The 127815-nt window shown below is 39.4% G+C and overlaps 9 protein-coding genes, 1 long non-coding RNA gene and 1 pseudogene across 15 annotated transcripts; 5 read left to right on the top strand and 6 right to left on the bottom strand.

The window, feature by feature from the left end:
* Positions 1–9417: 9417 nt before the first annotated feature.
* Positions 9418–12264, top strand: LOC126626553 (WAT1-related protein At5g64700-like). Of its 2 annotated transcripts, XM_050295912.1 has the most exons (4): positions 9418–10457; positions 10594–11169; positions 11240–11492; positions 12036–12264. In XM_050295912.1, exons 2-4 carry the CDS (start codon positions 11153–11155, stop codon positions 12174–12176), a joined length of 411 nt encoding a protein of 136 aa, XP_050151869.1. In that variant the 5' UTR covers positions 9418–10457; positions 10594–11152; the 3' UTR covers positions 12177–12264. The 2 variants fall into 2 exon arrangements, with proteins under 2 accessions (XP_050151869.1, XP_050151868.1); XM_050295911.1 differs by having other exon boundaries at positions 9418–11169.
* Positions 12265–19326: 7062 nt separating this feature from the next.
* LOC126626551 (uncharacterized) lies at positions 19327–21608 on the bottom strand. The gene is made up of 2 exons (XM_050295909.1): positions 21293–21608; positions 19327–19838 (listed from the first exon to the last, which is right to left on the bottom strand). The coding sequence occupies exons 1-2, from the start codon at positions 21518–21520 to the stop codon at positions 19611–19613; spliced, it is 456 nt and encodes a 151-aa protein (XP_050151866.1). The 5' UTR covers positions 21521–21608; the 3' UTR covers positions 19327–19610.
* Positions 21609–28128: 6520 nt separating this feature from the next.
* LOC126626550 (nuclear pore complex protein NUP98A-like) lies at positions 28129–48282 on the bottom strand. The gene is given in 16 exon segments (XM_050295908.1): positions 28129–29108; positions 29658–29835; positions 29930–30046; positions 30214–30352; positions 30873–30936; positions 31094–31178; positions 31270–31790; positions 31894–32121; positions 32244–32885; positions 43874–44299; positions 44405–44632; positions 44756–45079; positions 46211–46573; positions 47195–47485; positions 47796–47865; positions 48070–48282. Coding segments are annotated over 15 exon segments (4311 nt in total). The 5' UTR covers positions 47815–47865; positions 48070–48282; the 3' UTR covers positions 28129–28422.
* Positions 48283–53407: 5125 nt separating this feature from the next.
* On the top strand, positions 53408–53911 carry LOC126626549 (ubiquitin-conjugating enzyme E2 36-like). The gene has a single exon (XM_050295907.1). It carries the CDS (start codon positions 53563–53565, stop codon positions 53869–53871), a length of 309 nt encoding a protein of 102 aa, XP_050151864.1. The 5' UTR covers positions 53408–53562; the 3' UTR covers positions 53872–53911.
* Positions 53912–60479: 6568 nt separating this feature from the next.
* LOC126626548 (probable methyltransferase PMT18) lies at positions 60480–63129 on the top strand (annotated as a pseudogene).
* Positions 63130–64358: 1229 nt separating this feature from the next.
* LOC126626547 (uncharacterized) lies at positions 64359–66879 on the bottom strand. 2 transcript variants are annotated; one of them, XM_050295904.1, is made up of 5 exons: positions 66368–66879; positions 65673–65777; positions 65346–65447; positions 65092–65143; positions 64359–64686 (listed from the first exon to the last, which is right to left on the bottom strand). In XM_050295904.1, the coding sequence occupies exons 1-5, from the start codon at positions 66750–66752 to the stop codon at positions 64581–64583; spliced, it is 750 nt and encodes a 249-aa protein (XP_050151861.1). In that variant the 5' UTR covers positions 66753–66879; the 3' UTR covers positions 64359–64580. The 2 variants fall into 2 exon arrangements, with proteins under 2 accessions (XP_050151861.1, XP_050151862.1); XM_050295905.1 differs by having other exon boundaries at positions 64359–64694; positions 66368–66877.
* Positions 66880–70272: 3393 nt separating this feature from the next.
* Positions 70273–71340, top strand: LOC126626546 (ethylene-responsive transcription factor 12-like). Its single transcript, XM_050295903.1, has one exon. The coding sequence runs from the start codon at positions 70401–70403 to the stop codon at positions 71244–71246; it is 846 nt and encodes a 281-aa protein (XP_050151860.1). The 5' UTR covers positions 70273–70400; the 3' UTR covers positions 71247–71340.
* A 6585-nt stretch (positions 71341–77925) lies between these two features.
* LOC126626545 (uncharacterized) lies at positions 77926–78724 on the bottom strand. The gene is made up of 2 exons (XR_007624724.1): positions 78591–78724; positions 77926–78061 (listed from the first exon to the last, which is right to left on the bottom strand). It is a non-coding gene; the product is annotated as an uncharacterized LOC126626545 (long non-coding RNA).
* Positions 78725–82014: 3290 nt separating this feature from the next.
* Positions 82015–86806, bottom strand: LOC126626544 (nuclear pore complex protein NUP98A-like). 4 transcript variants are annotated; one of them, XR_007624722.1, is made up of 11 exons: positions 86657–86806; positions 85938–86007; positions 85509–85709; positions 84728–85102; positions 84429–84626; positions 83929–84335; positions 83763–83835; positions 83567–83686; positions 83281–83484; positions 82717–83176; positions 82015–82477 (listed from the first exon to the last, which is right to left on the bottom strand). XR_007624722.1 is itself a non-coding variant. In XM_050295901.1 (11 exons), exons 2-10 carry the CDS (start codon positions 85981–85983, stop codon positions 82794–82796), a joined length of 2007 nt encoding a protein of 668 aa, XP_050151858.1. In that variant the 5' UTR covers positions 85984–86007; positions 86657–86806; the 3' UTR covers positions 82015–82477; positions 82766–82793. The 4 variants fall into 4 exon arrangements, 2 of the variants coding, with proteins under 2 accessions (XP_050151858.1, XP_050151859.1); XR_007624723.1 differs by having other exon boundaries at positions 84429–84623; XM_050295901.1 differs by having other exon boundaries at positions 82766–83176.
* A 17877-nt stretch (positions 86807–104683) lies between these two features.
* LOC126626543 (WAT1-related protein At3g30340-like) lies at positions 104684–106919 on the top strand. The gene is made up of 6 exons (XM_050295900.1): positions 104684–105186; positions 105277–105339; positions 105414–105530; positions 105620–106034; positions 106277–106428; positions 106530–106919. Exons 1-6 carry the CDS (start codon positions 104996–104998, stop codon positions 106696–106698), a joined length of 1107 nt encoding a protein of 368 aa, XP_050151857.1. The 5' UTR covers positions 104684–104995; the 3' UTR covers positions 106699–106919.
* A 12090-nt stretch (positions 106920–119009) lies between these two features.
* LOC126626542 (uncharacterized) lies at positions 119010–119805 on the bottom strand. The gene has a single exon (XM_050295898.1). It carries the CDS (start codon positions 119765–119767, stop codon positions 119225–119227), a length of 543 nt encoding a protein of 180 aa, XP_050151855.1. The 5' UTR covers positions 119768–119805; the 3' UTR covers positions 119010–119224.
* Between the last annotated feature and the right edge of the window lie 8010 nt (positions 119806–127815).

Raw genomic sequence — 127815 nt, 5'->3', positions numbered from 1 at the left:
TCTCTCTTCCCATTTTTAATAGAAAGTCGTCCCTCCCCCTCTCTCTTCCCCATCTTCCTGCAACCCAAAAAGAAGAAGGAGAAAAAAACCCAACCCCCCCCCCCCACCAACCTGCAGAAGAAGAAGAGAGAGAAGGGAAAAAAAAAGGGAACTTTAACGAAAAGCACCCGGTACTGTTCACTTTAACGAAAAACCACATTTTTACACTAAAAAGTCAATCCTGGTACTATTCACTTTACCCTTTATTTTGTCCTTATCATTAAAACTCAAAGTTTTCAAGCCCTTTTCATTAGTTTTCCTAAAAAAAAAAGGTCCCTCCCCCCTCCACCCACCCAACCTACAGAAGAAGAAGAAGAAGAGAGAGAGAGAAGAAAAAAAAGGACACCCAGTTCATCCATCCCGTCCCCCCTATACCCACCATCTTCCCTCCATATCCATTCCCCCCATTTTCTCCGCGCCCAAGTTCTCAACCTTCGAAATCGGCCTAGCAAAGGTTTCCCAATTCCACCTCAACGAGATCTGGGTTTTTTTCTTTTTTTTGGGTTGCAGGTAGTGGGTGCGAGGTTGGGTGCAGAGGATGGGTGGGAAGGTGGGGAGGTTGGGTGCGGGGAGAAGAGGGGGTGGGGAACGAGGAAGACAAATTGGTTTTTTTTTTTTTTCCTCTTCTTTTTTCTGGGTTGAAGTTGTAGGAAGGGGGAAGAAGAAGAAGATGCAGAGAAGAGAGAGAAGGGGGAAGGGGACGAACTGATTGTTGTCGTTGGTTTTTTTTTGTTTTTGTTTTTTTTTATTTTAACTTTTCTTTATTATTTTAATATTTAAAAAATATTAAATGATTTTTTTTAGTTTTTAATAAATTTTTTAATAGAAAATGGGCCTCGGATCAAGTCACGTCAACATTTAACTGAGAAATTCACGCCAAGTTAACGGAAGGTATAACATTGGCACAAATTCATAAGATGAGGTATGATATTGTCAATTTTAAAATATGAAGTATGAAAGTGTCGTGACACCAATAGTTGAGGTAGTTTTTTGTACTTTACCCAAAAAGTTTCTTGTCACTGTGACACTTAAAGAGAGAGATACTAACAACGATGTATATTTAATCTATAGATGTAGATAAAATTCTAGGTTTTGGATGAATATTGTTCTAATATTATTCTTCTCACATAGAGGAATATATAGACTTATACAATCTCTTACAAATTAGGAAACAAGTATCCCAAAACTACAAGGATAGCAATTACATAACCTTATACCCAAAATAACTCTTCATTCCTTATTCCCTAAAATTGCCTCACGCAACACTCCCCCTCAAGTTGGTGCGTAGATATCACCTAGGCCCAACTTGTCCAGTGAATTCTAAAACACCCTTGTTGCCACTGCATGCGTTAACATGTCAGCCAGCTGGTCTTTGGATCCTACGTATGGAATATCAATTAGCTTAACATCCAACGTCTCTTTGATAAAATGTCTATCCACCTCAACATGTTTTGTACAATCATGTTGAACTGGATTATTAGCTATTTCTCGCACAGTCTGATTATCACAATATAAAAGCATCGCTCCACGTGGCTTGAACCCAATCTCTGTAAGAAGAATCCTCAGGCATAATAACTCACAAATCCCATGTGCCATCCCACGGTATTCAACCTCTGTCGTGGACCTAGCCACCACATTTTGTTTCTTGCTTCTCCAAGTCACAAGGTTTCTTGCAACAAATGTAAAGTACCCTGATGTAGAATGTCTATCAGTAATGTTTCTAGCCCAATCAGCATCAGTGTACCCTTTTACCTCCATATGACCATGTTTCCTGAAAATCAATCATTTTCCAGGTGCACCTTTCAAATAACTCAATATCCGCATAACAGCAGTCATGTGATCCTCACTAGGAGAGTGCATAAATTGACTTACTACACTAACAAAATATGCAATATCTGGTCTCGTGAGAGACAAGTAAATCAACTTTCCTACTAACCTCTGGTATCTTTCCCTGTTTGCTGGAACCTGGTCCGGGTAGATAGACAAATGATGATTTTGAACTATAGGTGTTTCTGCTGGTTTGCATGCCAACATCCTAGTCTCAGACAAAAGATCCAGAACATACTTCCGCTGAGATAAGTAAATACCGTCACGAGAACGAGCAACTTCAATTCCCAAGAAGTACTTCAAACCTCATAAATCTTTCATCTCAAACTCCAAAGAAAGATACTCTTGTAATCTCTCCATTTCCTCTGTATTGTCACCTGTGACTACCATATCATCCACATATATTATCAACAATGTAACCTTTCCTCCCCTGCATTTGATAAACAAAGTGTGATCTGCATTCCTTTGTCAGTACCCATATTTCTTCATTGCATCAGTAAATCTTCCAAACCAAGCCCTCGGCGATTGTTTGAGTCCATAAAGAGCCTTTCATAGTCTGCATACTTTGCCTACTTTATTCTGCACTTCATACCCAGGTGGGAGCTCCATGTATACTTCTTCTTCCAAGTCTCCATGTAGAAAAGCATTCTTCACATCAAATTGTTTCAACGGCCAATCAAAGTTAGCAGCTAAAGACAACAGAACCCGTATGGTATTCATCTTTGCTACTGGAGCAAATGTTTCCTGATAATCTACTCCAAAAGTCTGTGTGTACCCCTTAGCTACCAACCTTGCCTTATATCTGTCAATGGTTCCATCGGCCTTGTGTTTAATGGTGAACACCCATTTGCATCCCGTTGGTCTTTTTCCTTGTGGTAGTAACTCCACGCTCCAAGTTCCATTTTTCTGTAGGGCCTTCATTTCTACCTCCATTGCTTCTATCCATCGGGGATCCCACAAAGCTTCTTCCACTTTTGTTGGAATTTTGATTCCATCCATTGTATTCACCAAGGCTTGGTACTTGGAAGACAGTCGGTGCATAGAGACATACTTTGCAATAACATATCTAATTTTTCCATCTAGAGAATACCTATCAGGAGGTTTTCCACGATTTTGTCTAGGGGCAAAACATAAGTACTTTCAGTGTTAGTCAAATTATGAGCTTCATCAGACTGGGATAAACTTACCTCATGGATATCCTCGGGGACACGAACGGGTACAACTAGATGAGGGTTATTTCTTGAAGTGATTGGGCTGTTAAAATTAGTTAAAGGTTGCAGCCTGCTGCTGCACGGCCCAATCTGTGTGCTGCTTTCAGCAAGGATTTCGGCCTTGTTGCACGGCCCAATCGGTGTGCTGTCTTTAGAAAGGCTGTCAGCCCTCAGACCCACTTGTCAAGCTCTTGGCCCTTAGGACCAATCTTATCTTCCAAACTCGGCAAGCTCGTATTTGGCTCACCCAAGCTGTTGGGATCATGGGTACTTAAGTTATTAGGCTCATGGCTGCTAGGTTCATGATTTTGACCCACTGTTGGACCACGACATGTAACATCATCCATTTGTACAGTTGGCAGATCAATCCAACTCTAATCTTCATTTGTGCTCATCTCCCTCTGAAGATTATAGTAGGTGTGTTCAGTGAGAAAAAATATCTCATGCTCCGAAAATGTAACATCCATGGTGACGTATACATGCTTGGTAGGTGGGTGATAACATCGGTACCCCTTTTGCTGATTATTAAATCCCAGAAAAATACAACGAATTGCACATGGGTCCAACTTACTGCGTTGATTTTTGTGAAGATGCACATAAGTCACACAACCAAAGATATGTGGGGATAAATGAAAGGAAGATGGTAAACTCACATGATCAGCAAAAACTTCCATAGGAGTGCGAAAATTATGCACTCGAGATGGCATTCAGTTTATTAGATAAACAGAGTATCTAACAACATCTGCCCAATAAAAGTGAGGAGCGTGAGCACCAATGAGGAGTGCTCGAGTGGTTTCCAAAATATGTCTATTTTTGCGCTCCGCTACACCATTTTGTTGTGGGGTTTGTGGGCAAGTAGTCTCATGAAGAATGTCGTGCTCCTGAAAAAATTGAGAGAGTTCAGTGTTGAGATATTCCCTGCCATTATCCGACCTGAGAACCTTAAGGGGAAAAAAGTATTGATTTTTAACCATGCAGTAAAACTGGTGAAAAATCTGGCCAACCTCACTTTTATGTTTCATAGTATAAAGCCATGTCATTCGGGTGCAGTCATCCACAAAGATAACAAACCAACGAACCCCGTGATTAGTAGCTATTGGATAAGGCCCCCACACATCAAAATGAACTAACTCAAAAGGAACTGTTCTTTTATTGAAACTCAAATGATAAGAAATATGATGACTTTTTGCAAGAATGCAATCATTACACTGGAAATCAAAGTCTGAAATGCCCTGAAATAAAGACGGAAGCAATTTTTTCAAATAACCAAAAGATGCATGCCCTAATCGACGATGCCATAACCAAATTATATTATTCTTGTTCGGGTGACCACTACTCACTTAATTTACTCGACTTGCCGATACATCATCCACATAATATAACCCTCTCCTCTTAGTACCGCACCCAATTATTGCCCGAGTCTAAATATCCTGAAGTAGGCAAAAAGTGGGGAACATTGACACAACACAATCTAATTGTTCAATAACTTGACCAACAGAAAGTAGATGATTGGATAATGATGGAATAAGGAGTGTGTTGTGAATAGACAAAGATGGAGTAAGGGAAATAGAACATGTTCCCGTTACAAGAGCAACATCACCGTTGGCTGTAATAACATCGTCTTTAGATGGTGAAGTCATGTGATAAAATAATGATGCATCATAAGTCATATGGTCTGTAGCTCCAGAATCAATTATCCAACCAGTATCTCTTTTGGTGGATGTTATTAAAACAGTACCGATTCTACCTGAATCTTCCAAGTTGTCGCCCATTGAAATTTGTTGGATTAAGGATAGAAGTGGGCCTATTTCAATTTCTGTTGATGTTGCCTTTCAAGTCGGCTTCACATATTTGGCTGCTGCAATTTGATTGGATAGGCTGGGTTGCATGGGAATTACATCCCTAGTTTTTTGTTCTGCCATTGTACGGACATAGTTAATTTAACTTTGTCGTGGTCTTGTTGATTCCAAAGACCACGAATCTTTGAGATTTATGGGTTCAAGGTTTGATGAACACCAGATTTTGGTTTTTTTTTACAGCTTGAGTATGTACGGGTTTAGGGTTTTTTCGAGAAGAGACAGGTCGAAACCTGCTCTGGTACCAAGATAAAATTCTAGGTTTTGTATGAATATTGTTCTGATATTATTCTTCTCACATAGAGGAATATATAGACTTATACAATCTCCTACAAAGTAGGAAACGAGTATCCCAAATCTACAAGGATACCAATTACATAACCTTATACCCAAAATAACTCTTCATTCCTTATTCCCTAAAATTGCCTCACGCAATAGGTGTAACTCTCAATTATGTGTTAGCTAGAATCTCCTCAAATAGAGAACAACACTCAAATTATTTTCCACTAGCTAAACTATAAGATGTGTTGTCATGCATAAACTCAGAAGAAGTGGTTGAGGCTGATCATTCACAGTTACAAAAACCCTATTAAAACTTGAAGTACAATAAAGTTTGATATCCATGGAAGGATGCACTCATTATTACTTGGCAATGGCACTGGCTCAACTGGTATACAGCGGATCAAATGTCCTCATAAAGTTGTTGTTGGAGTTTTTGAGCTCCTTTAGTCCCATATCGGGTGTTAAAACCTTGCTCTACTTCTCCACAATTGCACAGTACTTTCTTGTATTACACAGAGATTATTAGAATGACTGCCTTCCCAATTACAACCGACTTCCTTATATGTAAACTACCTAGCTTACTCTGTAAGCAATCATCTAACAAACTTACAACCATCTTATCTATTACTATAGCATCCCAACCTTACATTTGGCATATTGAGATGATGATAAGTGGCATCGTAACAATACCCCCCTTGAAAACTGACTTATTACAGCAGAAAAAACAATATAATGTGAATACAATGCAGTTGGAAAAAACAAACAGTACATCGAGCAGGACTTAGAGATTAGCAACTTCTGGAAACTTCGATTTCAAGTCATGATATGGCTCCCAGGTAGTGTCTTCTGGAGTATGATTCTGCCATTGGACTAAGACTTCCATAATTGCAGCATTTCCCTTCTTCACCAACCTTCTGTCTAGAATGACAATTGGAATGTCTTGTAATATTCCTTTCTTAGTAATGATTGGAAGTGGCATAGTAGGGCTATGTTGAGAACCCAAATGCTTTTTGAGACAAGAAACATGGAAAATTGGAGTTTGGAACTATCATGAAGCTTCAATTTATAAACCACTAGTCCCACTTTAGCTAGCACCTCAAAGGGTCCATAAAAACGAGGTTGTAATTTGCTAAAGGAGTGAGAAGCTAAAGACATGTACAGGTAAGGCACCAACCTCAAATATACGAAATCACCAACCTCAAACTGCATTTCAGTTCGTTTCCAAATTAGCTTTGAGAATAGATAACATCCTATTCCTTTCCTATAAGCATTGATCCACTGATGTTACATTTGTAGTGCCATATTCATAAGAAAAAACCACTGGAGGAGCCTGACCATACACTATCTCATAAGGTGTTAATTTGGTGGCCATGTGATAACTAGTGTTGTAACTCCATTCTGCCCAAGACAACCAATGTAGCCATTTTTTAGGTTGCAAACTACAAAAACACTTGAGATATGTTTCAAGACACATGTTCAACACTTCTATTTGGCCATCTGTTTGAGGGTGATACCCTTAACTAAAGCAAAGAGCTGACCCTTGTACTGCAAACAACTTTTTCCAGAAGTTACTCATAAAAATGGGATCTCTATCACTGATGATAGAAATGGGCATACCATGCAACTTAAAAATGTTATCAATGAAAAGTTGTGCAATCATGAATGATGTGAAAGGATGAGATAGAGCTAAGAAATATGCATACTTGGATAACCGATCTACTACAACCCAGATGTAAGATCCCACATCGTCCAGGGGTAAGGATCCTGTAAGCCTTATATGTATATTTCCATCTTTACCTAGCACGAGGCCTTTTGGGAGCTCACTGGCTTCGGGTTCCGTAGGAACTCCAAAGTTAAGCAAGTTTACGCGAGAGCAATCCCATGATGGGTGACCCACTGGGAAGTTCTTGTGTAAGTTTCCAGAAACAAAATCGTGAGGGGTGGTTGGGGTACAAAGCGGACAATATAGTCGAGCCCGAGATGTGGTGAGGGCCCGGGCCAAGATGTGACACCAGATCACTGTTTTCCCTTCGCAATGAGGAAGCCCCACAATGAAATCCATGGAGATATCAGACCATACTCTAGATGGAATAGGTAATGGCTAAAGGAAACCAGCCGGAGATAAGGTTTCATACTTGTGTTGTTGGCAGACACTAGAAGATGTTATTAACTCTCTGATGTCTTTCTTCATTCCTTCCCAATAGAATGATCGTGAGATTCTTTTATAGGTTTTAAGAAAACCATCATGGCCTGCAGTTGAGGTTGCATGATGTTCTTCAAAGATTTTTTATTTCCGCGAACTAAAAAGGTTGAGTACAATTCGACCTTTGTCCTTAAGAAACCCGTTATCCACTTGAAACATAAGATTGCCAAGTGGTGCCCTATCTGAGGTATCACTGAGAACTTTTTGTGTTTTTCAATCACCCAATGAAACAAGATTTCAACAAAACAGGGCTGATATCTTTGGTACATTTCGATAGATGTCGAAATTCCAACGAGTAGTCTCGTAGTGTTCCAGTTTACCTTAACTTGACCAAACTTTCAGCTGAGTCCTCAAATTCGGAAGGTCCAAATTCTAGAGAAAAAGACCTTGGTGAAATCCTTCCAATTAGGATAATTGGTAAGACAATTGGCCCACTGAATCCATTGAAGAGCTTCCCCTTCCATGTGGAATGAAGCCATTTTCACCTTCTTGGCATCTTCGATGTGGAAGAAATCGAAGTAATGGTCGGCTTTATAGACCCAACCTAGAGGATCGTCACCTTTAATAAACCTTCAAAAGTCCATTTTCAGAAATGGCGAGCGATTCTGACGACCCAAATTGTGGTGACCACCATGTACTTCGTCTTGCACTTGAGGATTCAACGGTGTTGCCTTCGACGATTCGCCGCCGTAAGAACCGCCTTTGGCTGCCATAGATTACAGCTACACCATGATCATCTCCTGGCTGTTCTTGAACTTAGATTTGAGATCAGCGAGCATGGTTTCCAAAGCCAACACTCGCGATTCCATGGTATTCCAGGGTCAGCGAGGCATACAACAATGAAGGATTGAGAGGAATCGACACTAGCTGATACCAATGTTAATTAATCAAGACAATGTTGGACCATTTGGAATGAGGATTAAGGTTTAGACCACTAATTGTGTGGATTAGGCTTGATGATTATACCTTAATATTAATTAATCAAGACAAGGGCCTTGGGGCCTAAGAATTAAAATTAATCAGATCATTAATTTTAAATTCGAATTAAGTTTTTAATTAAAATTAATTAAAAACATTTTGATTAATAGACACAACTCTTTGTGTAGCTTCAGATACATCCAAAAGGTATTTGAAGAGGTATGAAAGAGCCTATATAACCAGAGTCTCAGTTCCATTGTAGATCATCTCTTCTTCCTCATTCTCTTCCACACAAACTTTCCAGAGAGTAAGCACACAAAGCAATTCGCTAGATTCTATAATCCAGTGCGAGTTGTAGGATTAGGTAGTTATATCCTGGTCGAACAGACGTTGTAGAACCGCAAGCACAAGAGTGGGACGGTAATAGTATTCGAATGAAATAACTTTTGCACTAGCCTCTACCTGTTGTAATCAAGTTAGTACCATTTTAATTCTTGTACTTCTTTCTGTATTTCATTCTGTAGATCAAGTATTTTTAGTTAATGAAGTATTAGAATTTCAAGTTCTGTTATTTATGTTATTTTTATTTATTTCTGAATTGTTCTCCAACAGTTGTTCCTTCAGGAAGGACTCAATCCGATTGTCTTTGTGGTTTACAGGCATGTTCTTGCCATGGATTTGGTTGGACCATTTGCTTATGTGCTTGAAAGGTAAGTATTCTTGCCATTTTTCAGACTTTCTTCTTGTACAAGAAAAAGTGACACTCGGCGATAATGAAGTGCTGGAGATTTTCATGAATGAAATTTCAGTAATCAATCCTGTCCGTAGAGAAAGGCCATGATCATGAAGACAAGTTTGTTATTTCACAGTCGGATCATAAACAACATTGATGTAAGAAACATTGAGTTTTAGCATGACGCAGAAAATCAGTCACTCAAAATCCATATGAACTTGTTGATACATATCAAGAAGAGAAATTGATCTTCTTTTCTTTCAGTGTCATTTCACACAAACCGAACCGATCTTTCTTGTCCTCTCCATATTGGCGGAGATTCTAACAAGTGAACGGGATATATACCTAACTAAATATTGATATATACCTAATTAATATTTCTTTCATTCACATGACACATACATGACAAAGAAATATATATCTTATTGTGCCAATGAAAAGATTGGTTCAATAATTTCTTGACAAAAAAAAAGGGGGATTTTGCAGGAGCATGTCACAAGTAGTTCAATTTTCTCGTAAGGAGAAAGTGGTATATCTGCAATTAAGAAATATAATAACTTTTTACTTATTTATTTATTTTATTTTGTGCGTCTCTCTTTAGTTTTTGGATAGTGCTATCCACACACTCAATTTTACCTCCGACACATTCTTGTTAATTTTTCATCTTTTTCAATTCATTTGATTTGGCAACCACAAATTGAGAGGGGTGTGTAATAAGTAAAATAGTGTTTGGAAAGCACTACCCTTACCTTTTGCTTTATTTTTGTTAGGGGGAAGGAAAATCGGTGGAGATTGAACCCACACTAGAATGCATAAGTATGATTGTTTTCTGCCACTGGTTTGGGGATAAATATATAGTTGGTTCCTTCCTTGTATGATTCCAAAATTGATCTTCATATTTCGACCATCCAAAGACGAAGTCACTGTTCTTTGGTAAACTGATTGTGGATTCCACTAGCTAACGAATGAACTCAAAAGAAGTGGCTGAAGTTGATCCTTCACAGTTATAAAAACCCCATTAAAACTCGAAGCATATTATCTGCATTTCAAATTAGCACAAGAAAAGTTTTATATCCATGGAAGGATGCACTCACTACTTCGCAATGGTACTGGTTCAACTGATATATGGAGGATCAGACGCCCTCACGAAATTATCTGTTTAGGACGGACTCAATCCGGTTGTCTTTGTGGTTTACAGGCATGTTCTTGCCATGGTTTTGATAGGACCATTTGCTTATGTGCTTGAAAGGTAAACATTCTTGCCATTGTCGGACTTTCTTCTTGTACAAGAAACAGCGAAAACTAATTCGATAGCGGATGTGCTGAGCAGGAAGCAGCGGCCTTCGTTCTCATTTTCGGCAGCTGCAAATATTTTTCTGCTCGCATTGGTAGGGCCCACAATCTTGTTGAAATGTCTCACATCGACCGTATCAATGACAAAAGAAGAGTTTAAATACCCTAATCTCACTCCAACTAATACCGAGACCTTTTGTGATAAAACCTCACACTTGACGAATTGTGCAGGTGGTAATTACCAAGTTGGGGATAATATTGGTGTTGTTGGAAGTGGGCCGTATGGCCCGTTTCTCTGATAATTCTACATGGTATCAGAGCCAGGAAGCAAGCCCGTACCGTACTGCCACGTGATGGGGGGGTCCCCTTGGCCCCGCGCGATGATGGTGGGTCCCTTGGCCCCACGTGTAAGGTGAGTCCCCTTGGCTCCACGTGATTGTCAATGTGTGGATCTCCCACGTGTGACATGCTAATTAGGTCCCACGTGAGGGGGCGTATTGAAATGTCCCACCACATCAACCGTATCAATGACAAAAGAAGAGTTTAAATACCCTAATCCTAATGCAACTAATACCGAGACCTTTTGTGATAAAATCTCACACCTGACGGATTATGCAGGAGGTAATAACCAAGTTGGGGACAGTATCGGTGTTGATGGAAGTGGGCCATATGGCCCATTTCTCTGATAATTCTACAAATCTGTCTGAATGTATACTGTGCTGGTTTAGCATACACTTTTGCAACAGCTGCAAGGGCCTTAAGTAATGTTATCCCCACTTTGACGTTTCTGATGGCAGTTCTTCTCGGGTATATTATATGCCTTTCCCTTGATTTCTTCTAAGGTTTCCTGTTCTGTAATTTGCTTACCTTTATTCAGGATGAAGAAACTAAAGATTAGAAGCACTCGAGGCCAAGCGAAGGTGGCTGGTACAATTTTCTGCATCGGCGGTTCTCTTATTTTGACATTCTGGAAAGGAGGATACATGTTGAAAGGTGTCGAAAAGCCACTGATAAATGTTCACAACGCAGAGGAGTATGGCAAGATCAAGCATGTTCAGAAAAACTGGATCAAGGGTTTTGCTCTTATTCTGATTAGCTACATTGCGTGGAGTGAGTGGCTAATCCTCCAGGTGATTAGAAACTCGATTCAAGATGGCTCCGTTACACAAATACTAGCCTCTTGTCACATATGCTCTCTTTCTTAGTTTAATCTTTACTATTTTTTGTATATTTTAATTTTATTTGAAAAAAAAAAGCCTTAATTTATAATTTATAATTTTTTTTTGTTAAAAAAGGTTGCTAACCCTATAGAATTGTAATTGTATTGATTTCAATTGACAATACAAGATACAATATCCTAATGGATAAGATGTTGACCTCATTATTGTAATAATTTCTAATCAAGTGACTTGTTGGACAAATAAACCTAAGCCTCCACGGACTTCCATAATGTAGCCCAACAGAATCCTAACCAGATTCTCCTATACTAACAAAATCCTTCTATGTTGGGGGGAGGGTGTTTTACCTTAATTTGCCCTTGTTTAATAAATTGTTTTTTTTTTTAAGCTGTAAGAGGTGAGGGGTAAGGTCTACCCTTCGCCATTGTCACTAGCCAGCATAATGTGTTTTTTTGCATCGCTGCAATCTTCTTTCCTCGCCCTGTTTTTTGTTAGAAATTCAAGCTCATGGAGACTGGAGTGGAACCTGCAGCTTTTAACCATCGTCTACGTCGTAAGCGTTTTCTTCCATATATAATAAGCTCTATTCAACGACAAACTGTGAAAAACAACAGGACCATATATTTGCTGTTGTGAGACATATTTTCTATAATCTTTGCCATCGTACTTGTTTTATACATCTTTAAAACATAATCCTTAAAGTACTTTTGTCTTCCGTTGTTGGCATAAGATATAATTGGTTCTGTAAAAAGTTCGAGACTTCATCCGACCCTTTTGCAATAGGGAGTTCTGAATACAGCATTAGTCTATTACCTGCAATCATGGTGCATCAGTCATAAGGGACCAGTTTTTCCAGCTATGTTTAGTCCACTTAGTGCCATTGTAGTGGCAGTATTTTCGGCAATTGCTTTCACAGAGTGACTTCACTTTGGCAGGTAAACCGAAGAACACAAATACTTTCTCCCCTTTCTATCTTGCTGCTTTCACATATCGCAATTCCTTCACTGGTGCTACCAGAGTAGTTCTTCCTAGAAATCTGAGCTCTTTTTTTTTGTACAGTTTGATTGGAGCACTTCTCACTATTGTGGGACTTTACTGTGTGCTGTGGGGAAAGAGGAAAGACAGTATTGGTGCTGAACATGGAGAGATTGAAAAAATGACGCTAGGCGATATTAAAGAGCTGGAGATTTCGATGAATGATAATTCAGTAGTCAATCCTGTCACTAGAGAAGAAAGGTTGGATCATCAACAACGGTTGGTGTAAGAAACATTGAGTCTCCATTTATATCTTGTCCAAGGTCAACCCTCGGGTTGTTACATATATATTTCCTCATCTAAGTCTCCATTTAAGAACGCAGTCTTTACATCCATTTGATGTATTTCTATGTTATGGAGTGCAGCTGTAGCAATCAATAGTCTTATTGAAGTAATTCTCGTTACAGGTGAGTATGTATCAAAGAAATCCAAACCATGTTTTTGACGGTATCATTTAGCTACTAAACGAGCCTTATATTTGTCAATTGTACCATATGGTTTTAATTTCTTCTTAAAGATCCATTTGTACCCAATTGGCTTATTGCCAGGGGGCAAATCGACTAATTCCCATGTATGATTTTGCATAATAGAATCTATTTCACTGTTAACTGCATCCTTCCAAAATGGAGCTTCAAGAGTGGACATGGCCTCCTTGAATGATTGAGGTTCGGTTTCAATTAATAAGGTCACAAAATCAGGCCCAAAGTCCTTTAATTTTTGTCCTTTTACTTCTTCTAGGTTCAAGTTCTTCTTCTTCTTGAACTATAGACGAGGATGAACCATCACCATGTTCACTAGGTTTGTCGTTAACATCAGATACATCATCATGTAATCTCTCTTTCAAGAGTTTAGACTTGCCCATTTTATATGGAAATATATCCTCAAAAAATGTTGCATTTATAGATTCTATAATAGTATTGACATGTATATCACTTACTTCGGAATGAAAAACTAAGAATCTATAAGCTGAACTATTAGATGCAAAACCAATAAAAACACAATCTATAGTTTTAGGCCCTAATTTTGTTCTCTTTGGCAAGGGGACTTGTACTTTTGCAAGGCAACCCCATACTTCTAAGCAATTTAAACGTTGGAGTTCTCCTTTCCATAATTCATATGATAACTCCTTTCTCATTTTAGGTGGAATTCGATTCAAAATTTTATTTGCAGTAAGTAAAGCTTCACCCCATAAATTGTGTGGAAGCCCAGAACAATTCAACATAGAATTGATCATGTCTTTAAAAGTCCTATTTTTCCATTCGGCAACACCGTTTTGTTGCAGCATATAGGGGGCTGTTGTTTGATGAATTATGTCATGTGTGGCACAAAATTCAGCAAAGGCATGAGACTCATATTCTCCTCCCCTATCGGACCTTAAGACTTTAATCTTCTTGTTAAGTTGATTTTCAACTTCTACCTTATATGTCTTAAACATATCCAAGGTCTCATCTTTGCTATGAAGTAAATAAACATAACAATACTTACTAAAATCATCTATAAATGTTACATAATAGTTCTTTCCACCACGAGTTGGATATGATCTAAAATCACACAAGCCACTATGAATTAAATCTAACAAATCATTGGATTTTTCATGCATTGATTTAAAGCTTTGACTTGCAAATTTCGATTATGTACAAGTTTCACATTTAACATTATCTAGATAATCAATTTTGGGCAGCAAACCTAAATTATGCATTTTAAAAAGAGAACGAAAATTTACATGTCCTAACTTAGAGTGCCAGAAATTAGACGAATCAACAATATAAGTAGAAGCATTATTTATTTCATTCATAGCATTAGCAAGTACAATTAGTTTGAATAATCCATCAGCAAGGTAAGCCTTCCCTACAAACATTCCCCCTTTAGTTAGTACAAACTTATTGGACTCAAAAACTAGTTTGAATCCTTTATTAATAAGGATAGGACCAGAAACAAGATTCTTCCTTATATCATGGACATGCAGCAAGTCAAGGGGGATTAATTCCTTTCCATAAGTGAATTTTCGAACACATTTCCCTATTCCAGCCACAACAGATGCGGATGCATTTCCCATATACAGCTGCTCGTTTCCCTCGATTTTCTGGTACAAAGAGAATATATTTATGTCACCACATACATGGCGAGTTGCACCAGTATATATCCACCAATTAGCATGGTCAAATACAAGGTTGATTTCCAAAATCATTGCAGCCAGGGCATCCACATTGTTTTCAATTAGGTTTGTGCGGTTGTTGTTGCCTTGATATCCAAGACCTTGATCCCTTCGATGGTGACATTTTTGAGCCATATGGCCTTGTTTTCCACAAACCTAGAAACTTCCCTTAATTTTCTTGAAGTCTTCACCTTTCACACCAGGGACAATGTGCTTTTCCTTTTTGTTAATTTTCTGAAATTTCGGCCTTTGCTTTGATGAACTTCCTTCAACAATATTCGCCTTAGCTTCCATACTCGAAACCAGGCCCTTCTTATTCTTTCTGTTATCTTCCTCTATTCTCAGCCTAACAATGAGATCCTCAAGGGTCATCTCCTTACGTTTGTGCTTGAGATAATTCTTGAACTCTTTCCAAGAAAGTGGCAGTTTTTCTATAACGAACGCCACTTGGAAATACTCATTGATCATCATCCCTTCAACATGAATGTCATGGATGATTTTGGAGATCTTCAGTTTGAGAGACAACGGACTTGGAATCCACCATTTTGTAGTCCAAAAATTTGCCCACGACAAATTTCTTTGAACCAACATCCTCGGTTTTATATTTTTTTCTCAAGTGATTCCTAAAGTTCCATGGTTGTTTTGCATACCACTTAGACATCATACAACTAATCATCTAATGCATTGAGAATATAGTTTCTACAGAGGAAATCATTATGATTCCAGTCATCTATAGCTGTTAAAGTTTCTGCAGAAAAAATATTTTCTCCATCTGCAGTAGGTACAGTCTCGCGCAGAACATTAGCCAAAATCAAGGTTGTCAAATAAAACAGCATTTTCTGCTGCCATCTTTTGAAGTCTCCGCCCTTAAACTTCTCAGGCTTTTCAGAATAAGGTTTAGTTCCTGATTGTTCTATATTGTTCAAAGATTGTTGGAGAACAATTCAAAAATAAATAAAAATAACAGAACTTGAAATTCTAATACTTTATTAACTAAATATATTTGCTACACATAATGAAATTACAGAAACAAATACAAGAATTAAAATGGTACTAACTTGATTACAACAGGTAGAGGCTAGCGCAAAAGTTATGTCCTTTGAACAGTATTTCCGTCCCACTTTTGTGCTTGTGGTTCTACATCGTCTACTCAACTAGGATACAACTACCTAATTCTACAACCCGCACTGAATTATAGAATTCTAGCAAATTGTTTTGTGTGTTTACTCTCTTTGAATGTTTGTATGGAAGAGAAGGAAGAAGAAAAGATGATTTTCGATAGACCTGAGGATTCCAATTATATAGGCTCTTTCATACCTCTTCAAATACCTTTTGGATGTATCTGAAGCTATACAACTCTGTCCAAAGAGTTGTGTCTATTAATCAAAACTTTTTTAATTAATAGTAATTAAAAACTTAATTCGAAATTAAAACTAATTGATTAGATTAATATTAATTAAAACTCTTTCTCAAGGCCCTTATCTTGATTAATTAATATTAATTTATATTAATATTATGGTATAATCCTCAAGCCTAATCCACACAATTAGTGGCCCAAGCCTCAACCCCCAGTCCAAATGGTCCAACACCTAATCACTAATAAAGGAGACTAAAGTAATATAAAGATCTCAAGTTTCCTTGAGTTCCCCGATGTGGGACTTAAAGGAGCTCAAAACTCCAACAAGTATGACGCGGAGAATCAATCATTCAAAATCCATATGAAGCATAATATTTACCCTAATTACACATACTCAAACAAGTAACAAATCTCTCTTATTACATACAATAGTCAACTCACTGACACTCCCCCTTAAGTTGGTACACAAATGTCGTTGATGCCCAACTTGTAGAGTGAGTTGTAGAAGGCTTGACTCGCAACGGCCTTGGTAAGAATATCTCCACCTCCATGTGTTTAATCCCGTCATGTTGGATTGTGAAAGTTTTAGGATGGGTACTAATTTAACCTAGAGGGGGTGAATAGGTTCCAATTTAAAAATCCAATACAATTTTCAATTTAATTTTCAGTTCTCAAATTAAATTCACATTCACATCACATATCAAACTATCATACTCATATGCAATTAAAACGATAAATAAAAAGTGCACACATGATGTAGGATTTAACGAGGCAAAACCCACCACTGGGAAAATCCTCGGGCTCCCAAGCCAGGACAAACACTAAGAGAATTAAGTACAGAACGACTTACAAAACTCATCAACTAGACACGCATACTAGTAGGCAGTTTTGTCTCCGCGCTTTGCTACTCTATCTCTCTTCAGTCTTCGAGTTGAAGTGGCACAACACTAACGCGATCGTCTATCACCTTTTCCTCGAACTTTGCAAGATACTAACTCGATCATGCAGAATGTTTATATGATGAAGTGTTTATTTGAAAAACAATCAATTACGAAAATCACAAGGCACATTTTCATAATTGACATTCAATTAAAACCTTAAATGAAAACAGCATGAAAGTAATATTTCTCTTTAAAAACGCATGCTGTTGAAACCACAAGATAGCATAATAAAAATAATTCTTTCTGCAAAAAAAAAAAAAAAAAAACAAAGCTACTGCCTTTTGATGTTTTTATCTAAGAAACCAATATTCATGCATATGCGGCAGCAGCATGGACAACCTTAAATTGATCTAATGCATGCTGCAAACATCAAAACATATTTTGATGCACTCTATTAATCTAGCGGCAGCACTTTGCAAACCCTAATGTAATCTCATATATATATAGGTTGCAGTAGGAGACTTCAACATGACTTAAAACTCTAAATAGATGATATCAAGATAAAAACAAAACCATTTGAATTTATCCTCATTTTAAATGCATAGCATCTGACTCCAAATAAATCTTATATTAATAAGTAGGCCTTTAATTAATCTAAACGTACTCATAGCAAATTAATTAATATGTAAAGCCCATATCTCCATTGTTAAACTTCAAAGCTAAACAACCAATTGAACATAAACCTATATCATGTGAATGCATATGCATGCCAAACTTACTTGAGTGGATGTCTCTGAAACGCTTGCCATTTTGTGATCGAGAGCACATGAGACAAACTTAGACTAAAATAATTACAACTGAAAACAAGCACTAGTCTAAGACTACAGACTCAGGCGTTTTGTTTAGGAATAGCCAATTTTACCCTAATAGATTGGATTATAAGAAATATTAATAGTGGCTTTATTATTACAAAAGATATCTGATGCAGGCGTTGGTAGGTACCCAAGCTCAATAAGTAACCTCCAAAGCCATAATAACTCACATACCCCTTTCGCCATACCTCTGTAGTCCGCTTATGCGCTTGACAACGCCACTACCTTCTGTTTTTTACTCCGCCAGGTTACTAGTTTACCTCCCACAAATGGTAAAGTATCCCGAAGGAGACAGCCGATCACTAAATCTCCAGCCCAATCAGCATCAAAATATCCATTCACTTAAAGGTGTCCATTCTAAGAAAACATGATGCCTCAACTTCGTGCCAACTTCAGGTAGCGGAGAATTCATCCAACTACACTCATGTGTTCCTCACTCAGAGAGTGCATAAATTGGCTGACAATACTTACGGCAAGTTTGTCTCATGTGTGATAGGTAGATTAAGCGTGTCCAACCAACCTTTGATAGCATTTGTTGGAATTTGATCAGGATACACGGTTCTGCCAACAAATCCAAGACATTTTTTTTTATGAGACAAAAATATGCCTCGTTTCGATTGAGCCACTTCTATATCCAAAAAATATTTTAAGTCCTCCAAGATCTTTCATTTCGAACTCAGTCGCATATTCTTTCAACCTTGAAATTTCTTCCACATCGTCACTCGTCACAATCATACAATCCACATAAATAATCAGTGCTATCAACTACCCATTCGATGTTTTATGAACAATGTATAATCGGAGTTGCTCTGTTTGAACCCATATTTTCTCATGATCGTCCGAAACCTTCCAAACCATGCCCGAGGTGATTGTTTCAATCCATATAAGGCGCCATCGAAGTTGCAACTATTCATGAATTTGATCTTCATTGCAATTTTGCAACTAACAATCTAAAAGTATTCATCAATAGAAAATGCTCAATTGCACTAGTTTTCAAAAGACCAATCCAGTTTTTTATGTAGATAATTCAACGACCATTTCGTCTCGTCACACCTTCATTTTGTTGGAATAACTTCCGCGTTCAAAATCTCACGGTGTTGTTAATCTTTTATACTTTTTCTACAAGAGCGATAATCGAGGAGGGAGATTCGAATACAAAATTCCAGGTGCAAGATACTACACTATTAGATGCATAATTTACAAACCTCTTACAAGAAGATGCAGTTACCAAATAGCCCATGAACTTGTAGGTCACTTTCAATTTGTTCGTTGAATAATTTTTTCGGAAAAATTGGGACTTAAACCATTAAAATTAGTCAATCTCCCCTATCATATTTGATACAAAACAATGATAAAAAAAAGGGGTTTATCAGTCCCAGGATGGGACGCTATCGTTCTACTCATTCACTTCACCAACAGGTTGTGTAATCCATTCTATAATCCTTGAGATTGATGGTAACACATATTGAATTCAGTCATGCTAGAATTAAAACAACACCGCCATCAACATTATTTCAACGATCCAATCTGTCAACCTAAATTATACAAGCAAATGTAATCACTGCTTTACCAAGTCCAACGGAAAAGAGAACGAAACTGAGAGAATAGTCTTTTCAAAACTACCATAGATTAGTGAAAAGCCATTGATAGCAACACGAGTACGAAAGGGAAAAGTTGATTCACACAGCAAAAGGGAGAACTGAAATTGCGCTGGAACACACTAAGCAAGGGTTCCAAACCGAAAGTGAAGGCTTGGACAGAGTCACAAACCTATTTCTTTTGCTTCTTCCGCTTGATGGAAGGCTTCCTATGTTGCAGCCTTACTGCTGATGATTCTCTAAATTGAGTAACTTCAGCGTCTTCGGGCAGTGTGCATAACAAGAATTTTTTGGTCGAACCAACTTGGTTGGGGAACAGCTTCAGCATCTTCCTTCCCCTCATCCATTTGAGCATTATCTTCATGTGTGTTTTGCTCATCAATCCATTGACACCAAATTCCTGAATTTTGCAAATAAAACCCTTTTTCAGAAACATGAACTTATGGAAATTCAGACAATTATCTTTATATTCCACACTTATTCTTTAATCTTGAATAAAGGGTGACCCCAAGCCAACAAGGCTCCCCATTTTGCGAGGGTCGGGGGGGGGGGGGGGGGGGGGGGGGGGTGATCGTACGCAAGTTACCCTAGCTTTGCAAAGAGGTTGTTTCCACTACATTCTTTTATCTTGAATAAGGAAAGAAATATATGTCCTTTTCTTTTTGCTGGAGGGGTGATAACAAGAAAAGCCACTGAAAACTTGAAATGAAAGGAATGCATAAAACATGTTTCCTGGTACCTCTTACAGTGTAAACCGCCTCAGTTTGATAAGGAACAGTTATCAGAAAACAAAATCTAGATATGGTTGCTTTCTAATTCTATCACCAGAATAGTAGCATTCAAAACATCGTAAATGATTTATACATACAAAATGACCAGTTATGCATCAGATTTCTCACATTTTAAAACTCAGTCTAAGGCAAGAGGTAAACCAGAAAAGTTTTGTGAACTACTACAAGAACATGTATGCATAAGGACGAAATCAAAAGTCACTGCACTGTAATACTATCATTGCTGTATCACAAATACCAAAAAGTTAAACGTAAAATCTAGGAGCATGATAAATCTCAACATAGGTTTTATCATTTCTAATAGAATATCTCAAGTTTAAAAGCTTTAAGTGGTGAATTAATATTTGGTATAGCATCATAAAAACGGGGACCCTGTGTTTTATGTTCTGAAGCTTACACCCCCTGTGGTTTCAGCAGTTCTATTTATATTCTTAAATGCCAGTATGAACATAAACCGTTCAAGTTACTTCTAAAATGGCAGCTTCACCTTACAAACTGAAATTTTTACCCGGTTTTGGTAGAAACTTCACCTTATAAAGCCCTCAATCTCCTATCCCCTTAAAACTGTTGAATAGAAATTTAAAAAGTTCATATTATGATGAACAGATAGATAACCATCCTCCTATGCTACCGCGCACAACAAGATGCATGGCAGACTTCAAACTTCAATGCCCACAACAGTCACACTAACTAGCAAGTATAGCCAGCCAATGATACAACTAAGTAACGGAAAGTGTGACCAGTACTGTCTCATTATTGCAATTCAAGTTATCCTAATCTAACCAGTGGCAAGTAAGCCTACTCCTTGCTGCATTAACATAGCTATATGAAGCACTTGAAGCTAGATTACATGACTCTAAACACCAAATACACAAACTGAAATCCGGTTTTTCGACATACCCCCAATTGATAAAATGTCATCGCAAAACTAGGCATAGCGATTACAATGAAAATGCCCGAATGGGAAGAGTAAATTTTTCAGCTTTATCAAATTCATATATATGAAAAGAAAAAAAAAAGGGAAAAAAAAAAAAAGCAGCTCTTCACAGAAAGGGTGATAAACCTTAGCCTGAACCCAAGTATTGGGGATGGTGAGAGGTCCATGCTGTTTGACGACATCGTATAGATCACGAGCGATAGAATTAGCCTCAGGGAAGCTCACTTTTGGATTGATTTTCCTCAGATTCTCCGCGCGGCTCCGGGAGAAATGCCTTACAAACGCCGCGGCGGTTGTAATCAGACCACTTCCGGTCGAAGTGGAAGCCCTAAACGCGCCGCCGGCGAACCACATCTTCCGATTCGACGAATTCCCGACGCAATCGCTCCTTTTTCGTCAGTTCGTCTTCTCAGATTGGAAACTGGAATTAGATCAGGGGTTTAGCGGAAGCTAAAAACCCTCTTGCATCAGGAACGGAGCACGTGAGAAACACGTGCATTTGTAGTTCGAATTTTTTATGTCGTTTAAGACTGCTGTCGTTTTTTGGGTACACTCGTTTCCCTATTTCTAGCTCATGGATATTTTTTAGTACATCGAAATTTTTACATTAAGAGGAGGAAAAGTTTGGTTAAGTCACATAATGAGCAGCCTAATTTGGTATTGAAGTTGTCATCTACGAGATTCGAACCTAAGACCTCTCACTTTCAAATGAAGAAGAATACTATCAAACCGTAATACTGAGTGGCAACTTATAAATTTAATAAAAGGGAAATTTTAAAGAATAATAAAGAGACATACGAAGAAAAGGGTTATAACTTATAAATTAGGGTACCCTATAAGTTACTAGTCTCTTTGCACAATGTTACGTGCATGCGAGAAATTTTTTTTTAATCACATACGTTATGCATTCTTAAAGATGTTTTGTAGTAATTGTTTTTCATTGTAATAGTCCTGGTATATTTTAATGTATTGTGCAAGAGAGAGACTTTGTTTTGACCATGCACGTCATAAAAATTGTCATTTTTGTGTGTTTACTTTACCGAGTTATATGTTATTCATGTAATTGTCAAACAACATGAGATTTTAGATGCAAGTTCCTACCTAAAGTTCCTGAAAGATAATATGTAGATGTGAATAAAAAAAAATAGTAGATGAAACATTAGTAGCACAACACAAAATAATTTACAATATCCGGAACACACATAATGTGTACATGTTTTTTTTTTTTTTTTTTTTTTGAAAAGAAAGTACATATTGACATCAACACTGCAATTCCACCCAATGATTGATGCCTCCAGTTTTCATTGCTTTTAAAAAAAAAAAAATAGCAACGACAGAAATTCATTTCAGAAAAACAGCAAGGTTGTGGGAACATTACAACCACAAACAAAAGGATTCAAAACATCCCTCACTCAAAACAGCCTTAAGTCTCAATTACAAAGAGGTCCACCAGAAAATCAGGCGGTTCCTCAAACCATGACCGAGAAATCGTCTCACGCAGCGCAACCTTTGCAAGACGGTGAGCCATTTAATTAGCCTGACGACGAACATGAGCAGAAGCAGCTCCAGTGATCCTTGATATGAAAGCTTTGCCATCTTCGATGGCAAGCCCAATGAAGGACATGTCAGTCGAATGATTCAGCAACGCAGTTTGGGGAGTATAGACATCGAGAGCAAGCCCGGAACACTGAGCATGGTGAAACTCAGATAACCAGCTCATTGCTCGAGATGAGGTCAGGCCAGGGTTGTCCACTCGCCCGTTCCAGTGCATAAAGTTCCTAGCCCCCCAAATCGCCCACCAAATAATGAGAAAAATATCAAAATATCAGGTTGCTTCAGGGAGGAGGCAAGCAGCAGGGCCCAATCATCCATGGCAGTGACTCCGTGCCCTTTTGGTGGAGACCCCAAGGGAGAGCCATCCAAACACAGGCAGCGAAGGGGCAGTCACGTATCAAGTGTAATGCAGATTCTCCCCTCGCACCGCATAGAACACAGCCATCATCAACCTTCAGATGACGCTTGATCAAATTTGCACGGGTAGGAATTATATTCCGGCAAATCCTCCAAGCGCACACCTTGACATTTGGAGGGACACAAGCCGCCCAAATGCGCTTCCAAAGAGGCCCCAAAGGGTTAGATTCCGAGGAAGACGCAGCAGTCCGGGAGTGACTAAGCACCCACTCCAACGCCACATGGTATCCACTTTTAACTGAGAATTCTCCTTTTTTTTTTTTTGGGAACTTTAACCAAAAGTACCCGATACTGTTCACTTTAACGAAAAACCACATTTTTACACTAAAAAGTCAATCATGGTACTATTCACTTTACCCTTTATTTTGTCCTTATCATTAAAACTCAAAGTTTTCAAACCCTTTTCATTAGTTTTCCTTTATTTTTTTTATCAAAATGCCAAATCAAACAGTCATTTGGTTTCCGAATACTCAGGGGGATTGAGCACACTTTGTTAGTTCCCACAGGTTTTGGAGAGAAAACCCGAAGGGAGGAAGGCTGGGGGATCCAACGGTCTTCCCAAATACGGATTCCTTCCCCCGACCCCACCTGCCATCTGGACCCGCAAGTCAGCACCACTCTTGCTGCACAGATACTGTGCCAACAAAAGGAAGCCCCCACTTTCACCGTGGCATCCAAAAACATAGAGTTGGGGTAGTACTTGGCTTGCAAAAGTCGAGCGACAAGCGAAGTAGGCTCTTGTAAAATGCGCCAGATCTGTTTAGCAAGAAGAGCCAAGTTGAAAGCATACATATTCTGAAAACCCAACCCACCATCACACTTAGTTGAGCACAACCGTTCCCAACTGAGCCAATGAATCTTCCGCTCATCATCCGACCCTCCCCACCAAAATCTAGCAACCATCTTATTCAAATCATCGCAGAAAAACCTAGGCAAGAGGAAGCAATTCATGACATATAGTGGGATAGCTTGGGCAACTACTTTGACAAGTAGCTCATGGCCAACAGCACTTAAAAGCTTCATCTTCCAACTTAAAAGCCTTTTCCACAGTCTTTCTTTGATATAAGCAAAGCATTGACCTCGATTCTTCCTAACAAAAGTGGGCATGCCAAGATACTTATCATGACGATCCACTCGGATAACCCCCAACCCCAAAGCCAGTGCATCCTGTTAAGGTCTCTTGACATTCTTACTAAAGCAGATAGAAGTCTTAGCCAGGTTAACTGCCTGACTCGATGCCCGTTCGTAATCATGCAAGATAGCCCGTATGCGATTGCAATCCTTCAGAGTTGCCCGAGTAAAAATCAAGCAATCGTCAACAAATAAAAGGTGGGTGATAGGTGGAGCCCCTCTGCAAATTGTGACACCTCTTAGCCACCCCTCACGTTCTTGCCTAGCAATAAGAGCTGACAAACCTTCTGCACACAGCAGGAAGAGGAAAGGGGAAAAGGGATCTCCTTGTCGGAGCCCACGGGTCGGATGAAGGTAGCCACGAGGGGAGCCGTTCACCATAACAAAGTAGGTGACCGAGGTAACGCAAGTCATGATGAGATCAGTCCACCGAAGCGAAAAACCGAGTCTCAGTACACTTCGAAGATAGCTCCACTCAATCCTATCGTAGGCCTTGCTTGTGTCAAGCTTGAGCGACATGAAACCCTTCTTTCCCCTCCTCCGGCGGCTCAAGCAATTCGCCTCTTCGTTGGCCATAATAACATTATCAGAGATGAGACGCCCAGGGACGAAAGCACTCTGACAGTGAGAAATAAGATTTGGTATAATGCGCTGAAGCCGATTCGTGAGGCCCTTGGCTCCAATCTTTGTACAGGAAATTGTTTAGGCTAATTGGACGCAATTGCGACATCTCCAGTTTTCATTGCTAATCTTCAAAGGATAGTGAAAAATTAAAAATCTGTAAAAGTTAGTTAATTGACCAGTGAGAAATGTATACTGAAAGTTATTACCTATTACAAGTCACCAAGATTGGCTGGATTGAAGCAAGACTTTTTTTGTATACTACATTTCGTGTAAAACACCTTGTTCACCAACTACAGAGCCACTTTTTACTAGCACATTTGTCGTTGACTTTGAGACCCTCGATAAAGCCACAAGTAATTGTCCATGACTAAAAACGGGATCTGGAAGGTAAATACCTATATGAAACAAAAATGTGAAAGTCACTACTTTAAGAAAAATAGCACAAGCTATTATGAGGATCATGGATAGAGTGAAATTCCTCATAGCATTTCCGGGCCCAGAAGAGATGAATAATCCTGGTTTACCACCAGTTGTCCCCATTTAAAAAAATAAAAAATAAAAAATAAAAAATAAACCCAAACTATTATGAGAATCACTAAAGATACAAATAATGTACTAAATAAAAGGATGTGCTATCCATACATCTCATTTTACTTCTCACACTCCCCTTGATAATTTTTGTCCGTTAATCTTCTTCAATTCATCCGATCTAACGGTCAAAAATTAAAAAGGTGTGTAAAAAGTAAACTAGGATGTGTGGACATCACACCCCTAAATAAATATTCATCGTTTTTCTTGTTTATCTTTTAACATTTTTCATCGTGGCAAACTTAAGGGTTTTAAAATGAGGACTAGAATTTCCTCCATGTCTAATCATGTTTTATTCCTCATAAAATAAAATAAAAATGAATGCTAGCTATTTTTCTCATATTCCTCTTTCGACTAAAGAATTACCTGGTACTGGTAGTAAATAGCCTAATAGGGTAGCGAGACGCGTCGTGCCAATAGGAGACCCAAACACTTTTCCTACCCCTCGCTGGGAGATCGTTACCTCCCGCCATAATTTGAATTGGCGTCCCACCGAGTTAACTATTCCAAAATCAATTAGGAGAGCCGCCACGCTAAGTCCGAGATGGACGTCACGCTCTCCCGCGCCGATCTCTTGTCCGATCAAGAAAGTGACTTCAAATTTGAATCCGAAGCACGTGATTGCGGACGCTCTTTGTCTATGAACGTTGTAGAGAAAAAGCACTTATTTGCCATCGGACCCGTTTTGGCTCATTTTAAGGCGGCTCAGGCCTCAAGTCACTCGGGTGCGGTGGGCCTGGTGATGAAGAAGACTCAGAAACGATGCCCTGCCGAGACGGAGATGCCTTGTGTGTGTGTGCCATGAGTCCTGACTCGCGACTAAGAATTATAAATCGGACCTTGCAAGGGCGAGGCTAAGGCACGGTTTGGAAAATACCAAAACGACGTGCACTTCTTGTCAAGTGCATCGAAAAGTGGCTACAAACCAGTGCGACTTGTCGTTGTCTATTGGGCCGGTTTCCACGCCGCCATCGTTTGATCACTTGCTTTTTGAGTAATCAGATATTTTTTTTGTCAAACAATAGATTTTGTTAAATTAGATGTTAAGCTAGCCACCTATGGATTTTAAATTCACGGCGTCATGCAAGAGCTCAATACTTTTTCATCACTGTAATAAAGAGCTCAATACGTTTCCATCAATCAAACTGATATTTACAAGTTTTGTAGGGTTTAATTGATATCAGGTTGTGTTTTTATCAATCCTTTTTCTCTTAGTTGTAAATCACAATTCAACACACATACAACTAGGGGTGGTTCGGTATGAGATCCCATACCAAAACACTTGTCCTGATTCCCAAACCGAAATTTTCGGGAATCCCAATTTTCGGGAATCCCAAAATAGTTTCGGGATTTCGGGACAAATCGGGAATCCCGAAATGCTTTTGGGCTTTTGGGCTTTTGGGCTTTTAGACTAAAATTTGACATATTATGCTTTTAGGCCCAATCTGCCAATTTATTTATACAAATCTGCCAATCAAATGACAAGGCTTGTTTCTACTAATCTCTACTTAATATTAATACTAACACTTAGTTTTCATTTCGATGCAGAGAGTGATGGATCAACTGCAAAATAGTGAAAGAAAACTAAGAAGCTCAAAACTGTACACAAAAAACAAAATCAAGCAAAACGAAGAAGCTCAAAACTGAACATTGCAAAGTAAACGCCAGAAACTGAGCACAGAAACTGAGCAAGCATGCCAAGAATCAAAGCAAACCCCACAAGAGTCAAGAAATGATAATTGAGCCATTCGAAGAGTACCCAGACAAGTTCTGTGCACAAATTTGACAATATGGCTAGCAAATAGCAAGCAAACAACAAATAATTAACAAGAACTAGTAACAGCGAGCAGAATCATAAGGTCTGATTAGCTCACCTTCATCAAGCACAATTCCGACGTTCAATCCCTTGAAAACATCAGATTCAGCCAGCTTCTCAGCACCGTCGTGTCCCCCAATCTCCTCATCAGGAACATATGACAAATAAACAGACCTTTTGGGCTTAAACCCAGAAGCCTTGAGCCGTCGAATCGCCTCCAAGTACTGAATCCCGACGCACTTCATGTCCTGGGACCCCCTGGCGTAAACGTCGCCGTTCGAGTCCAAGTTGGCCGAGAAAGGGGGGGTGTGCCCACTTGTCGTGCTCGGCCGGAACGACGTCGGTGTGGGAATTGAGAAGAACAGAGGAGAGAGAGATGAGATGAGGGCTTGTCGGCTAGATGAGGGAGAGATCAGAGATGAGAGATTAGGGCTCGGCTATTCGATTCGATAGAAACAATGGAACGAAAGTGAAGTTTGTGAAATGGTATTCTGACCTAAAAACATATGAACGGCAAAGATTAAATCCAAAACAATGAACGGTTGAAATAATTCTTTTATAATTAAGAGAAAAAAAAAAATATATATATATATATATAATATTTATTTTCGGTTCGGTATGGGAATACCGAAAATTTGAGATTCAAAACCGAATCCCATACCGAAAATATCGGTTTGGTTCGGGATTACATACCAAAAATTTCGAGATTTTTGGTTTCGGATCGGGATTTTTTCGGTTTGATTTTGAATTTTTGGGATTTTTTTCCAGCCCTACATACAACGAAAAGGAAGCGTTTAAGCATTTACACGCATGCAAAACACAGACACACGAGTAGATAAATTATTCGTTTCCTCTTGGTTGCGAATTCGGTTAAAAACCAACAACGACAGTGAAAGCTCAAAAGAATGGAAATGCAAAACCCCAAAACACAACATACACCAGTGGATAATAGTCAGAGCGCCAGAAAGGCTTCAACAGCCTATACACCACATCCCAAAATTCTATACAATTCCAAATTTAAGCCGCATCCACCACAAAAAACACAAACCAACCCTTCCGAATGAAAAACACACAAACATTCCCCGAACCACATATTTAACACATCGGATCAAACTTTCATATTCCGTCAGCAATCTTGGGCAGCATCGGTATCCCAGTTGTCTTCCTCTCCCAACTCGTACTTACTGAAGTGCTTTACCCTGAACTTCCACTCGCCTTTCAAGGCGTCATAAGAAACAAACTCGGCTCCTTGATCCTCTGCCTTCTTCTTCAGCATCTGCTTGTATCTCTCTGTCTTCGGCCCTTCTGTGAATCGACGCCCTGTTTTTTTGTCAGTGCATGTAATGTTGAGAAGTGTAACCTCAGCAGGTTTGTTGAGGCCTTGCCCGACAGGAGGTTTCTTACTGTCATCCATATACACTATCACCTCCCGGTTGTTGAACTGCACGAGAGCCTCAAGATCAAGGCATCGCACATCTGTCTCCCCAAAGAACTTGATGCTACCATACCCAACTCGTCCAACCACAAAGTCCTTGACACAACAGCAGAACCCTGGTTCTGCCCTTTCCTTAGCTGCCAATTCTTGGATTCGAGGTTCTGTATAGTAGTCGGTACGACGGAGCTTTGGCATTAGTGCCTCAATGTCAGCGCCATGCTCATACGCAATAGCAGCCTCACCGGCTCTATGCCCACTCAGTGTCATATAAGAGTCCCCTTTCTGAACAGAATGATCATCATGAACTCCATTCGGTTTCTGGTTGACTTTGGCATTATCCGCCCGCTCTTTCACAAAGCCATTTTCTTCTCGAGTTTCTGAAACAACAGAAAGCAATGTCAGCCAACACCACAGATACTATCAAACCAAATACAACCACAAAAACACTAAAGGTCGGGTGTTCCAGTGAATTCCTAACAAAATACATTAACAATAAACCACAAGCTAATTAAAAACTATCTTTCTCCCTAGAAAGAGCTTCTCCCGGAATTTTTCGTGAATAAACATTTTGTTCAGAAGAGTAAGCAATGTGCAGCAAGCCAAAATATGCTCAGACACAATAAATTTGAAAACTAACTCAAAACTCTCGGCATTAGTGCATAATAATCTAGTGTGTGTGGTATTGACATTACATGAACAATAGAAAAAACTCTCAATTAGGCCAGAAGGCCCAGAACCCGTCAACAAAAATACACTAATGGATGTAAACAAACCAAAAACTCCCTTAATAATGGCTACTAAAAGCATTTCATAAACATTAAATATGCCCATTCCAAAGCTGAACTATTTCTCAAGCCAAACATGAAGAGGCTGTATAAGTGAAAGGCCAAAAGGAAAGAAAATGATAATGGCACAACAGAACTTACCATTCTCATGAACCAGAGTAGAAGTATCCTTTAATGGGGATGCTTTCTCAGCAACAACCCTTTGAGGCCACTGTTCTTTTGGACGAATGACAAGTACTCTTGGGTTTTCTCTGGGAAGGAAAAGGGCATCCGCCTTGGGTGTGCTGTCTATTTCTTCATCGTCAATAAAGAAAGGGAACTGCAAAACAATAAAGGCAAATAGGTGTAAGAACAAAATTAAAATGCAGAAAACCTAATACAGATTAACTGCTTACATGAAGCATCACCCTCACCCTTGGATCGTCATTCTTAGGATTATATTTTCTCGCAGGCAACCTGACCCGCCTCTGCGACAGGTGTCGAGAGGTCAACAAATATGATACTTTAACAGGTGCAGGTTTGTCTACGACCTGGCAGGGAAAAAAAAAAAGTCAATATCACATTCCATTTTCCTTCGGAGAAGGTTTAAAGAAACTGTGCAACCACATACAAGTGATTCTCAACAGAACTAACACCTTAAAGTCAAATTCAATTTCAAATTAAACAAAAATAAAACCACATAAGAAAATTATATTACAGGCATGCTCGAAATTCCATATTGAATTGATGGTGCAGTTCCACCACGACCAATTGACATTTGTGGCATTGCAGGGAGCGTTCCAAATGGATTTGTAGCAGGGACTGGTTGTACAGCTGCAGAGCTTTGAGTTGCAGGCCTACGAAAGACAGCATTGACCCATATTCTCTAGTTCAAAACTTAATTGTAAAATGAAAAATGAAAAAAATAAACAAAAGAAAACTCTAAATGCTGTAGTCCATGGACATAGAGAACGAAAAGTAAACCCCCAAGTAGCTAACAAAAGCCCCTGCATAGTAAGCCTACACATTGGGATAAGAACAAAAGAAAAAAAAAAAAAAGTATCAACCTAATTAATACTCTGAAGTTAGAATTTTCTTATCTATTAAATAAGCAATAAGATCAACAAAAAAAATACCTCTTCAACTACCAAACGAATAGAAAAGGAACCTTTTTTTAGATTTGTTTCAATAGAGATATTTCAAATCAAATGAGATTTGTTTCATCCCAAAAGTTTCCGCAATTTTTTATCCGTGTAAGTGAAACCAGAAGGGTATGCAAACTAAAAATGTGTATTTAAACACCATAACAGTAAATATACCACGTAAACATGCACACAAAAGCAAAGAACTATGAGAGATACGAGTCATATGACATACAACTGTCCATAGTTATTCTGACCAAGAATTCCTGTTGAACCTCCTCCCAAGCCACTTGTGTTGCCTACAAAGCAAACACCAATTTTTTTTTTTTTTTTTGAGAAGAAAAGGATAAACTACAAAGCAAACACCAATTGATGAAATCAGAACCATCAACTGACAAATAAAACCTCAATGGCTATATGATTGAGAAACATAAGGATGCTCAAAACATATGTTACCTGGCTGGGTTTGATTAAAACTGTTGAAGTTAAAACAACTATTCTGAGTTGGCTGAGATGAGAAAGGCATAGAAAATGAAGTTGGCTGCACGGGAAAGAAAATAAGGAAAAAAGTTAACCAATCATCAATTAAAACCTTTTACTATTAAAAGTAAAAACAAAAAAATAAAACTTACAGTTGGTTGACTAAAACCCATTTGACTGCTTGTAGCCCCAGCAGCAGAGGGGATCCCCAAACCAAAGCCAGTAGAAGGGTTACTAAATGGCTGAGCAAACGGGGTTGTATTCTGCCCAAATGGACTGGTAAAAGCACCACCTGTCTGGGCAGCTGGAGGTGTGGGATTGAATGGATTTGAATTAAATGTGGAAGTTGTTGTCGCAGCCGGAGCAGAAAACGAAAATGCAGAGCTTGACGAACTAAAGAGAGACGGAGATGAGGTTTGAGGGAAAACTGTAGAAGGTTGTGATGGTGTAAAAGGACTGGTTGAAGTAAAAATCCCAAAACTTGATGAGCTGAATGGTGTAGACGCTGTGAAGCCTGTATTAGTGAAGGATGAAGTTTTTGGAGCAAACAAATTAGATGAAGTTGTGGCATTAAAAGGACTTGATGCTTGAGAAAATATCGGTGCAGAATTCAAAGGGCTTGGCTGTGAGGTAGTAATGCCAAACCCACTCCCACCAGCAGGAGCTGGACCACCTGGAGGTCAAAAAGATAACATTTTGAACTTAGCAAATGTCATTATTGTTGAGAAGAACGGAATAGTTCCAAGATACTGAAACGTTATAGCTAGAAACCATACCTTTATCCCCCAATTGATAATCCTCCCAGCGGAGTTCCTCATGACTTTTTTCTTTATATGCTGGCATTGCTGATATTGACTCCAATTTCCCAGCAGCACTAGCCCCAGTTCCACCATCGGGTTCAGGAGTTGCAGTATATGCAACCACTCTACTGCCTCCGCGTTGCGGCCCCCCAAAAGCTGACTGCCCGAAGGCACTAGTGTTCCCAAATGTTGTTGATTGAGCAACTGCATCACAAATTATAAGAATATAATACAACTACAACAATACAAAACAGATTGAGGCATCTGGCTGGTCCATTTTATTTTTTCAAAATGTACCACCACTCATATGCATCTGGAATACTCACCAAATGGAGAACTCTGTGCTCCAAAAGGAGATGAAGCGGCAAATGTAGAACTTGATTGGCCAAAGGCAGGAGTTGATGGAAAGCTGAAAGATGGAGTACTGGATGAACCAAAACCAGGAGCACTTGAAGCACCAAAAGCTGGATTGGTTGAAGTACCAAAGGTCGAGCTAGATGAACCAAAAGCCGGAGTGCTTGAAGCCCCAAATGCTCCCCCAGATCCAAACAAGGGAGAACTTGACACCCCAAATGCAGCTCCTGTGCTTCCAAATGTAGGACTTGTTGTAGAACCAAAGGCTGGGCTACTTGTAGCTCCAAAAGCTGGGGTGCTTGTAGCACCAAAACTTGGGGTGGTGGTAGCACCAAAACTTGGAGTGGTGGCAGCACCAAAGGCTGGACTATTTGTAGCACCAAAGGCTGGGGTGCTTGTAGTACCAAAAGCTGGGGTGCTTGTAGCACCAAAAGCTGGGGTGGTGGTAGCACCAAATGCTGGCTGACTTGATCCACCAAATGGCGTGGAGGAACCAAATATACTGCTCCCAAATGCTGGCTGTGATGCTTGAGTTGTACTTCCAAAAGGACTTGTTTGAGCAGGATTGGACCCAAATGCTCCAAACACAGGCTTCTGACCAAAACCAGATGAACCTGTTGAGAAAGGTGTGTGCATATGGGGGAGAGAAACGGATAAAAAATCATCAGTGACAAGAAGTTATCAAAATAGAAAAACAATTGAGCACAGAGAGATGAATAACATGTAACCAAATAACATGTATGCATTGAGCATCCCATTATAACTAGATCAATCTTGTTGATGAGCTTCTAAAGTGGAAATGATTCCACACATGAAGTGGAATGCAAAGTGAACACATGCCCCTTGAAATACAAGATGAAACCAATCCCTATTCCACTCTCAAAGTCTTAACTCCCCCCTTATGATATTTGTCGTTTCACAAGCCAACTGTACCAATAGATGTGTACCAAATAGAAAGTTTCAACAACAATATATCCATCTTGTACAGAATGCATAATCCACTCATACATTTCCAGAAAACACTTGATGCAAACTTGAAGGGCATTAAGAATGATAGTAGACAATGCAAATGATTTCCAATAACCATATATCATAAAAGTTATATCAAATGAATCATTTGAAAAGTGGTAAGCGAACAAAAAACGAAAAAAATAATAATAATAATTCAAATTTAATCCACTTGCTTACCACCAAAAGGTGATGGTGAAGGACTAGAAGTTGCTCCAAAAGCAGGCGTTGTATTTCCAAAAGCTGGTGAGGATGCAGGACCGAAGGTTGTGGAGGTAGGAAAAGATGAAGAAGCTTGAGTTGCGCCACCAAATACACCAGTTGAAGTTCCTCCAAACATGTTACTCCCTGTTTGCGCACCAAATGGGGTTGTGCTACCAAAAGGCTTAGGGGCAAAAGGATTGTTATTTGTGCTGCTGGTCTGCCCAAATACCGATTGAGACCCAAATGGGCTGCTAGATGACTGCCCAAAAGCTGTTAAACAATATTCCACAAGTAAGATTATTTTCGCACCGCAAAAAATTAACAAGCCCGAATATTTATCAGACAATCAAACAGTATAACCGGAAGACCAGATAAACAAAAGAAATTGCCCGTAATCATGCTGCTAATAAATGCATGTCATACTCATCTAACAACGAAGCAAATAAAAAGTGTATCGACATCTTCCAAAAATCTGACATATGATTGATGAAAATACATAAACCAATTATTCCTTGACCTCGAGCTATTGATGAAAATACATCAACGAAGCAAATAAAAAGTGTATAGCGAGAAGCTTACGATTAGGAGAACCGAACATCCTCTCTTCCGATTCAGCAATCAAAACCCGTGCTATTTCCTTGACCTCGAGCTGCAATGCATACAGAACACAGAGTTAACACAAATTGCAGCACAAAACACATAATTAACAAAGCATCGAGAATTCAAAAACACAAGAAATCCCCAAAACGCGAGACGAACAAAACACAAACGACAGCATTAACGCATTAAATCAGGCATTAAACGCAATCCTAAACCTAATCACCAGAAGAAAACCAAGGGTTAGGGTTTTTTTAAGTACTTGAAAGTGAGCGAAGGCGAAAGTACGGATTTGGAAGGCGGAGGCGTCGGTCGTCGATCTGAACTCGACGAAGGTTGTGAGTTTTGATATCGGAGTCGGCGGAAGGCGACGTAGAGAGGGCGAGGGAGGAGGGTTCGGAGCCGCGGAAGAGAAATGAGAGAGAGCGAGGGCGAGTTGTCGCAACCTCTCGAACTCTCACAAATGTCAGAAAAGGGAGAAGGCGAAAGGTATTTACACGAGTGGGAGGGAAGTGAGCGACGGGCGCGTCGCGTAAATAGTAAGCACGTAATTTTAGCGTGAAGAGTAAGCCCGTAAACCTATCCAAGGAAAGGAGGAGTCTTCACTTCGGACAAGTCGGTTTTCAATATTTGTCCTCTTTATATATATATATATATTTTTTTGGAATATTTTTTTATGTATGTCCTTAACGACACGTTAACTTATTCGAACCAGGTGAAATCACAAGTTACACCGGAAGGTAAGTAGAGTTGAAATCACAAGTTACAGACATATTTACTTATTTGTAACAAGTGAAATTGTAACTAAGAGAAGAAAGTAAGTAAAACTGAAATGGAAAATGTGGTTAATGAAAATACCGTATTGTTGTTAATAACATGTGTTTACTTATTCAAAACGGGTGAAATCACGAGTCAAAGAAGAAAGCCAATACAATTAAAAAATAAAATGAGTTTAATGAAAGTACCGTATTGTTGTTAATGTTATATTTCTTTATTTGAAACAGGTGAAATTACTCAAAGGCTACACCGAACATCCAATCACAACTCTCTCTCTCTCTCTCTCTCTCTCTCTCTCTCTCTCTCTCTCTCTCTCTCTCTCTCTCTCTCTCTCTCTCTGCACTCAGTGCTTTTTCTTTCACATTCCCCGTTTCATAAAGAAAACAAAACATGATTAAGAAACAAAGATTATTGCCCGCACTCCCCAATCACCACTTACCCTCTTCATGAAGTCGTGGGGGAAGAATTGAATTGAATGAAATTGAATTGAGGAAATATTGAAATATGGTCGAGTCAGAATCATATTCTTGTTAAAAGTGTTTTTTTAAATTTCTTAGAATCGGAGTAAGAATCGTATTTATTCATATAAGTTGTCTACTTAACCACACGATTCAGAAAGAAAATCAATAACATTACTAAATTAATTTTTAAAACTTTGTGAGAAAGCTTTAAGTTTTTTCTTTTACGATTTTTTTTTTTTTGAAAATACTGAAAAGATATTTTTGTAGTTAATATAAGAAAACCCATCCCCCCTTTTTTTTCTTTTTTCTTTTTTTTTTTTTTTTGTAAACTCCCCTTTTCTTTTTTCTTTCTGGTGAAGAAAGCACCCCATCCTTCTCAATTAAATTTAGAAGGATCATCCTCACCGTTCGATCATTTTCGCATTAGATCAGCCACGCCCCTTTTTCCTGGCACAAAAAGAACAAGGTGAATGTTAGTTTCCCCAAAAAAAAAAGGTGAATGTTAGATACAGAAACGTCCATTTTCTTTAATGTGAGTTTTAACATTAACAAAGTAAACCATCACTCAACAAAAATTAACACACGAAACTTAGTTTGCTAGATGGCAAGATAATGAGAAGGGTGGGATCATAACCCTCTCAAAGCAAGCTTAGGGCACAACTTCAAGTAACATAAAATACGTTAGGCGCTAGTAGCGCTAGCAACACCTATTTGTGCAACACATGAGTCTTGTTTCAACCCGAAAAGTGATTGAGATGGGAAAGGCGCAGAACAATAAATCAGTTGCTTGGGCAATAAATAGAGAAAAAAGTTAACTAATCATCAATTAAAACCTTTTATGATTAAAAATTAAAAACTTACACAGCTCCTTAATTAAAACCCATTAGGCTGCCTGTATCACCAGCATCAGTGAAGATTCCCAAATAGAGGTGGCAAATCAACCAATTCGATTGTTAATGGTATCCATTAAGACTTTTAGTTTGATTTCACCTTACACCATCATCACACTACCAATCTCACATTTATATTAAAGTGATATCAAATTGAACGGGTTTTAATAGATATCCATTAAGAATCCGATGAGTTAATTTGCCACATATATCCTCAAACCAAATGGACCGGTAAAAGCACCACCTTTCTGGGCAGTTGGAGGTGTGGGATTGAAAGGATTGGAATTAAATGTGGAAGTTGTTGTAGCTGGAGCAGAAAATGAAAATCCAGAGCTTGACGAACTAAAGAGAGATGGAGATTGAGGTTTAAGGGAAAACTGTAAGAGGTTGGGATGGTGTCAAAGCCCTTATATATCATATGCATATAAACTATAAAGTATACAAAAGAATTCCATTTTGTTTCCTCTTGTTTTTTTATTTGTCCATACATACTGTGTCAAATAGATCGAAATCGGGGAGAATTTCTGAAATGTAAAGTTGTTGTGAAGCTGTATTAGTGAAGGATGGAGTTTTTGGAGCAAACAAATTAGATGAAGTTGTGGCATTAAAAGGACTTGATGCTCGAGGAAATGTCTTTGTTGGGGGGGGGGGGCACCACCTGGAAGTCGAAAAGATAACATTGAACTCGGCATTGAACTCGGCAGGTGTCATTATTGCTGAAAAACGCGGAAATTTTCCAAGATACTGAAATGTTATATAACTAGAAACCATACATCTATTAGAGACCCAGCGCTTAAGTGGCCTAGGTGGATTTATGTAAAATTTATTGTATATCTTTTAAATAAGTGTTTATTAACACTTCAAAGAAAACCTATAGTTACCTGGATAATAAAAAAAATGATAAAATGCAAAAATAGATGTAGAATAATACATAAAGTACATGTATTTAACAAGTTCAATATTTTAAAAGGTATCATGCTTGAATCTAACTGGGGTTCGTGATGGTGGAGGAAATGGATCAGAAAAAGGAGGGCTTCTAGTTGTAAGACATCTAATGAAACCGTCGTTGGAATTAAGATCTCATTCAAAGAGAAAGATATCAAATATCTTGAGTTTTCATTAAACATATTATCATTGTGAGGAGTATACATGGATGATACATGTATCCAACAAGTTCACAATTTAAAAATACATAAAATGCAAATTAGAAGGAATAAGAAAATATAATTATATAAGATAATTGCAAAGTTGTAAAGCTAAGCATCAATCTCTTCTTCTCCATATCCCTCTAAGACTCTTTCTCTGTGTCAGACTCAAACTCAACTTCATCATCTCTTTCCGTGTCCTCATCCGATACAAAATCTTTATCATGAAGTTCTCTCACTTCAACATTTCTAAAACTCCTCCTAGGCTCTAGGAAACTTACCCACCTCCGATGTCTCTCCATCCATTCCCGAATCAAGCTCAACTTCTTCATCACTACCCTCCACAATCCATCCTTGCACCATACTACAAGTAATATATCCATTTTCTTCTTCTTGTTTCTTTTCTTCTTATTCATGATCTCTGCATTGAATTGGACAGACTAAATTATTTAATCTTGTTGTATTTAATCTATTAATTTTCTTTTGTATGTATCTCCTTAAAAGTGCTCAAATTCCTCTCACAACCGGATGAACTTGTAGTCAATGAGAGAATCTTTATAGCCCTCCTTTGCAAATTAGGTATACAATTTCTATAAATATACCACGATGAAACTAAAGCAGAAAAAAAAACACGATTAGTAAAAAAAAAGAAGTAGGAAAGCCAAATTTAATAAACAAAATACAAGCATTATGTGAATATGAATACCTGGATTATAGTTGTCATCATTCTCAACGCATCCAACCTCGGCCAAATTCATCCTCTCTTTTTGTCATACTCATGCATCTCAAACATTTATCATTTGGTTTTGGACATCATAGTTATCCGGAAATAACTTCTCAAGACAAGTAAAGATGCCCTCCATGACAATTGGATCATGTTGTATGCTTTGATCTTTGAAGAAGTAATAAGGGTTCAAGAAGTAGCCTGCCAAATGCAATAGACTATCGAGCCGATCACAAACTTTTTCATCAATTATTTAGAGAATTGGTTGATAGTTGGCCTCACTATTTTTTAATGCCTCTTTAATCTCCTTTTTTTTTTGTGGCTTGCCTTACAAAAATCTCATTGATGCATTTTTATCTCCATCCATATTCGAAGTACCATAAATAAAGGTTCAAACACTTTCAAGCAAAGTGAGACCCCACTCAAAGAATGCGCACTCACTATGGTAGCATATGTCGTTTTCCCCTTGGGGCTCTTGGAATGTTTGCAATGTTAACATTCATCACTAGCAACCATATTCTTTAAGTCTTTTCTCTAATCACTCAAGTTTTGCAATGTGAGAAAAAAGTTGCAAATCTAATGGACTCCAGCCTCACTATTTCTTTTTTTTTTTCTTGTATGCTTCCTCATCCATGCCAAAGATTTATGATGTGCATAAATGAAGATAGTGAAAATCTTTACCTTGTCAATAGCTCCCTTGAACCTAGGTAGATTATCAATCCCTTGAAGCATGAGGTTCCACTCAGATGATTTCCAAAACATGTTTGGCCTCTTTTTCTTCATCATGTTGATCACTGCCATATTGTTAGAAGCATTATCGTTAACCATTTAAATTACATTTTGAGGCTCAATTTCTTTAAACACACTTGTCAACATATTCAAAAATGTATTCTCCATTGAGTGCTTCACTAGGGCATTCCTTGGAAGAAAGAAATATGGTGCTTTCCTTGCAATTGTGACACAAATTCAGTATGCTTCTCCTCTTCTTGTCGCTCCAACCATCAATCATAATTATGTAACCATTCAAAGCCCACTCTTCTTCATTATTCTTAAGTGAATTTTTCACTCTTTACCTCTTCTTTCAATATAGGCTTTCTTAAATCGTATTGGCTTGAAAGTTGGTAACCCGAGTCAGATTGACCAACTGCTTACACAAAGTGTTTGAAACTATCATCATCAATGGCACATAAATGAATATAGGTTTTATACACCCATCGATCAAAAAATTGATACTTGATGAGCTCTATCCCCCCAAATTGCATCATGGATGTTTTGTTACCCCGTCTTCTTGCTTTTTTGAAGAATAAGGATTGATTGTGAATGCCATATCCTAATCCAAGAGTGTGCAACCTTTTCCTTGACCCAACAACGTCAATGTCTTCTTCTTCTTCAATTTCTTGAAGCTAAACCTCTTCCCTCACTTCCTAGTTGTGTTTATTCCTACGTTTCTTCTTACTTTTGGCTTCTTCTAATTGAGCTCTACATTTGACTTTATCCTCATCCGAAGACTTTGTGAACGATGCTACATTTCCCTTTTATGTTGGCTATGTGTTGTGTCAATTTATATACTCCACCACTAATTATTTCGTTGCACAACTTACATTGCACCTTATCTGAGCTTGTAAGATTTGCCAAATCCCATACTCCCATCCCACATCGTCTGAACTACCCTTCAACAAATTTTCAGTTTAAGAGGAAGATGACATTGCATTAGATGCTCCGAATAATGCAATGCCTAACATCTAAATATAATATTCCATTATGAGAACCAAACCAAAATGAGAATTAGCGTCAAATTCGACATCTCAAAAAAATTTAACCAAACCAATATGAGAACCATTCTCATAGAGTAAAGTGGAAAATGGGGTACGGGTACATTAAAAGCGTTCAAGAACACAACAACTTGAAAAGAATAGGAAAATTAAATAGTACAAATGATGAACTAATTTAAACTGAGACTCAAATTTAAGTCATTTTTCGGTACGAATGATGAAGACTCAAATTCAAGTCATATTTTCGGTGATCTAGTTATGTAGTTAAGAACTTTGATATCAAGCAAAGTAGGAAACCCATTAATCCATTTAAAAAGTAGAACTTAAATTACTGATAGGGTTAAACTAAGCAAACTATTATAAAAGTTAAAACAGAATAAGGAATGGAAATTCAAACTTTGATATCTAGATGCAGAAATTAGGGGTGGGCAAACAGGTCTAGGAACCGTAGGATGGGGTGGGTCTAGTCAATTCGAGGCAGGTACGGGATGGGTACAAATTTTGTAAACTCCAAACTGAACGGGACGGAATATGGCGAGTCCATGTGAATGGCGGGGCAGGCCAGGTCCAAATTTTTTAAAAAAGGGGACCATCGGCCCAGACCGTTGATACCATCCATTATATGGAGATTAAATCTTCACCATTGATTTATACATCTCTTACTCTCGGTCTCTCCTCTCTTGATTTCCCAAGTCAAGAGTGGACTCTCCTCACTCGAATTCCCAAGTCGAGCATCGATCTGGAGGACTCTCTCCAGACTTCGCCTACCATCGCTTTGTCATCGTGACTTCAGCTTCTTCATTAATCCATAAGCGATGGTCGCCGCAAGGATGCCAGCAGGTGTTTGGCAAAGATGATCAAGGACAAGGACATCACCACCTCCCTCGACGGCCTCACGGAGAAGGAGATCGGCGTCCTCGCCAACTAGGAGAAAATGTTCGAAGCTTACCCAGTTATTGAAGTTGAGCTTGTGTTTGCCGCTTGAGGTCTTCCATTTGTGCCATCTTTCTGGTTTATTTTTTGATTTGAAGCTGTTTGTGGGGAATTCTAAATAAAACAAAAGGATCCAAAGAGGGAATTTGTTATTTTTTATGTTGTATGCAATCACTAATTTGGAGCTAAAGTTGTAGTAAGTTGTTAAATTTCGGATTTTGATCAATTGGGTTTTTATATTGTAAAGCAATCTTGGAAAAGTAGTCATCTGGGTTGTAAAAAAATTAAATTTTTGTATTAAAGTTTGTTGCTTTGAAGGTTTTTCTTGAGGAGATCGGCTGGGTGTGTAAATTATGATTGAGTTTTATGATTTGGGTAAATTGGTTGTATTGGGAAATTTGATAGGGAAGGAATTGGAATTGTACCCGTGAGGCCCCTAGGAAACAAGCCGGATTAGATCCGGTTCCTATTTCAATTTTTGCATGATTCACCTTGCCCCGCCCCACTATATTTTCAAAAGAGTAGTCTGACCCCTTCAATTTTGGGTCCGGTCCGGTCCGGCCCAGCCCGTGCCCATCCCTAGCGGAGATACCAATTAAGTTAATTAACCAATTAACTTTTATCTTTCTGTAATATTAAAACAAATGTTTCCCTTGCAGATGCAGAAGTACCTGGAGACCGTGGAGCTATTATCAAACGAAAAAGCTAACAAGAAACGTACTCAAATGGAATGCAAACCTGCCAAACTGGAGATGCGAGTTTGTATTTGCTAGGGAACTTGCACATATTGTACAATCAGATGAGAGCTAGAGACGGAGTTGGAGACGGCTTAAGACGAGAGCTGGGGTTGTTGTAGACTTGTAGTTGCAGACCAAAAGACGATGGCCAGACACCAGGCAAGAGAACTTGCACAGAGGGACGAGAGTTTCAGGGTCGAGACGACCGGGGAGGGAGAAATGTGGAAATACTTCAATTCAATTTAGGCAATTAGGTTACCGGGGCAAGGACACGAGCCACTTAAGTTAATTATTTTTTAATAAATAAATAAAACCAAACCGCCAAGCCTCCTAGGACCGCATAACTCCAGATTGATTTTACAAAACGATTTGCACAATATCACAGCGGGCCTTTACCGCCTAGCGCTTAGGCACCACCTAGAGCAAATGCACCGCCTAGAGCAAATGCACCGTATAAGCGGCCGCCTAAATCGATTTTTAGAACATTGCTCCCAGCGAAGTTCTTCATGACTTTTTTCTGTATATGCTGGCATTGCTGATATTGACTCAAATTTCCCACTTCCACCATCAGGTTCAGGAGTTGCAGCATATGCAACCACTCTACTGCCCCCGAGTTGTTGGCCCCCAAAAAAAAGGGTTACCGAATGGGTGAGAAAAAGGAGTTGTATTCTGCCCAAATGGACTGGTAAAAGCACCACCTGTCTGGGCAGCTGGAGGTGTGGGATTGAATGGATTTGAATTAAATGTGGAAGTTGTTGTAGCAGCCGGATAAGAAAATGAAAGTGCAGAGCTTGACGAACTAAAGAGAGACGGAGATGAGGTTTGAGGGAAAACTGTAGAAGGTTGTGATGGTGTAAAAGGACTGGTTGAAGTAGAAATCCCAAAACTTGATGAACTGAATGGTGTAGACGTTGTTGTGAAGCCTGTATTAGTGAGGGATGAAGTTTTTGGAGCAAACAAATTAGATGAAGTTGTGGCATTAAGAGGACTTGATGCTTGAGGAAATGTCTGTGCATAATTCAAAGGGTTTGGCTGTGAGGTAGTAATGCCAAACCCACTCCCACCAGCAGGAGCTGGACCACCTGGATGTCGAAAAAATAACATTACGAACTTAGCAAATGTCACTATTGCTGACAAGCGCCGACAAGTTCCAAGATACTGAAACGTTATAACTAGATACCATACCTTTATCCCCCAATTGATAATCCTCCCAGCGGAGTTCCTCATGACTTTTTTCTTTATATGCTGGCATTGCTGATATTGACTCCAATTTCCCACTTCCACCATCGGGTTCAGGAGTTGCAGCATATGCAACCACTCTACTGCCCCCGCGTTGCTGGCCCCCAAAAGCTGACTGCCCAAAGGCACCAGTGTTCCCAAATGTTGTTGATTGAGCTCCTGCATCACAAATTTAAGAATATAATACAACTACAATGATACAAAAACAGACCAAGGCATCAGGCTGGTACATTTTATTTTTTCAAAATGTAACACCACTCATATGCATTTGGAATACTCACCAAATGGAGAACTCTGTGCTCCAAAAGGAGATGAAGCGGCAAATTGACTGCTACCAAATGTAGAACTTGATTGGCCAAAGGCAGGAGTTAATGGAAAGCTGAAAGATGGAGTACTGGAAGAACCAAAACCAGATGTACCTGTTGAGAGAGGTGTGTGCATATGGGGGGGGCGAAACAGAGAAAAAATCATCAGTGACAAGAAGTTATCAAAATAGAGGAACAACTGAGCACAGAGAGATAAATAACATGTAAATTAATAACAGAGGAATTGAGCATCCCATTATACATAGACTATTGAACCCTGGACCTTGTGGGTAACGCGAGGTTCGCAAAACCACCAAGCTGCCAGAGACAGGCAATTGAGCATCCTATTATAACCAGATCAATCTTGTTGATGAGCTTTTGAAGTGGAAACGATTCCGCACATGAGCTAAGAAGTAGAGTGAACACATGCCCCTTGAAATACAAGATGAAACCAATCCATCACACACAAAAATTACAGCCAGAGTAGTAAAGGTATAGTAATCATCCCTATTCCACTCTCAAAGTCTTAATTCCCCCTTAATGATATTTGGTCGTTTCACAAGCCCGCTGCACCAATAGATGTGTAACAAATATAAAGTTCAACAACAATATATCCATCTTGTACAGAAACCATATTACACTCATACACTTCCAGAAAAACACTCAATGCAAACTTGAAGGGCATAGTAGACAATGCAAATGATTTCCAATAACCATATATCATAAAAGTTATATCAAAAGAATCAGTTGAAAAGTGGTGAGCAAACACAAAACAAACAAAAAAAGTTCAAATTTAATCCAATGGCTTACCACCAAAAGGTGATGGTGAAGGACTAGAAGTTGCTTCAAAAGCAGTCGTTGTATTTCCAAAAGCTCGTGACGACGCAGCACCGAAGGTTGTGGAGGAAGGAAAAGGTGAAGATGCAGAAAATAAAAATGCAGACCTTGACGAACTAAAGAGAGACGGAGATGAGGTTTGAGGGAAAACCGTAGAAGGTTGTGATGGTGTAAAAGGACTGGTTGAAGTAGAAATCCCAAAACTTGCTGAACTGACTGGTGTAGACGTTGTTGTGAAGCCTGTATTCGTGAAGGATAAAGTTTTTGGAGCAAACAAATTAGATGAAGTTGTGGCATTAAAAGGACTTGATGCTTGAAGGAATGTCGGTGCAGGATTCAAAGGGTTTGGCTGTGAGGTAGTAATGCCAAACCCACTCCCACCAGCAGGGGCTGGACCACCTGGAAGTTAAAAAAAAATAACATTTTGAACTTAGCAAATGTCATTATTGCTGACAAACGCAGAAAAGTTCCAAGATACTGAAACGATATAACTAGAAACCAAACCTTTATCCCCCAATTGATAATCCTCCCAGCGGAGTTCTTCATGACTTTTTTCTTTATATGCTGGCATTGCTGATATTGACTCCAATTTCCCAGCAGCACTAGTCCCAGTTCCACCATCGGGTTCAGGAGTTGCAGCATATGCAACCACTCTACTGCCTCCGCGTTGCTGGCCCCCAAAAGCTGACTGCCCAAAGGCACCAATGTTCCCAAATGTTGTTGATTGAGCTCCTGCATCACAAATTATAAGAATATAATACAACTACAACGATACAAAACAGAATGAGGCATCTCGTTGGTCCATTTTATTTTTTTCAAAATGTACCACCACCCATATGCATTGGGAATACTCACCAAACGGAGAACTCTGTGCTCCAAAAGGAGATGAAGCGGCAAATTGGCTGCTACCAAATGTAGAACTTGATTGGCCAAAGGTAGGAGTTGATGGAAAGCTGAAAGATGGAGTACTGGATGAACCAAAACTAGGAGCACTTGAAGCACCAAAAGCTGGATTGTTTGAAGTACCAAAGGTCGAGCTAGATGAACCAAAAGCCGGAGTGCTTGAAGCCCCAAATGCTCCCCCAGATCCAAACAAGGGAGAACTTGACACCCCAAATGCAGCTCATGTGCTTCCAAATGTAGGACTTGTTGTGGAACCAAAGGCCGGGCTCGTTGTACCTCCAAAGGCTGGGGTGCTTGAAGCACCAAAAGCTGGGGTGATGGTAGCACCAAAGGCTGGACTACTTGTAGCACCAAACGCTGGGGTGCTTGTAGCACCATAAGCTGGGGTGGTGGTAGCACCAAATGGCGTGGAGGAACCAAATATACTGCTACCAAATGTAGAACTTGATTGGCCAAAGGCGGGAGTTGATGGAAAGCTGAAAGATGGAGTACTGGATTAACCAAAACTAGGAGCACTTGAAGCACCAAAAACTGGATTGCTTGAAGTACCAAAGGTCGAGCTATATGAACCAAAAGTCGGAGTGCTTGAAGCCCCATATGCTCCCCCAGATCCAAACAAGGGAGAACTTGACACCCCAAATACCGCTTCTGTGCTTCCAAATGTAGGACTTGTTGTGGAACCAAAGGCTGGGCTACTTGTAGCTCCAAAAGCTGGGGTGCTTGTAGCACCAAATGCTGGCTGACTTGATCCACCAAATGGCGTGGAGGAACCAAATATACTGCTACCAAATGTAGAACTTGATTGGCCAAAGGCGGGAGTTGATGGAAAGCTGAAAGATGGAGTACTGGATGAACCAAAACTAGGAGCACTTGAAGCACCAAAAACTGGATTGCTTGAAGTACCAAAGGTCGAGCTATATGAACCAAAAGTCGGAGTGCTTGAAGCCCCATATGCTCCCCCAGATCCAAACAAGGAAGAACTTGACACCCCAAATACCGCTTCTGTGCTTCCAAATGTAGGACTTGTTGTGGAACCAAAGGCTGGGCTACTTGTAGCTCCAAAAGCTGGGGTGCTTGTAGCACCAAAACTTGGGGTGGTGGTAGCACCAAAGGCTGGACTACTTGTAGCACCAAAAGCTGGGGTGGTGGTAGCACCAACTGCTGGCTGACTTGATCCACCAAATGGCGTGGAGGAACCAAATATACTGCTCCCAAATGTAGAACTTGATTGGCCAAAGGCGGGAGTTGATAGAAAGTTGAAAGATGGAGTACTGGATGAACCAAAACCAGGAGCACTTGAAGCACCAAAAGCTGGATTACTTGAAGTACCAAAGGTCGAGCTAGATGAACCAAAAGCCGAAGTGCTTGAAGCCCCATATGCTCCCCCAGATCCAAACAAGGGAGAACTTGACACCCCAAAGGCTGGGCTACTTGTAGCTCCAAAAGCTGGGGTGCTTGTAGCACCAAAACTTGGGGTGGTGGTAGCACCAAAGGCTGGACTGCTTGTAGCACCAAAGGTTGGGGTGCTTGTAGCACCAAAACTTGGGGTGGTGGTAGCACCAAAGGCTGGACTACTTGTAGCACCAAAGGCTGGGGTGGTGGTAGCACCAAATGCTGGCTGACTTGATCCACCAAATGGCGTGGAGGAACCAAATATACTGCTCCCAAATGCTGGCTGTGATGCTTGAGTTGTACTTCCAAAAGGACTTGTTTGAGCAGGATTGGACCCAAATGCTCCAAACACAGGCTTCTGACCAAAACCAGATGAACCTGTTGAGAGAGGTGTGTGCATATGGGGGAGAAAACAGAGAAAAAAATCATCAGTGACAAGAAGTTATCAAAATAGTGAAACAATTGAGCTCAGAGAGATGAATAACATGTACCCAAATAACACAAGAATTGTATGGATTGAGCATCCCATTATAACTAGATCAATCTTGTTGATAAGCTTCTAAAGTGGAAATGATTCCGCACATAAACTAAGAAGCAAAGTGAACACATGCCCCTTGAAATACAAGATGAAACCAATCCACCACACAAAAATTACAGCCAGAGTAGTAAAGGCATAGTAATAATCCCTATTCCACTCTCAAAGTCTTAATTCCCCCCTTTATGATATTTGTCGTTTCACAAGCCAACTGCACCAATAGATGTGTACCGAACAGAAAGTTTCAACAACAATATATCCATCCTGTACAGAATGCATAATCCACTAATATCACGTACTGAAAGCATAATCCACTCATACATTTCCAGAAAAAAAACTCAATGCAAACTTGAAGGGACAATGCCAATGATAACCATATATCATAAGAGTTGAATCAAAAGAATCAGTTGAAAAGTGGTGAGCGAACACAAAACGAAAAAAAAAAAAAAAATCCATTGGCTTACCACCAAAAGGTGATGGTGAAGGACTAGAAGTTGCTCCAAAAGCAGGCGTTGTATTTCCAAAAGCTGGTGAGGACGCAGCACCAAAGGTTGTGGAGGAAGACGAAGGTGAAGAAGCTTGAGTGCCACCAAATACACCAGTTGAAGTTCCTCCAAACATGTTACTCCCTGTTTGCGCACCAAATGGGGTTGTGCTACCAAAAGGCTTAGGGGCAAAAGGATTGTTACTTGTGCTGCTGGTCTGCCCAAATACCGACTGAGACCCAAACGGGCTGCTAGATGACTGCCCAAAAGCTGTTAAACAATATTCCACAAGTTAAATTATTTTCGCAACGAAAAAAATTACCAAGCCCGAACATTTATCAGACAATCAAACATTATAAAGAGAAGACCAGATAAACACAATCAATTGCCCGTAAACATGCTGCTAATAAATGCATGTCATACTCATCTTACAACGAAGCATATCACATATGATTGATGAAAAATACAGGAAGCAATTATTTGTATCGGAACCAATTAAAATATATTGAATGCAGGTAAAATGATGCAACAAAATCTGACTCCAAGGATCAATAAAAGATAGAGTGATAAAAAAGCTTACGATTAGAAGAACCGAACATCTTCTCTTACGATTCGGCAATCAAAACCCGGGCTATTTCCTCCATCTCGAGCTGTAGCGCATACACAACGTTAACACAAATTGCAGCACAAAAGACATATTTAACAAAGCATCGAGGATTCAAAAACACAAGAAATCCCTAAAACGCGAGTCGTATAAAACGCAAACGACAGCATTAACGCATTAAATCAGGCCTTAAGCGCAATCGTAAACCTAATTACCAGAAGAAACCCGAGGATTAGGGTTTTCTAAGTACCTGAAAGTGAGCGAAGGCGAAAGTAGGGATTTGGAAGGCGGAGGCGTCGGTGGTCGATCTGAACTCGACGGACGTGGTGAGTTTTGAGATCGGAGGCGGCAGAAGGCGGCGGAGAGAGGGCGAGAGAGGAAGGTTTGGAGTCGCAGAAGGGAAAAGAGTGAGAGAGCGAGGGCGAGTTGGCGCAGCCTCCCGAACTCTCACAAATGTCAGATAGTATGTTAAGGAATTTGGGAAGTCTGAATTGTGAATACATGAAAAGGAAAGTTCGTTGACTGACAAAATATTGTATTGCTTTAACAACACGTTAATTTATTCGAAACTAGTAAAACAAGGATTTGGATCCTCTCCTGAGCTAATGGAGAGGATCATCCTGACCACTAATCATGGATCGTTGGATAAAAATCTAACGGTTATAATTATTATAATTTTAAAGAAATCCCCTATTTGTAACCGTTGGATAAAAATCCAACGACCATTGATTAGTGGTCAGGAGGATCCTCTCCATTAGCTCAAGAGAGGATCCAAGTTCGTAAAACAATAGCAAGTTACACGCGAAAGTACGTAGAGTTGGAAAAGAAAACGAGTTGAATGAAGTATCATATAGACTCTACCTACTTATTTGGAACGGGTGAAATTGTAAGTTGGAAAAAAAAAAAAAGTACAGCTGAAATGAAATATGTGTTGAATGAAAGTACTGTTTTATTATTAATGACATGTTTACTTATTCGAGACGAGTGAAATCACGAGTTAAAAGTGTGAACACGGAAAATTCCTGAAACGAAAGAGACAAGAACAACGCGCACAAACAAATATTAAGTGTTTGATGATTTTGGGTTACAATCTCTCTCTATTTTGATCCTCTGATTCGATCTCCGTAAGGTATTGATTTGTGGATGTGTTCTTGATCCAAGGGCCGTCGAGGCTTGATCTTGGATGAACTGTTGGAAGTTTCTTCAAGGGGCCGTGGGCTTGATCTTTGAAGGTGGATTTGAGCGGATCTTCAAAGGGGCTTTTGGGCTTGATCTTTGAAGAACAGTGACGAACGGATCTCCAAGGGCTTTTGGGCTTGATCTTGAAGAACAGTGATGAACGGATCTTCAAGGGCTTTTGGGCTTGATCTTGAAGAACGGTTGGATGTGTGGATTTGTCGACGTTGTTGATCCAAAGGGTCGTTGGGGCTTGGTCTTGGATGAACGGATGATGAACGATGGTGCTTTCTTCAAGGGCCGTCGGGGCTTGATCTTGAATTGGTGGATGGTTGATCCAAGGGGCCGTTGGGGCTTAATCTTGGAAGAACGATGAACGAAGAACGAGGAACACTTTCTTCAAGGGCCGTCGGGGCTTGATCTTGAATTGGTGGATGATTGTTGATCCAAAGGGCCGTTGGGGCTTGATCTTAGGATGAACGATGAACGAAGAACGCTTTCTTGATTCTTCGGGAACCTGGATGCTTGAGAGCTTCGGAGTTTCAGAGCTTCAGAGCTTCAAGAGTTTTGCCTAATGATTTTTTTGGTCCCCCTCAATGAATGAAATGGGCTTGTATTTATAGAATTTTCCAATGCCTAATTTTGAATATAATATCCCAGATGAAATAAGTCGTTTCTGCCAGGTGTTGACACGTGTCCTATTTGATGACTTTTCCAACTCATTTCAATTTTCGTTGAGTCACACGCTACGTGCAAAATTTATGTAATACATGAGCGTTGACACTTTGATTTATCGGTCAACATTTATTTACCGAAATTTCGATGTCTACAAATGCCCCCACTTCAAGTCGCATCGTGTACATGTGTTTGTCGTGTGTAGGAGATGCGTTTTGAAGTCCCTTAATGTAGATGTCGATCCAAGGGCCGTCGAGGCTTGATCTTGAATTGGGCTGGAGATTTCTTCAAGGGCCGTTGAGGCTTGTTCTTGGACTTCGTTTGAGATTTCTTCAAGAGCCGTTTGAGGCTTGTTCTTGAACTTTTGTTTGAAATTTCTTCAAGGGCCATTTGAGGCTTGTTCTTGAACTTTTGTTTGAAATTTCTTCAAGGGCCGTCGAAGCTTGATCTTGAAGGTTGAAATTGGACCACAAGGAGCTTCATGTGGTAGATGATCTTTGGTTTTGGTAGTGGGTGAATCGGCACATATTTTGTTGTGCTTGTTGACTTTCCACAGCTTTGATCTTGAACTGGGTTGGAGGATTTTATGGATTCCTCCAATTGTTGATTTTCCACAACTTATTCTTGAACTAGGTTTTGATTCAAGGGTGGTAGACACTTGATCTTGAATCGGACTTGTGATTTCCTCAAGGGCCGTCGAGGCTTGATCTTGAATTTGGCCGGAAACTTCTTCAAGGGTCGTTGAGGCTTGATTCTTGAAGGTTGACTCGAACACATGGCAAGCAGGCACGAGGTGAAGGTGACAACCTGTTTCTTTGTTCAATCTTTCTAATTCACACCTGAGCAGTTTGGTCAACGGTATGATCTTCAAGATTGATGGGCTTTTCTTCCAGTTGGTGACTTGATCTTTAAGGATTCGATTCAAGGGTGGTGAATCGACACGTGCAGCCCACAACGCCTAGTAAGTCGACCCAAGAATTTGAGGGTCAAAACGAGTTCTTCATCTCAGACTCTTTCTGCCGAGTTGGCTGTGCATGCTGCATTCTTCTCTGCTTGTTTCTTCAGGCAGATATGGCAGCTTCTCGAGTTCCTCAGTTCGGACTCCTTCTGCTGAGTTGACTGTGCAGACCACATTCTTCTCTCCTTGTTCCTTCTGCACTTTGTCTCCACATGCTGCAAGGTATCATTTTCACTTGCCTTATCTGTTCTCCAGGCAGATGTGGCAGCTTCTTTGGAAGTACAGCAGCAGTGCGAAACGAGTACTCGAGAGCAGTGCTAGGTAGGCAATCAGGGAAGGGTTCCAAGCAGTCGGTTCCTTACCCGAGTTTGAGTGGAAGTTCCGGCATATTGTTTTCTTTATCCTTGTCTTTGTAGGTAAGAACAAGGACAAAGGAAAGGACAGGGAGAACGCATGATATGAGATACTCTTGCTCTCTACCCTGGTGATATGAGATACTTTTGCCTTAGAGTCATTGGCTTGCAGAGGTACCCCAAGGAATAAGGAACACTGAATGACTCGAGAGGTTTCGTTGGGAAAGCATTTTTGGAGATGAAGAAATGTTATGTATGTCTGCCTTACTATGTAGGGTGAAGGTGGACAGTTTATAGGAAGTTCTTTAATACCTGTAGAGGTACTATTCTTTCACTCGTGTTGGCAACTAACGCGTGATTGAACAGTAAAATTTCACGTGCTTTCTCCTTCACCGAAAATCTTCGACAAATTGCCCGTGATTTGCGCAAAGTTGAGTGTGCATATGACAGGTGATGACTCAACTGAAAAAGACTGGCGCCTCTTCGATATCTGGGATTGGCGCTTCGACAAATTACTCGTGATTTCCGCAAAGCTGAGTTTGCGCGTGACGGGTGCCGACACGTCTGGAAAAGCAAGATGCTTCTCCGATTTCTGAGCTTGCCTCTTCGATTTTTGAATGGCCTCTTCGAATTCTGAGCTCGCCTCTTCGATCTCTGAAATCCCGTCGAGTGCTGATTTTTATAGAGGCATGCAGTTCGTTTCAAAACACACTTGAATTTTCGCTTGTGAAAACTCCCCTCTTGTACTTCTAAGATCTTGATTTGTCCGATCTCTTCTTCCTTCAACACTTTGAAAATGTCTGGACCTTCCGACCGTCGTTTTGATTTAAACCTTGGTGAAGAGGTAGTCCCTTCTTCTCCAGATAACATATGGCGCCCATCATTCATATCCCCTACTGGTCCTCTTACTGTTGGGGATTCGGTGATGAAGAATGATATGACCGCTGCGGTGGTGGCCCGGAACCTTGTCACTCCCAAAGATAACAGACTACTTTCCAGGCGGTCTGATGAGTTGGCTGTTAAGGAGTCCCTGGCTCTAAGTGTGCAGTGTGCGGGTTCTGTGTCCAACATGGCCCAACGCCTATTTGCTCGAACCCGTCAGTTGAATCGTTGGCGGCTGAAGTGATGAGTCTCAAACAGGAGATCAGAGGGCTCAAGCATGAGAATAAACAGTTGCACAAGCTTGCACACAACTATGCCACAAACATGAAGAGGAAAATTGACCTGATGCAGGAATCTGATGGTCAGATCTTACTTGATCATCGGAGGTTTGTGGGTTTGTTCCAGCAGCATTTACCTTCGTCTTCTGGGGCTGTACCGACTGTTGAGGCTTCAAACAGCCAACATCCGACGCCTTCTCTTCCTGGAGCTCTGCCGAGTTGTGAGGCGCCACCTGATCGTCCTTGAATATCCCCTCTTGTAAATTTGATTTGATTTGATTTTTTTTTTTTTAATTTATGTATAATTTCCAGAAAAATAAATAAAATGGACCTTCTATTTCTCTCTATGCATTTGTTTTTTGTTTTTTTGTTTTTTTTTTTTAATTATTATTATTATTTTTATGTTTATTTATTTATTTATATATATATTTTTTTTCCCTTGCTTTCTTTCTTTCTGCACATGGTGCCCATGCACCACCAGAAACTTTTGATCTGCCATGGGGTTGTACCCCATCTTTGATCCACCATTCCTCTTTGTTCACGTGGTGCCAGATGCACCACCACCCTTTTTAATTGTATTTCTTTCTGTATAAATTAAGATGCTTGGCGGAGGGATTTGTAGGGAAGGACAAAGACGGACGGAGAGCTGGAGTTTGAGGAAGAGCTTCTCGGCCGGCTAGTCGTTTGACAGCGGTCTTTGAAGTTGTTGGCAGCTGCGAGGCAAGAGACGGAGGAGGTCTTTGGGTGTGTATTGACAAACTTTGTTTTTGTCAATCTCATTCAAAGGCAGCGGCCAAGGCGGAGGTGCAGAGGAAGACGCTCCACCACTACTGTCACTGAGCACAACCACTAAGCACAGACATTGCACACCCGTTGCACTGCCACTGAGCACAGCCACAGAGCACAGCCGCTGTACACCCGTTGCACTGCCACCGAGCACAGCCACTGCAGACCCGTTGCATAGCCTGCCTGCCGTCGCGGAGGAAGAAGGAGCTTGTTTGCAGTGTTCCGCCGTGACTCGAGAGATGAAGACGAGGGGGTAGCATGGAGGAAGTTGGATGGGCAGCATAGACTTATCACGGAACAAGCTCGAAGGTGACGCGGCTGTTGGGTGGTCTTGATGTTACCGTGGGTGAGCTAAAGACGAAGAAGATGGAGCACGGCAAGCTTGCGAGAAGATTCCAGGAGGTGAAGCTGCTCATGGCGATGCTGTTCAACATCCGATCGAGAAACTGAAATTTTATAACTTCTCCGCATTATTCCCTATTAGCAAAAGCTGTTGACCAGATTTCCCCCGTTTTGTTGGTCCCTTTGGCTTTCAGCTTCTTCTCAGCTTCTGATCTTCACAGAGAGAGAGAGAGAGCTTCTGAGTCTTCGGCTTCTGGAGTCCTCCAACTCTCAAGAGAAGAATAAGAGATTTGATGGCGAACAGTAATCTTCCGAGAAGAATTATCAAGGAGACGCAGAGGCTTCTCAGCGAACCAGCTCCTGGAATCAGTGTTTCTCCTGAAGAATATCCAATGGCACCTCCAAAGGTCCGTTTCCTGACAAAAATATATCATCCTAACATTGACAAGCTTGGGAGGATATGCCTCGATATTCTGAAAGACAAATGGAGTCCAGCCCTTCAAATCCAGACAGTATTGCTGAGCATTCAAGCACTTCTGAGTACTCCAAATCCTGATGATCCGCTTTCTGAGAACATTTGCAAAGCACTGGAAGACAAATGAAGGAGAAGCTGTTGAGACAGCAAAGGAGTGGAAACGACGGAGAAGCAGAAAACGACACTGAGCCCGGAGATCTTGGCTAACTGAACCTTTGACTTCAAGCTCTGCAATGGGGCCACCTTCATCACAGCTATGGCGACTTAGTTGAGCACCGAACAAACCGTCATGTGGCAGAGCGTCAGAAAGATCGAAAACCGGAAGCCGCAGTTCGTGAGCAGGTACTTGTTTAGAAGCAGGATACCGATGTTGGAGCTGTACCAGGTGGCGACCATCCCGACCGTCGTCCATTGGATCGCCGCCGACATCGATTTTTTGCAGTTGGTGATGTAAGCCAGGTGGTGCTTCTGGTGGTGGATCTGCGAGATCTCGCCGCTGATTGCAGGCGCCATAGTCATAGGGAGGTCGTTGGATGAGGGTGGCTCGTTGAGGACGAGAGATTCCATGTCGTCTCGGAATGCGTGTAGGTGGTCTTAATATTTGGCGATGTCGGAGATGGCGGCGAGACCACGACGGCAGAGGCGAGGCCAAGGCGGAGAGCACGAAGGGTGTCTAGAGAGAGAGGAAATGGATCTGGTGTCCCTTCTGAATTGACGAGGTAGGCCTCTGCTCCGGTTCTCCAGTCATCACCCAGTCGCCATTCATCAGCGTCTCAAGCGCAGACTGGGTCTCCTGCGCTTCTGTTGAATTTGCTGTCGCTGCTTCTCGGCGAGCTCATCTATCGCCGACTGCACCGCATCATGATCGCCGATGAGTAGTCGCGTTATAACTTCCGGATCCATCTCGAATCGGGCCTTCTCGAACTTCTTCCTCGCGTTCTCCCTCAGCACATCTCGCCATATCTGCGGAAATCGGAGCTCCTGAGCTTCAAAATTAGGGTTTGCGAGGGAAGAAGAATTGGGAACTGATACGAGAAGCGGATGGTGGTCTCAAAGAGAAGAGGAAATTATTGCCCTTTATTCCGACCAAGAATTGTATGAGGAGAATGGAGCAGATGGCATCGGTGATGAACACCATCACGGTGGGCTTGGCTTCAAGGTCTTCGGGGCCTGTTTGAGGAAGAGCACCGGTGGGCCTGGTGTTGTTGAGAGGGAAGCCTGGGCTTGGAGGCTGTCACTTGGGCCTGGATAGCTTCCTTTTGAGTTTGGATGACCCCTTTTTGATGGGCTGGATAGAGGTCATATATACATATATATACATATATATATATATATGTATGTATGTATACAAAAGGAATCTGTATTTATTTTTTTATTTTTTTATTATTATTATTTTTTATTTTAATACATAAAACATATGTATTTTATTTATTTTTTTTTTCTGTAATAAAATTGACCCTATTTAATAAAACATTTTTTTAATTTTTAATTTTTTTTTTGATGTGACTGAACTTGAAATTAAATATTCAAGCTGCCTACGTACCCTTCCAAAGAAAGAGATCAAGTCAAAACGTAGTTCAAAAATACATTTTTTTTTTTTTTTTTTTTTTTTGGTGCCGTTTGCAATTTTAACTCATGCAGGCAAGGAGTGTTGGTGTCGTTTGCAGTTTTAACTCGTGCAGACAAGGAGCATTTGGTGCCGTGTTGCAGTTTCAGCTCGTGCAGACAAGGAGCGTTGGTGTCGCCTTTTGTGCTTGTGCAGACCAGGAGCGTTGTGCCATGCAGTTTAGGCTCGTGCCGGTGAAGAGCTTTGGTTCGTGCAGTTTAGGCTCGTGCGAACAAGGAGCATTTGTGCCATGCAGTTTAGGCTCATACAGGCAAGGAGCTTTGGGTTGTCGCCTTTTATGCTCGTGCAGACCAGGAGCATTGTGCCATGCAGTTTAGGCTCGTGCAGGCGATGAGCTTTGGTTCGTGCAGTTTAGGCTCATGCGAACAAGGAGCTTTTGGTTCATGCAGTTTAGGCTCGTGCGAACAAGGAGCATTATGCCATGCAGTTTAGGCTCGTGCGGGCAAGGAGAATTGGTTCGTCAAGCGATATGAGAGAGTCGTTCCTCACAATTTTCATAGCAAGGAGCTTTGACTGAGTAATTGAGGAAGTCTTTAGGAAAGAAATCACGCATCGTGATGGGGATGGACGATCTATGTGTCGAAATTTCATCATCTTCAACACGTTCATGTTGCTTTGAAGGTTGACAAGAGCTGCTTTGCCCCCTTTCCGATTGGCGGACATGTGGAGGAGACGTATGCTTCTTGTGCAATTTCTTATGAGTGACTTGAGTCCATCCTTCAACTTTGCTTGTCTTGGAGGATGCCCCCAGCAGTTGAGGTGAAAACTTTGAGTCGAAAGAGCCAGAAGTGAAGGTGGTATAGTTTGACTTCGCCACATCGTCAAGATCTAGCTCGATGATTCCTTTCTGAGCCAACTTCATGATGAGATCTTTCAGCACGAAACATTTTTCTGTCGGATGACTGATGAAGCGGTGGAATTTACAGTATCTTGGACTGTCGGTACGATTCATCTCTTCCGGCCGTCTGCACTCAGGCAAACTGATCACCTTCTTGTCCAACAGGTCGTCCAGCATGGCAACCACATCAGAGTCGGGGAATGGATAAGTCTTCTCCTCAAGCTCCTTCAAAGTGCGTCTACGCATCTCTTGATCATGAAAAGCTTCGTTTTGAATCGCCTTGCCTCGTGTAGGGATTTTGACGGGAGTTGTGTTGACTGTCATTGCTTCTTTGGTGGATTTCCACGTAGCCTTCTCCACCTTTGTCCCAAGAACTTTGTCGTTCTTGTAGTCGGCGATCGGTTCTTTCTTCCCATGATGGGCGATGCTCAACTCCATGTCATGGGCGCGAGTGGCCAATTCCTCGAAGGTCCGTGGTTTAATGCCTTGAAGGATGTATTGCAAACCCCATTGCATGCCTTGGATGCACATCTCGATTGAAGAGGTTTCCGAGAGCCTGTCTTTACAGTCGAGGCTTAGAGTGCGCCATCTGTTGATGTAGTCAATGACTGGCTCGTCCTTCCACTGCTTTGTGCTCGTTAGCTCTAGCATGCTCACAGTGCGGCGGGTGCTATAGAAGCGGTTGAGGAATTCCCGCTCTAATTGTTCCCAGCTGTTGATGGACTCAGGCTCTAGGTCTGTGTACCACTCAAAGGCGTTTCCTTTCAGCGAGCGCACAAACTGCTTGGCGAGGTAATCCCCTTCGGTTCCTGCGTTGTTGCAAGTTTCAACGAAGTGGGCAACGTGCTGTTTTGGGTTTCCCTTTCCATCAAATTGCATGAACTTTGGTGGTTGATAACCCCTCGGCATCCTTAAGGCGTCGATATTCTTTGAATACGGCTTTGAGTACATCCCGGAGGTATTTGAGCTCCCTTCGTACTGTGCCTTGATGGTGTTGGTGATCATCTCCTGCAGCTGCTGGATAGAAAGAGATCCCATGAGTGCCGCTGCTTGGTCTGGCTCCGGCTTCGCGTCGTTTTTCTCCACCTGAGGCTCCTCTTCTTCGTCCTCTCTTCTCTTTAGTGGATCATTCTCTGGGTCGGGTTTATCGCTGTCCTGCGCCTCTAGTCGATTGACGAGTGCTGCAATTTGCAAGTCTTTTTCTTCCACAGTTCGGGTTAGCCTTGCGATTGCTTCATTCATTTGAGCCAGTTGTTCTTCAACGGAGGTAACGCCGATAGTCATGACTTGCATGGTTGCACTGCCGCTTGAATCGGCATCGGAGAGCATGGATTCGGAGTATTTCCTCGGGCTTCCCCCCCTTGGTGCCCTTAGTGAGGCTAAGGTGATCAAAGGCTCGTGCCTTGAGTGCTCTTGTTCCCTTGGCAGAGTTGATGCAGAGGTGAAAGAGGTGGCAGAAGTAGCTCTTGCCATGCTTCGAGTTGTGATGCCCAAAGTGACACCAGTTGCGGGAGCAGTTTGAGCCTTCCTTGATGCCATTAATTTTGGAAGTGCGTTTTGATCTTCTTGTACGGAGAAAGAGATGAAAGGCAGAGATTGTCCCACCGGGCGTGCCAATTTGTGAACACGGAAAATTCCTGAAACGAAAGAGACAAGAACAACGCGCACAAACAAATATTAAGTGTTTGATGATTTTGGGTTACAATCTCTCTCTATTTTGATCCTCTGATTCGATCTCCGTAAGGTATTGATTTGTGGATGTGTTCTTGATCCAAGGGCCGTCGAGGCTTGATCTTGGATGAACTGTTGGAAGTTTCTTCAAGGGGCCGTGGGCTTGATCTTTGAAGGTGGATTTGAGCGGATCTTCAAAGGGGCTTTTGGGCTTGATCTTTGAAGAACAGTGACGAACGGATCTCCAAGGGCTTTTGGGCTTGATCTTGAAGAACAGTGATGAACGGATCTTCAAGGGCTTTTGGGCTTGATCTTGAAGAACGGTTGGATGTGTGGATTTGTCGACGTTGTTGATCCAAAGGGCCGTTGGGGCTTGATCTTGGATGAACGGATGATGAACGATGGTGCTTTCTTCAAGGGCCGTCGGGGCTTGATCTTGAATTGGTGGATGGTTGATCCAAGGGGCCGTTGGGGCTTAATCTTGGAAGAACGATGAACGAAGAACGAGGAACACTTTCTTCAAGGGCCGTCGGGGCTTGATCTTGAATTGGTGGATGATTGTTGATCCAAAGGGCCGTTGGGGCTTGATCTTAGGATGAACGATGAACGAAGAACGCTTTCTTGATTCTTCGGGAACCTGGATGCTTGAGAGCTTCGGAGTTTCAGAGCTTCAGAGCTTCAAGAGTTTTGCCTAATGATTTTTTTGGTCCCCCTCAATGAATGAAATGGGCTTGTATTTATAGAATTTTCCAATGCCTAATTTTGAATATAATATCCCAGATGAAATAAGTCGTTTCTGCCAGGTGTTGACACGTGTCCTATTTGATGACTTTTCCAACTCATTTCAATTTTCGTTGAGTCACACGCTACGTGCAAAATTTATGTAATACATGAGCGTTGACACTTTGATTTATCGGTCAACATTTATTTACCGAAATTTCGATGTCTACAAAAAGGAAAGTAAATACAATTATAAAAGAATGAGTTGAACGAAACTACCACATTGTTGTTAATGCACCCAATCACAACTCCATCTCTCTCTATGTCACTCTGCACTCACTGCTTGTTCTTTCACTTCCTCCATTTCATTAAAAAAAAAAAAAGGAAACTTGATTAAGAAACAAAGGTTATTGCCTGCACTCCCCAACCACCACCGACCCTCCTCCTCTTCCTGTAGTCGTGGAGGAAGAATTGAGTGGCAATAAATTGAAGAGGAATTGAAATGGGTAGAGGTAGAATTAAATTTCTGATAAAACTGAATCAAATTGAAAGCTAATCATATTTTGCGACAATTAAAATTTAAAACCTCTCACTTACTCTTTCTCGTGAAGCCCGCACCCCATCCTGGTTCTTCTTCCCCATCCTCCAACTCTTTTCAGCTTCCATCTTTTGTATAGAAAAAGTTGATTCCGGATGCAGGATTTCTCCCGGAATCCAAATGCCACACATTGTTCGGAGTCAGATTCCGAAAAAATGGGAGTCTAATCTCCATAATTTATGGGTCCCACCTATATTTTGATTAAACATTTGAATCACATGGAATATTGAGTGCAATTCTCGTTCATCCTCTCGTTCCGCTCTCCGCGTAAACACGCCACCTTTCCTCCCATGCTTCCCACTCTTATTAAATAAATAACCTTTTCTGCGTCCTCTTTCCAATTTTTAATCTTTCTGATTAAACAAATATGGAAACAAAGACCACTGGAAATTACCATTTCTGCAGTTCTGAGGTTCTGTTTGACGTACTATTCTACTGGGGGAGGTCAGGAAGGTCTAAACAGAGAGCCTTGGCTGAGATTTTTTTCACATCAGGTAAAAAAAGCACTTTCCACTTCAGAAACTTTTTCTTTAGAGAAATACAAGTTACCCAGTTTGCAGCTGCTGCTTCTGAGTACAAATCCTTGCTTGTTTCCAGTGGACTTTGTTGGGTTTGTGATGTTCTTGCCAATAAAATTTGGGGACAGAAAGATTCAGACTTCAGTGGAGTTTCTTTTAAGAGTTTGTGAGAACTTTAGGGTACTGCGTACCTTGTTTTGTTTCTAGATTAAAACTTCTGTTGCTGGAAATAGGTACATTTCTGAGTGCTTTTCATTTCTTTTCCTTCCATTTCCTAATTTTTTTTGTTTTTTGTTTTGTTCAATGGGATTTTTGAGCTTTTCCTTCCAAGTGTTTGGATCTTGTTCTTGCTTTGTGAGATTTGCATTTTTTTGCTTTGTTTGCGTTTCCAAGTTAAATATGTAAGTTTTATTGATGTTGGGTTTATCATTTATGAGCAAAGATTGAATCTTTACATATTTGGTTGATAGAGTAGTGAGCGATCCTAATGTTTTGCATTTTGCTTTTTCTGCTTATTCCTATATAGAGATATGTATGTTTTTTTTCATGTGTGGTTTATGATTTATGAATAAAGATTGAATCTTTACGTTTTCGATTGATTGTTACTGTTAAGAGTGTGATCTTGATGAATTGTGAATGGTTATATTAATTGGGAACTTATGATTTGTGAAAAAGGCTCGAAATTCTTGAGGTATTGGTTGATGGGTAAAATGTGATTTCTTGATGCTTCATTCGAATTGGAACTTCTTGCAGAAAGAAAAAAATGACCATGGATTGTAGTGGTGGATCGCCAAAGCACCATTACAGAAGAGGCTCACTTGGATCTTCGGGGTTAGTGCCCTCTGCATAGTATGTTACATGATAGGAGCTTGGCAAACCATTTCTGCCCCTGTCAATCAATCTGAGCTCTACCAAAGGGTCAGTTGTGATGAAACGTTATCTCAGTCCCGGAACAAAACTTCCTCATCCATGTCATCATCATCGCTTCACTTGGACTTCGAAAGCCATCATCAAGCGGACATCAACAAAACCAAGGCTGTTCAGAAGTTCCCACCGTGTGACATGTCCTACAGCGAGTACACTCCATGCCAGGATCCAACAAGGGGGGATAAATTCAACAGGAACATGTGGAAGAACAGAGAGAGGCATTGCCCTACCCAAGAAGAACAACTTTTTTGCCTTATTCCTGCTCCGCCAAAGTATAAGATCCCTTTCAAGTGGCCTCGGAGTCGTGATTTTGCTTGGTATGACAACATTCTCCATAGAGAACTCAGCATTGAGAAAGCTGGCCAGAATTGGATTCAAGTCAGGGGTGACAGGTTTAGATTCCCCGGGGGAGGTACCATGTTTCGGAGGGGAGCTGATGCGTACATAGATGACATTAACGTGCTCATTCCTCTCACTAAGGGCAACATCAGAACTGCAATTGATACTGGCTGTGGTGTAAGTAGCACATATATGTGTATAGATATATGTATGTATGTATAATTGATTCACACTCCTATATTGCTAGAAAATTCTGATGCACTTTCCTGTTTGGCTATTTAGGTAGCCAGTTGGGGTGCTTACCTGTTGAAGAGGGACATCGTGACAATGTCTTTTGCGCCAAGAGATACGCACGAAGCACAGGTCCAGTTTGCATTGGAGCGCGGAGTTCCTGCTATGATTGGTGCCCTGGCTTCAAAGAGGCTTCCCTACCCTGCAAGAGCTTTCGATATGGCCCATTGTTCCCGCTGCTTGATCCCTTGGATGAACTATGGTAAGTGTCTATGTCTCTCTTTCTAGTTTGCTTCAACATATTAGACTATCTCACATTACTTAAAGTTTTTGGAGCTGCATACTTCAAGTAGGCATGTGTGTGTGTGTGTGTACATGTATGTATATATCTATTCAAACCTCCTCAACTAACAGCTTCAACTAAATTTTGGATTAGATACCAATTTCGAAAGCATGTGGATTTTTTCTTGGACTATTTTTGCAGATGGTATGTATCTAATTGAAGTGGACAGAGTTCTAAGGCCTGGTGGTTATTGGATTCTTTCTGGGCCGCCTATTCACTGGAAAAAGAACTGGAGGGGATGGAACAGAACTCGAGAGGATTTAAAACAAGAGCAGGATTCTATTGAGTCTGTTGCAAAGCGCCTGTGCTGGAAGAAGGTGATCGAGAAGAACGATCTTGCAATCTGGCAAAAACCTATCAACCACGTCAAATGCGTTAAGAGCAGGAAGGTGTATAAAACACCACATATATGCAAATCAGACAATCCAGATATGGCTTGGTAATACTCCCTGAGCTTCATTTGTGATTTCGTTTATTTGATTTGGAATGCAAATTCTCCTGTACTTAACTCTGCTTAATGTGCCATGTTTTGTGCTTAAAAGGGAAAGAGACATGGAGAGATGCATTACTCCTCTCCAGGAGACCAGCAATCCCAATGACGTTGCTGGTGGGGCATTGGAGAAATGGCCAGAGCGTGCATTTGCTGTCCCTCCTAGAATCAGCAGTGGTTCAATACCAGGAATCACTGCTGAGAAACTCCGCGAGGATAATCAACTGTGGAAAGAAAGGGTGGAACAATACAAGCGTATCATACCAATTTCCAATGGAAGGTATAGGAATGTGATGGACATGAATGCTTACCTCGGCGGATTTGCTGCAGCGTTGTCAAAATATCCGGTGTGGGTTATGAACACAGTCCCTGCCAACTCAAACCAGGACACTCTTGGAGTGATTTACGAACGGGGTTTCATTGGAACATACCAGGATTGGTGCGAGGCATTTTCAACTTATCCCAGAACATATGATCTCATCCACGCTGGGGGAGTCTTCAGCATATATCAGGACAGGTAAAGCTCATTCCGCGACAATATGCCTTTGGTCTTTGAGTTTTGTTACTTTGAGGCCTAATGTGGTTTGTACATTGCAGGTGTGACATAACACTCATTTTACTGGAGATGGATAGGATTCTGAGACCGGAAGGAACTGTTGTGTTCAGGGATACTGTAGAGATCCTGGTGAAAATAAAGGCGATTACCGACGGAATGAGGTGGAAGAGCCAAATTATGGATCATGAAAGTGGACCTTTTAATCCAGAGAAAATTCTTCTTGCTGAGAAAACTTACTGGACTGGCAAAGAAAAAAAAGAAAGGTAGTAGAGATGTGGTAGTATATTCTTTCTTTCTTTTTTCTCCATTTGCTTGTAATTCTACTTTTTCTTCCCAGACCCTGCGTAAAGCGGGAGCCTTGTGCACTGGGTACGACTTTTTGCTTGTAATTCTACTTTTTCTTCTTTTTTATTTGAGCTTTTATTCTAACTCTCTTGGTGCATAATCAATGTTATGCTCTGGGATTTTGTAAAAGAATGAATATTGATTCATTGAGATAGTGAAATGGCAAATCTCTTTTTAATCGACTCCTTATTGTTTATTTCGTGTGCGTTTCTTGGATCAATTTGAATCAATCGGAGAGAGACTTCAAACTTGGATATCTTCCGATATTCGGAAGAGAAGTATCACTAAATCAAGAGTAAGTGAACTCTCGGTTGTGAAAATAGCAGCAAGTGTTATGGTTAGTGATTCACCTTGCTGGCCAAAGAGTTAGGTAATCCACCCCCTTGAAGCATCATATATTAAAATTAATTTGAATAATGGAAGGCAGTCCTAAGTTCCTAACTCCGTCCCCTAAACTCCTAGTATTTGAGTTAAGGTGTTCAAACTCTTAATTCACATCTGCAAGCTACTTGTAGTTTAAGTAATTAATAATATTGACTTATCTATCCAAGATACGATATTCAATTTTTCCCAATCCAGGATTATTAATAAGTGGATTAAGGTCTTGGACTTGTTATGAGACTATAAGAGTCATCAGCCTAGTAATAGGCTATCTAAACACAACTTATAACTCAAGTGATTAAAAATATTTATTCATTTATTTAAGATTATATGTTTGACTTTATCGAATTGATCTTGAAAGTTTTGTCGAGGAGATTAATTTATATGAAACGGGTTTAGCTGCTAGCGTGGCGTCCAAACCAACAAATTGCAACCATAAGATGTTATGCAAACACATTACCTAATAAGAAAGAAAATAAAGGTATTATCCTTAATGACATGTTTATTTATACGGAGTTGGTGAAATCGTGAATCACGAATATGTAAAGCTAAAAAGGAAAATGAGTTGAATGGAAAATAGTCTATATTTTTAGGGCCACGTTACCCTATTCGAAACTGGTAAAATCACAAGTTAGATAAGAACGCAAGTAGAGTTGAAAAAGAAAATGAGTTAGAATGAAAGTATCGTATCGTCCATACTAATGTACTTATTTGGAATGGGTGAAATTACAGAAGAAAATTAGTAAAGCTAAGAAAGCAAACGAATTGAATGAAAATGCACATTGTTGTGAATCACATGTTTAATTCATTTTCAATTATTGAAATTGGGAGTCAAGGAAAAAAAATAATGTTGAAAAGGAAAATGAGACGAAGGTATTGTTATTATCTTTAACGACTTCTTAACTTATCCGAGATGAGTGAAGTCGCGAGTCAAGAAAATGAAAAAATCGATTAGGACATCTTCAATCGAGGGCGTTTATGAAAATGTATATTTTCAATAACTATTCCAGATAAGTAAACACGCTATAAATTTCACGCTCAAATACTGCTCAAGTAACTAGAGAGGGTGAGATTAGAATTGAAATAGCTACATAATCATTTGAAAATTCATGTGTTTCTTTTCTTCTAACTCAAGTCTAAGTATGTTTCGTAGTCGAATCAAGAAACTTATCTCTGATACTACCTAATCTAAATCATTGGATTCGAAATCTCTTCTCCCTAATAGCTTCTACCAGTCAAGTACAACAACATTTCAGATTAAACAAAACAACATACGATTTTTCACATCAGAGGCATGGTCGAAAGTCCATATTGAATCCACGGTGCTGCTCCACCACGATGGATTGACATCTGAGTCCCTGCAGAGCTTTGAGTAAACAACAGGATGTCATTTGCTTCCCAATTCAAGTCCAAATGTTTATTAGAAAGTTTCAAATGACAGAATATAAAGAGGGACGGGAATGAATGACGGAATACTAAGACATTCACAGCTAATGAGATTAGAATTATTTTCTCCGTAACAAACAAGTAAACTCAAAACTATTTGTTAGAGGGACGGGAATGAATGACGAAATACTAAGACATTCACAGATAATGAGATTTGGTTCATCTCACAATGTTTTTCCAATGACAGTGAACGGCATTTAAGATCAAACAGAAGATATACCACTTTTTGTTTCTTCGAATTTGGATCAAGAACAACGACAGTCAATCTAAAACGTAAACATGCATGGGGGATACATTAAGTGCAAGAGATAACTTACAACTGTCCCAAATGATTCTGACCAAGAATGCCTGCTGAACCACTGAAGCAACCTGCATTTCATACAGAGGCAAGGCAACCAATTCATAAAAGTCACCACGGTCAACTGAACACGAGCTGATAACACATCCATATAATTAGATGGAGGCTATTGGCAAGCTTCTGAAGTGGATATAGTTCTATACATGACTGACATCAACGAGCATGAAAAACCACACGCTAGTGCAAGACAGGAAAATGAAGAATCGAACATACTTATATTCCTGAACTGGTAATATTCCCATCTAAGTTCCTCATGACTTTTATCTTGAGAAACCAGCATGCTCGACATTGACTGCAATGTACTCGCTTCACCTCCTGTGCTCCCAAAGAGAGAGAGAGAGTCTTCAGTCATTAAAGGCATTCAAAATAATGGAGTAATTGCGCATATAAAGATGACTCTCTCGCAAATGAACTCAAGAACATGTTAACCAAATAACAAAGAAATACCGCGGATAACAAATACGTGTAAGCCGATAGAGGTTATTGACAAGCGACTAAAGTGGAAACTAAAAAATATAATACTTGTGAGTTAAAAGGTACCTCTATTCCCCAACTGATAATCTTCCCATCTAAATTCCTCGTGACTTTTATCTTCGCAGACAGGCATCCTCGATATCGACCAAATTCTTTCTAACGCTCCAACTCCTGCGCTTCCAAATGTAGAGGGGGAGTCGTCAGTATTTACAGGTTTTCCAAACAATGAACCAATTGAGCACAGAGATATGGCCCTAACAAATACATATAATTTGCTTAACGGCATCAAAGTCCGGTAGGTCTTTGTTCCAATCCCTAGGACTCTAATTTCGTTTCTACTTCTTCTACGATAAGAACTTACATGCACATGAGGTGCCACGGTGGCAATATCTCGAGATAATCATGTAATTCCTTATACAAGCAAGCATAGACTACGTAAAACGCTATAATTTGAGTGAACAATTGTCGCCTTAAATATAAAACAATTCAATTCCTCACACAAAAACTAAACATGCAATAAACATTTAGCTCTTCCAATTTTAAAATCCGAACTGTTTAAACAACATATCCAATCTCATAGAGAAATCGAAGTACCAAACAGACTACAGTAAGCGAAATTAAATAAACTGGAAATTGCACTTTAGTCCTGCAGAGAAAACAGAATTGGAAGAAGGCCCCAACAATCTCATCTGTTTTCAGTAAAATCTCAATATTATCAAACAGTTGCAATGCAATTCAGAAGAATCGTCATCGAAGCTTACCAACCAACGTGTGCTTAATTCCATCCACCGTAAATTTCATCCACTTCTCCCTAAAATTCCAAACAACAGCGCCTAGAGACTCGAGCCAATCCGCCCCGAACACCACGTCGCAATCCGGCAGCGGAGAAACGTGAAAGTCCGAAACGTACTCGTATTCTTCAATCTCCACCCGCAGATTCGACACGACGTCGTCGGTTCTCGCCGCCGTGCCGTTTGCAAGCGGAAAAGAAAGGGAGAGATTGCGATCGACTTCGAGGCCGAGTTCACCTACAATAGATGTGCTTATGAGGTTCAGGGCGGATTCGGAAGCCACCGACACAAGGATAGTTCGACCGCCGATGAATCCGACGAGTCGCATTGGTTGCGGCCGAGCTCTGGTTTCCATGGCGTCCGGTTTCAGAGGGAATGGAGGTTTTCCCGGGTGGGATTAGGGAACTAGGGCAGCTAAACTTTCTGAAATGTGGATTTGGCGGTAAAATGTTGAGGGAAGGGAGGGGAGAGCTTTTAGCCCCCGCGAATCATGGGAATGTCAGAATTCGGAGAAAGCCCAAAGGTTTTCTAAATTATAATTTTGGCGATAATTTGAAACTATATAATTGTATGGATTGAAATTTCTGGGCTGGGCTCCTAGACTTCAGGTGAATCAAATTGGACTATTTTGGGGCCCAAAACGACTATCAAAAAAAAAAAAAAAAAAAGAAAAGAAAAGAAGTTATTCTCATAACTACATGGCTTGTAAAGTTAGTAGCCAGTCAAGGTAGTATATTCGTCTCCTTCCAGCTAAGTTCAAATTCTCTTCTTTATAACGTCGAGCAAGTTAAATTATTGCATTATAAATCAAAATTGACAAAATTTATCATGTTGTTTACTTTAGTCATATTTTTTTTGTTTCAACTGGGTATACATGTGTATATTGCAGCTTTGACATTTTACGAGCGATACGACCTTGAGATTTAAGGTTAGGGTTTTGGGATTAGTATTGAAATTATACGTTAAATCTTTATATATAAAGCCAACCACCCCTATTGGGGTCACAAGCTTCACAAAAAAAAAATTAATAAATTAAGAAGACAAAAATGCCCCCAAAACAAAAAAATTCGAAAGCAATCCAAAATAAAGCACCAAATAAGCAGGGAGATTTTTGTCATTTTAACGGTGTTTTTTTTAATTAATTCTTTTTGTACCGTTTTTTTATTAGTACCTCACAATAGACTAGTAATACTATGATTCAACCAGTTGTTTATTAAATTTTATTTTCTCTATTTTTAAACACGTTCAAAACATCTTAAGAGGCATGTGATTAAATTAGTTGTCAAATGATTTTTTTTTAACAAATGATATTATCTACACTAAGGGGGAGAAGGTGGGCTTAGCCTCACAATGGGTTAGGAATAATGTGATTCAATCTGTTGTTTATTAAATATTATTTTCTTTATTATTAATGTAAATTCAATAGAATGTAGATGGAAATTGAAATACCGATTTTATTATGTGAATTCCGCTACTTTGATTGGTGAGGGGTTTTTTATAGCATGATCTAAGATTATTCATTTACTTCAAATATTTGACTTTTCTTTTGTCAATTCACGCATATAAATACATGTAAATGTGTAAATCGCGCGTAGCACACTGTGATTCAAAAGATGCTTTTTGAGCGCGTGCATGAAGGCTAGTGATAATTTAATTTGAGCATAAAATGTAACAACAACATATATCAATTTATTCAAAATTATTTTCAACTCTAATACACACGTACACGATCATGCTAGATACAAACTTAATCTAAACTACATATTAATGAAACTCTCTTTGTCAACCAAAAGAGGGTGAAAAGACATTTTTGTCTTCTATCTTAAACTAAAATAATGGACAATAAAGTAATTTTGCACAAACTGAATTTTACATTTTTTTAAAAGTATCACCTACAGGTGATCTTAACATATCTTTAATTTAGAAAATAAAACTAAAAACAAATACTTATCGAGCATTTTCACTTTCTCTCTTTCTCTCTCTTTCTCCTTATTTTGAAAACAAAAATAAATAAAAAATTATCCACACACACAAAATATGGAGGCATATGCTAGTATCTTTTAATTTAAGTGAACTAATAACACTATTTTAAGAAAATAGAAATGCCACACGATGCTACCATCAAATTAAAATTAAAATAAAATAAAATTCCAATAGCAAATGACTTGTATCGAAATTCGAATCTATGAGAAAACTCATTTACCTTTAGTAGGATAATTCCATTTTTTTTTATATTAGAGATGGCCATAGGCAACAAAACAAAACGTATGACAATACATTGAGAGCATGACATTGTATAGTAAACAAATATAAAGAACTTCCTAGTGTTATTAAAATTGGAGTGAACGAAAACAAAAAAAGCAGGTTGTGCAATGTCGATTTTTAATTGGTTTATTAATAAGACAAAATATCATTAACGTCGTACCCAATCATAAGAAATACGAGATCGTAATGTCCCAAATACCCCTAGTAAATTCCCTCCCTATAGTGGTTTTCGCTCTCTCTTCCCTCTCTCTCCACTTACCAAAAAAAAAGCAGGTTGTGGAATGTCGATTTTTAATTGGCCTCGTGCTTCGGCTCAACGCCGATGGCAAACCCTCTTTCAATTTTTCTAGCCTTCCTCCTTTATATTCTCATTAATTGTTGCTTATTTATTTTTTGTCTTAGTATTTCGGTCAATAAGTGCCTTTTTAATGTGGTTATTTATAAGTCTTTCTTCATGAGTATTTTAATATTGTGTTGGTAAGTTATTGGCTACTCCTGAGATTACTTTATTAAAAGCGATATCATTGTTGATGGTGTTGCGCATAAAAGTCATGGTAGTATGGACACTAGTTGGTTCATAGTCAGTTCCTTTTTAGAGTCGGCGCTAGTGGTTGTCAAACCGTGAGCTCATGTTCGTTATATTCAAGGTTTTGTGTTTAGAAGTTCATAAAATGTTAATTCGCTAAATGTGGAGTTTCTTTAGCTTTGGAGTGCCATCTCAATACTCTGAGTTTGTGCGTAAATGATTTCAAGACCTGGATGTGTTCCTTTGCTTATTATTGGGTTTGTCTCGCCCTCAAACCCACTTGTACCGGTGATTATTAGTTTCACCAAGTTAGCCTTTTATGTTTTGTTAAAGTTTCTCTGAGTTGAGGATCTATTGAATGTTATCTTGAATACACTATTTGATATTCCTATCAATTCTTAACATTATATAATAAACTGTTGTAGTTTCGTCTAAAAAAAATCTCTCTGGAAAGTGAAATGGTAATTTATACAAATAAAAAAGGATAATTCTACTAAATTCATCTAAATTACGCTGGTTTAGCCAACTTAACTAAATTCATATCTGACAAGTTAAACTATATATTCAATGATTCTTCATCTAAGAAATGATACTCATTCTTTTTCTCCTAGCACACACCTTTGTTTAATTATATACATTATTTTCGTTTTGATTATCTAATCTGATGGCGAGAAATTAAAAAAGGACGAGAGATTCTTCGCATATTGGTAATTTGCAAGATTCCATTTTTTCTACAGCAGTTATTTCAAACGATACAGCGTTGGGTTACAAATCGAAGTGTTTTACAGTCTGGTATTTTCAAATTTTCTTCGGCGAATTTCGGCTCTCATTTGTGGCGAAATGCACGGAAGAAATTTTTTTTGGTATTTTGGGTATTTCCCGCCCTTTTATCTTCCCTCCTGTCGCATCGACAAGGCAGCGACATATCGTATGCAATGATGCGGATTCCCAATGATGCATCGAAAATTACAATAAAGAGAAACCGGAAGCAAAAAACAACAGCTGACCATTTCTCCAATTATTTTAATCCTCCGACGTTTAAAACAATTAAAGCCTGCCAGACTAGAACGGCGACGTTTTTGTCACCTTGTTATCTGTCGGCTTCTTCGATTCCCGGATTCTTCAGCTATCCTATGAGTATAAATCGACGACCAATCCGTTCTCTGACGGTTTCAATCAGAGACCGAAGCAAAACGACGACGGGTTTAGTAAATGGGTTTGCGAGAACAAAACGACGGCGTACGGAGGAGGAAGAAGTCATCGACGAGGGGGCACCACCGGTTCGTGGGGGTGCGGCAGAGGCCGTCCGGGAGGTGGGTCGCAGAGATCAAGGACTCTCTGCAGAAAGTGAGGCTCTGGCTTGGGACTTTTGACACCGCAGAGGACGCGGCTCGTGCCTATGATGAGGCTGCCCGAGCACTCCGCGGTGTCAACGCCCGAACCAATTTCGAGCTGCCACAGAGTAATGGGGCCGGAAATGGTGGCGCGGGCGTGGCGGAGAATGTGCCTTTTTCGTTTGAGGCGGTGTGTGGGAATGAGGTGGAAGCTGAGGGGTTGCTGGGTGCACTTAGAGCTAAGCTGCAGGATGGTAAGGTGATAAATTGTGTGCTTCCACAACCACCACAAGGAAATAGTGGCACTACAGCGGAGCCGTCTCCGGTTGATCCACGTGGTGCGGTGGCGGAATCCGTCAACCTGCCACCACCCCACAAGGACTATCCAATTGTATTAGATAATCAGTGGCAACTTCAGGTTCACCCAGCACCATCAAACCAAACCATGGTGTGGGCCAACGAGAGCCAAGTAGCATATGAGCAAGTGCATAATTGGTCCACGTGGCCGAATAACAGTATGCCGTATGTACCAGAACAGTGCTCTATGGAGCTTCCGTTGCCGGCGGTGGGCACGCAGCTTCTGTCACAGATTGATGGTAGTGGTGGCGGCGATGGTGGTTGGTGTTCAGATCAGCAGCAGTTTTTGCACTGTGACGGTAGCAACTGGGGAGGAGCTAATGCCAATTGGGATCCTCCTTTTTATGCTTCCTCTGTGCTGGGGTGATGGGATCATATCATATAATTAATCTATGCAATTCTTTTTGTTTTACCATATTAACCTTACAAGCTAGTCTTTGCAGACTAATCAATTCTTTCAAGTACGTGCCCCAATAAATTATAAACCCTACTCGGGTACGCATTTCCGACCGTCATTCATAAGTAACTCACGAAAGTATGAGAACTTTTGTAGTTCAGTATGAGAGTCGGCTCTATCAAGGTTTCTCTTATTTGCGTGTTGTAGTAGTCATTGAGCTTCGGATTCTAGCGATTATTTTCATTCGCATGATTTTTGAATTTGTCAAAAAATTACCAACATGAAAAGGAATTGTACTGAGAAAAAAGAACTGCAAAATTTGGCATTTGGTCACATTTCCAAACTTGCTACATCAATTCCATCAAACAAGAAACACCTAAGTAAAAGCTACTTGTAGGAGGTATGATAACGAAATGCGTCTTTCTTCTTCGAATTCAATCCTCCTTGTTTCGCCTGCAAAATGAAAAGATAGCAGTGAGGTGTGAGCGCAAAATTCATTTTAGATCGTGCTGGAGAAATGAATAGAGATTAACTGTTCATTAGAAGCATCATCCTCAACGTTCGATCATTTTCGCATTAGATCAGCCACACCCCTTTTACCTGGAGGACAAGAGCAAAGTGAATGTTAGATACAGAAACATCAATTTCTTTAATGTGAGGTTTAACATTAACAAACTAAACTATCACTCAACAAAAATTAACACATGAAAGATGGCAAGATAATGAGAAGGACCGGGATTAAAACCCTTTCAAAGCAAGCTTAGGACACAACTTTAAGTACTCAAAAGTGTAAAACTTTAGAACTCTCAGGTTTCCAGCTCAGAATTTGCATCCCCATCAACTGATAGGTTGCATGTATTTATAATAATCTTGAGATTACATCAGGGGTTTATCATCCCTATTTACACGGCAATATTTGAATTTGAATAATACAACATATGTGAAAACAAACTTTAAAACATTAAAATAATCTAGACCTATCAGAGTTATCCTTGGATAAGGACTGCATTCCTGAATAACAGACTTTAGAGTTTAAACATGAGCTAGATTCTTGATAACTTTGACTTGGTCTAACAGCCCCCCGCAAGCTGACAACCCGAGAAACAACTGGAAGCTTGGACACCAAAAGCTTGAAATGCGAGGAAGACAAACCCTTTGTAAACAAATCAGCAATATGATCTTGAGAACAAATAAAATTTACCAGAAGCTGTTTTCGAACCACTTTCTCACGGACATAGTGATAATCAACCTCCAAGTGTTTTGTTCATGAATGAAAAACGGGATTGGAGGCTAAGGCTATTGAAGAGACATTCTCACACCATATGTGTGGAATATGAAGATGCAAATAAAGGTCTCTGAATAACAACCTTAACCAAGATAGCTCAGCAGCAGTGTAGGCTAGTTGCCTATATTCGGCTTCCATACTCGACCGAGAGAAAGTCTTATATTTCTTTGAACTCCAAGACACCAGATTTGGTCCCAAATAAATACAAAAACCTCCTGTAGAGTGGCAGGTATGAGGATTGCCCGCATAATCTGCATCAGAGAAAGCATGCAATTGCATATCTCCAGGTTTATAAACAAGACTATGATCATACGTGGCCTTCAAATACTGCAGGATGCGTTTCACTGCCATCCAATGAGTATCCTTGGGTGAGTGCATAAATTGGCACACCTGGTTAACGGCATAGGAAAGATCCGGTCTCGTGATGGTAAAATACTGCAGCACTCTTGTGAACACGGAAATTTCCTGAAACAAGAACAACGTGTACAAAATAATATTTTGGTGTTAATGGATTTGTAGGGTTACGATCTCTTTTAACTTGATCATCTGATTCGATCTCCGTAAGGTGTTGATTTATGGATGTTGTTGATCCAAGGGCCGTTGAGGCTTGATATTGGATGAACGGTTGGGAGCTTTTTCAAGGGCCGTTGGGGCTTGATCTTGAAGAACTGTTGTGTAGATTTGTTGATGTTGTTGATCCAAAGGGCCGTTGGGGCTTGATCTTAGGATGAACAGTTGTGTGACTTTGGTGATGTTGTTGATCCAAAAGGGTCGTCGGGGCTTGATCTTAGGATGAACAGTTGTGTGGATTTGTTGATGTTGTTGATCTAAAGGGTCGTTGTGGCTTGATCTTAGGATGAACAATTGATGAACGATGAACACTTTCTTCAAGGGCCGTCGAGGCTTGATCTTGAATTGATGGAAGTTCTTCAAGAGCCGTTGGGGCTTGATCTTGAAGGAGGATTTGACGAAAAATGAAGAGGGCTTTCTTGATCCTTTGAGATTTGCTTGAGAGCTTTAGAGTTTCAAAGCTTCAAGGTTTTGAGGAATTCTCTTCCAATTTGGGAGTAGAAATGTATTTGTGAATTTTATGATGATTGATACCTTGATGAAGAAACCTATTTATAGGCTTTGAAAATGAATTACCACCACAAAATCTTCCCACTTAAGCACCATTACCTAATTTTCCCACTTAATGCAATATTGAAATTGAAGTGGTCTAACATATGGCCTAATTTCCCACTTAATGCAATATTGAAATTGAAGTGGTCTAACATATGGCTTAATTTCCCACTTAATACCATTTTAAACTTGAAGTGGTCTAACTTATGGCCTAATTTTCCCACTTGATACAACTTTAAACTTGAAATGTACTTGCTTTGTCATTGCCCAAATGAGAAAAACTTGTTTTGATCCGTAATGGATTGAAATGTGCTTACCTTGTCATTGCCCAAAATGAGAAGAAAAACTTGTTTTCATCCATAATGGATTGAAGTGTGCTTGCCTTGTCATTGCCCAAAAATGAGAAGAAAAACTTGTTTAATCCTCCAAGGGTTTTTCTTCCAATTTGTTGAGTCACATGCCATGTGTACAATTGTGTGACATGTGGCGTATCCCATGTGTGTTGTGACACGTCAAAACTTTAATGCGTTGGTGAAGATTTATTTACTGAAATTTCGTTGTCTACAGCTCCAACAACACTGCGATATTGATCCGGATACTTGTAAGGTTCACCAACATAAGCACTCAGTTTTTGTCCTACAGAAATTGGAGTGGAAATCGGCTTGGCATCTTTAAACTTTGTTTGTTGAAGCAAGTCCAGGGCATACTTGGATTAAGTCAAATGCATATTGTTTCCAACGTAAGTGGCTTCAACACCCAGGAAAAACTAAGGGGACCCAAGTCTTTCATGGAAAATAAAGTGCTGAGCTTCTTGATCAACCATGCCAATTGAGTGTAGTTGTTTCCTGTGAGCAAGATGTCATCCACATAAATAAGCAAAATCAAATAAACGCCTCTTTGATTATAAACAAACAAAGAGTAATTGCACATGGACTCTTGAAACCCTAACTGAAGGAAAAATTCTGAAAACCTTTGAAACCAGACCCTAGGTGTCTGTTTTAAACCATACAAACTACGTTGCAGTTTACAAACATAGTTAGGATACTGTTTATCAACAAAACCCAGTGGTTGTCTCATGTACACATCCTCACTCAAATACCCATGCAGAAACTCGTTTTGAACGTCCAATTGTCGAACATGCCATTTATTTGAAACTGCCAAACTCAAAACAAGTCTAATGGTGCTATGCTTGACAACAGGACTAAAGGTCTTCGTATAGTCGATCCCGGATTGTTGATGAAAACCATTAGCCACAAGCCTAGCCTTATGTCGCTCAATCGAGCCATTTGCACGCCTCTTTATCTTGAAAACCCACTTGTTTGGCAACAAGTTCATGGCATGATGGTAAGGTACAAGAGTCCACGTACCATAATGTTGCAAGGCACTGAATTCCTGAGCCATCGTAGTCCGCCATTCTTTATGCTTGATTGCCTGACTAAAACATGCTGGTTCAACCACTTGATTGTCAGTATTAACATGCAATGCAGATTTTGGGTTTGGCTTTTGTATCCCAACTTTAGACTGAGTGGTCATTGGATAACATAGAGGGGGATTATGAACCAACACCGGATCGATGACACATTGTCGTGACTGATTCTAGTTCACAGGGACAACAACTACTATTTCTTGCTCATCTTGGTTTGGTAAAGGTTCACTAGGGCTAGAAATAAGGGCAGGGTTTGGAGTAGAAGAAGGTTGGAAACTTGGTGCAGGTTTTTCATGCATTGGTTGATTATATGGTAACCTATTGGTAGTGGCGGGTTGGTCATTGGGTGTGACTAGGACTTGGTTATTTGGTGGACTAGGGATAGGGTTGGAAAAGTAAAAAACAAGCTCAGAGGTTGGAGAGTTACCTGTTGTGGAGACGTTTTCCTTGAGAGATGCAAGTTCCTTGAATGGAAATGAGTCCTCATCGAATAATACGTGGTGAGACAAATACACTCGTCTCGTGGATAAATCCAAACACTTGTATCCTTGGTGATTCAACGAATATCCTAAGAAAACACATGACTTGGACTTGGGTTGAAGTTTGTTGCGTGCATAGGGTGTCAACCAAGGAAAACATTTACATCCAAATACTTTGAAGAATTCATAAGTCGGTGTTCGGTGAAGAAGCTTTTCATATGGAGATTTATTAGACAAAACCTTAGTTGGTAACCTATTAATTATGTATGTGGCCGCCAAACAAACATCAAACCAATATTTGTCATGGATGTGGGGGTGAGAAAGCATGACAATACTAGTTTTGACTATATGGCGATGTTTTCGTTCCACAATTCCATTTTGCTCAGGGTGTTTTGGGCATGAAAAATGTTGTGAAATTCCCTGAGTTGCAAGAAAATGTTTAAAGGCTTGACTCTTATACTCACCACCTTCATCGCATTGAAGAGTTTTGATGGGTGTGTTAAACATTTTTTCAACGTGCGCCTTAAATGTAACAAAAATTCCAAATACTTCAGATTTGTTTTTCATGGGAAAAATGCAAGAATAGTGAGAACAATCATTGACAAACAATACATAATAACGAAAACCTTCAATTGACATAACTGGTGAACACTACACATCGGAATGTAAAAGTTCCAAAGGAAATTGAGACACAGACTCTGACTTGCTAAAGGGAAGTTTGGTACTCTTGCCCAAAGGACAAGAATCACAAAACATTACATCGGCAGTACCATGACTTGGTACTTGATTATTTGAAATTAAAAACTTAATAATTGAAGATGCAGGGTGACCAAGACAAGAATGCCATTTTTGGGCCGAGACTCTAACGCCTAAGAACGTTGAAATAGGATACTTGGATAATCCACCACCACCTAGAAATAGGTACAATCCATTCTCACATCTCCCTTGGAAAAACGTTTTCTGGGTCTTGAGGTCCTTGACAAAGAAAAAATAAGGAAATATTAGTAGGTAACAGTGGTTATCAAGAGTGAATTGATGGGCAGAGATAATGCTAGTGGAGGCGGATGGACAATGGAGTATATTGTTTAGTTCAAATGAGCAAGACTTAGTAGTAATTTTGTTTGAACTAGAATGTGAAATTGAAAGGCCAGTATCATTACCTACACCATTGATATTTTCATTACCATTGTACTCCTTTGGATTTACCAGATTTTGAATATCAGGAGTGACATGGGTGTTGGCTCCTGTGTCCAGTAACCAGGTTCCATTTTGTTGTCGATTCAAGGTAATTGGTGAAGACGCCATGGCAATAAGACGTTTAGTTGGAATATGTCCTTCATAAGCACCATTCATGCACTAGTAACAATCTAAAGTACGATGTCCAAGCTTACCACAAATTTGACAAGTGATTCTCTCGCCACTTGAATTGCAACGTTCCCCAATGACGGTAGGATTGCGCTGACTGTTGTTGCAAGGGAAGGAACCTCGTTGGTTGATATTAGAAGCAGCACCACGGTTGGACGCAAAGCCACCACGTCCATTTCCACGAGAACGTCCACCACGTCCTCTTGCAGCTACAAAGGCATTGACAGAAGCTGATTCCACCACAGGTACAATTTGTTCCATCATTCGCCTCTCCGTTGTCAAAAGAAGAGCTTCAAGGGTTGGGTACATGATTGGAGTATCACGTGCCTGAGCTGCATTGACAGTCATCTCGAATATAGGACCAAGGTTATTAAGAATAATTTGAACCAGTTCATTATCACTTACTGATTGTTCGGCAAGAGCAAGGTTATTTGATATAGCGTTTACACGATCCAAGTAATCAGCCACTGAGAGATCACATTTCTTTGTCAGGAGCAATTCATTTTGCAGAAAGATGATGCGATTCTGAGAAGTGGATGCATAACGTTGCTCAAGAGCTTCCCATTTCACACGAGACGTGCGTTTGCTGGCTACAGTGGCTAGAACAGAGGTAGTCAGCGAGGCATTGATCCAATTGAGGATCATTTGGTCATTATGCACCCATGTAACATACGCCGGATTGACAGCAGTATTTCTAGCCAAGTGTTTCGGAGGACAGACCAGAGAGTCGTCGACGTAACCCATCAGGTCACGACTCTTTAATATTGGCAAGATTTGCGCCAACCATAGAGGATGGTTGGCACGATCAAGCTTAATATTCACTACGGTAGTCATGGAAGAGGAGAAGGGATTGACGCGTGAAATTGCAGGGGGGATGTGTCACGCCCCGAACCCGGGGTCGGTAGTAAAATAAGACCCCTGCGCCCGAAACACGAGTAAAAGTAAAAATAAATAAAAGGAAATCGACATGGGTTGAAAAATGAAATCCTCTTATTAAAATAACTCCATAATCCTTACAGGGTGTACATAAGTAATAAATTAAAATCCTTAAACTTCTCCTCAATCACAACCTCAGCTCTTCTAACACCTGTCTTGCCAAATAACTCATCTGTAAAATAATAGGTGAGAAGTGAGCAACAACCACCGTCGCTCAGTGAGTAGAATATATAATATGCCAATCAAGCTTGTTATTTTAATCATACTATAAAATAGGATAATAATATCAAATAATTATACACATAATGCCATATCACATCATCCCTTTACGTGTCCATTATATCCTTCATAAATTGTAACTCACCACGTGACCCCTAATGGCCATCTGCCCTAATGTCCCCGTGTGCAACTTACATTTATCCCTCGGATTAATGCAACACCAAAGTTCTCATGCTCCATGAACATTTCCAAATAATCCACATATCACGATATATAATAACTCCAAAACATTTCAACAAATCCAACATGCATTCCTGAATAACAGACTTTAGAGTTTAAACATGAGCTGGATTCTTGATAACTCTGACTTGTTCTAACAAAAAGTATAATGCCTCTATGAATCTAAAAGGGAGTAACATAAAAACCTTCAATAATTGAAGGAAAAAAATCGATAGATATAACTGTTTGTGTGTAGCACTAACCTCTTTGGGGAAAGGGAGTTGTAGACCCACCAGCGGAAATCGTAGTTTGTTCCGTAGTAACAGCACCTGTTTGTGAAACACATGAGTCTTGTTTCAACCCGAAAAATGGCTGAGATGGGAAAGGTGAAGAACAACAAATTGGATGCTCGGGCAAGAAAATAGAGAAAAAAGTTAACCAATGATCATCAATTAAAACCTTTTACGATTAAAAGTAAAAACTAAAAATAAAAACTTACAGCTCCTTGACTAAAACCCATTAGGCTGCTTGTAGCACCAGCAGCAGTAGAGATCCTCAAACCAAAGCCAGTAGGAGGGTTACTGAATGGCTGAGATAATGGAGTGGTAAAAGCACCACCAAAAGAGACATGGTGACAAGGTTTGTGAAGGATGAAGTTTGATTTAGCCGGAGCAGAAAATGATTATGCAGAGCTTGACGAACTAAAGAGAATCGGAGATGAGGTTTGTGATAGTGTAAAAAGGACTGGTTGAAGTACAAGAAATCGCAAAACTTGATTAACTGAATGGCGTAGACGTTGTTGTAAAACCTGTATTAGTGAAGGATGGAGCTTTTGGAGTAAACACTGTGGCATTAAAAGAACTTGATGCATGAGAAAATGTATGTGCAGGATTCAAAGGGGTTTGGCTGTGAGGTTGTAGTGCCAAAGCCACTCCCAACAGCAGGAGCTGGACCACCTGGAAGTCGAAATTATAACATTTTGAACTTAGCAAATGTCATTATTGCTGTCAAATGCGGCAAAATTTCCAAGATACTGAAAAGTTAAAACTAGAAACCGTACCTTCATCCCCGCGTTGTTGGCCCCCAAACAACCAGCAACCCGCACACTAATTTATGTACTTCAAAAATCAAGATAAAATAAATTTTGCAAGGAAAGAATTCTAGCAAGGTAAAAAATCGCATACTTAGAAAGTGACGTTGTACGCAATTTCTAATAACCATCTTTCAGGCTTACCAATAATTGATGATGATGAGCTAGGTGTAGAAGATGCTCTGAAAGGAGGCATTGTATTTTTAAAAGTTTGCGAAGATGAAGCACCAGTTGTTGTGGAGATAGGTTCTGTGCCAAAATTTACAATTCTGACCGCACTTGCAAAGATTGGGAGCAGAAGCATTGTTGTTGTTCCGCTCACGCTCAAGGGACGATGGGAACAGACTTGGCCTTCTAGATGATTGTCCATTAGATGTTAAACAATATTCAATGAATTCCCAGCCGCGTATTGCCATACTAGATGAAGGTTATAGAGAACCGGAAACATTCTTAAGTTACTGAAAAGTTTTAACTAGAATTCATACCCTTATCCTCCCAACGGAGTTCTTCATGACTTTGTCTTTATATCTGGGATTTCTGATATTGAATCCAATTTCTCTGCCTCATTATTCTGATACCAGATGAAAATTACAGAAAACAATCATTCACATATGCAACGCATTGAAAATTACTGAGTGCAATTAACAAGGAAAACAAAAATCTTGACTCCTGGCTGACATTAAAAGATTGAGATGAGAAAACTTACAGTTAGTCGGACCCCAGTACCCGACAGGTGAAAAGTGGTGTGTACAAGTACAAGACCCGGGAAACGGATTCATGAACATCTTCAGTGCTTGTGGAGATCAAGCTGAAATAAGACTAGAATAGAAAATTGACAACACTTCCACTCTAGTCCAGTAATCGTCTTTTCATTCGCCCAATTACACATTGGTAATTTTGCAAGAGTAAATTGGATTATTGATTCTTAAACTATGACTGAACTGTAGCTTTGGATCCTAAATAATAATAAGAATCCATCAAAATTGGTATGATGTAGAGCATTGATCCTTGATTTCGATTTGTGTCAAAATTAAGCACATTGACACACACGGATGAAAAATTCTAACAAAGTTGGCATGAAGGACTGAGGCTCCATGTTTTGTCAAATTCGGGTTCCAATTTTATTGAATATTTAATTCAAGAACTAATGCTACGATTAGGTCCTAATGCTTCAATAATCTCTTTCAGTAAATCAACATTGAGAGAAATCACTTAGATACAAGTTTAATTATCATAGCAAACAATTAATTAACACATTATAATCTGATAAACACAAAAGAACCATAAAAATTAGGGTTTTGCAAAGAACCTGATCGGAGTGAGTGAGTGAAATTGAGAATGATCGAACGATGAGAGAATGCGAGGGCTAGAGCATTAGGGTTTTTGATTTGAAGAGAGTCGCAGAAATATACATAGTTGAATAGTTAGCGTTCAAAGTAAGAGAGAGCGCGGGAGGTTTTAAGTTTGCGTGTGTTGCACGAAAGAAAGGGCGGAGCGCGGGAGGCTTACGTCAGTATTTGCAATAGTAGCGTAGTAGCGTTCAAATTAAGTCCGTATAGAAGAAATATATTCACAAATTATAATATTAATATATATTTTAATTATTTTAATGGATGGAAAAATATTTTAGATGCATGGAAAATTCAAATAAAAATAAAAGAGGTACGAAGAAATATATATTTATATACAAAATGTCCTCGTCTAGTTCCAATCGGTAGTTAAGGCAGCCCCAGAAGACCTTTGTTTTTAGGGTTTTGGCTTTTGCTATCCTCATTTTTATCAAACAACCGGCTGAAGTTTTTCTCCTTGTTCATGTGTTATTGCAGTAGTTAGGGACAGTTTTTTTATTTATTTTTATTTTTATTTATTTATTTTTTATTTATTTTTAATTTTGAATGTAAGTGATATTCCTTTTATAAACTACAATATTAAGGGGAGGGGAGATGGTTTGAATCCGGGACATGATAAATTGAAGAGGAATTGTCCTAATCACCGGGGCAATTTACCACTTGCACAGTGAGTGGCAATCTTAAAGATGTAATCAATATTTGGAAGCTTATATATTGGTCTTGTTAATCATTTGTTAAGATGAATTAATCCTTGAACAATACTTGGCTACTCAAAGATAAGTAGGAACTCCTACTCAAAACTCTTAGTGTTTTAATCACAGAGCTTTGTGTTTATGATCAGAACCGTTTATACTATGAATCACATTGTAAAGATCACCTATGCAAAAAATAAATTAAAACTAAAGTCATTTAGTCAATCTATTGTAGCAAATACGTAGACAGTTCGTAATGCTTTTACCAATATCGTTCATTTGTTTTTAAACAGTTTGATAACTAAACGACCTTAGTTTTAATTGATTTTTTGCAGCGACAATCTTTATAGGGTGATTTATAATATGAATGGTTCTGATTATAAATGCGAAGGTCTATAAGTTGACAACGAATAATTTTGATAAATTTTGAGTAGGAGTTCCTACTCATCTTTGAGTAGCCAAGTATTGTTCTTAATCCTTGGTTGACAAAACTTTATTTCTTTTCAATGATTTTTTATTATGTCGAAACTCACAACAACCTGAACAGAAATTGTACTGAAAGAAAAAGAACTGCAAATTTTCCATTTGGTTTTGGTCAAAATTCCAAACTAGTTACATCAATTCTATTAAACAAACAAAACACCTAAGTAATGCTATTTGTAGGATGTAGATTTTGCTAGACTTGTTTCTTCTTCAAATTCAATCCTCGTTTGCTTGTTTTGCCTGCGCGCCTATCACCATGAAAAGGAAGACGAAGAAGAAGAGCCCTGTTAGAACCTAGCTCCACATCTTCTACAATTGCACAGAGAGATAGTAACAGAACAACAATATCATTTCATTAACCCCCTTCCTTCTCTTACAATGTACTGTTTATACTCGTGCTCAACTCTAACTGTCACCACAAGATGATGCCATCTGGCATCCTAAAAGATGCATCATAACCCTCACCTTTCGATCATTTTTCTCACGATTATGCATTCTCGAATTTCTTGCAATGATATCTGTAGCCTACTCTTTTCCTGGCAGAAAACAACAAAGTGAATTCCACATTCAGTAACATCCCGTTTTCCTTAGGGTGTGGTTTAACACACTAAACTGTCATCCAATAGAAATTAACACGAAAACTAAGTTCGATTGATGCTAGGATAATGAGGGGTTCAAAACCCTATCCAACTTAGGGCAAGACCGGCGTATTGAGGAACTTTAACTACACAAAAGTATAATGCCTCCATGAATCTTAAGGGAGTAAAATAAAAACCTTCGATTGAAGAAAAAGATTGATACAGCTGTTTGTATGTGGCACTAACCTCTAGTGGAAGGGGTGTTGTAGATCCACTAGAGGAAGTTAGTTTGCACGGCGTTAGTGGTACCTGTTTGTGCAACAGACGGCATGCAACCGAATAGGCCATGATTGCATGTCGAAGTTGTTGCTGGAGCTGGAGAAGGAAATGCAAATGTAGATGCTGGTGCAGCTGATGAACTAGAAAAGGACGGAGATGGAATTGGTCCAAATAATGAAGCAGTTGATGATGAAGATGCAAAAAGATTGGGTGTGGATGAGGCTCCAAAGCCCGCAGCAGTAATGGATGGATTTTGCGGAGCAGATATATTAGATACAGTAGAGGTATTGGACAGACTCAATGATGTTTGAGCAAATGTCGGTGCAGGTTTCTTGGTAAGCAAGTGAAAGTGAGTCACACCACCAAGAGCCGGTCCACCTGAAATTTAAGGAGAAATTAATCATACATTGAACCTAGTAAAGGCCATCATTCCTCACAATAAATTCTTCTGCGTTATCCGAACTTTATAAAGCAAAATTTACCTTTATCCCCCAATTGATAATTCTGCCATCTCATTTCCTCGTGAGATCTGTCTCCATAAATTGGCATTGACGATATTGAGTGGATTTTTTCATCCGGTTCACCATAAGCAGTGTTTGTTACAGTTGTAGGTACTCCACTTCCCTGATGCCGACCCTCAGAAACTGGCTTCCCCAGAGCAATGTTTCCAGTTGTTGATTGAGCTCCTGCATCATAAAGTATAAGAATATGATAGAGATAGAATGAAACAAAACACAACGACCTTCACAAATAAAACAAAATACTCACCACATGAAGCGCATAACTGGCAGCAACCGGACATATAACTTAATTGACCAAACGCAGGGGTTGATGAAAAGCTTTCAAACCCATTCTGACCAAGAATTCCTGTCGAACCACCTGGGTTGCCTACAAAGCCAAAGACAACAATTGATGAAATCAGTACCAATGGCTATAACCATTCAAAATGCATAAAACATGTTACCTTGCTGATTTTGACTAACAATGTTGAAGACAGAACCACTACTCTGAAGAGGCTGAGATGACACGAACAAAGGCTGCACAGAAAAGAGAAATAGGGCAAAAAGTGAGCCAAAACCATCAATTAAAATCTATTCAATTAAAAAGATATGGGAGAAAAAGAAACTTACAGTAGCTTGACCAAAAGCAATTGGGTTGCTTGTAGAACTAGCCTCAGAGGAGCTCCTAAATGGAGTATTCTTCTGCCCAAAGGGAGTGGCACTTCGTCCAATACATATCTGCATAGCTGGAGGCGCAGAATTTGATGTTTGAGCAGGAGCAAGACATGAAAATCCAGATGAGGTCGATGAACTTAATGGAGACAGAGATGATGTTTGTCGAAAAACTGAAGGAGATGGTGGTGTAAAAACAATGCCTTGAGAAGTGAATGATGGGGTTTCTGGAGCAGATATATTAGACGAAGTAGAGGTACTAAAGGGACTTGAAGATGGTTGAAGAAGTGATGGTGCAGGATGCAAACGATTCGGCTGTGAGGTAGAAATGTCAATGGTACTCCCACCGGCAGGAAATTGAACACCTGGAAGAAAAAGTTATAACAGATTTCGTAGTAAACTTTGACAAATGTGGGAAAAATTCCGAGTTACTGAAAATTTTGAACTAGAAAGCATACCTTTCCCCAATTTATAATCTTCCACACGGAGTTCTTCGTGACTTTTGTCTTTATATACTGGCATTGCAGATATTGACTCCACTTTCCTACTATCATCAACTGCAAGAGTTGCAGTGTATGAAGCCACGCTACTACCATTGTGTTGTTGGCCACCAAAAGCTGACTGCTTGGTGTTCCCAATTGTTGTTGATTGACCTACTGCACCACAAAATAAAACAGAACAGAATGAGGCATTCCTTTACTGTAACAAAACAATTCAAAATTCAAAACCAACACCCATATACATCTAAAATACTCACCAAATGGAAAACACTGTGATCCAAAAGGAGACGAAGCACCAAATGGGCTGCTACTGAATCTGGAACTTGATTGGGCAAATGCAGAAGTTGGTGAAGAGCTCAAAGGTTGTGTACTACTAAATGAACCAAAACCAGTAGTACTTGAAGCACCAAAAGCTTGGTTGCTTGAAGTACCGACGGTGGAGCTAGATGAACCAAAAGCCAGGGTGTTTGAAGCTCCAAATGATCCACCATAAGACCCATCTCCTCTGCTTCCGAACATAGGACTTGTTGTTCTAGCAAAGGGCGCAAAGCCTGTTGCACCAAAAGCTGGTGTGCTAGCAGAGGCAAAGGCTGGGATGCATGTCGAACTAAAGGGAACAAACATCCAGAAACCTGCACAGTAACTTATGTACTTCATAAATCAAAATCAAAATATGTTTTTCAAGGAAAGAATTCTGGTACACGTGCGGACTACGTAAACAGGTGAAGTTCCCACAATATACAAAATTTGTTTCACAAGTCAGCTCATAGATCCAGTACTAAATCAGAAACAAATCTGTAGCGAACAGAATGTTTTCAACAACATATTAATGTCATACAGAAACCACCACTTATATATAGGCAAAAACTGTCGGGGAAAAAGAAAATGAAGGAACTCAAATTGGGGTTTAATGTAGGGGACAAAACTAGATATGCAAGCACAGGTAAATAATCGCATACTTAAGAAAGTGACATTGTACATGATTTCTAATAACCATCTTTCACCATAATGACATAGCACAGGTGGGAGGCAGCTTACCAGCAATTGGTGACAATGAGAGACTGAGATCAGGAGTATAAGGTACTCCAAAAGGAGGAAACGGCCAAGAAGATTGCGCTGCTCCAAACAAACCATTTTGACCGCACCTGCAGAGATTGGGAGCAGAAACGTTGTTGTTGCGCCATTCATGCTCCAAGAACGATTGGGAATAAAATGGGCTTCCAGACGAATTCCCACAAGCTGTTAAACAATATTCATGAATTAAACTATTTTCCACGGAGAACAAACAAGAGATTATGCAGCACAAATACTCAAAGCTGGTTATAAATGCATACCAGAAAAGAAAAAAAAACAGAAAACAGTCATTCAAATATGGAATGAACTGAACATTACTGAATGCAGTTAACACGGTACAACGGAAATCTTGACTCATGTCTCATATGAAAAGATAGAGTTGAGAAAACTTACAGTGAGTTGAACCCCAGCCAGGAAACCGAAAGGAATCACCACCCATCTTCAGAGCTTGTGGAAATCAAAGCTGAAACAACAACAGAACGAAAAATTAAAAACACTTTGAAATTAAAATTAACGAAAACAGAGTCATATAGATGATGTTTAATAGCTCTCAAATACAATAAATTATCAAAAAAATCCAAACTTTTGCATAAATCCTCAAAAACCAATCTAGTCAGTAAATCCTCTATTCAATCGGTCCAATTACCCGTTAATGTAATTTTGCAGTTGCAACAATTTGAATAAGAGTATATTGGAGCATTAATTCTTAAACTATGACCGAGTTGTAGGTTTGGATCCGAATTAAAGATGCATCAAAATTGGCATCCAAATGTGGAGCATTGGTTCTTGATTGCAATTATGTGAGAATTTCCGTATTCATTTAGCACCGTAAGTTAACACAATGCTTCACGATTGGCATGAAGGTTCAATGCTTCACATTTTGTCAAATTCAGACACAAAATTTTAAGGGTTTCTAATTCATGCCCTCATGAACGAAAATTACAATTAATTCATGGATGAAAGCTATAATTCAGTCGTTTAAGAACCAACGCTCCAATTTTCTCCTTACAAATATAAATCTCGGGAGAAATCGCTCAAATAAAAGTTGAATTACTCACATTATAATGTGAGAAACAGAGAAAAACTGTAAGAGTTAGGGTTTTGCAAAGTACCTGAGATAGAGCGAAATTTCGATCAGACGAGAATGCGAGAGAGAGAGAGAGAGAATTAGGGTTTATTCTATTTTGGGAAGAGAGTCGCAGGGTTAGGGTTTGATTTGAGAGCGAGTAATTTATATAGGGATGAATGAATAGCGTTAATAGTAAGCAGAGAGCGCGGGTTAGTAAGCGTGGGTTCAAAGAAAGCGCGGAGTACGTAACTGTAGCGTTCAAATTAAGTCCATACATTCAAACGACAAACAAAAAATTGCGTTTAAGTTGTTTCTTCTGTCGTACTATAAATTTATTTATTTTTGTTTCAAATAAAGTTGGGTCTTCTAGAGAAAAAGTGACCATGACATTAATATATTAAAGTCATATAAGAATTACATTTTTACATGGTGCTGAAAAGTTTCAGTGTGATACTAATATATTGACTTCGTGAGTTTAATATATTAAACTTATGAATACAATATATTAAACTCATGAGTGTGATATTAATATATTGGACTCATACTAGTGTAGCAATTGTGCAATAAGTATCAAGTTCAAGATGCATGATTACTATATATAGGTATTATAAAGGGCAACACTGTAACTATGCCTTCTTAGTTGTTATCTTAGTGGTTAAGATAATCTAATAGTTTGTTGTATATATATACACCTAAGCTGTAACATTATAAGTGTGAAATGAAAATATATTTTACCAAATATGGTAACAACCGCCTTCTCTATCTAACGACTCCTGCTCTTCGATCCTACCTTTCCTGCTTCTCTCTACGCTCATTCTCTCTGTGTTCTTGATCGATTCTTCGATCGTGTTCGAGATCTTCGATCGTGCTCTTGATCGTGCTATCTGCCTTCATCGTCTATCTGACAATGGCGTCTCCTTCATCGGAATCGGCTTCTCCAATTCATCCCCTTCTGACTGAATCTTCAAACCCTAATTCTTCAAATTCTACCTCAATCACGATCCAAAACATTGGATCAATGGTTCCAATCAAGCTTACCACCACAAATTACTTGACCTAGAGTGCTCTCTTTGCCCTGATTTTTCGCCGCTACAACCTTACTGGTCACATTGATGGATCTATGGCGATGCCGCCTCATTTTCTTCTTGATTCTTTGGGAAATTGCATTCTCAATCCTGCTTATGTTTCTTGGTATGAGAATGATCAAAATATTCTCATCTGGCTCAACTCCACGCTCTCTGAATCCCTAATTCCATATACTGTTGGTGTGAATTTAGCTCGTGACCTTTGGGCGAAATTGGAATCACGTCTTGCCACGGCCTCTCAGTCTCATATTCATGAGTTACGCTCTCACCTTCGTAATCTTACCAAAGGAAATTCAACTGCTGCTCAATACTTTCAGCAACTTGAGGCAATTGCTGATGCCCTTGCTAGTGTCAGCTCTCCGGTTGAAGATTTCGATCTGATCTCTGTCACTCTTCATGGCCTTCCCCTAGAGTATGACTCGTTTGTTGATGCTATTCAATTCTGTCTCAGATCTACAACAATTGATGAACTACAGGGCTTGCTCCTTAGCAAAGAGATTCAATTAGCCAATCGCAAGAAAAGCATTTCTGAGGCTTCATCTTTTCAGGCATTTAACACGTCTGCATGCATCCTTCCTCTTCCTAACTCTCAGGCTTTTATGGCTCAGTCTCCTTCTACCTTCAGCACTCAAAGTCGTGGAATGGATCACCTTCATAATCGAGGTCATTTCAATCGTGGAAATTACAAATCTTCTAATAATTAGAGATTCTTTAATAATCGTGGTAATAATCAGCGTCCTAATCGTGGAAGTCGCAACCATTTTTCATCCTACACTAAGAAAAATCCTTGTCAGATTTGTCATCAGTTTGATCATGAAGCCTGTGATTGTCCTCATCGCCTGGATCTAGCTTATGGTGGAAAATCCTCTCATACAGCAATGGCTGCTAACACTTCTTCATCTAATCCTACTTGGATCGATTCTGGAGCCACATCACACATGACCAACTTCTATGCAACTCTGCAAAATCCTGAAGCATACACAAGACCAGAACAAGTGTACATTGGTGATGACAAAGGTTTGCCCATCATTCACTCTGGTTCTACTATTTTGAATACTTCTACTAATGCTTTTACACTCAATAAAGTCCTATATGTGCCTGCCATGAAACATAACCTTCTATCTGCAAATCAATTTCTGATTGATAATCACCGTTCATTGCATTTTTATCCCTTTCACTTCACTGTGAAAGATCTTTCTTCGAGGATGATGCGTTTTAAAGGCCATGTTCAGAAAAGGTTTTATCCTTTTCATTTTCACTCATCTACAAATGGTCATCATAAAGCACTCACAGCTTTTGCAAAAGCTTATAAGGATGTTTGGCATCAAAGATTGGGTTACCCATCAGTCAAGATTCTTAATAAACTTGCCTCAAAATCTTGTATTCCTGTTTTCGCTCATACAAATAAGTCATTCTGCTTAGATTGTGCATTAGGTAAAAGCTCCAAACTTCCCTTTGTATCTACATCTTGTACAACTAGCAAACCTCTAGAACTCATTCACACGGATGTTTGGGGACCATCACCTATAGCCTTTTCTCAAGGCTTTCGGTACTATGTCATTTTTGTGGATGACTTTACTAGATATTGCTGGTTTTATCCTTTAAAATGCAAATATGATGTACTGTCAACTTTTATGCAATACAAATCTCTGGTTGAGAATTCTCTGTGTACAAAAATCATTACTTTGAGGATTGATTCTGGTGGAGAGTACTTAAGTACTCATTTCTCTAACTTCTTGGCTACACATGGCATTTAACATCAACTTACTTGCCCCCACACACCTGAACAAAATGGGTGTGCAGAACGCAAGCATCATCATTTAGTTGAAACTACTCGCACTTTTTTGGCAGCTTCCAAAGTACCCCACATTTATTGGGTTGAGGCTTTCACCACAACAATCTATCTTATTAACCAATTGCCTACTGCATCCAGACAGTCTCCTTGGGAATCTCTATATCATCGAGCTCCAAACTATGAGTGTTTAAAGGTCTTTGGTTGTGCTTGTTTCCCATGGCTCAAGCCTTATACTTTCTCAAAGCTGGATCCTAAAAGCAAAGCATGTGTATTTCTTGGATACAATCTGAATCACAAGGGCTATAAGTGCCTTGATCCTGCAACCAATAGAGTGTACATTTCCAGACATGTTCTCTTCAATGAATCTAGTTTTCCTTTTCATTATATGTCAAACACCACAACCCCAATACCACTCTTGCATCCTCGGACTGGATCCCTTATACCATTTACTCTTACCTTTACATTTCCTATTTCTTCTTCCTCTGGTACTAACACCTCATTGCCTAGATATTCCTCCAGTACACCACCTATTTTATCCCATAACCATTCCTCCACTACTATCTTAAGTCTTATAGTGGCAGTTTTAGATTCCATTTCTCCCATTTCTAATCAAACCATTAACACTCATCTGATGCAAACACGGTCTAAATCTGGCATTTTCAAACCTAAAGCACTCACTGCCACTAAACACCCTTTACCCTCTCATTTCTCAGTGGATTACATACCTAAAACCTATCTTCAAGCCTCCAAATACCCTCATTGGCACTAAGCAATCCAAGAGGAAGTCAATGCTCTTATCAATACTGGAACATGGTCTTTTGTTCCCAAGTCTCCTTCACAGAACATTGTAGGTTGCAAATGGGTCTTCCGTATCAAGAGAAAGCCCGATGGCACTATAGACCGGTACGAAGCTCGGCTCGTTGCCAAGGGATTTAATCAACAGGAACGTTTAGACTATACTAAAACCTTCAGTCCGGTAGCCAAGCTAGTTACCATTAGACTTCTCCTCACTCTTGCAGTTCAATTTGATTGGTTCTTGAACCAACTTGATGTCAACAATGCTTTCTTACATGGGACACTCAATGAATCAGTTTTCATGCAACAACCTCCTGGATTTGAAGATTCAACTAAACCATTTCATGTCTGCCACTTGCATCGTTCTTTGTATGGTTTAAAACAAGCTTCGCGGGCTTAGTATGACAAGTTTCATGGTGCTCTTAATTCTCTTGGATTTTTTGGATCTCATAGTGATCATTCATTGTTTATCAAAAAGGGTCGATATGATCTTCATTCTTGTCTACGTTGAAGATATTTTGGTTACTGTTCTAAATTCTATAGCATGTAAACAAGTTATTCAGCAACTTAGCTCCATGTTCCCCATCAAGGATTTAGGTCCTCTACATTATTTTCTTGGTCTTGAAGTTAAACGATCCTCCTCCAATATTTTTCTCTCTCAGACCAAATACATATTGGATTTGCTATCCAAAGCAAACATGACTGGAGCCGAACCTTGCAGTACACCTTTCAGCACCTCTAAATTGGATCATGATTCTCCCTTATGTAAAAATGCTTCTGAGTATCGTTCACTAGTTGGTGCTCTCCAATATCTCACCTAGAAACGTCTTGATCTTAGTTTTGTAGTTAATCTTGTATGCCAATACATGCACAATCCCATAAGTTCACATTTTCAGGCTGTTAAGCGTATCCTCAGATATCTCAAAGGATCTCTTGACCTTGGTCTCTGGTTCTCCAAGTGTTCAACTCCTCCTACTATCACAGCATTCTCAGACGCTGATTGGGCTGGCTGTGCTCTTGATAGAAGATCCATTGGAGGTTATTGTGTCTATCTAGGAAACTCCTTGATTAGTTGGAGTGCAAAGAAGCAACCAACTGTTGCTCGATCTTCCACAGAGGCAGAGTACAGATCTCTAGCTAACACTACTTTTGAAATAACCTGGCTATGTTAGTTACTGGTGGATATTGGCTATTGCCTGCCTGCAACGCCCCAACTTTGGTTCGACAACATTTCAACTATATCCTTAGCCAAAAATCCTATTTTTCATGCTAGGACAAAGCATGTAGAAATAGATTATCATTACATTAGGGAAAAAGTACTTGCTAAACAGATCTCTGTCCAATTTGTATGCACTCAAGAACAAGTAGCTGATATCTGCACAAAGTCTTTGTCCAAGCTTGGATTCCTCTTCCTTCGTGACAAACTTCAACTTAGACTACCCAAGTTCAGTTTGAGGGGGGTTATAAAGGGCAACATTGTAACTATGCCTTCTTAGTTGTTATCTTAGTGGTTAAGATAATCTGATAGTTTGTTGTATATATACACCTAAGCTATAACATTATAAGTGTGAAATGACAATATATTTTACCAAATAGGTATCACATTCATTCAAACTATTGTGGAAGCCTTAAAGTCTAAATTTGGCCGTCGCCCTTCTTAAGTGGTAAGCGTTACCACCATTGTCAGAAAACACCACTCTAACCATTGTTAACCAATTATTTTTTTTTATACATAAAATATATAATATTTGCAATTCCTTTCAAATTTGCTCTCATTAACTTGTGGGATTAGTAGGCACTTGTAAGACATGATTTGTAACTTATGTAAAATGATATGTTAGATCCACTCTGTTGTGGATTCATAAACCCTCATGTTCAATTCTGCCCATCTTACATTTTGACATAATAAACAACAGACTGGACTCAAGTCAATTTTAATTGATCATAACCTTTCTTATCCAATTTACCAAACGGGGCTTATATGACCCTCATGTTGGGCTGGTAACGTGCTCTCAAGATGGTAACGCTTGTTTGCTCGCCCCAAAAATCCCTCGTGGCTTATGCAAAGGAAACTTATTCGTTTTATTTATTTTCTCAAGGTGTAGAAAAGAACCAAATTGAGTTAGTTCCACACTCGATCCCCAATTTTGTTTGATTAGAAGTCAAATTTATCAAGCCGCAATTATTCACAATTATATGATTTCTATCTACTAGCACTACCTAGTAATGTCACACTCGTGTTCAATACAATTTTTTGTTTATGCAAGTGTAACCGGAAAATAAGGTGGTACACTTGAATCCCTTCATGTCTTCATCGGACTCTCAAGCTCCAAACTTTAACCTGTCTAGAAGCCTTGCTGCAACCGATAGATACCAGAGCATAACACTACTATACACTGAGCCTGCAGATTCACACAAACCTGATGTAAGGTGGATGCTGTATGTTTTCAAGGATGGCAAATTGGTTTCGAGCGAAGAACCTTTTTACGAATTGCATCATCAAAGATTCATGTTTTCGGGAGGGAAACGAGAGTGGCAGACATTCCTACATTCCATCAGTCTTGCAGTAAACAGCATGCTATTGTGCAATTCCGGCGAGTAGAAGAAAGTCAAGTAAGGCCTTACTTAATTGACCTTGGAAGCACGAACAGAACATATATTAATGGTAGTGCAATCGAACCTCAAATGTATTATGAACTTGTTGAGAAGGACACAATTAGGTTTGGTAATAGTAGCCAGGAATACGTGTTTCTTCATGAAAACTCTGCTGCTGACTGATTGTTCCTGACACGTGACGGTGCAAAATGGCAAAATTATGAAGATTAAGCATCAAATTTGAGCACATGTTATTTTCTAATCGAAATGTTTTGCTACTCTGTACTTGTTAGCGGCAGAAACAACCCCCAAATATGTTTTTTCTCTTGCAGATTTGATCATCAATTGCTGTACTGGAGCTCTTTTTATTTTTACTTATTTATTCTTGCTAAACTCTGCCTATGTAAGTTTATCTTACATTGCCGGTCCTAAGCCCGGATAAAGGAGGAGGGGGAGGGCGTCAGGTAGTCGACAACCGGCACTCCACAGTTACGTCGAATCCTTATGACAATGAATCCAGAACGAAATCGCGCTAAAGCTAGGACGTCACCCGTAAGTGGCGCGCTGTGTGGCCCGAGCACAGTGATAAGTGAGCAAGGGTCGCTGTATCTCCATCGGCACCCGGATGCAATGTTAAATGAGCAAGGGGGCCATAGAAACTTCTTTTCGAACGACTCCACTCAAAGTTGTTTGGGAGCATATGCTCCTATCAACTTTACACAGGACACACAAAAGAAGTACTTTGATTCTATTAGACGGGGGATGGTGAAGAAGCTAGGACAGAAGGGTAGAGTTCAAGAGAGTAGAATGCATTTAGGAACGTGGAATATATGAACCTTAACGGGAAAATCTATCGAAGTAGTGGAAGTTATGGTGAGGAGAAGGATAAATATTATGTGCCTACAAGAAACTAAGTGGGTTGGTCTTAAGGCAAAGGATCTAGAAAACTCAAGGTTTAAGCTTTGGTATTCGGGCACAAATAGAACGAGAAACGGTGTTGGCATCATTGTGGACAAGACCCTGACACAAGATGTTGTAGATGTTAAGAGGGTAGGAGATAGAATCATGGCAATCAAGATTGTAATAGGACAAGAACTCATCAATATGATTAGTGCGTACGCACCTCAAGTAGGGTTGGATACGAGTTCGAAGGAGAAATTTTGGGAAGACCTTGGAGACTTGGTTCAAGGAATTGCTCAGACGGAGAAGTTAGTTATAGGAGGAGATTTAAATGGACACGTGGGTAGGGAGACAGGCAACTATGGAGGTTTTCATGGTGGCCATGGTTTTGGGGAGAGAAATAAGGATGGGGAAGCTATCTTGGATTTTGCAATGGCATATGATCTCTTCTTAGCCAACACCTTCTTTAAGAAGAGAAAAGAACATGTGATCACCTACAAGAGTGGGTCATCAAAAACACAAATAGATTTTCTTCTAATGAGGAAAGGGGATCGTATAACTTGTAAGGATTGCAAAGTTATACCGGGGGAGAGCTTGGCTAATCAACATCGCTTGTTGGTGATGGATGTACATATCAAAAGAGTGAGAAACAAGAACAAGACTTGGAAGTGCCCAAAGACTAGATGGTGGAATCTAAAAGGAGAAAAACAAGTCATTTTCAAAGAGCAAGTAATCACCCAGTGTGTGTGGGATAGAGAGGGGGAAGCTAGCCAAATGTGGGATTCCATGGCTAGCTGTATCCGAAAAGTAGCAAAAGAGGTATTAGGAGAGTCCAAGGGCTTTGCTCCACACCAAAAGGAATCTTGGTGGTGGAATGAGGAGGTACAAACAAAGGTGAAGGCTAAGAAGGAATGTTGTAAAGCCTTATACAAGGATATGACCGATGAAAATGGTGAAAGGTATAGAAGAGCGAAGTAAGAGGCGAAGAAAGCTGTGAGAGAAGCTAAGTTAGCGGCTTATGACGATATGTATAAGCGACTAGATACCAAAGAAGGAGAGTTGGATATCTATAAACTAGCTAGAGCAAGGGAGAAGAAGACAAGAGACCTAAACCAAGTGAGGTGCATCAAGGATGAGGATGGAAAGGTTCTTGCTACAGAGAATGCGGTCAAAGACAGATGGAGAGGTTATTTTCATAATCTTTTCAATGAAGGACATGAAAGGAGTACTCCTTTAGGGGAGTTGAGTAACTCAGAAGAGTGTAGAAACTACTCATTTTATCGTCGAATCAGGAAGGAAGAAGTGGTTGTAGCTTTGAAGAAGATGAAGCATAGAAAAGCAGTGGGCCCAGACGATATACCGATTGAAGTGTGGAAAGCCTTGGGAGAGACAGGTATAGCATGGCTCACTGACCTTTTCAATAGGATTTTGAAAACGAAGAAGATGCCAAACGAATGGCGAAAGAGCACCTTGGTGCCTATTTATAAGAATAAGGGTGACGTACAAAATTGCATGAACTATAGGGGTATTAAGCTAATGAGTCATACAATGAAGCTCTGGGAGAGAGTCATTGAGCATAGATTGAGGCAAGAGACACGGGTTTCGGACAACCAATTCGGGTTCATGCCATGACGCTCAACCATGGAGGCAATCTATCTCTTACGAAGATTGATGGAAAGATATAGAGATAGGAAAAAGGATTTACACATGGTCTTTATAGATTTGGAAAAAGCGTATGATAGGGTCCCAAGAGACATTCTTTGGAGGATTTTAGAGAAGAAAGGAGTACGAGTAGCATATATCCAAGCTATAAAGGATATGTATGAAGGAGCAAAGACTGCCGTAAGAACTCATGAAGGACAAACCGAAAGCTTCCCCATAACTATAGGATTACATCAAGGCTCATCCTTAAGTCCTTACCTTTTTGCGTTGCTAATGGATGAGTTAACAGGACATATTCAAGATGATATTCCTTGGTGTATGCTTTTCGCAGACGATATAGTGTTGATAGATGAAACGCAGGAAGGGGTAAATGCGAAGCTTAACCCTTGGAGAGAAGTGTTGGAATCTAAAGGTCTTCGCCTAAGCTGATCAAAGACAGAATATATGGAGTGCAAGTTCAGTGCAAATGGAGGCCAAAATGAGTTAGGGGTGAGGATCGGAGATCAGGAAATACCAAAAAGCGACCGTTTTCGCTACCTAGGATCTATCTTGCAAACGAACGGAGAATTTGATGGAGATCTCAACCATAGAATACAAGCTGGATGGATGAAATGGAAGAGTGCATCCGGCGTGTTGTGTGATCGTCGTATGCCAATGAAGCTTAAGGGAAAATTTTATAGGACGACAATAAGGCCGGCGATGCTGTATGGCACAGAATGTTGGGCGGTGAAGCACCAACACGTACACAAAAATGGGTGTAGCGGAGATGAGGATGCTTCGTTGGATGTGTGGGCACACGAGAAAGGATAAGATTAGGAATGAGGATATCCAAGGTAAAGTAGGAGTAGCCGAAATTGAAGGAAAACTGAGAGAAAATCGGTTACGGTGGTTTGGCATGTGCAAAGAAGGCCTACTGACGCTCCGGTTAGAAGATGCGACTACGGGACAGAGGTTCAGGGCCGAAGGGGTAGAGGAAGACCTAGGAAAACTTTGGAAGAGACTCTAAGAAAAGACTTAGAGTACTTGGATCTAACGGAGGACATGACACATGATCGAGCACAATGACGTTCTAAGATTCATATAGCCGACCCGACTCAGTGACTTGGATTTTTCAAGTCTCCAATCGAGAAGTTTTCCCCACTCGGGAAATTAAGGGAACACTACCTCAACCTACATAGGGGTGGATTTTTTTGCCAAATTGCCGTGCCAACCGAATTGCCAACCGTGCCATATCGATTTTGTGCCAAATTTTTTGTACCAATCGGTAATGGTACGGTATTGTACCGTACCAAAATTTCATGATACGGTATTGGTAATGGATATCATTACCATGGTATTACCATACCATACCGAAAATACAATATAATTTATAATTTATAATTTATATAATACATAATTATATAACACATATTTATAATATTCCAATAATTTGAAAATAAAACCCTACTTATATTAGCATTGTTGTTGGTGACTTTTATCTTTTAAAATTGTGGAAATCAAACACAAAAGAGTTCCTAATTCTTTCACAAATAGCCAAAATATCTTTGTAACCCCCACTTCTACTGTTGCTTGTGAAAATGTATTTAGTCTAGGGAGGAGGGTTGTGACCCTTTTAGGGTATCCTTGACTCCTAAAATAATTGAGACACTAGTGTGTACTAGTGGTTGGCTTAGGGCAGGTGAAGTAAACTTCTACAAGGACCAACGGAAGATATGCTTCAATTTTACAAGGAAATAGAAGAAGAGAAAACAAGAAAGATATGCTTTAATTTTTTTAGTAAATTTGTTATTAAATGGTTTTCAACTTTAATTCTTCTTGCTACTAATTAATATGTTTTCTTTGTTTGTAATGTAAGCTTGACACAAACTCAATCTTCTACAAGTTCAATGCCTCCTCCAAAAGCTTCGACATCTCAAGCTTGAATAACTGATCAATGAATTCTCCTTTTTGAAGTTTACTTCTAATTTTCATTTGGTTTGAAACTTTAATTTCTATTTGGATTGTTAACTTCTATTTGTTTTGGTTCGTAACTTTTATTTGGATTGTAAGCTTAATTTTCATGATGAATTTTGATGCTTCATTTGAATTATTATGTGTGTGAATTGTGGATGATGAATAATAGATGAATTTAATCTATAATGTATGAGATAAAGGTACAAAAAAAAAAAGTTTTGCCCTTGAATTGGGTTAAAAAAACAAAAACATATTTTGTCCCAAAACAAAATGGCAATTACCATTGCCATACCATGCCAACCAAACTTTTGGCAATACCGAACTTCGGTATACCGAAAGTTTGGTACGGTAATGGTAATAGATTTTACCAAACCGAAAGTTTGGTACGGTAATTGGTACAAGGGTTTTGGTACGGTAACCGTACCGAACCCATCCCTAAACCTACATGCTCCACTCACAAAGCTTCAACATACAAGCTTCAATAAAAGAAAAATTCAAAGAACTTAGTGAAGAAGACTTTGGTGTATTTAACACAATACGTTGAAATGAAACAAAGCTTATTTATTGATATCTTTAAGAAGTTACAAATATGTACATATACACGAGTCAAAATAAACAAACAAGAGGGAGCCTTCACAAAGGTTGCTTAGGAGAAGTCTCAGCAGTCGGCAGAGCCCCAGAAAGAGAAGGCACCAGAGGGGTATCATTCAGAACCTCAGTACTGAACAGCACCCTAGAAGGAGGAGGCATTGGAGGTTGATCATTTGGAGCTTCATTACGCGGTACAGCCCCAGAAGACGAAGGCAATAAATGCCTTTGGAACAAACCCACAAACCTCTGATGATCATGTAAAATCTGACCATCAGATTCCTTCATCTGGTCAAGCTTCCTCTTCATGTTTGTAGCATAGTCATGAGCGAGCCGGTGCAACTGTTTATTCTCATGCTTGAGCCCTCTAATCTCCTGTTTGAGACTCATCACTTCAGCTGCCAATGATTCAACTTGACGGGTTCGAGCAAATAGGCGTTGGGCCATATTAGACACAGAACCTGCACACTGAACACTGAGAGCCAGAGAATCCTTAACAGCCAACTCATCAGACCGTTTGGAAAGTAGTCTGTTATCTTTGGGAGTGAGAAGGTTCCTGGCCACCACCGCAGCGGTCATATCATTCTTCATCACGGAATCCCCAACGGTAAGAGGACCAGTAGGAGATAAGAAGGATGGGCGCCATATGTTGTCTGGAGAAGGCGTGGCTGCCTCTTCAACAAGGTTCAAGTCAAAACGACGGTCGGAGGGGCCAGACATTTTCAAAGGTGTTGAAGAGAAAAGAGGTCGGACAAATCAAGATCTTAGAAATGCAAGAAGGGAGCTTCTACTGGTGGAGATTCAAGTGTGCTTTGGAACTTAATACCAGCCTCTATAAAAATCCGCACTCGATAGAGCTTCAGAAATCGAAGAGGCGCCTGCTAAGAAATCGAAAAGGCGTTTGCTTTCTCAAAAGCTGGGCTGCTCAGAGACCACGAGGGCCGATCTCAGGAATCGAAGAGGCGTTTGCTTTCTCAAAAGCTGGGCTGCTCAAAGACCACGAAGGTCGATCGCAGAAATCGAAGAGGCGCTTGCTTTCTCAAAAGCTGGGCTGCTCAGAGACCACGAGGGCCGATCTCAGAAATCGAAGAGGCACCTGCTTTTTCAGCCTTGTCAGCACCTGTCACATGCACACTCAACTTTGCGGAAATTACAGGCATTCTGTCGAAGATTTCTAGTGAAGTAGAAAGCACGTGAATGTTACTGTTCAATCATTCACTTTCCACATGCAACATCAACTCACGGGTACCACAGATAACTTTGCCAAAAATTTCTGACAAAGTTTAGACACGTGAAGCTTGCAGCTCCCATTACATCGCTATGACCAAGAAGGGTAAAAGAATACCAAAGAAACAGCACTAACAAAGTTTAGACACATAAATTTTGAAGGTCTAGCTACCATATTATTACCCACAAGGGTAAAGGAACATGACCATTGCTGGATAATTGGAAAGTCCCTGTGGGTCAACCTCTGTGCTCCGTGGCAAGGTAGACTAGCAAACAGGCCTAACCTTTACTCACATTCGAGAAAACACTCCCAACAAGATTGCTTGCTTCAAGATCGAAGATGCACCGTCCTTCGAATCTCGAGAGCCAGACTCCCAACATGATTACTTTCTCAAAAAGCGACGAGACACCGCTATCCGAATCTCGAGAGCCAGACTCCTAGCAGGATTGCTTTCTCAAAAATCGAAGAGGCACCGTTCTCCGAATCTCGAGAGACAGATCTCTGACAGGATTGCTTGTTCGAAAACCGAAGAGGCACCGCTTTCTCAACTTCGAGAGCCCCTTAGATAAAGCTTGTCTGTAATCCTCACACCGCTTTCTCAACTTCGAGAGCCAGATCTCCTTGGATAAAGCTCGTCTGTAATCTTCACACGTAACATCAGCTTTCCAGATACCACATACCACTTTTTCAAAGTGCTCTGACAGAGTTAAAACACGTGAAGCTGGCAACTCCCACTACCGTGCTATGACCAAGCAGGGTAAAAGAATAGTATTACTCCTTGTTAGGGAGACTCCTATATATGTCGACCTCCATCTTCAACGGACAGGCAGACCTGCAAAAATGCTCAACCCTTCCTCATATCTAAGAGGGCACTCCCAAGGAAGCCTATCGAAATACTCAGCTTTCTTTCCCCCCGAGAATACCTTTGCAAACAAGTTACACTAGAGCAAGAATATCTCATATCATCAGGGTTAAAAGCAAGAGTATCTCATATCATGCTTTTTCCCTGTCTTTTCCTTTGGCCTTGTTCTTACCTACAAGACAAGGAGAAAGAGAGCAATCAGTCAGCACTTGGAATCAAGCTTCCAGTCCGGAACTGACTGCCTGGAACCCCATTGCTCTCGAGTACTCATCTTCAACATCTTATGCTTCTCGAGAAGATACCACATCTGCCTGAGGAACAAATAGGGCAAGTGAGAAGGATACAAGGAAGCATGTGGAGACAAGCGCAACAGAACACGTGCCGATACATCCACTACTTTGTCAACAGCAAAAGTATCCCATATCAGCAGGGTTGAACGTACTCTAGATTTGATGGACTTGTTTTGACCCTCAAATTCTTCAGTCGGCCTTATACTCTGGCGGAAACAAGAAAACCCTCCAGCCCAGTTCAAGAATAAGCCTGTGGAAAGTTACTTCTTCAAAAGCAAAAGTATCTCATATCACCTTTTCTCCTTTTCTTCTCTTTATCCTTCATGCTACCTGCAAGATAAGGAGAAGGATAACAATCAGCCGGAACTCGAAATCAAACTTCTGATCTGGGACTGATTGCTTAGAACTCTGATTGCTTACCTTGTCTGTCACCTCTTTCAGCAGATCCCCTAGCTCGGCGACTTGGGGGACTCCCACTACATGGTTTGTATCGCGCTTGACCAAGCCTGAAACTACAAGTAAGCGCCAAGTGAAATTGATACATTACCTTGTGCATCTCCACTAGTTAAAGATACCACCCCTGGAGGGAGGAAGAGTACTTCCAAAGAAGATGTCACATCTACTTATGAGACAGATAAGGCAAGTGAAGACGATACCACACTTCGGTACTTAAAAGTTTCGTGATTACGAGATCATTCTTCCACAATATTTCCTAATGTCATTTGTACTAAATCATTCACTTGTACTCACTAAAGGAGAGCTTGAACCTATATACTGTGTAAACCCTTCACAATTAATGAGAACTCCTTTAAGCCGTGGACGTAGCCAATCTGGGTGAACCACGTACATCTTATGTTTGCTTCCTGTCTCTATCCATTTACATACTTATCCACACTAATGACCGGAGCAATCTAGCGAAGATCACAAACTTAATATTTAAGATGATATTCTTTGGTGTATGCTTTTCGCAAACGATATAGTGTTGATAGATGAAACGCAGGAAGGGGTAAACGCGAAGCTTAACCTTTGGAGAGAAGTGTTGGAATCTAAAGGTCCTCGCCTAAGCTGATCAAAGACAGAATATATGGAGTGCAAGTTCAGTGCAAACGGAGGCCAAAATGAGTTAGGGGTGAGGATCGGAGATCAGGAAATACCAAAGAGCGACCGTTTTCGCTACCTAGGATCTATCTTGCAAAAGAACGGAGAATTTGATGGAGATCTCACCCATAGAATACAAGCTGGATGGATGAAGTGGAAGAGTGCATCCGGCGTGTTGTGTGACCGTCGTAGGCCACTGAAGCTCAAAGGAAAATTTTATAGGACGGCAATAAGGCCGGCAATGCTGTATGGCATAGAATGTTGGGTGGTGAAGCATCAACACGTAGGTGTAGTGGAGATGAGGATGCTTCGTTGGATGTGTGGGCACACGAGAAAGGATAAAATTAGGAATGAGGATATCCGAGGTAAAGTAGGAGTAGCCAAAATTGAAGGAAAGAGGAGAGAAAATCGGTTACGGTGGTTTGGACATGTGCAAAGAAGGCCTACTGACGCTCCGGTTCGAAGATGTGACCACGGGACAGAGGTTCAGGGCCGAAGGGGTAGAGGAAGACCTAGGAAAACTTTGGAAGAGACCCTAAGAAAAGACTTAGAGTACTTGGATCTAACGGAGGACATGACACAAAACCGAGCGCAATGGCGTTCTAGGATTCATATAGCCGACCCCACTTAGTGGGAAAAGGCTTTGTTGTTGTTGTTGTATTTATTCTTGCTAATTTGGTGTATGGAAATGAGTGGATCTTATCAATAGCATCAATTTTGTACATGTCTTTATGTTACTTGTAACACAATATTGTTCCTTGGTTTGAGGAAACTTTACCTCTTTATTTTGGTTGGCACAATAATCCTGTTTAATTAAACATAATCAGGTTTCAAGAGTTTTTAAGAAAGTTTGTTATTTTACAAATAATTTCATAATTGTTTCTTTTAGATTATGATTGTTTTCTTGATGAATAAGAAGTCATGCTCTTGTATCAGATATTTTTCTTGATTACCAAATAAACTTTAAGATTATCTCATATTATCTTCTAGAGTTTATTGTTCAATAATTCTTGTCATCGTTGTTACTTTTGTCGCATTATATCAGCAGATATTTTCTTCCTCGGGTACATATCCACCAATTGATTGAGAAAGTTCGAGATGATGGGAAATAGAGATATGCGTGACTAAGCTCAGCTAAAACAATCGACTAATCTCAGTACTAATCACAGGACATATCACTCCTCAAAGTTCAAACCTTTATATATGCAAAGCATGAGGCAAAGGCTAAGTGGAATTACTAAAGATAGCAACTGAAGAAAAAGGTAGTATATATGGACATGCAAATTTGGGTCCCCAATAAAGAGTGGTCATGGTCATCTCACAAAAGTAACTGCTTGATGGTCCTGGTCAGGCCAGAAAATAGTTAATTTGACATATAGATTCTTGATTTGGTGCCCTAACTATTTTAGAACGGAGATGTTTTTCACACGTCTATTTTCTCTTCAAGCATACTTTTGGTTATTTATGTTCGTTGTTTATGTTGAAATATCTCACATTGATTGTATCTCTAAAAAAAGAAGAGTTTAAATATCCTAATCCCCTTTTGTGTTAAAACCCTTCACCTGTCGGACTTAAAAAGTTAAGGGGACAATATTGATGTTGTTGGAAGTGGGTCTTTGACCCGTCTCTCTGATACTAATACCGAAACCACACACACCTATCGGATTGTGCATGTGATAATTAATAAGCTAGGGGACAATATTAGTGTTGTTGAAAGTGTGTACCTGTCCGACTGTGCATGTGATAATTAACAAGTTAGTGGACAATATCAGTATTGTTGGAAGTGAATTTTTGTCCCGTCTCTCTAATAATTCTACAATTTTTCTTTAATCCAATTAATTCAATGACAAAACATAGTTAAAAGTCTGTAAAGAGAGAAAAAATATTTGTGAAAATCACTTCCCACTACAAAATTGAAGAAAAAGGAGAGGAGCTTGAAATAAAAAAAAAGCTAACTAAGCGTAAAGAGAATGACTACACGTGGTGATTTAGTGATTCAATAATGTTAGCCAAATCATATTGATGACATTGCTATTCATTCATGCCTATAATTGTGAAAAATTAACAGAAAGCTTGAGTTTTGATCATTCTTTATTTCCATAATCTTTGGCTTTTCAGCTATCGGGCTTCAGTGCCCTCGCAATATGTTTTAAGTGCTCAATTGATGTACTGATTTAGTTAGTAATTGAGTGTGCATGATATTCATAATTTGTTAAAGGTTAGGTTTTGTGTCAACAATGTTGATATTTGTATCACTAATACGTTGATACGTTTTGTTATTGACACGTTATCTGTTAATTATTGACGGTATATTGACAGTCTATCCTTTTAAATAAAGAATGCAGGTCATGCTCAATGATCAAACTAAGTTAATTGAGCATAATCTCAAAAAAAAATTTGGAACAAACAATATTATCTACACTAAGAGGGAGGGGGTGGGCTTAGCCTCACAATGGGCTAAACAGTAATGTGGTTCAAATTCGCCTTTGACGAGAATCGAACCTAAGACCTCTTACTTATAAGTGAAGAGGAATACGTAGTATTAAGTGGCTAATCCCATGTTTTAAACACTATGTTTCTTTGTTCTTTTTTTTTTTCTTCTTTTTTTTAAGTTATATGGTAGGAAGATTTAATAATGGCCATAATGTATGGATAATAATATATTTTTCTGTTATCATGTTATCTGTCAATATTATCGACGATTTATTGACATAAGAACAAGCATTCTGCCTAGAAAGGATATAGTTAGTGGCGCTTCATGAGATGAACGTTACTAATCTCCTCCGTCTAATCTAACCCTACCTCACCTCGCTTGCCTCACCCGTGTAGGTGATCAACATAGTTTAATTGATCACAATCCCATGTTTTAACCATTACGTTTCTTTTTGTTTTTTAAGTTTCTTGGTGGGAAGATTTGACATGTTGTTCTAGACCATGTGTAGAAGATATACGGCTGTTGTTCGTCCTGGTTCGACGATGAAGTATTAGATGCCAATGCGAAGCACAGAAGGAGGTAGAAGAGTATTTATTTCCAACACCACCACTCAAAAGAGATGCCTATGATGAGCTATATATAGTATAATTGTTGACTTAAAGAAGATTCACTGGGGCAAAGAACATAACCTGATACAGTAGTAAAAAAAACTCATGGCCTATGACAAGACTCTACAACTTCTAGGGTAGGGATGTATGAGAGAGAGGTCGTGAATTCGATGCCCGAATGAACTGTACAAAACGATTCCCCGGTTAGTCTGTGTGCATTGGAAAGTATCAGTCAATGAAAAAAAAAGGAAGAAAAAAGAAAGGGAATCAAAGATTAAATTATGGCAAAGTTGTTCCTTAAAGCAGTGATGTGATTTACAGAATTTAAATCTTGCTTTGTGCCCACTTATTCTGGAGCTTGTCTATATATCTCAACAGATTGGTCTGCCCTCTGCTGTGTTTTTAAGCACAAGAAAATCATCCTCTAAAACTCAGAGTTGTTGAGAGGCCTAGCTAGCTCAGCCCAGCCTCCTAGTGTGACTCACAGAAATGACGGACGTGAAGGGGTGTGGCGAATGGAAGCCTTTTATTGCCATGGTAGCAATCGATTTCTCGTTCGCTATAGTGAATATTCTGCTCAAGAAAGTGCTCGATGAGGGAATGAACCATTTGGTTCTTATAACGTACCGGTTGACGATTGCTACCATTTTCTTAGCACCAGTTAGCTACTTTGGGGAAAGGTAGGCAAGCATCATTCCTCGCTTTTTCGGAAATTCATTTTGATATTTCTATGCCTTAACTTGCTGAAGATTTTTCTGATTTGCTTGCAGGAATACTAGACCAAAGCTCACACTTCGCATCACATGTTTTCTCTTCTTAAGTGCAATTCTTGGGTTAGTAAACTCGACAGAGACTTGTACATCAATTTTCCATTTTTTCATGTGTCTATATCTTTTTGTTGTTGCAGGACATCCCTAACACAATACTTCTTTCTCCTCGGAATCCAATACACATCTGCGACTTTTGCCTGTGCCTTCGTCAACATGGTGCCGGTGATCACTTTCATAATGGCGTTACCGTTCGGGTAAAAAAAAAGTCACAAAAACCTCATTTACATGTTCTTTGAATCTTGTTCACGTGCTGCTGTACGAAATCGAGCGTTTAATCTTGCAGGTTAGAGAAAGTGAACTTAAAATGCCACAGCGGGAGAGCAAAAGTACTCGGTACACTGGTGTGCGTCGGTGGTGCTTTTATACTAACTCTTTACAAAGGAGTTCCTCTATTTGATTCCTCAAAATCCACAGTTAGTACTCAAACCATAGATCATGGAATTCAGCTGAGGTCAACGCGAAACCATGGGGGATGGACGATTGGTTCTATAGCTTTGGTTGGCGGAACCCTATTGTGGTCTTCATGGTTTCTTGTTCAAACAAACATTAGCAATATGTATCCTTGCCAGTATTCTAGCACCACAATAATGAATTTCTTTGGTGCCATTCAGTCTGCAATCCTAGGTGTTTGCACAGGAAGGAACCTTTCCATGTGGGTTCTGAGGGGAAGGACACAAGTCATAGCTGTCCTGTTTTCTGTAAGTATTACCCTTCTTCTAATTACAATTACGCAAAAATACTTATGGGGTTTTGGTATCTTTGTTCCAAAAGTTATACAACTTCGCGAATCCAGGTAATGTCAGTTGGCCAATGCAATTAATATATCCGTTTCCAGGAAATTAAAGAAGCTTAGAATATCGCTTTGTTCAGAAGAAAAAAAAAAGTTATACATGCTTCAGCTACATGCCTTACTATTGGTGTATATATATACATTATACAGGGAATGATAGCATCGGGATTAGGTTTTGTGGGGATGTCATGGTGTGTGAGGAAACGGGGGCCGGTGTTTACTGCAGCTTTTAGCCCGCTCGTGCAGATAATGGTGGCCCTAATTGGTATCCCCATCTTCCATGAACTACTCCACCTCGGAAGGTGAACTTTCCTATATATCTATTTTACAGTTGCCAATACCTACATATGATTAGTACATTGGTAATAACTTTCCTCATTGGTGCTGCATTGACACTGAGCAGCTTGTTAGGATCTATCGTTGTGATCGTCGGCTTGTACATTCTTCTATGGGGTAAGAAAAAAGAGATGCAGAAATGTGCGACAAAACTAGTCCAAGAATCTGAAGCAATCAAAGAGCAGGAGCCGCATTTACCCGCCATCACAGTCTCCGTTGATTCGCGGTGTCCTTGAAGCCGAGTTTCATATGCTTTCAAGTTCAGAAGCCTTCATTTTTTTCTTCCCAATTGATTCTTATGGTCTTCTAGCCAGGATCTTAAAGTAAAGTCATCTGTCATAACCGGAATAAAAGTAGATAAAAGTTTTCACCTCTTAATCTGATGGTTTGCAAAATTTCCCCCATGGTGCTTTGTGAGGCTTGTGGTAATGAATATGTTAAAACAAATTTGAAGGACTACCGGTTTTGTAGTTGAGATCTTTACCATTTGATGTTGTTTTTTTTTTCTGGTGGAAGATTGACAAATTAGATGATGAGGCGTCATCATCGTAATCGCGCACTTAAAATGGATGGAAATTTACGTTGTAATCACGTACTTAATTGATCAAAGTTATGTCTACGTCTTGCTAAAGTGGGAATATGCAGCGACACATACTATGTTAGAATATTCGATATATTTTTAGAACACAACTTTCTAGACCGATAGTGTTTGGTTTAAGGCAAACATATATATACATCAGAATGAGGATCCGGCACGTTCGTTCATCATATATTGTGTGGTAATAAATTATTATAATTTTTTTAATTTAAAATTGAATATAAATAGTACATGAAGAAAACTGATAACACGATGTACGATGAACAGACGTAATTGGAGGATCCCCAAGATCCTCATAAAGAGGATCCAGAGAGGATCCTCATTCATACACAACATATTATTTTAGTGTTAAGTTTGGATGAGGGGAATTAGATTCTTTCCGGATCTCCTAAACTAGGGATTTGGGGGATCAATTAATACTAACCATTTATCAAAGATCATGGGGCCCCAATTGAATGTTTTTCATATTTTCAAAAGTAAAGCAATCTTGTTTTGCGTGAAAAATATAAAAAAGAGAAAAATTGTGGTTGCACGATCTTTAATGAACGATTGTTATTAATTCATCCCCGGAATCCCCAGTGAAGGGATCCAGAGATGATCTAATTCCTACATGAGGGACTTTAAAGTACAGAAAACTAATGAAAATGACATTAAAAAATTTTTTTATTTTAAGAAAACTAATGAAAATGGTTTCAAAACTTTGAGTTTTAACCACAAACCATTATATAACTTTATTTAATGATAAAGACAAGAGAAAAAAAAAACAAAAAAAATCTAACTAAAGGCGCGTGCAAAAAACACCCAACCAATCCTTTAGTTGCATAACCCTTTGACATAATCTAAGCATATTTTATTCCTCTAAAATTAAAATTTCAAATTGAAGTGGGTCCTGTTCGATTCAGAACCACATCTGCGAAGGTATGGTTGGGAAGGAGTCGGTCAAGTGTGGGTTAGGATGGTTGGGGGTAGGGGTGGGGCTACACCATTAATTGGACTCATCACCCATTTTTCTAGTAATGGTATTGAGCTATTAGCCATGCATGATTTTAACAGTGTGGACGTTGATCTCTATCATGTTTTTTTTTTAAATCTTTTTTTCCATTCTGGTGAAAGCACTTGAAAATTTGGGACGAGCATCTACCGTTAAGTTTCATAAACAGTGTAGTATCGTTAAGTTTCATAAACAGTGTAGAAAGTTTCATAAACAGTGTCGTACCGTTAAGTTTTATAAACAGTGTAGTACCATTAAGTTTCATAAACAGTGTAGTAAGTTTCATAAACAGTGTAATACCATTAAGTTTCATAAACAGTGCAGTACCATTAAGTTTTATAAACAGTGCAGAAGTTTCATAAACAGTTTGGGTGAGGGAAGCGTGGGTCCACGCGTCAAATTTTGTTTTAAATATTAAAATTATGTCTTTTCCATTAAAATTTTAATTTTTTTTATCCTTTTTATTAAAATTTAAAAGTTTTCATTAAAAGTTAAGTTTTTTTTCATTAAATAAAGTTATAGCATGATTTTTTTTTATTAAAATAAACTTAGTCCAATAGTCCAACGTACGAATCTCATAACTATTTGACGCACAACACATGTTCCCGCGCACACAGTCCAATGAAAAATAACTTTTGTTTTATATGAATTATCTTACAACCCATAATCGGACAAATAAAATACATAAAATAAAGTCTTAACAACAACCCATAATCGGACAAATAAAATACATAAAATAAAGTCTTAACAAGCCTTGAACCTAGGACCTAGAAGAAAGAAACAAGGCCATGCCTACCAGTGATAAATATGGAATAACTTTGATTTTATAGATACCAAAAATCAAAACAATTATTTTGTTTTGCCAAAAAGAAGAAGCAATAGTGATAGTTTTAAAAATAAGTTGAAGTTTGTTGAGGCCCAAAAATGTCATGAACAAGCCCAAACAAGTCTCGAAGCCCAACTACCATGCAAGCCTCTATTCAAACATGTCATGCTACAGTAATTAAATTGGATATTCATAAATCAAACCATACTTATTTGTCACACTAAAATAAAGCCAAAGTCACATGCTCGGGGCTTGTCAAGTGAATTGTGGTGTGGATGGTTACGGAAATTCATCAGGCCTATGTGGAATCAAGGTTACGAAAGAATTTGGGCTACTTGGGGGCTCGAAGATCCTAGCCCATAATATTTGAAGTCCATGTAGGCAGGTATTGAGAAAGAATCAACATAGTTTTACCTATTTTCCTAGCAAGCTAACTAGTTCAGTTAGGATTAAACCAAATTCCAACCCTAAGTTCACGTGCAATGTAACATCCCACATCGTCCATGGGAGTGGATCCTGTAAGCCTTATATGTATATTCCTATCTCTACCTAACACGAGGCCTTTTGGGATCTCATTGGCTTCGAGTTCCATCGGAACTCTGAAGTTAAACGAGTTCGCGCGAGAGCAATCCCATGATGGGTGACCCACTGGGAAGTTCTCATGTGAGTTCCTATAAACAAAACCGTGAAGGCGTGGTCGGGGCCCAAAGCGAGCAATATCGTGCTATGGCGGAGTCGAGCTCGGGATGTGGTGGGGGCCTGGGCCGGGATGTGATAATTTGGTATTAGAGCCAATCCCTGGCCGGATGTATGCCGACGAGGACGTCGGGCTCCTAAAGGGGATGGACTGTCACATCCCACATCGCCCATGAGAGTAGATCATGTAAGTCTTATATGTATATTCCCATCTCTACCTAGCACAAGTCCTTTTGGGATCTCACTAGCTTCGGGTTCCATTGGAACTCTGAAGTTAAGCGAGTTCGCGCAAGAGCAATCCCATGATGGGTAACCCACTAGGAAGTTCTCGTGTGAGTTCCCAAAAATAAAACTGTGAGGGTGTGGTCGGAGCCCAAAACGGACAATATCATGTTATGGTGGAGTCGAGCCCAGGATGTGGTGGGGGCCCGGGCCGGGATGTGACATGAAAGCCCTTCAAAACAAGCATTTAATGCTAACTTTCCCTTCCCAGCTTACGCAGAAGTTCAATGCGTGAAAGCCATAAAGCACACTATTAAAAGTAGCGCATGTGGAAAACTAACCTAGGAAACTTGTGCGTCAGGAAGAAGACATGTTGCAGGTCCTAGAGTCTAGTCTCTTTACACCAGGATAGAGGGTAAAAAAGAACTAGGGAGAAAGGGGATAGAGAAACACATCCAAAATAGAGATCCCTTGGGAGGGGATCATTAAGCTACAAATATATGTGGAGAACTTCAGAAAAGGGATCCACCAATTCCCCAATTTTTACACAGAGAACCAGAGAAAACCCAGAAACATCATCTTGCAACCTTAGTATTTTCCATGTCCATCTTCTAAGTATCGCAACCATTCTAAGTCTTGCTACCACCTTTGGAAACCCAGATTATCAAACAACAAACACCTATACAATCATCCAATTTTTCTCTCTTTCATGTAAAACTAATGAACTTCTAGCTTCCACACCACACTTCTCTTGATCAAGCCATTATTTACCTAATCATGCTAATCTTCGAGTCATTGATCTAACCAAGATATTTCTTAAGACAAGCTAACTCTTTCGAGATATTCAGGTGCCTTGTATGAAAGTGAACCAAAGGAGACAAGAGAACATTCTCAAAGCCCAACTCCACCTCGAACTAAAAGTCCCCCACCAAAGTTTAGCGGCAATATTGTAAAAAAGATGAAGTAAAAAAAATGGTGGCTTTTTCGTAAATAAATTGAAGTTTGGGAAGCAGTGACATTTTCGTAAATAAGTTGAACCTTGACTGTTTATATATAATCAGGTCAACTGTTTAAAGTAAGTTGAACTATTGTGACACCGATTGTTTATACATGAACATGTCAACTGTTTATACACGATTAAGTCAATTGTTTGTACATTAATAGGGGTGAGTTCTGTACTATTACTGTACCAAAGCTCTTGTACCAATTACCATACCAATATTTTGGTATTGCAAAATCTACTACCATTACCCTGCCAAAATTTCGTAACCCTAAGTTTTAGTATGCTAATAATTCAGTTGGTATGGTATAATAATTGCCGATTCAAATTTCTGTCGTTTCTTGCTTTGACGAAAATGCACCTGTAAAACAATCAACACATTTGATCAAAGACCTAAGCCTCACACGCCCACGAGGTGGGGATGAGGGGTTAGGGTTTTTATGGATAGCAAAAGCTTACCAAAATTTGGTAGAATTTGAGATATATATATATAGGGAAGGGGGTCGGCCATAGTATATGGGTTTTACCCTATACATGGAGGCATCCTATTAGCCAAAGTGTATGGAGAGAATATTCTTAAGATATTAAATAGGAAATAATATCTTGAGATAATGATGTAAATATTCCTAATTGATTTAAATAGGGAGTACTTACTTGAATGAAGTCAATCTTCAATTGGGAATGTATTAAAGATAGGATTCATGTAATTAATCATTTTCTTTAATGCTTTGACTTTTCTTTACCAAAGCAGGTGAGCTGTGCGCCTTCAGGGGTGTTGAGCTACACGTAAGAGTATTTGAGGAGCCTGCTCATTTAATGAGGACAATTTTGTCTTTTTTGAGCAAAAGTCCACATGGCACCTTTAAAATTTTTTGAGATTATTTTAAGCACCACAATAATGATATTGTCGCTATGTTATTGGGTACTTTTTTATGAGACAAAAATATGTTTTTTAAAGTCCAATTCAAGGACCAAATATAATATTGTTCGATTTTTATACATGATTAAGTCAATTGTTTATACATGAACTTTGGTGGTGTTGAGGCCAAAAAATATCACATACAAGCCCAGTCCAGTCTCAAAGCCCAATTACTATGCAAGCCTCAAACCAAGCTCAAAACATATGAAAAGGTGCAAAATCGAGAAAGGAAAATATTTACAATCATGTCATATTACGGTTATTAAGCCAGACATTCATATAAATCACATCATGCTCACGCAATTTATGCATATTTATCCAGCCATGTGCCTTATCACGCTAATCACTATTCACGCAAAAGTAAGCCCAAGTCACATGTTTGGGGCTTGTCAAGCGAATTGTAGTGTGGATGGTTACAGAAAATTATGGGCCTTTGTGAAGTCAAGATTATGGAAGACTTTGGATTGCTTGGGAGCCAAAAGATACAAGCCTATAACCTTTGTAGTCCATGTGGGTAAGTTTGAGAGAGAATCAGCCTAGTTTCCCACTTAGTTAAGAAATAATCAAGCCCTAAGCCTTAGGGACACGTGAAAGCCTAGCAAACATGCATTTAATGAAAAGAAAAGATGATTTTCCCTTCCCAGCTCACGCAGAAGATCGACACATGAAAGCCATGAGGCACGTTACACGAAGTAACGCCTATGGAAGGCTAACCCGAGAAAGCAACGCTTTAGGAAACAGGCACGATGTAGGTTTCACTAAGTAGCAACACTTAGCCATCTTGCACTAAAACAGAAGTGGTAGAAGAACTAGGGAGAAATGGGAGAGAAGACCAAGCCACAATTAGAGATTGCTTAGGAACCCAAAAAAGGAATCATTTAACTATAAATATAAGTCAGATGCCTTAGTGAGGATTCATGATAACACAAAGCCTCATAGCCCAAAGAGAAAAGATAGAATGTTAGGAGGATTGTACTACATAAAGCTAGGAAAATTCCTCCCTTAGTGCAAACATCCTTGAAACCTCAAGAAGCATCACGCCTGCATATCTTTAGATCATTATTCAATTTTCATAAAAATTCTAAAATGCCTTTCCAACCATCGTATTTCCTATGGTTTTCCCCTAAAGATCCCAGCCATCAGAAACCTTATTATGACCCTAGGAAACCCATATTATCCAACCTAGAATACCATACAACCATGTAAACTCTCTCATGCTAAACTGATAAACTTCTAGCCTTCACACCAAGCCTCAATTGAGCAAGCCATTATTTGCTTAACTATCATATCTTCGAGTCATTGATCCAACAAGGATATTTTCTAAGATGTGCTAATTCTTTCAAGATATTCCAAAACTTGGTATGAAACTGAACCAAAGGAGACAATAAGACGTTCTCAAAGCCTAGATCCATCTTGACCTAAAAGTCCCCCAATAGGTGGCACCGACTATTTGTACATGATTATATAAAGGAAAAATTAGTATCCGGTCCCTAGTTTTTATTGTTCATTGACTAAGACCTTATTAGTTCTCAAATTTTGATTCAAGTCCCTAGCATTAATGTGATAATGAATTTACTTGTTTATTATATAATTTTTTAATATAAAAATTAGTAATTAATTTAGGGTTTAATACTCACACCTCTATTAAACTTCTAATTAATTTTCAATTCAAACATTTCCAAAATAATAAAAAATTAAATTAAATTAAGTTTGTACCTATTAGTTTTTTTTTATATATATAAAAAGATTCTCAATTTTTTAATCTTAAATGTACCCATTCTCAAATATATCAATTTGTTATATGTAAAATGTAACCTTTTTTTAATATAAAATCCATTCAAATTTTTTAATCCATGTTTAAACTTATATGGGTACATTCTTTTTCGTTGATTTGAGAATATATCCATGTTTTGGTACAATAGCTTTTTTTGTTAATTTTGGTTAATGTACCCATACATATATGTATATATATATATAAACACACACAATATAATAGAGAGTATAATTTATATTTTATTATTTTTAATCCCATAAATTATGGGTTTTATTTAAAATCTCATTAATATAAACAATTACAAATTTCAATTTTTAATTTTTAATTAAAAAAATATAGTAACTTACATTATTACATTAATGTCAGGGACCTCAATCAAAAACTAAAAACTAACAAGGTTTCAATCAAAGAATATTGATAGTTAGAGACCGTATCCAAAGTGTCCCTTATATAAATAGTTAAATAATCATGTATAAATAGTTGATGCCACAAAAATTTAACTTATTTATGACTCTGCCACTGCTTTTTTTTTTCTTTAATACTAATAAAAGTTGATTAAGTGCTTATGGTTAATGAGAAGTTTGTGAGACAGTTTTCTTTAGTTTTTCCTTTTTTAAAATATAAGGTTACGTTCATATATTATTGACCGGTGTTTTTATAAATTATCAACAACAATTTCTTCATAAATTACTTGCAACTGTTTATGTATAAACCATTGTTTCGTTATAAATTATCAACAATTGTTTCTTCATAAATTATCGAAAATTGTTTTTCTATAATTAGGCCATTTTCATTAGCTTATGGAAAAACAATTGTTGGTCTTTCGTATAGAAATAGTTATTGGTAATTCGTGCAGAAATAGTTCTTGATAATTCGTACGAAATAGTTATTTGTACTTTACATAGTTCGCACAATGATGTGCAAAAAACTGGGGAGTATTTGGAAGGGTTTCACACAACAAATTTTAATGAAGACACTTTACCAATAAGGACAAAAGTAAGAGAGTGATAGTATTATCATAAATAAGTTGAAGTGTGTGGCAGTTTGTAATTAAGTTTAAGTTATCGACAACTATTTCTTCATAAAATGGGCAATTGTCTCTTCATAAAATCGGTTATGAATACACTTAGAGGGGTGTATTCAATTGGGATTTTACAGGATTTTAATTCTTTTAATGAATCTAGGGGTATTTAATCAGAATTTTAAGTAATTCTTTGAAATTTAATGTGTATTCAATCGAGATTTTAAGATAGTTTATTAAAATCCTTAGAAATTTGATTGTATTCAATTAAGATTTTAAATAAGTTTATAACATTCTAGGTGTATTCAATTAGAATTTGATTTTAAAGAATTTCAAAAAGATGAGGAATTAGAGGGAATTGGAGAGATTTTGTAGTGTATTTTAAGCATCCACAAATCTCACCTCTCATCATGAGATTTTGAGGGAATTGAATCAAAATTTTACATGGAATCTCTACAAATCAATTAAACTCCATAAAAATTCATGGATTTATAAATCCATTAAAATCTCTCCAATTCTCAATTGAATACACCCCCCTTAGTCAAGTAGACTCATTTATGTAATATTGTACATTTATATTGCAATTCAAAATATTAAGTATTTTTTTTTAATTTTTGGATGTGCTTAATAAATCATCCTATTATAACATGATGAAGAAAAATGATAATACACAAAAGAAATAGTTACTTTTTGGAAAATCGAGAAATTTAATACTTAATTGTTAAAATGCATTACAAAAAGAATATCAGTGAACAACTCAGAACTACAAATATTCTACTAAAATATTACAAATGCACTACAAAAACATTATGTTCGTGGCTAGAATTTCCGTCGGGGATGTCTCCTAGCCGACGAGCACACAGCTCCCCGAGAGGTTGGCGCCGGTTGATGCTTTCTGTCGGGCTTCTGCTTCACTGACAGGCTTGTCGGGCAAGGCTGAAAGAGAAGGACAGAGTTAACTTTGAAATGTGCCTTTGTGGGGCCTTAGATATAGACCTTGAGGCTCACAATCAAGATTAATTTTTAAGTGCTTAGGCGTGCCACTGCCATCTTTAGCATGGCAGATGTAAAATGGATGTTGAGTTTTAGTTGTACATATACCCGAGAGGTTATGTTAGTTATAACAGATGCCTTTGTGGGGCCTTAGGTGTAGGCCTTGAGGCTTCCAATCAAGAACTAACCTAGCACTCGAATATACGATGTCTGTTTCATTGATTGCAGAAGTGTTATAACTATTATACTTCTGATTATCCAAGCCCGAAGAGCAGAATGAATCCAAATAGGTGCCTTTGTAGGGCCTTAGATATAGGTCTTGAGGCTTCCCATCAGAATTCCTTCTATACTCAAACGTTCTACTGTAATCATAATATAATAGAAATAAAACTAAGAGATAGATCGATTACTTGCGCCCCAAGTAACTTCAGACTTCTTGTTTATCAAAGCTTGTCGTGGATGGGTTAAGTCCACATAAGGTTCTTTTTTTATGCCTTAAGACCAAGGACTTTTGAATGATCAATCTTACATGCCCGAGAGCTTAGAACTTAGATCTGATTTAAACTGTGGAGACATATTCAAATCGGATTCAAGAACTAAGAGAGGCTTTTAATCGTCATCTTACTAGAAATAACTTGAATACAACTGGAAGTATACAACATATTGCTAGGCTAATGAATGAAAAGACAAAACCAAAGAGGGTCGGGCAAGGTTGATCGTCTTGCAACTTCCTATCTTTGTGGTTTATCAAGGGGTTTGAGAGCTTTAGAAAGGGGGGTAGGGAGATAAGTTTACAGAAAGAGATCGATACTACAGCAAGCTTAGGACAAGGTAGCAGAGCTATTACAAAGGCTTTTGGTGAGAGTTTATCCTGAAATGGATGAAAGCTTGGGCTGACTACAGCTTCGTTTGAAGGCAAATCTAGCTTGAGCAGAGTTTGTGCTTGTATTTGTTTGTTTGATTGAGTGTCTTTATCTCTGATTTCTCTTTCTTCTTTTATAGACACTTCGGTTTGGCCTCCTGTAGCAGTAATCTTGCCCGAATGAAGCTTGAAGGGTAATGACTCATCAACTATTTACTTGTACTGCCACTGTAAAGTGCTTTTGGGCTGATTAGCTGGCTGGTCTATACCACTTGGTCTCTAGGCAGGTGAGCAAGTGGTGCAAATGATCTACACCTAGTCGGGAAATGCCTTTTTTGCCTTCTGGGCTTTGGCTAGGCTTCGGGCTTTTCCCCTTTTCAGACCTCCTTTTGGGCCAACTCCTTCTTGAGCCCAAAGTTCAAGTTTTAACCCAAACACATTATACTACTCTATATGTATTGTATCTAGTCATTTTAAGTTCCTCTTCCTAATTTTTGTGGTGCGTTCCTAACAATTTAGCTTATGTTTTGTGGAACTTAAACATACCATGTGAAAGAGTATAATACGCAATGGTCATTAGAGGCACTTCGGAAGAACACTGCTTGATTCCTTATATATAAGGAGTCATTTCTCTTGGCAGATTGATAGTTAATAATGATGATATTACTTGTTATTATAATAATTGATTTGTTCGACACAAATGGATGACTAAGCTATTTTAAAATCAAATGAACTTGGCTATAGATGATCTTTAGATGATGATAAAAAGATTTAACAATTTAAATTATGACATTTGTACAGTGAAATGATGAAATATTGTTATGTGAAAGAGGCTGACTTCTTCCGGTAAGAAACCAAGTAATATTCACCCCCCAAAAGGCTAAGTACCAGTTTGGTACTGCTTAACTTAAAAAAAAAAAAACAAGTATGAAAAAAAGCACCCAGCTTTTTTGTGTTTGGTAAACTTTCAAAATCAATTTTTTTCTTCATAGTTTTGGGTGAAAAAAAGCTAAAAAGGCAAAGTAGCAAAACCCAGCTTTGGAAAACCAGCTTTTTATCACAATACATGGGTGAGCAGTGCCATTAAATGAATTTTTCAAAATGGCAACCTTATCCTCTCTTTCTCCTTCATCCTAGTTCTAGACTCCAACCCTTTTTCCCCAGTCGCTCTTTGATGCCGTACTACCCAGATTCACCACCCCATCCCCTCCATCTCTTCTTACTCCCCATATTTGCCACCCCATCTCTCCCCAATCCCCACCAAATACACCCATCGCCACCTCACATACCATGATCCCAACCCACTCCCTGCTAGATGATAACCCAGATCCCACCCACCCATCCACCACCGCACCTTCCAAAACATGTAATGCCTTGGAAATCAAAATGCAGAAAATAGTAATAGGAGTGAGGACGTAGGTTCCAGATCGTCGGAACTGAAAGAGAAATGCGAAGGGATGAAGGTGGGCGAGGACTTTGAAATTTCAGGAGGGATCATTGATGAAAAATGGAAGAAAAGCCAGAAACATTTTGGCAAAACGAAATATAAAGAAAGAAGAATGAAAAAGTTAGAAAGAAAGGGAAACAAAGAAGAAAGGAACAAGGAAACAATCATGAACTTTTTGGCAGAAAAAAAAAGAAAGGAAGAAAATCCCATAAGTTTTGTTTGTTTGTTTGTTTTTTTGTTGTTGTCATTTTACACAATCATAGCTGTTTTACATAAATATTTACCAAACACTATAATAATTTTTTTTATATTAAAAGTACTTTTACAATTATCATTACCAAATACTTTATTGTTTTATTTCACAACTGCTTATTGTTGAAATGTCCCACATCGACCACATCAATGAGAAAAGAAGTGTTTAAATATCCTAAACCCACTTCAACTAACACCGAGGCCTTTTGTGATAAAACCCTACACCTGATGAATTGTGCATATAGTAATTACCAAGTTGGAGACAGTAAAGGTGTTGTTGGAAGTGGCATTTGGCCTGTCTCTCTTATAATTCTACATAGTATCAGAGCCAGGGAGCGAGCCCATATTGTACTGCCATGTGATGGGTGAGTCCCCTTGGACCGGCACGATGATGGTGAGTCCCCTTGGACCGGCGCGATGATGGTGGGTCCCTTGGCCCCGTGTGTAGGGTGAGTCCTCTTGGCTCCACGTAGTTGTCGATGTGTGGATCTCCCACGTGTGACCCACTAATTAGGTCCCACGTGAGGGGGCGTGTTGAAATGTCCCACATCGACTGTATCAATAAGAAAATAAGAGTTTAAATATCCTAAACTCACTCCAACTAACATCGAGACATTTGTGATAAAATCCCACACCTGACAGATTGTGCAGGTGGTAATAATTACTAAGTTGGGGATAGTATCGGTGTTGTTGGAAGTGACCTTTGGCCCATCTCTCTGATAATTCTACACTTATTCTTACATCACAACAGAAACATCTTTTTTTCTTTCAAAACACAATAATACTAAACTAACCCTAAGTGACAATGACGAACAAAAACTGAGAGTGATGGACCTGATGACCACTCTCGCATGCAGTGCTATACTAATGTACATGCTCTAATATGAATAGATGAAAGTAGGTTGATATTTTATGGATTTGTAACAAGACACGAAAATGTGTCAGCTTCATCGAAAAATTTATCTACCATAAAGAAAATTATAGTACTCATCATGATTTTTGCATTCTTTAGCCAAAAGAAAAGGTCCAGACAATACAAAAGACAATTTCGGAAGTGAAAGTAATTAATCATAACTTAACAAACCAGAAAGCCATAGAAAGGCTTCTTATTATTTGTAATTAATCAAGCCACTTCATGAAAAATCAAAAAACGTAATGACATCAGTCCTCATCTTGCTCATCATGCTGGTCGCTATAGAAGGTCTCCTTCTCCTTCTCCTTCTCCTTCTCCTTCCCCTTCTTACCCTTCAACCCCCGCCTCTCCGGCCTCCCGTGATGCCCTCCGTGCGGCTCCACAACATCCGTGATGTCCAAATGAACACCGGGGTCATTCGTGGTGTAGCTACCGCCCATCATGAGGGAGTTGTTCACAGCCTGGAAGTTGCTGTTCACATAAGTGCTCAGCCCATCAGCGTCTCCGAACGCTGGACCACCACCATGAAGCCCTCCAGATTTGTTCATGTTCTCGTGATCCAGCTCACTCCTCAATGTCGCTCCGGTGTTGGATCCTGCGAGGGTGATGATCCTCACGCCGTGTTCGTCCTCATCCTCGTGGTGGATGGAGCCGGACTTGTGGATGTCGGTGACTCGGTTGGTGATGGCGGAGACCATGTCTCGGATTTCTTTGTCTAGTTGCTTGTTGGGCCTGCTGCCTCCGTGATCGGCTGAGGAGTGGGTGCTGGTTTTGTGTGACTCGCTTGTCATTGTTGTTGGTTTGCGGTGAGGTTCAGGGGGAGTATTGAGGTGGATATATAGAGAGGAGTACTTCTGATTTGGGTTAGAAATTTGGAATAAAGGGATAGCTTACTTTGCAATGCAAGGATATAAAACAAAAAAAAAAAAAAAAAACAAACAAACAAACAAAACAAAAGGTAAAGGGGGGTGGTTACTTGGCATTTGGTTCATCCTACTTCTAAACTTTATGCTTTTGTGATTCTCACTCTCACTCTAAATTTTGTGAAGTTTAAAAAGGGAGAAAACTACATACAGTTACGAATAATGTGAACTGACCGACAAACGTCAAATTCGAGAACATTTAAAATTTAAAAAAAAAAAAATTTTATAAACCTTATCGAGAATATATGATAAAATATCGTTTGTCAGATCTAGACATTAAGCATGATGTTGATGCACAAAATTATCGAGAACTTTGGTACAACAGAAAGTGTTAAGTTTGTGACCTTCGCTAGATTGCTCCGGTCACTAGTGTGGATAAGTATGTAAATGGATAGAGACAAGGAAGCAAACACAAGATGTACGTGGTTCATCCAGATTGGCTACGTCCACGGAGTAAAGGAGTTCTCATTAATTGTGAAGGGTTTACACAAGTACATAGGTTCAAGCTCTACTTTTGTGAGTACTAATGAATGATTTAGTACAAATGACATTAGGAAATATTGTGAGAGAATGATCTCTATTTATAGAAGAGAGTTTCTAGTTTCATTCTGACATTGACACGTGTCGTGTTGTGATTGGGTTCTGATGTTGACATGTGTCGCGCTATGATTGGCTTCTGATGTCGACACGTGCCGCGCTGTGATTGGCCTTCTGGTTTGAGGGAAACTCTTCTGGGTCCTTGACAGTATAACGTTGACCGGTGCTCAGTAGTTTCGGGATGGTCAAATATGGTACAAACAGTACTCCCCTAAGTTCCCGAGTGAGGGAAACTCCTTGGTTGGGGACTTGCAAGATCCAAGTCATTGAGTAATCACGAAATTTCTAAGTACCGAAGTGTGGTATAATTTTCACTTGCCTTATCTATCTCATATGAAGATGTGGCATCTTCTTTGGAAGTACTTTTCCTCCATCCAGGGGTGGTATCTTTAACCGATGAAGATGCACAAGGTAATGTATCAATTTCCTTTGAAGCTTACTTATAGTTTCGGGCTTGGTCAAGTGCGATACAAACCTTATAGTAGGAGTCCCCCAAGTCGTCAAGCTAGGAGATTTGCCGAATGAGGTAACAGACAAGGTAAGCAATCAGACTTCCAAGCATGCAACCTAGATTAGAGGTTCGATTTCGGCTTCCGGTTGATTGTTTTCCTTCTCCTTGTGTCGTAAACAGCAACAAGGATAAGGAGAAGCAAATGGAGAATAGATGATATGAGATACTTTTGCTTTTGAAGAAGTAACTTTCCACAGGCTTATTCTTGAACTGGGCTGAAGGGTTTTCTGGTTTCCTCCAGAGTATAAGGCCGACTCAAGAATTTGAGGGTCAAAACAAGTCTATCAAATCTAGAGTACGTTCGACCATGATGATATGGGATACTTTTACTGTTGACAAAGTAGTGGATGTATCGACACATGTTTTGTTGCGCTTGTCTCCACATGCTTCCTTGTATCTTTCTCACTTGCCCTATCTGTTCCTCAGACAGATGCGGTATCTTCTTTGGAAGCATAAGGATGTTGAAGATGAGTACTCGAGAGCAATGCCAGGTAAGTAATTAGGCAAGGGGTTCCAGGCGGTCAGTTCCTGACTGGAAGGTTGATTCCAAGTGCTGATTGATTGCTCTCTTTCTTTTTATCTTGCAGGTAAGAACAAGGTCAAAGGAAAAGATATGAAAAAAGCATGATATGGGATACTCTTACTTTTAACCCTGATGATATGAGATACTCTTGCTCTGGTGTGGCTTGTTTGCAGAGGTATTATCGGGAGGAAAAGAAGCTGAGTATTTCGAGAGACTCTGCTGAGAGTGCCATCTTGGATGTGAAGAAAAGTTGAGCATTTTTTTTATTTGTAGGTCTACCTGGCTGTGGAGGATGGATGTCGACATATTAGGAGTCTCCTTAACAATAAGTAGTAGTGTTATTCCTTTACCCTTCTTGGTCATAGCAATGTAGTAGGAGTTGTAAGCTTCACGTGTTTTAACTTTTTCAGAGCACTTTGAAAAAGTGGTCTGTGGTATCTAAAAAGCTAATGTTGCGTGTGAAGATTGCAGACAAGCTTTATCCAAGGAAATCTGGCTCTCGAAGTTCGGAGAGCGGTGCCTCTTCGGTTTTCGAACAAGCAATCCTGTCAGGGATCTGGCTCTCGAGATTCAGAGAACGGTGCATCTTCGATTTTTAAGAAAGCAATCCTATTGGGAGTCTGACTCTTGAGATTCGGATAGTAGTGTCTCTTCGATTTTTTTAGAAAGTAATCATGTTGGGAGTATGGCTCTCGAGATTCAGATGGCGGTGCCTCTTCGATTTTTGAGCATATAATCCTGTTGGGAGTCTGGCTCTCGAGATTCGGAGAGCGGTGCCTTTTCGATTTTTTAGAAAGCAATCCTGTTGAGAGTCTGACTCTTGAGATTCGGATAGCAGTGTCTCTTCGATTTTTGAAAAAGTAATCATGTTGGGAGTCTGGCTCTCGAGATTTGGAGTAAAGGTTGGTCATTTTTGCCAGTCTGCCTTGCCACGGAGCATGGAGGTTGACACACATTGGGACTTTCTAGTTATCAAGTAGTGTTGCTGTTCCTTTACCCTTATGGGTAATATTAAGGTAGCTGGACCTTCAAAATTTATGTGTCTAAACTTTGTCAGAGATCTTTGGCAAAGTTATCTGTAGTACCTGATGAGCTGATGTTGCGTGTGGAAAGTGGTGCCTCTTCGAAATCCGGAGAGTGATGCATCTTCGATTTTTGAACCAACGGCCATGTTGCCCTTTCTTTTATAAAGGCACCAATTGTGTGTAAGAAGTACATTCAGAGAGTTATTGCTTGTAGGAATTTTCCCCTTACTTCAGATATTTATTGCACCTCATTTCTCCTTCATCATTTCTAAGAATGTCTGGCCCATCCGACCGTCGTTTTGATTTGAACTTTGGTGAAGAGGCAGCCATGCCTTCTCAAGACAACATATGGCGCCCATCCTTCTTATCCCCTACTGGTCCTCTTACCGTTGGGGACTCTATGATGCAGAATGATATGACCGCTGCTGTAGTGGCCAGGAACCTTTTCACTCGCAAAGATAACAGACTACTTTCCAAACGGTCTGATGAGTTGGTTGTTAAGGATTATCTGGCTCTCAGTGTTCAGTGTGCAGGTTCTGTGTCTAATATGGTCTTACGCCTATTTGCTCGAACCCGCCAAGTTGAATCATTGGCAGCTGAAGTGATAAGTCTCAAACAAGAGATCATAGGGCTCAAGCATGAGAATAAACAGTTGAACATACTCGCACATGACTATGCTACAAACATGAAGAGGAAGCTCGACCAACTGCAAGAATCTGATGGTCAGATTTTACTTGATCATCAAAGGTTTGTGGGTTTGTTCCAAATGCATTTATTATCTTCATCTTCTGAGGTTGTATCGTGTGATGAAGCTCCAAATGATCAACCTTCGGTGCCTCCTCCTTCTAGGGTTCTGCCTAATATTGAGGCTCTGAATAATCACCCTCTGATGCCTCATTTTTCTGGGGCTCTACCGACTGCTGAGACTTCTCCTGAGCAACCTTTGTGAATACTCCCTCTTGTTTGTTTATTTTGATTCATGTATATGTACATATTTGTAACTGATCGGAGATATAAATAAACAAGCTTTGCTTCATTTCAACGTATTGTGTTAAATACACCAAGGCCTTCTTCACTAAATTCTTTGAATTTTTCCTTTTGTTGAATCTTGTATGTTGAAGCTTTATGAGTGAAGCATGTAGGTTGAGGTAGTGCTCCCTTAATTTCCCGAGTGAGGAAAACTTCTCGGTTGGAGACTTGAAAAAATCCAAGTCACTGAGTGGTCGTGAGACTTCCGAGTATCAAGATGCAGTAGCATATGGTAGGAGTCCCCCAAGTCTTCAGTCGATGGAGTTGACGAATGAGGTATTTCCTTTCTAAGTGGTAGCCAAAAACTCCTTCTTCATATATATTTGTTATGAAAGTTGTTAGGCCCAAAGAAGAGGAGGCCTAGGTAATTTTTTTTGTCAAAATTGTTTTTTTCGAATTTTCAAATTTTTGAATTTTCGAATGTTCGTGAAGCTTTGAGGTTGAAGCTTTGTTGGGTACCATGAATTGATTAAGATAGTGTGAAGCTTTTGTAGGTGAAGATTTTGTGTTGAAGTTTTGTGGGTGAAGCTTTTGTGGATGAAGCTTTTGTGGTGCGGGAAGTTTTTGTGGGTGAAGCTTTTGTTGGTGAAGATTTTATGGGTGAAGCTTTTGTGGGTGAAGCTTTTATGGGTGAAGCTTTTGTGGTGGGTGAAGCTTTTGTTGGTGAAACTTTTATGGGTGAAGCTTTCGTGGTGGGTGAAGCTTTTGTGTGTGAAGCTTTTGTTTGTGAAACTTTTATGGGTGAAGCTTTTGTAGGCGAAGCTATTGTGGGTGAAGCTTTTGTGATGGGTGAAGCTTTTGTGGGTGAAGCTTTTGTGGTGGGTGAAGCTTTTGTTGGTGAAGCTTTTATGGGTGAAGCTTTTGTAGGTGAAGCTATTGTTGGTGAAGCTTTTGTAGGTGAAACTTTGGAGTTGAAGCTTTTGTTGGGTACCATGAATTGATTTTGCTTCACACTATCTTGATCAAGATGTAGTGAAGCTTTTGAGAATTTGTAGTTGTCCTCCATTGATGAAGCTTTTATTGGTGAAGCTTTTGTGGTGAAGTGTTGTTGGGTACCACGAATTGATTTTGCTTCACACTATCTTAATCAAGATAGTGTGAAGCTTTTGAGAATTTGTAGTTGTCCTCCATTGATGAAGCTTTTGTTGGTGAAGCTTTGGAGTTAAAGTTTTTGTTGGGTACCATGAATTGATTTTACTTCACACTATCTTGATCAAGATAGTGTGAAACTTTTAAGAATTTGTAGTTGTCATCAATTGATGAAGCTTTTGTTGGTGAAGCTTTTGTGGTGAAGTTTTGTTGGGTACCACGAATTGATTTTGCTTCACACTATCTTAATCAAGATAGTGTGAAGTTTTTGAGAATTTGTAATTGTCCTCCATTGATGAAGCTTTGTTAAATTTCCCTTTTTTTTTTGGGAAACTAGAAATTTGAAAATGTGGGAGAGACAACATATACAAATTTTGCTTCCACACTGTTGAGCAAGAGATTGTGATGTAAGCCACACCTTGTAGTAGTCGAAGGTTTGGATGAACCATATAAATTGAATTTGCTTGGAACAGTCTTGAATTTGCTTCGAAGGTTTGAGAATTGTAGTTGCCCTCCATTGATGAAGCTTTTGTTGGCACCATAAATTGGTTTTGCTTCACACTGTCTTGATCAAGAGTGTGTGAAGCTTTTGAGAATTGTGGTTGAACTCCTTTGATAAAGCTTTTGTTGGCACCATAAATTGGTTTTGCTTCACATTGTCTTGATTAAGAGTGTGTGAAGCTTTTGAGAATTATGGTTGTCCTCCATTGATGAAGCTCTTGTTGGCACCATAAATTGGTTTTGCTTCACACTGTCTTGATCAAGAGTGTGTGAAGCTTTTAAGAATTGTGGTTGAACTCCTTTGATGAAGCTTTTGTTGGCACCATAAATTGGTTTTGCTTAACACTGTCTTGATCAAGAGTGTGTGAAGCTTTTGAGAATTGTGGTTGCCCTCAATTGATGAAGCTCTTGTTGGCACCATAAGTTGGTTTTGCTTCACATTGTCTTGATCAAGAGTGTGTGATGCTTTATTATGGTTGCCTTCCATTGATGAAGCTCTTGTTGGCACCATAAGTTGGTTTTGCTTCACACTGTCTTGATCAAGAGTGTGTGAAGCTTTTGAGAATTGCGGTTGCCCTCCATTGATGAAGCTCTTGTTGGCACCATAAGTTGGTTTTGCTTCACACTGTCTTGATCAAGAGTGTGTGAAGCTTTTGAGAATTGCGGTTGCCCTCCATTGATGAAGCTCTTGTTGGCACCATAAATTAGTTTTGCTTCACAATGTCTTAATCAAGAGTGTGTGAAGCTTTTGAGAATTGTGGTTAAACTCCTTTGATGAAGTTTTTGTTGGCACCATAAATTGGTTTTGCTTCACACTGTCTTGATCAAGAGTGTGTGAAGCTTTTGAGAATTGTGGTTGCCCTCCATTGATGAAGCTCCTGTTGGCACCACAAATTGGTTTTGCTTCACATTGTCTTGATCAAGAGTGTGTGAAGCTTTTAAGAATTGTGGTTGAACTCCTTTGATGAAGCTCTTGTTGGCACCATAAATTGGTTTTACTTCACACTGTCTTGATCAAGAGTGTGTGAAGCTTTCTACGAGTTGTAGTGTTTGCATTGTTACAGAGGGGAAATGTTTGAAGTAGATACAAGAGGGCTGAATAGCTTGATCTTCGTATGCCATGCACTGAAGTTGTTGTTGGCTTGCAATAAGACTTTGTTGGTGACTATAACTCTTGTTGGGCATAAGTGATCCCCTAGTTGAGTTGTCAAGCTTGAGGGTTTTTTATTATTTGTGAATGCTAGGAGTTCAAATGTACAAGTTGTACCACTATTCTTCTGGTAGGTGGAATGAATGGTGAGTTGCTTTCATCACTTGGTTGGTGGTACGAATGTGAGTTCCTTCATCACCTTTCATCACCTTTCATCACATTTCATCACCTCGTTGGTGGCACGAGGATGAGTTCTTTCTTCACCTGGTTGGTGGCATGAATGGTAAGTTGCCAAATGATATTAGAGTACGGATTGTACATTTCATCACCTGGTTAGTGGCATGAAGAAGAGTACGGGTTGTACATTTCATCACCTGGTTGGTGGTATGAAGATGAGTTCCTTCTTCACCTGGTTGGTAGCATGAGTGGTAAGTTGCCAAATAATATTAGAGTATGGGTTGTACATTTTATCACCTGGTTGGTGGCATGAATGAGAGTATGAATTGTACATTTCATCACCTGGTTGGTGGCATGGATGGCAAGTTGCCAAATGATATTAGAGTACGGGTTGTACATTTCATCACCTGGTCGGTGACATGAAGGAGAGTATGGGTTGTACATTTCATCACCTGGTTGGTGTCATGAAGATGAGCTCCTTCTCCACATTTCATCACCTGGTTGGTAAGAATAAAGCAAGGTGTCGAGGCACATTGTAGCAAGTGTCGAATGACACAAAGTATGTTGAACCCTTTCAAAGCACAGTTAGCTTATGTATGGATGTGTTAAAATGTATGATGTTTATGTATGAATGTGTTGGAATGTATGATATTTATGTATGAATGTGTTGGAATGTGTGATGTTTATGTTGATTGATAAAAGTTATGCTTATAAATGTTTTGCTATGCATGAAGGGATCCATGCTTTTGATATGTGAACCATGTTGGTTGTAACACTTAGTATCACATACTTTGTGTCAAAGTACGCATGTTGAAGCTCTGAGTTGGAGTATAAGGATAGGTCAACGTAGACCAAGTGTTCCAGTGCTAGGAACGCAAAAGACTCAAAAGAAGTTGTCTGAATTCCATTTTCTTTAAATATTTGCCGAATGGCTTGTGTGACTTTTGTAATGTGTATGCCTTTTTATAATAGCATTTCCTTCAGTACCTAGTCTTCCACTTTGAAAGAGTGAGGCTTGGCCCCATAGTCATAATAGTTGACAATACGTTCACCCCTGGTTGTCTTGATACGAACTTTTATCCCTCTTGTTGTAATGGGCTTGCTGAAAGTAAAAATCCTTCCTCTTACCAAGAGACAGATACGTTTGGTGACTTAGCGAGTAGCTAAATGAGGCAGGAAATGATGCAATGGGTGTCTGAATGGCCAATATCTCATCACTTGGTAGAACTTGACTTCCACTTCCCATTTATTGATAGAGGTTCCCTTTGTATGTCCTTGCTTCGGCGGAGGCGTGGTTGTAAGCTTGTGCCATCA

The sequence above is a fragment of the Malus sylvestris genome, chromosome 6 (assembly GCF_916048215.2).
Source record: "Malus sylvestris chromosome 6, drMalSylv7.2, whole genome shotgun sequence".
Classification (NCBI taxonomy): domain Eukaryota; kingdom Viridiplantae; phylum Streptophyta; class Magnoliopsida; order Rosales; family Rosaceae; genus Malus; species Malus sylvestris.
Note: the sequence above shows the minus strand (reverse complement) of the source record. Positions and strands in the feature narration are given on the sequence as shown.

Excerpts from the sequence above, each read along its gene's own strand:
- LOC126626553 (XM_050295912.1), top strand. Across the intron at positions 11,493-12,035 it reads GTGAGTGGCTAATCCTCCAG|AAATTCAAGCTCATGGAGAC; the intron begins GTGATTAGAAAC and ends GTTTTTTGTTAG.
- LOC126626551 (XM_050295909.1), bottom strand. The coding sequence starts at position 21,520 with ATGTGGTTCGCCGGCGGCGCGTTTAGGGCTTCCACTTCGACCGGAAGT. Across the intron at positions 19,839-21,292 it reads ATACTTGGGTTCAGGCTAAG|GAATTTGGTGTCAATGGATT; the intron begins GTTTATCACCCT and ends TGCAAAATTCAG.
- LOC126626549 (XM_050295907.1), top strand. The coding sequence starts at position 53,563 with ATGGCGAACAGTAATCTTCCGAGAAGAATTATCAAGGAGACGCAGAGG.
- LOC126626547 (XM_050295904.1), bottom strand. The coding sequence starts at position 66,752 with ATGGAAACCAGAGCTCGGCCGCAACCAATGCGACTCGTCGGATTCATC. Across the intron at positions 65,144-65,345 it reads TTACCAGTTCAGGAATATAA|GTTGCTTCAGTGGTTCAGCA; the intron begins GTATGTTCGATT and ends TATGAAATGCAG. Across the intron at positions 64,687-65,091 it reads CAGAATCATTTGGGACAGTT|GGACTCAGATGTCAATCCAT; the intron begins GTAAGTTATCTC and ends AAAGCTCTGCAG.
- LOC126626546 (XM_050295903.1), top strand. The coding sequence starts at position 70,401 with ATGGGTTTGCGAGAACAAAACGACGGCGTACGGAGGAGGAAGAAGTCA.
- LOC126626544 (XM_050295901.1), bottom strand. The coding sequence starts at position 85,983 with ATGGGTGGTGATTCCTTTCGGTTTCCTGGCTGGGGTTCAACTCACT. Across the intron at positions 83,485-83,566 it reads CCAGTTATGCGCTTCATGTG|GAGCTCAATCAACAACTGGA; the intron begins GTGAGTATTTTG and ends TTTATGATGCAG. Across the intron at positions 83,177-83,280 it reads TTATCAATTGGGGGATAAAG|GTGGACCGGCTCTTGGTGGT; the intron begins GTAAATTTTGCT and ends CTTAAATTTCAG.
- LOC126626543 (XM_050295900.1), top strand. The coding sequence starts at position 104,996 with ATGACGGACGTGAAGGGGTGTGGCGAATGGAAGCCTTTTATTGCCATG. Across the intron at positions 105,187-105,276 it reads GTTAGCTACTTTGGGGAAAG|GAATACTAGACCAAAGCTCA; the intron begins GTAGGCAAGCAT and ends ATTTGCTTGCAG. Across the intron at positions 106,429-106,529 it reads GAACTACTCCACCTCGGAAG|CTTGTTAGGATCTATCGTTG; the intron begins GTGAACTTTCCT and ends GACACTGAGCAG.
- LOC126626542 (XM_050295898.1), bottom strand. The coding sequence starts at position 119,767 with ATGACAAGCGAGTCACACAAAACCAGCACCCACTCCTCAGCCGATCAC.